General features: G+C 45.2%; 3 protein-coding genes across 4 annotated transcripts; all 3 read left to right on the top strand.

Moving 5' to 3' along the window:
• The first annotated feature begins 16235 nt into the window (after positions 1-16235).
• Positions 16236-25271, top strand: LOC144503119 (macrophage migration inhibitory factor-like). The gene is made up of 3 exons (XM_078227630.1): positions 16236-17126; positions 24414-24586; positions 25061-25271. The coding sequence occupies exons 1-3, from the start codon at positions 17019-17021 to the stop codon at positions 25125-25127; spliced, it is 348 nt and encodes a 115-aa protein (XP_078083756.1). The 5' UTR covers positions 16236-17018; the 3' UTR covers positions 25128-25271.
• A 7227-nt stretch (positions 25272-32498) lies between these two features.
• Positions 32499-74049, top strand: ddx51 (DEAD (Asp-Glu-Ala-Asp) box polypeptide 51). Its single transcript, XM_078226804.1, has 16 exons — positions 32499-32592; positions 34098-34525; positions 37295-37506; positions 38715-38865; positions 43013-43158; positions 46466-46537; positions 47561-47667; positions 50946-51054; positions 51399-51544; positions 56182-56395; positions 58839-58954; positions 59064-59180; positions 60736-60837; positions 65091-65154; positions 67922-68056; positions 72772-74049. The coding sequence occupies exons 1-16, from the start codon at positions 32570-32572 to the stop codon at positions 72796-72798; spliced, it is 2169 nt and encodes a 722-aa protein (XP_078082930.1). The 5' UTR covers positions 32499-32569; the 3' UTR covers positions 72799-74049.
• A 3474-nt stretch (positions 74050-77523) lies between these two features.
• LOC144502642 (protein PML-like) lies at positions 77524-128409 on the top strand. 2 transcript variants are annotated; one of them, XM_078226802.1, is made up of 11 exons: positions 77524-77735; positions 81832-81929; positions 95005-95515; positions 100296-100879; positions 101523-101563; positions 102634-102778; positions 110944-111143; positions 115708-115918; positions 119683-119738; positions 120731-120920; positions 126604-128409. In XM_078226802.1, exons 2-11 carry the CDS (start codon positions 81920-81922, stop codon positions 127422-127424), a joined length of 2769 nt encoding a protein of 922 aa, XP_078082928.1. In that variant the 5' UTR covers positions 77524-77735; positions 81832-81919; the 3' UTR covers positions 127425-128409. The 2 variants fall into 2 exon arrangements, with proteins under 2 accessions (XP_078082928.1, XP_078082929.1); XM_078226803.1 differs by lacking the exon at positions 81832-81929.
• The last annotated feature ends 15770 nt before the right edge of the window (positions 128410-144179 follow it).

Below are 144179 nucleotides of genomic sequence, written 5' to 3'. Positions count from 1 at the left end.
AGCAGTCAGTCAAGGTAAGAAAATGTGGAGCCTAAAGGCCCATAAGACATAGGAGCAGAAATAGGCCATTCAGCCTATCAAGCCTGCTCTGCCATTCAATGGGATCATGGCTGACCTGATGTGATAATTCCCAACTCCACTTTCCCATCTACCCCCTTAAACCTTGATTCACACATTGATTAAAAATCTGTCTATCTCAGCCTTGAACATATCTGAACAGCCCATGCTAGTACTGTCCAAATGTGTGATCACCTCAGGGTGTTGGCTAGCAGAGTCCTTAGAAGGCTTTGAGTTCAAACACAATATTTCAATTATCCCCACTAGGAATGATCTTGGACAATGTCCTTTACAATGTATTGAAGGGAGGAGTAGCTGAAGCCACAGGTTCAGCCATATCCCAAAGAGTGGAGACTATAACACTAGACATTGATATGAACATTCAATAAAGTGAACAAAAAACACAACATTGTTTCTTCCAGAGAAAAAGAAATATTTCTAACTCCCTGTAACCTTCAATGCCAACCATGAGGTATGCTAGTACACTTATCTCTCTGGCTGAGCTAGTCTCAATAAATAACGAGTAAAGGGAAACAAATATGAAATGTTCACAAGTGTGGCACGGTGTGAAGGGTCAGCACGGTGGCACAGTGGTTAGCACTGCTGCCTCACAGCACCAGGGACGTGGGTCCAATTCCAGCCTTGGGTGACTGTCTGTGTGGAGTTTGCACGTTCTCCCTGTGACTGTGTGGGTTTCCTCCAGATGCTGTGGTTTCCTCCCACACTCCAAAGATGTTCAGGTTAAGTGGATTGGCCATGTTAAATTGCCCTTTAGTGTCCCAAGATGTGTAACTTAGATGGGAATGGCCATGGTAAATGTGTAGGGCTATGGGAATAGGGCGGGGGAGATGGCCTGGGTAAAATAATCTGTCAGAGAGTTGGTGCACACTCAATGGGCTGAATGGCTTCCTTCTGCAGTGTAGGGTTTCTATGATTCTATTCTCTGATAAATTTTGAAAAACACCCTTGGTGCTGCCATAGCAGCAGTGAGTACTATCCACAAGATGCATTCCTGGAACTCACCAAGGCTTCTTAGACAGCACCTTGCAAACCCACAACCACTACCATCTAGAAGGACAAGGGCAGCAGACACATGGAAACAACACCACTTAGAAGTTCCTCTCCAAGCCACTCTCCATCTTGACTTATCTTAATGGAGTTGGACAGGAAAGTTGTGGCTATGTTTGACCAGGAAGCTGTAGGATAACCTGCCCGTCACTGCTGCATTGTCAGTTGACTGCCGGTTTGACCTGACGTGCTTTCCCCGCTGGAGAATCGCATGTCTCCTGTGCATAGCGTCAGCACAACTTTTAATTGTAATGGTATGGGAAATGGGAAAGAAACACAAGGCTGGAAGTGGCAGAGGCTCCTAGTTCTGCCATCAGTAATGGCACACTGAACAAAATTTCCCCTATAGTGAGGCTAAAGCAGAACTTATAAATAATATACAGAGACCAGAATAAAGAGAGGGAAAGAAAGATGGGTTTAGCAAAAAAGATAAGAGAAGGAATTGAAAAAATAATTGTAATTTTTAAAATTCTAAAACACTTCAAATTCTGTGCAAATAAGTCTCTTATAAAACTAAGTTTTCAGATTGAGAGAAGTTATTTAGCAGTAGTTATAACTTAGAGTAGAATTTTAGAATGGTTACAGCACAGAAGGAGGCCATTCAGCACATTCCCTGTAAGACCAAGTTAGTTAATCCTATTCCCCCACTTTTTTCATCTGACCCTACAAGTCTTTCCAATTCAGATAATTGCCCAATTTCTTTGCGAAAGCAAGATTGAATCTGCCTGTGCCACACTTTCAGGCAGTGCATTCCAGGTCCGAGTCACACGCTGTATAAGAAGCGTTTCCTTGTCTTGTTTTTGATTCGGTTGCTAATCACTGCTTTCTGGTCTCGACCCTTCCACCAATGGGAACAGTTTCTCCCAATCTACTCTGTCTAGACTCCTCATAATTTCGAGCGCCTCTGTTAAATATCCTCTCAACCTTCTCCAAGGAAAACAATGCCAGCTTCTCCAATCTATCTATATAAGTCAAGTTCTTCATCCCTGGGACCATTCTCATGAATCTTTTCTGCGCTCTTGCCAATGCCTTTGCATCCTTCCTAAAGTGTGCTGCCCAGAATTGGACACAACAGATAAGACTCTGTCCTTGACTGCTCGTGGACATCATCTTTCTCCAGCGCTGTCATATTCTCCTCCATCAATACTGCCACCCCTCCTCCTCCTCTATCTTTTCTGAACACCTTGTATTCAGGAATATCTAATACACAATCCTACCCCTTTTGAGCCAAGTCTCTGTTATTACAACATATTCCCACACGGATACTTACACACAGCTCATCAACCTTACTTACTACACTCTAAACCTAATTTAGGCCTTCATGAATTCCCTCCTACTCTGACACCACCTAATACCTTATTATTTTTGACTCTCAATTCTTTGCACACCCTATTTTCCCATCCCCCTGCCCCAAATTAGTGTAAATCCTCCCCAGTAGCACTAGCAAATTGCCCCACAAGGACATTGGTCACAGCCATGTGGAGGTGTAACCTGTCAGACTTGCAACATGTCAGGGTGGCACGGTAGCACAGTGGTTAGCACTGCTGCTTCACAGCACCAGGGACCTGAGTTTGATTCCCAGCTTAGGTCACTGTCTGTGTGGAGCTTGCACATTCTCCCCGTGTCTGCATGGGTTTCCTCCAGGTGCTCCAGTTTCCCCCACATTCTGAAAGATGTGCTGGTTAAGTGCATTGACCTGAACAGGTGCTGGAGTGTGGCGACTAGGGGAATTTCACAGTAACTTCATTGCAGTGTTAATGTAAGCCTTACTTGTGACTAATAAATAAGCTTTAAAAAACAAACTTTGTCCCATTTCCCCTAGAACAGGGTCCCAATGTTCCAGGGATCTAAACTTTTCCTTCCTCTCCCAGCTTTCCAGTTACACATTAATATTATCTACCATTATAGTGTGTGGCACAGGATGTATTCAGGAGATTACTATCTTTGAGGTCCTGTTTGTTAGTTTCTTTCTGAGATTCCTAAATTCTACCACATCTCTCTTTTTCTGTATATTGTTGGCCTTGACATAGAACATAGAAACAAATACAGCACAAACAGGCCCTCCGGCCCACAAGTTGCGCCGGTCATGTCCCTACCTACCGAGGCATATATATAGGCTTACCTATAACCCTCAATCCTATTAAGTCCCATGTACTCATCCAGAAGTCTCTTAAAAGACCCTATCGAGTTTGCCTCCACCACCACTGATGGCAGCCGATTCCACTCACCCACTACCCTCTGAGTGAAAACCTTACCCCTGACATCTACTCTGTACCTACTCCCCAGCACCTTAAACCTGTGTCCTCTCGTAGCAGCCATTTCAGCCCTGGGAAAAAGCCTCTGAGAATCCACCCGATCTATACCTCTCAACATCTTGTACACCTCTATCAGGTCACCTCTCGTCCTTCGTCTCTCCAAGGAGAAAGGACTGAGCTCCCTCAACCTATCCTCAAAAGGCATGCCAACCAATCCAGGCAACATCCTTGTAAATCTTCTCTGCACCCTTTCAATCATTTCCACATCCCTCCTGTAATGAGGCGACCAGAACTGAGCACAGTACTCCAAGGGGGGTCTGACGAGGGTCTTATAAAGTTGCATCATTATCTCCCGACTTCTAAACTCAATCCCTCAATTGATGAAGGCCAGCACACCATACGCCTCCTTAATCACCTCCTCTACCTGCGGGGCCGATTTAAGGGTCCTATGGACCCGGACCCCAAGGTCCTTCTGATCCTCTACACTGCTAAGAGTCTTACCCTTGATATTATACTCCTTCATCCCATTTGACCTGCCAAAATGGACCACTACACATTTATCCGGGTTGAAGTCCATCTGCCACTTCTCCGCCCAGTCTTGCATCCTATCTATGTCACGCTGCAGCTTCTGACATCCCTCCAACCTATCCACAACACCATCAACCTTCGTGTCATCGGCAAACTTACCAACGCATCCCTCCACTTCCTCATCCAGGTTATTTATGAAAATGACAAACAGCAAGGGTCCCAGAACAGATCCCTGGGGCACTCCACTGGTGACCGACCTCCATTCAGAAAAAGACCCATCTACAACCACTCTCTGCTGTCTGCAGGCAAGCCAGTTCTGGATCCACAAGGCAACAGCCCCTTGGATCCCATGCCCTCTCACTTTCTCGAGAAGTCTTGCATGGGGGACCTTATCGAACGCCTTGCTGAAGTCCATGTGAACCACATCTACCGCTTTTCCTTTGTCAATGTGTTTAGTCACATTTTCAAAGAACTCCACCAGGCTCGTAAGGCACGATTTGTCTTTGACAAAGCCGTGCTGACTACTTTTGAGCATACTAAACTTCTCTAAATGTTCATAAATCCTGTCCCTCAGGATCTTCTCCATCAACTTACCAACCACTGAGGTTAGACTCACCGGTCGGTAATTTCCTGGGCTATCCCTATTCCCTTTCTTGAATATAGGAACCACATCCGCAATCCTCCGGAACCTCTCTTGTCTCCATCGACGATGCAAAGATCATCGCCAGAGGCTTTGCAATCTCTTCCCTCGCCTCCACAGTAACCTGGGGTACATCCCATCCGGTCCCGGCGACTTATCTATCTTGATGCTATTCAAAATTTCCAACACATCCTCTTTCTTAATGTCTACATGCTCAATCTTTTCAGTCCGCCTCAATCCTGTAGTACAACCACCCAGGTCTTTTTCCACCGTGAATACCGAGGTAAAATATTCATTAAGCACCTCTGCTCTTTCTTCTGGTCCTGTACAGACTTTCTCACCTTCACATTTTATAGGTCCTATTCCTTCACATCTCATCCTTTTACTCTTCACATATTTATAGAACGCCTTAGGGTTCTCCTTAATCTTACCTGCCAAGGCCTTCTCGTGACCCCTTCTGGCTCTCCTAATTTCTTTCTTAAGTCCCTTCCTACAAGCCGTACACTCATCTAGATCCCTATCATCGCCTAGCTCTCTGAACCTTTTGTACGCTTTCCTTTTCTTTTTGACTAGGTTCAGCGCAGCTTTCGTGCACCACGGTTCCCGTAACCTACCAAAACCTCCTGGATTATGAATCCAGCTGTTTGCTGTTCCCTCTGCAGGTGCTCAGGGATATCTTTGACCATGGCACCAGGAAGGCAACATAACATTCTGCATTCACAACTGAGGCTTCAGAAACACCTGTTTGTTCCCCTTACTATTGGCTTCCCAATCTCCGATCTTAATATGGGAAATGATAAACCGACTGTGACATAGAGTGCAAATCTAAAAGTAAATCAATAGATAAGGCTGGAGGTTTCAAAAATAATAAAAGAACAAAACTTAAGGCTCTAAATCTGAATGCATGTAATATTCAAAACAAAACTGATAACTAATAGTGCAAATAGAGATTAATAAGTATGATCTAATAGCCATTACAGAGACATGGCTGCTGGATAGCACAGATTGAGACCTGAATATTGAAGGGTACATGACAGTGGTTCTGTTAATTAAAGATAATATTTGCACACTAGAGAGGGATGACCTAAGCTCAGGAAACCAGAGGTTTGAGTAAAGATGAGGAATGATCAAGCAAGAAGTCACTTGTGGGAGTGGTATACAGGTTCCCTAGCAGCAGTGTGTACCATCTACAAGATGCACTCCAGGAACTCACCAAGGCTCCTTCAACATCTTCCAAACCCACAACCACTACAATTTGGAAGGACAAGGGCAGCAAACACATGCGAACACCACCACCTGGAAGTTTCCCTCCAAGCCACTCTCTATCTTGACTTGGAAATATATTGCAGTTCCTTTATTGTTGCTGGGTCAAAATCCTGGAACTCCCTCCCTAACAACACTGTGGCTGTACCGATACCTCAGGGACTGCAGCAGTTCAAGAAGGCAGCTCACCATTGCTTCTCAAAGTAATTAGGGATGAACAATAAATGCTGGCCTAGCCAGTGACACCCACATACCTTGAATGAGTAAAAGAAAAAATTATCACGGGGGATTTTAATATAGACTGGAATGATCAGATGAGCTAAGGTAATACAGATAACAAATTCATAGAATATTTTTGGGATAATTTCTTCGAGCAACATATTCTGGAGTCAAACAAGGAGCAGGTTATACCAGACCTGGTATTGTACAATGGGATATAATCAATTAATGATCTCATAGTGAAGGTGTCCTTAGTTGGCAGTGATCATAATATGTTTGAATTTTACATTCAATTTGAGGGAGAGAAGAGTGAGTCCAGGACTAGCATTTTAAACTTAAATCAGGGCTATTATGAGAGCATGAAAGCAGAGCTAGCGAGGGTGAACTGACAATTTAGGTTAAGGGATAAGTCAATAGACATGCTATGTCAGACAGTTAGGGGGATATTTCAGAATTCACAGAACAGATACATTCCAATGAGAAAGAAAAATTCAACGAAGTTTAAGCGTGTTAAACCTAAAGAAAAAACATATAATTGCACCAAACAGGTGACAGGCCAGAAGATTGAACAGAATATAAAAAAATAGCAAAAAATGACTAAACGATTAATAAGGAGGGAAAAATTAAGAGTACGAGAGAAAGCTCGCTAGAAATATAAAGGCAGGTAGTAAGAGTTTCTATAGATATTTTAAAAAGATAAGAGTTGACAAAGTGAACACTGGTCCTATAGAAAGTGAATCTGGGAATTAACAATAGAAATTAAGAAGGCAGTTGAATTGAATAGGAATTTTGTATCAATCTTCACAATATAGGATACAAGTAACATCCCAGAAATGACTGTAAATCAGGAAATGGAAGGGGGAGAGGAACTCAAGAGAATTACAATCACTTGGGAAGTGGTTCTGAGCAAATTATTGGAATTGCAGATTGATAAGTCAAGAACAAAGAAGAAAGAAAATTACAGCACAGGAACAGGCCTTTCAGCCCTCCAAGCCTGCACCGACCATGCTGCCCGACTGAACTAAAACCCCCTACCCTTCCGGGGACCATATCCCTCTATTCCCATCCTATTCATGTACTTGTCAAGACGCCCTTTTTTTTGTTTTTATTCCAATTCAATCAAATCAAGTCCAATTCAGAGTCTCAACAAGCTGAGACATTCCCGATCCAAGCTGACAAGATAGGGCTCTCACCTCCTGTCTTGGGCTTGATCTACATGATCCAAACTGATTGGAGTAGGCATAGCTCCTCCTCCAAGGCTGACCTCATTTGCATCTTAGCCAAAAGGCCGAGATGCCACTTTTAAAAATTGCTTCAAATGAAGCTAAAATGTAACCTAATGACTTCAACCAAGCACAGCATGTCGATAATACACTTGATCTTAGCCCCTTAAAACTCGCTACTGTATCCGCTTCCACTACCTGCCCCGGCAACGAGTTCCAGGCACCCACCACTCTCTGTGTAAAAAATTTGCCTCGTACATCTCCTTTAAACCTTGCCCCTCGCACCTTAAACCTATGTCCCCTAGTAATTGACTCTTCCACCCTGGGAAAAAGCTTCTGACTATCCACTCTGTCCATGCCTCTCATAATCTTGTAGACTTCTATCAGGTCTCCCCTCAACCTCCGTCGCTCCAGTGAGAAGAAACCAAGTTTCTCCAACCTCTCCTCATAGCTAATGCCCTCCATACCAGACAACATCCTGGTAAATCTTTTCTGTACCCTCTCCAAAGCTAATGGTATTTGCTACCAAATAAACCTGTTGGACTTTAACCTGGTGTTGTTAAAACTCTTACTGTGTTCTTTGACCGAGCCATTTTTGTATCCACCTTGCTAGCTCACCTCTGATCCCATGCGACTTCACCTTCTGCACCAGTCTGCCATGAGGGACCTTGTCAAAGGCCTTACTGAAGTCCATGTAGACAACATCTACTGCCCTACCCTCATCAATCATCTTCGTAACTTCCTCGAAAAACTCGATCAAGTTCGTGAGACACGACCTCCCCTTCACAAAACCATGTTGCCTCTCACTAACATGTCCACTTATTTCCAAGTGGGAATAAATCCTGTCTCAAAGAATGCTCTCCAATAATTTCCCTACCACTGATGTCAGGCTCACCGGCCTGTAATTACTTGGATTATTCTTGCTACCCTTCTTAAACAAAGGAACAACATTGGCTATTCTCCAATCCTCTGGGACCTCCCCTGTAAGCGTTTTAACAACACCAGGTTAAAGTCCAAAAGGTTTATTTGGTAGCAAATACCATTAGCTTTCAGAGCGCTGCTCCTTCGTCAGGTGGAGTGGAAATCTGCTCTCAAACAGTGCACAGAGACACAAAATCAAGTTACAGAATACTGATTAGAATGCGAATCCCTACAACCAACCAGATCTTAAAGATACAGACAATGTGAGTGGAGGGAACATTAAGCACAGGTTAAAGAGATGTGTATTGTCTCTAGACAGGAGGCAAGCTGTGGGGGTTACTGATAGTGTGACATAAATCCAACATCCCGGTTTAGGCCGTCCTCATGTATGCGGAACTTGGCTATCAGTTTCTGCTCAGCGACTCTGCGCTGTCGTGTGTCGTGAAGGCGGCCTTGGAGATCACTTACTTAAAGATCAGAGGCTGAATGCCCGTGACTGCTGAAGTGCTCCCCCACAGGAAGAGAACAGTCTTGCCTGGTGATTGTCGAGCGGTGTTCATTCATCCGTTGTTGTAGCATCTGCGTGGTTTCCCCAATGTACCATGCCTCGGGACATCCTTTCCTGCAACGTATCAGGTAGACAACGTTGGCCGAGTTGCAAGAGTAGGTACCGTGTACCTGGTAGATGGTGTTCTCACGTGAGATGATGGCATCTGCGTCGATGATCCAGCACATCTTGCAGAGGTTGCTGTTGCAGGGTTGTGTGGTGTCGTGGTCACTATTCTCCTGAAGGCTGGGTAGTTTGCTGCGGACAATGGTCTGTTTGAGGTTGCGCGGTTGTTTGAAGGCAAGAAGTGGGGGTGGCCTTGGCGAGATGTTCGTCTTCATCAATGACATGTTGAAGGCTCCGGAGGAGATGCCGTAGCTTCTCCGCTCCGGGGAAGTACTGGACGACGAAGGGTACTCTGTCCACCGTGTCCCGTGTTTGTCTTCTGAGGAGGTCGGTGCGGTTTTTCGCTGTGGCGCGTTGGAACTGTCGATCGATGAGTCGAGCGCCATATCCTGTTCTTATAAGGGCATCTTCCCCTGTAGGGCACCTCCCCTGTAGCCAGTGAGGATACAAAGATTTCTCTCAAGGCCCCAGCAATTTCCTCCCTTGCCTCTCTCAGTATTCTGGAGTATATCCCATCAGGCCCTGGGGACTTGTCTACCTTAATGTTTCTCAAGAACCCCAATACCTCCTCCTTTTTGATCTCAACATGACTCAAACACATCCTTTCCCAGACTCATCATCCACCAAGTCCTTCTCTTTGGTGAATACTGACGCAAAGTACTCATTTAATACCTCGCCCATTTCCTCTGGCTCCACGCATAGATTCCCTCTCTTGTCCTTGAATGGGCCAACCCTCTCCCTGGCTACCCTCTTGCTCTTTATACAAGTATAAAATGCCTTGGGATTTTCCTTAATCCTGCTGGCCAATGCTTTTTCATGACCCTTTTTAACCCTCCTTATTCCTTGCTTAAGTTTCTTTCTACTTTCCTTGTATTCCCCACTTGCTTTGTGTGTTCCCAGCCTCCTTTGACAAATGCTTCCTTTTTCTCTTTGACTAGGCTCACAATATCTCTCGTTACCCAAGGTTCCCAAAACTTGCCATACTTATCCTTCATCCTTCCAGGAATGTGCCGGTCCTGAATCCCTATCAACTTACATTTGAAAGCCTCCCACATGTCAGATGTTGATTTGCTCTCAAACATCTGCCCCCAATCTACATTCTCCAGTTCCTGCCTAATATTGTTGTAATTAGTCCTCCCCCAATTTAGCACTTTAACTTGAGGACTACACTTATCTTTATCCATCAGTACCTCAAAGCTTACTGAATTGTGATCACTGTTCCTGAACTGCTCCCCTACTGAAACATCGACCACCTGACAGGGCTCATTCCCCAATACCAGATCCAGTATGGCCCCTTCCCTAGTTGGACTATCTACATACTGTTTCAGGAAACCCTCCTGAATGCTCCTTACAAACTCTGCCCCATCCACACCCCTAGCACTAAGTGTGTCCCAGTCAATATAGGGGAAATTAAAATCTCCCACCACAACAACCCTGTTACTTTTACACCTTGCCAAAATCTGCTGACACATCTGTTCCTCAATCTCCTGCTGGCAGTTAGGTGACCTGTAGTAAACCCCCAACATTGTGACTACACCTTTCCTATTCCTGAGCTCTACCCATATTGCCTCGCTGTATGAGCCCTCTGAGGTGTCCTCCTGCAGTACAGCTGTGATGTTCTCCTCAACCGGTCGTGCAACTCCCCCACCCCTTTTACATCCCCCTCTATCCCGCCTGAAACATCTGTATCCAGGAATGTTAAGCTGCCAATCCTGTCCTTCCCTTAACCAAGTCTTTGTAATGGCAACAACATCATAGTTCCAAGTACTAATCCAAGCTCTAACTTCATCTGCCTCACCTGTTACACTTCTCGCATTGAAACAAATGCACTTCAGTCCACCAGATCCTCTCTGATTAGTAACCCCACCCTGCCTGCTGTTTCTCTGAGTCTTACTAGCCCTACTCTCTGGTTCCCCTTCAGCTAATTCACCTTTGCTTTGGTTCCCTGCCAAACTAGTTTAAATCCTCCCGTGTGACACGAGCAAACCTCCCAGCCAGAATATTTGTGCCCTTCCAGTTTAGATGCAACCCATCCTTCTTGTACAGGTCCCATCTGCCCCGGAAGAGACCCCAATGGTCCAGATATCTGAAACCCTCCCTCCTACTCCAGCTGTTTAGCCACGTGTTGAGCTGCACTATCTGCCTATTCCTAGCCTCACTAGCACATGGCACAGGGAGTAATCCTGAGATTACAACCCTAGAGGTCCTGCTTTCTCCCTAAACTGCTGCTGCAGGACCTCATCATTCTTCCTGCCTATGTCGTTAGTACCAATATGTACCACGACCTCTGGCTGTTCACCCTCTCCCTTCAGAAAGCTTTCTGTCCGTTCAGAGACATCCTGGACCCTGGCACCAGGGAGGCAACATACCATCCTGGAGTCTCTAAATGCCTATCTGTACCCCTAACTACAGAGTCCCCTATAACTATTGCTCCAGTCCTCTTTGTCCCTCCCTGCTTAACAGAGCCAGCTGTGGTGCCACTGCTTTGGCTGCTGCTGCTGTTATCCCGATAGCCCATTTCCCCCAACAGTATCCAAAACGGTATACTTGTTAGAGAGAGGGATGACCACAGGGGATTCCTGCACTGACTGCCTGCCCCTTCTGGCGGTCATCCATCTATCAGCCTGCACCTTGGGTGTGACCACATCTCTAAAGCTCCTGTCTATGACGCTTTCCGCCTCCTTCATGCTCCTAAGTGCATCCAACTGCTGCTCCAATCTACCCATGCGTTCTGTAAGGAGCTGCAATTGGGTGCACTTCCTGCAGACATAGTCGTCGGAGACGTTGGAAGCATCACAGATCTCCCACATCTCACAAGTGCAGCACTTAACCCCACTGACCGACATTTCAAGCATCAGTTAAATTATTTGAAAAAATGTATAAAACTCTTCCCTTCACTTTTACCGTCTCACAGTGGCCTTTTTTTTGGTTAGAGGAGGAGGGAGGGAGGGAAACACTAATGTAGTGTTTCGGGTTTACCGCTCCTTGACACCAGATCTTCTGCTTCCCACTTCTTGGTAAATGTTGCTGGTCCGACTTCTCCCAGAGTGCACCAGTGAAGTCCCTCAGCCGCTTCTACCGGATCCTGATGGATTTCATCCTAGGATCTTAAAATAAGTGGCTGGGGAGATAGCTGCTGAGTTGTTTTAATTTTCCAAAATTCCCTAGATTTGGGAAAGGATCCATAGCAAATGCAACTCCTTTATTCAAAAAGAGAGGGAGACAGAAAGCAAGAAACTACAGGCCAGTTAGATTAGCATCTGTCATAGGAAACTTGTTAGAAGCTATTATTAAAGATGTAGCAGGGTACTTAGATAAATTCAAGGAATCAGAGTCTTCATGGTTTTGTGAAGGGAAATCATATTTAACCAATTTATTGGAGTTCTTTGAAGAAGTAACATGATGTGGATAAAGAGTAACCAGTGGGGTACTGTACTGAGATTTTTAGAAGGTATTTGATAAGGAGCCACATCAAAGGTTATTGCGGAGAAAAAAATCTCATGGTGTAGGAGGTTACGTATTGGCATGGAAAGAAGATTGGCTAGCTAACAGAGAACTGAAGAGCAGGCATAAATGGGTGGTGTGCCAGAGAATTAGTGCTGATGTTTCAACTCTTAATAATTTATATAAATGATTGGGATGAATGGACACAATTGTATGGTTGCTAAATTTGCTGATGACACAAAGATAAGTGGGAAAGTAAGTTGTGAAGAGAACATAAAGAGATTACAAAAGGAAATAATGTCTGGCTAATGTGTGAATATATGAGGCTGTCCATTTTGGAAGGACGAATAGAAAAGAAGCATATTATTTAAATGTTGGGAGTTTGCAGAGCTCTGAATGCAGAGGGATCTGGATGTCCTGCGTGAATTGCAAAAGGTTAGTATACAAATACAGCAAGTAATTAGGAAAGTTAATAGAATGTTATTGTTTATTGCAAGAATAGGGAGCCAAAAGAGAAAATGCTGGAAAATCTCAGCAGGTCTGGCAGAATCGTAAGGAGAAAAGAGCTGACGTTTCGAGTCCAGATGATTAGAAACGTCAACAAAGAACAAAGAACAATACAGCACAGGAACAGGCCCTTCGGCCCTCCAAGCCCGCGCCGCTCCCCGGTCCAGGATTGAATCCTGAATCCAGGATCCCCGCCCAATTTTCCAGCCTATCTACATACCAATATCCTATCCACCGAGCTGTCCCTCACAGCTACGATGCTTTGTTCATTACAACCTATTAACTCACCCCCACCCCCCCATTCCAGACCATGTGATCTCCAGGGAGAGGCGAAAACCCAGAGTGAAAAACCCCAGGGCCAATATGGGGAAAAAAAAAATCTGGGAAATTCCTCTCCGACCCCCTGAGGCGATCGAAACGAGTCCAGGAGATCACAATGGCCCTGATCGGAAAATGCTTCCCAACCCTAGTCATGTTAGCTCTTTTCTCTCCTTAAAGGACATTAGTGAACCAGATGGGTTTTTCCGACAATCGACAATGGTTTTATGGTCATCGGTAGATCCTTAATTGCAGATATTTTTTATTGAATTCAAATTCCATGGTGGGATTCGAACCCGGTTCCCCACAACATTAGCTGAGCTTCTAGATTAATATAGCGATAATACCACTAGGCCATCACCTCCCCTAATGCGTTAGAAACAATTCAGAAGTTTAGTAGATTAATTATTAGAATGTATGGGTTGTCTTATGCGAAAAGGTTGGACAGACTATGCTTATATCTGTGGGTGTTTAGAAGAGTAAGAAGCGATTTGAAACATACAAGACTCTGAGGGGTCTTGACAGGATGGACGTGGAAACAATGGGCGGGAATTTCCAGCCACGCTTGCCCCAAAATCGGAAATTCCCACCCAAGATCAATGGGCCTTTAAATAGTCCACCAAATTTTCTGCCCCGCCCTCTACAATTCCCACGGCCGCAGGACAGGAAAATTCTGCCCAATGTTTCCTCTTGTGGGAGAATCTAGAACTAATTTAAGACAGAGATTAGTTTTTTTTTATCTCAGCGGGTAGTGAGACACTGGAATTCTCTTCCTCAAAAGGTGGTTGAGGCAAAGTCTTTGAATATTTGCAAGTCAGATGTTGATAGATTTTTGATTAGCAAGGGGTAGGAACATAGGAATTAGGAGCGGGAGTAGGCAATTCAGCCCATCAAGCCCGCTCCACCATTTAACATGATTGTGGCTGCTCTTATCCTGGTCTCAACTCCACTTTCCTATCTGTTCTCCATAGCCCTTTATTCCTGCTTTTCATCAGAAACATATCTCTCTTTCTTGAATCTGTTGATTGATTCTGCCTCCACTGCACTCGGGAATAGTGAGTTCCACAGATCACAATCCTCTTGACAATAGTTTCTCTCATATCAGTTGTGAACTGACCTCCTCTCGCGGGATTTTACAGCCTCGCTCAAACGAGACCAGAAATTCCAACCCAAGGTCAACGGAGATTTCCGTTGTTGGACCTTCGCCCGCTCCGATTTCGTGGCAGGCGAGGTGGTAGAGTTCTGCCCTATATCTATGACCTCTTGTTCTAGACTGTCCCACAAGTGGAACATCTGTTCAATGTCCACCTTATCAATCCCCTTTAGCATTTTATAAACCTCGATCAGATCCTCCCCCTTCTTCTTCTGAACTCCAGCGAGAGCAACCCAAACTATCCAACCACTCCTCGTACGACAGCCCTTTCATCCCTGGAGTCACTCTGGCAAACCTCCTCTGAACTGCCTCCAATGCCACCACATCCTTCAAGTAAGGAGACCAAAACTGAACACAATACTCCAGGTGTGGTCGCACCAATGCCTTATACAATTGTAACAACACTTCTTTCTTTTAAAATTAAGTCCTTTTGCAATAAAATGCCAAGATTCCATTTGCTTTTCTTATTGTATGCTGCACCTGCATACCCACTTTCTGCAATTAATGCACAAAGACACCCAGATCCCTCTGCACTGATGCACTTTGAAACTGCTTCCCATTAAATAATAATTTGCCCTTTTATTTTTCTGGCCTAAATAGATAACCTTATCCACATTAAACGCCATCTGCCATATTCTGGCCCATTCTCCGAGCCTATCAATATCCAACTGTAAACTCTTTATCTCCTCATCACAGCCTGCTTTCCAACCTATTTTAGAATCATCCACAAATTTTGCTGTTACACTCTGTCTCTGCCTGGGATAAAAGATTAGGCAGAAATGTGAATTTGAAGTTAAAATTAGATCAGCCAAAGCAAATAGAAACAGATTTTAGGAGGACTAACAAAGCAAAGTTAGGTGAACAATGAACAGTAGAACACTAGGAAGTACAAAGGATCAGAGGGGGCTTGGGGTGCATGTCTCAAGATCCCTAAACTCAGCAGCACAGGTCAATAAGGTGGTTAAGACGGCAAGTAGGATACTTACGTTTATTAGCAAAGGCATAGAATATAAGAACAAAGAGGTTATGATGGAGCTGTATAAACCGCTCAGTAGGCCATAACTGGAGCAGTGTGCAGTTCTGGTCGCTACACTATAGGAAGGATATGATTGCACTGGAGAAGGTGCAGAGAAGATTCACCAGGATATTATCTGGGCTGGTGCGTTTCAGCTACAAAGAGAGGCTGGATAGGCTGGGGTTGTTTTCCAAAGAGCAAAAGCTGAGGTGTACAAAATTATGAGGGACATAGTGTAGATAGGAAGAAACCTTCCCCCTTGGTAGAGGGGTCAATAACCAGGGGGCACTGATTAAAGGTAAGGGGCTGGAGATTTAGGGGGAATTTGAGAAAAAACCTTCTCATCCAGAGGGTGGTGGGAATCTGGAACTCTCTTCCTGAAAGGGTGGCAGAGGCAGGAACCCTCACAACATTTAAGAAGCATTTAGATGAACACTTGAAACGCCACAGCACACAGGACTGCAGACCAAATGATGGAAAATGGGATTAGGATAGTGACCGGAGACACAAGCCAAAGGGCCTCTTTCTGTGCTGTAAAGCTCTATACAATAGTTTCCAAACTTGGAGAGCCTGTTCCTGGCAGGAAGGGCTTTGTTTGATGCACTGTCGGATTGATATTTGAAGCAACCACCAGAAAAACCGCCATTCCCAAACTCGCTGACCAACTCTAAAACACAACTTCTGCTTCTTACACTGGCCCGGGAGACCTCCCAACACAGCGGCCTCTAGTGGCGGGAGGAGCTGGCACACTGGCTTCTAGTGGCAGGAGGACTGAGGATAAGGACTGAGGCGGGAGGACTTTAACCTGATGTTGTTAAACTTCTTACTGTGAGGACTGAGGGACACGGCGCGGGGAGTCGGCACACTGGCCTCTAGTGGCAGGAGGACTCAGGGACAGGTCCCGGGGAGCGGGGCACATTGGCCTCTAGTGGCTGGAGGACTCAGGGACAGGGCGCAGGGAGCGGGCTCACTGGCTTCTAATGGCGGCAGGAGTGCTTGTCAGGGGACAGCGAGCGGACGCACTGGCCTCTAGTGGCAGGAGGACTGAGGGACAGACCGCGAGGAGCGGGCGCACTCGCTTCTAACGGTGGCAGGAGTGCTTGGCGGGGAGCGGACACATTGGCCTCTAATGGCGGCAGGAGTGCTTGTCAGGGGACGGGGAGCGGGCACAATGGTCTCAGGTGACGGGAGGAGTAAGGGACAAGGCGCGGGAAGTGGGCGCACTGGCCTCTAGTGGCGGGAGGAATGAGGGACAAGGCGCGTGGACTGGGCGCACTGGCCTCTAGTGGCGGGAGGAATGAGGGACAAGGCGCGGGGAGTGGGCGCACTGGCCTCTAGTGGCGGGAGGAATGAGGGACAAGGAGCGGGGAGTGGGCGCACTGGCCTCTACTGGCGGGAGGAATGAGGGACAAGGCGCGGGGAGTGGGCGCACTGGCCTCTAGTGGCGGGAGGAATGAGGGACAAGGCGCAGGGAGTGGGCGCACTGGCCTCTAGTGGCGGGAGGAATGAGGGACAAGGCGCGGGGAGTGGGCGCATTGGCCTCTAGTGGCGGGAGGAATGAGGGACAAGGCGCAGGGAGTGGGCGCACGGGCCTCTAGTGGCGAGAGGAGTGAGGGACAAGGCGCAGGGAGTGGGCGCACTGGCCTCTAGTGGCGGGAGGAGTGCTGGTCAGGGCGTGGGAGTGGGTCTTTGAGCAGAGCAGTGTGGTGCAGTCAGTCTCTGGTCGCGGGAGAAATGCCGACTTTCGTGCTTAACACAAACCTGAGCCGCTCCACCATCCCGGACGTGTTGGCGGAGGAGTTGACGGCGACGCTGTGCCAGCAGCTGGGCAAACCCACACAGGTAGGCAAGCAGAGAGAGCGGGGCCGGGAATATCCGCTGTTAAAACAGCCCGAGGTGGCAGAGTGTGAGCACTGCCGCTCCACAGCGCCAGCGTCTACACGTCCTCCCCATGTCTGCGTGGGTTTCCTCCGGGTGCTTCGGTTTCCTTTCACATTCTGAAAGACGTTGTTTGGGGGCATTGGCCGTGCTAAATTGCTAAATGTGCGGGGAGAGGGCCTGGGGTAAGATGCTCTGCCAGAGCGCTGGTGCAGAGTCGATGGGCTGAATGGCCTCCTGCACTGTGGCGATTCTATAAACAGAGGTTTCCTCCAATTCATCACCAAAGCCTCCGTTCCCCGGACACAAACTCTGTTCCCGAAGCATTGACTCAGTAAATCCACTCCCACCATCCATCTCTCTACCCCCCCCATCCATCTCTCTCCCCCCCCCATCCATCTCTCCTTCCCCCCCATTCATCTCTCCCCCCCATCCATCTCTTCCCCCCCATCCATCTCTCCCCCCCATCCATCTCTCTCCCCCCCCATCCATCTCTCTCCCCCCTATCCATCTCTCTCCCCCCCCATCCATCTCTCTCCCCCCCATCCATCTCTCTCCCCCCCATCCATCTCTCTCCCCCCCCATCCATCTCTCTCCCCCCCCCATCCATCTCTCTCCCCCCCCATCCATCTCTCTCCCCCCCCATCCATCTCTCTCACCCCCCATCCATCTCTCTCCCCCCCATCCATCTCTCTCCCCCCCATCCATCTCTCTCCCCCCCCATCCATCTCTCTCCCCCCCCATCCATCTCTCTCCCCCCCCATCCATCTCTCTCCCCCCCCATCCATCTCTCTCCCCCCCCCATCCATCTCTCTCCCCCCCCATCCATCTCTCTCCCCCCCCCATCCATCTCTCTCCCCCCCCCCATCCATCTCTCTCTCCCCCCATCCATCTCTCTCTCCCCCCATCCATCTCTCTCTCCCCCATCCATCTCTCTCTCCCCCATCCATCTCTCTCCCCCCCATCCATCTCTCTCCCCCCCATCCATCTCTCTCCCCCCCATCCATCTCTCTCCCCCCCATCCATCTCTCTCCCCCCCCATCCATCTCTCTCCCCCCCCATCCATCTCTCTCCCCCCCCATCCATCTCTCTCCCCCCCCATCCATCTCTCTCCCCCCCCATCCATCTCTCTCCCCCCCCATCCATCTCTCTCCCCCCCCATCCATCTCTCTCCCCCCCCATCCATCTCTCTCCCCCCCCATCCATCTCTCTCCCCCCCCCCCCATCCATCTCTCTCCCCCCCCCCCATCCATCTCTCTCCCCCCCCCCCATCCATCTCTCTCCCCCCCCCCCCCCATCCATCTCTCTCCCCCCCCATCCATCTCTCTCCCCCCCCATCCATCTCTCTCCCCCCCCATCCATCTCTCTCCCCCCCCATCCATCTCTCTCCCCCCCCATCCATCTCTCTCCCCCCCCCATCCATCTCTCTCCCCCCCATCCATCTCTCTCCCCCCCCATCCTTCTCTCTCCCCCCCCATCCTTCTCTCTCCCCCCCCATCCATCTCTCCCCCCCCATCCATCTCTCCCCCCCCATCCATCTCTCCCCCCCCCATCCATCTCTCCCCCCCATCCATCTCTCCCCCCCATCCATCTCTCCCCCCCATCCATCTCTCCCCCCCATCCATCTCTCCCTTCCCCCCCCATCCATCTCTCTCTCCCCCCCCCCATCCATCTCTCTCCGCCCCCCCCCATCCATATCTCTCCCCCCTCCCTCACTCACTCCCCATTCCCTCCCCTCCTCCCCTTTACGACACTCTGTGAAACTGAACCTCCAAATGGGGTCCCCCATCTACCATCCCTAACCCCATTGGTGGGGTCAAGAGAGCCCGGGACTTCCACCCTTCTCCACCCTTCTCCAGGAATTGCAACCTCGTCCCCAGATCTTCAAAGATCCATCTCTCTCAGAATTCCCAGAAAATGACCCCACAACCCACCCCCTATATTCCTGTGAGGACCGACATGATCTCGAGGGGCAGTTACACAAAGGTGGGTGGTTCTGTCCTCATGAGAAATACTCACCGTCAGTGACACAGAAATAAGTGTAAACTCACTGAACTCCCAAGACCCTCATGTGGAATTGGATTGTGATTTGAAAAGCAAGAACATGCAGGGCTACAGGGAGCAGGCAGGGGAGTGGTTCTAGGTAAATAGCTTCTTTGGAGAGGTGGCGTGGATACAATGGGCCGAATGGCCTCCTGCTGCTGCTGAGACAGTTGTGTGAAAAGCTGCAGTGACCCAGAGCTCTCTCCCCCTCTCCCCAACCCCCCATCCTCTCTCGTTGCAAAGACATTACAGCAGGGCTGACTGAACGCAGCTACGTGACGACAAATAACCCCACAAACTTCCACAATCTCCTGGTTTATAAATTTAGTTCAGGCTGACTTACTGAGCTCACAAAGATAATGCTGAGTGCCACAGCGCAGCCTCACAGCTCCCATTCCAACCCATCAATCAGCTTTGTAAATGACCCCGGGGGTGGGGGGGGGTATTGGCCAGTGTAATCCCCAGCCACAGCAGTTTATCTAGGCCAGAATGTGCCACTAATTGACTGGATGAAGGTTGCTGAGTAACCCAGAGACAGTCTGCGGCGTACTTCAACATTCCTCCTGGTCAGAAACCTCATTTTTACTCATTATTATCTGAGAACCAATGGCAGGGGCAGATTGAAGGTGACCTGATTCACCGGGAGATGCCGTCTCAGTCCCCTCCCCCAATCAAAGGGAGTGCTGCAGATGGGTTGAGGCTAGTTGAGCTATGCTTCAGTCAGCTTGTCCCTCGTCAGGGGATCAGCCGATTGTTCCTTCAGCCGCAGCCTGCTGTGAGCTGCGGCTTAATCCTTTCCTCACAGTCCATCCCCGTTCCCTCACTGACATCCTTCACAATATCGAGCCTCTCAGCCGTGAGGTTCGGTGAAGACCTTGGACCCCCCCCCCCCCCCTCCCCCATGGCTCATCACGTGTTGGAGCTGCATTTCATGTAAACTGACCTCTGTGGAGTGCGGATTCTGCTGCTTTGCCAGCTCCCACTGCAGTGAGACAAAGAACCATCTGATCCTCTGCTACTGTTGGGCTGAGGGAGGAATCTCTCAGCAAAACATTGAGAGATCTCTCCTGCTGATACTGCAATCGTATTAACCCTGAGCTAGTGGCACCGTTCCCATCTTAGTCCGAAGGTGCAGGTTTTGAGTTGAGTGCCACCCAGAGAAAGAGAGTTTAAAACGTTTGTTTATTAGTGTCACAAGTAGGCTTACATTAACACCGCAATGAAGTTACTTTGACCCGTTAGAGAAAATCTCCATTACGAGAGAGGAAGTGTTAGGTTTTTTAGGGAACATTAAAACTGACAAAGCCCCAGGGCCTGATGGCATCTATCCTCGACTGCTCAGGGAGACGAGAGAGGAAATTGCTGGGCCTCTGACGGAAATCTTTGTCGCTTCTTTGGACACGGGTGAGGTCCCTGAGGATTGGAGGATAGCGAATGTGGTCCCGTTGTTTAAGAAGGGTAGCAGGGATAACCCAGGAAATTATAGGCCGGTGAGCTTGACGTCCGTGGTAGGGAAGTTGTTGGAGAGGATTCTTAGAGACAGGATGTATGTGCATTTAGAACGGAACAATCTCATTAGTGACAGACAGCATGGTTTTGTAAGAGGGAGGTCGTGCCTTACAAATTTGGTGGAGTTTTTTGAGGAAGTGACAAAAACGGTTGATGAAGGAAGGGCCGTGGATGTCGTCTATATGGATTTCAGTAAGGCATTTGACAAAGTCCCACATGGCAGGTTGGTTAAGAAGGTTAAGGCTCATGGGATACAAGGAGAAGTGGCTCGATGGGTGGAGAACTGGCTTGGCCATAGGAGACAGAGGGTAGTGGTCGAAGGGTCTTTTTCCAGCTGGAGGTCTGTGACCAGTGGTGTTCCGCAGGGCTCTGTACTGGGACCTCTGCTATTTGTGATATATATAAATGATTTGGAAGAAGGTGTAACTGGTGTAATCAGCAAGTTTGCGGATGACACAAAGATGGCTGGAATTGCGGATAGCGAAGAGCATTGTCGGGCAATACAGCAGGATATAGATAGGCTGGAAAATTGGGCGGAGAGGTGGCAGATGGAATTTAATCCGGATAAATGCGAAGTGATGCATTTTGGAAGAAATAATGTAGGGAGGAGTTATGCAATAAATGGCAGAGTCATCAGGAGTATAGAAACACAGAGGGACCTAGGTGTGCAAGTCCACAAATCCTTGAAGGTGGCAACACAGGTGGAGAAGGTGGTGAAGAAGGCATATGGTATGCTTGCCTTTATAGGACGGGGTATAGAGTATAAAAGCTGGAGTCTGATGATGCAGCTGTATAGAACGCTGGTTAGGCCGCATTTGGAGTACTGCGTCCAGTTCTGGTCGCCGCACTACCAGAAGGACGTGGAGGCATTGGAGAGAGTGCAGAGAAGGTTTACCAGGATGTTGCCTGGTATGGAGGGTCTTAGCTATGAGGAGAGATTGGGTAGACTGGGGTTGTTCTCCTTGGAGAGACGGAGAATGAGGGGAGATCTAATAGAGGTATACAAGATTATGAAGGGTATAGATAGGGTGAACAGTGGGAAGCTTTTTCCCAGGTCGGAGGTGACGATCACGAGGGGTCACGGGCTCAAGCTGAGAGGGGCGAAGTATAACTCAGACATCAGAGGGACGTTTTTTACACAGAGGGTGGTGGGGGCCTGGAATGCGCTGCCAAGTAGGGTGGTGGAGGCAGGCACGCTGACATCGTTTAAGACTTACCTGGATAGTCACATGAGCAGCCTGGGAATGGAGGGATACAAACGATTGGTCTAGTTGGACCAAGGAGCGGCACAGGCTTGGAGGGCCGAAGGCCTGTTTCCTGTGCTGTACTGTTCTTTGTTCTTTGAAGGGGGGGAGGTTTAACACAGATATCAGAAGGACATATTTCACACAGAGGGTCGTGGGGGCCTGGAATGTGTTGCCGGGCAAGGTGGTGGAGGCGGACACACTGGGAACGTTTAAGACTTATCTAGACAGCTATATGACCGGAGTGGGAATGGAGGGATACAAAAGAGTGGTCTAGTTTGGACCAGGGAGCGGCGCGGGCTAATTGTTCCTTGTTTCTCGTTTCAAGGCTTCATTCTATGATCATCTTGCTGGTGCCAGTACAGAGCGAGACTGCGGATAGTTGGGAACCTGTCTCGGGGGCAGGGAATTCATATGGTGTTCATGGAAGTGGAAATGACTAGGGTTGGGAAGCATTTTCCGATCAGGGCCATTGTGATCTCCTGGACTCGTTTCGATAGCCTCAGGGGGTCGGAGAGGAATTTCCCAGATTTTTTTTTTCTCCATATTGGCCCTGGGGTTTTTCACTCTGGGTTTTCGCCTCTCCCTGGGGATCACATGGTCTGGAATAGGGGGGTGGGGGTGAGTTAATAGGTTGTAATGAACAAAGCATCGTAGCTGTGAGGGACAGCTCGGTGGATAGGATATTGGTATGTAGATAGGCTGGAAAATTGGGCGGGGATCCTGGATTCAGGATTCAATCCTGGACCGGGGAGCGGCGCGAGCTTAGAGGGCCGAAGGGCCTGTTCCTGTGCTGTATTGTTCTTTGTTCTTTGTTCTTTGAAAATCCCCTAGTCACCACACTCCGGCTCCTGTTCGGGTACACTGAGGGAGAATTTAGCATGACCAATGCACGTAACCAGCACGTCTTTCAGACTGTGGGAGGAAACCAGAGCACCTGGAGGAAACCCACACAGACACGGGGAGAACATACAAACTCCGCACAGACAGTGACCCGAGGCTGGAATTGAATCCGGGTCCCTGGCACTGTGAGGCAGCAGCCCTAACCACTGTGCCACCATGTTACCCCACTAAGCCAAAGCTCAAAAAATTTTAACCCTCTGTAGGGCTAACACCCCCCGCCATCTTTCCAGTATTTCACTGCTCTGCCGGGGAGGAATGTGAAAATATGAGAATCAGGACGACACTGGGATCAGCAGGCGGACACGTAATGCTTTTAATGTTTCACCACAACATGTGGCACCGGTTTCTTGTGACGTGACTGGAATACTGAGCAGGTCCCACTCACGCATTCCGAAAGTGGCATTGATGAGTAAGAACAAAAAGTGTTTGTGCGAGGAAGGGGGCTGGGAAACTTCCAGCCACAAACTCTCGCTCTCAACTGCATCAGCAGGAGAGGGGATTTCTCAATTCACATCAGAACACAGTGATGATCGTGTGAAAGTATTTTCTAATGTTGGTAGTGTGGCCAGGAGGTGATCTGAGTCACTCAGTGAATCTGTGAAGTGTGCGTTGTCTGCCTGGGTCATAGGAAGATGAGATGAGGCCCTCTGGTGCTGAGGCAGTTGGGCTGGGGGTTCAGGTGAGGTGTTTCCTCAGTTGAAGGCGGGGTGAGGTGGAGTGAGACAAGGGAGGTCAGATAGGGTGAGATGTTGCAAGGTGAGGAGGGGTAGGCAGGGTCTACTCCTGATTCTGTTTCTGATTGTACAACAGAACATCTTTGTCCATAGTTTGTGTTCTCTCCCCAATCACCCGGCCAGACAGCCCTTAAAATAACTTGTTGTTCTTTAAGAGCTGGATGGATAGATATGAAGATTTATTTCCCCCTGGAGAGAAAGTCCCGATGAAGTGAGTGTAAACTTCAAATTCAAGTGAACCCATTGGGGGAGAGGTTGGGAAACAAAGACTGACGGAAATCTGGAACCCTCTTTCCAGAAAGACCGCTGAAATTGGCGCCCAGTTCAGACTTGTGTATGTTTATTGTCGGGGTATTGTGACGGCCTGAATGACCTGCTCCTGTACCTTGGCACTTCACAAACAGCACTGCTCATCCCACTGGGCACCTGGACATCCTGCAGGCCACAGCCTCTTTCCCCAATATCTCACTGTGCAGGGGCCTGCAGTGCAGAGGCTCCAGTCAAACACCTGCCGGACTCTGACTTCAATTGAGCTCATGAGAGCTCGGATGTGGGGGGGTGGAACAAAAAAGGAGGGAAGGGGCAATGTGTGATGTGGTTATGGGCGGGGTGAGTGGGATGCGGCAGGAGGTGTATGGTGTGATGACCTCTGTCCTCTTTGGTTGTCCTCTCTTTGCTTCACTTTACGGTTTTGTGTCTCTCCCTGCAGTGTGTGTATATAATACTGTCATCCTCTGGCACATCCCTGGCTGCGGGAGTTGCCTCAGGGATTGTGGAGCTCGCCAGTATTCACCAAGCTCTCTCTCTCTGTTTTTCAGTACATCGCAGTGCACATTGTGCCCGACCAGATTCTTCACTTTGGAGGATCCTCTGAGCCCTGTGCTCTTGCCAGCCTCTCCAGCATCGGCAAACTCGGTGTCAAACAGAACAAAACCTACTCCAAAGTGCTGTTCGACTTGGTAAACAAGCACCTACATATTTGTCCAGACAGGTACGGCTGGCGGATTGGGTGCTGTGGGATGGTGTGGGGCAAGCGGGTGTTTGACTGTCAGTGAGTCTCCCCAGCTATGCAGAGCCACGCTGACTGACTGGCCTCAATTCACGGCAAATACGCTGCTTTTGCTGCAAACTGTCCACTTTAAAGGTTTACAGAACAGCTGTTAATGAAAGTTGGTAGAGATCAGTTATAGCTTTGTGGAGTGGGCACAAGCTTTGTCTGGCTGACACACAATACGCGCGCACACATGATACGTGCACACATGCACACACACAAAACACGTGCACGCACACACAACGCGCGCACGCAAATGTCCAGCAATTCTCTGACAAGAGGTGGATTTTGGCAGTGAGAACGAGGCCCGATTCAGTCAGAGTGAGAATGGGGCCTGATCGAATGGGAGTGTGATTATTTTCAGTGTCTCTGAATTGGCTGTTTGCTGATGGTTTTCCCTTGCCTGTTTCACAGGATGTACATCGTCTTCCAAGACCTGGAACCTGGTAATGTCGGCTATAATGGCAACACCTTCGCTTAGGTTCTGCTCCGGAACTTTCCTGAGTGATCACTGTATGAAAAATGTGGTTTGTGTCCTCATCCGTCTTAATGGCCATTGAGCCAGAGAGAAGATTCCTGAAATTCTGTCTCGTTTCTGTATTAACAATAAAGTAGATTCATCAAATGTCCACGTGTGTTTATCATAGGCTGGTAAAAACGTGTGTACTTTTATTACATGGTATGTTTATTACAGGGTGCGTTAGTCTATGTATTCAATTCCAGCCTTGGGTGACTATGTGGAGTTTGCACATTCTCCCCGTGTCTGCGTGGGTTTCCTCCGGGTTTTTGTTACAGTACTGAACCAGTTGCATATTTACAGTAGAGGGTAAATGTCTGTAGAGGAACCTATACTAAGTCCTTACATGTTGCTGTCTATCTCTAGACTGGCCTTAGCTCTAGGTCATGTGCCTTCTTACATCATTGTATGAGCAGTGCTCTATTATGTCCCATGTTAACCCTTTAGGTACCAGATCCTTCTGCTCCATGGTTGTCTGTACAACTGCAGCAGCATGTCTAGTGCAGAGAAGAGCCATGAGGTTGAATCCTAGGGCTTGATGTTTGAAGAAAGCCTGGAAAAATGTGGGCTTTTCAGCCTATAAAGGGTGGTCTGTGAGGAGATCTTTCAGAGGCATACAAGATCACAAGAGAATAGAAAATGGAATATTACTGTAACTTAAATGGTGCAAGTAGGACAAAGGGACATAAGCTCAAACTAGCATGTGGCAAATGTGTGATTGATGTTGGGAAGTTGAGGGATTGGTTAGTTGAGTGGCTAAATGATTTTTGTATAGTTCAGACTGACACCAACAGTGTGGGTAGGCTTGAGGCCTGAAAGTGGAAAGCAACAGCAAACTGCCACCGACAATCACAGAATCACGGTGCAGAAAGAAGCCATTTGGCCCATCATGTTGACACTGGCTCTCCAGACAAGCATTATGACTTAGTGCCGTTCTCCTGCCTTTTCCCTTCACCCCTGCACATTGTTTCTATTCAAATAATCATCTAATGTCCTCTGGAATGCCTCAATTGAAGCTGCCTCCACCACATTTCCAGGCAGAGCATTCCAGACCCCAACCACTCGCTGGGTGAAAAAGCTTTTCTCACATCACATTGGTTTCTTTTGCAAATCACTTTAAATCTGTGCCCTCTCATTCTTGATCCTGTTATGAGTTGGAGCTGTTTCTCCTTAACCACTCTGTCCAGTACCCTCATGATTTTGAACATCTCAATCAACTCTCCTCTTAGCCTTCTTCTCTCCCAAGGAGAACAGTCCCAACCTCTCCAATCTATCCTCCCTGGTTTAGATACTATCTATCCTCATCTCCAGAGTGACCTCAAACAAACTGGTGCAGCAATGGGAAGAGCCATACCTACCTTCAGCACAGAAATTTACATTGCAAGCCACAAATGGTAGTTTTAACAGCCAGTAGTTTTAACCGTTGCTGAGTAGTAACTCAGGTCCTCCACTTTCATGAAAAGAATCTTCTTAACTGGAGCTTCCATGTCAATGTTTTAAAACATTATTATCGTTCCAACTTAGAAAGAAAGGAATATTTGCATTTATGTAGTGTCTTTCACAATCTCAGGAAATCCCAGAGCAGTTTTCTGCCACTGAAATACTTGTGACGTGTTGTCACTGTTACAAGTTATTGTTGGAAATGCTGATTGGAGTGCGGTAAAACTGTCTCTCAGCATCAACCGCACTTTATACACTCACCTTCCTCCTGTTGAGGTAACAACTTTGTACAATTTCATTTGTGGTGTGTGTGAGGAGGGATGTGGGACCCTAGCAACCATGGCAATGCTTTTGTTTGCTATGTGTGAATCACTATTAATTTTGTAGCGCTAAAATATTTAGTGCACCTTCAAGGAAAACTCGCAGCTAAACCAGCCCAACGGAACGAGTTTATGAAGAGAGGATTAATGACGATAACAGTAAACCCGGCAGCAAAATCTTTGTGCACTTATAGAGCGAAGGAAGCCACAGGAATCTGCAGGACTTTATATTCGGAATTATTTTATTAATTTATTAGGTGTTAGCTGTGATTCACTTGGTAGCACTCTGGCCTTTGAATCGCAAGGTTCTGGGTTTAAGTTCCACTCCAGTGCAGAATGGAGGCAGTGTTGGGGGTGTAAGATGTTGGATGAAATATTAAGCTCTGCTTGAAAAGATCCCATATTCAGTATTTCAAAGGAGCGGGAGGTTATCGCCTGTGGTCTGGCTAATATTTATCCCTCACCAGCAACATGATGGAAGGGGTGATCAACAGCACTATCAAGCGGCACTTACTCAGCAATAACTTGCTCACTGACGCTCAGTCTGGGTTCCGCCAGGGTCACTCAGCTCCTGACCTCATTACAGCCTTGGTTCAAACATGGACAAAAGAGCTGAAAGACAGAGGTGAGGGGACAGTGACTGCCCTTAACATCAAGGCTGCATTTGACTGAGTATGACATCAAGGAGTCCCAGCAAAACTGGAGTCAATGGGAATTGGGGGGGGGGGGGAACCCTCCGCTGGTTGGAGTTATACCTGGCACAAAGCAAAATGATCATAGTGACTGGAGGGTAATCATCTCAGCTCCAGGACATCACTGCAGGAGTTCCTCAGGGTAGTGTCCTTGGCCCAACCATCTTCAGCTGCTTCATTAATGATCTTCTTTCCATCATAAGGTCAGAAGTGGGGATATTCGCCGATGATTGCACAATGTTCAGCACCATTCACAATGCCTCAGATACTGAAGCAGTCCATGTCCAAATGCAACAAGACCTGGACAACATTCAGGCTGACAAGGGGCAAGTAACATTCGTGCCACACAAGTACCAGGCAATTACCATCTCTATCAAGAGAGAATATAACCATCATCCCACGACATTCAACAGCATTAGCATTGCTGAATCCCCCACCATAAATATCTTGGAGATTAGCATCGACCAGAAACTGAACTGAACCAGCCATATAAATACTGTGACTACAAGAGCAGGTCAGAGGCTAGGAATCACGTTGAGTAACTCACCTCCTGACTCCCTAAAGCTTGTCCACCAAGTCACAACTCAGGAGTTTGAAGGGATACTCCCCACTTGTCTATGAGAGCAGCTCTAACAACAATCAAGAAGCTCAATATTATCCAGGAAAATGTAGCCCACTTGACTGGCACCCCATCCACACCACCACCAACACACAGTGGCAGCCGTGTGTACCATCTACAAAATGCACTGTAGGAACTCACCAAGGCTCCTTCAACAGCACCTTCCAAACCCAGGACCACTACCACCTAGAAAGACAAGGGCAGCAGATACCTATGAACACCATCACCTGGAGGTTCTCCTCCAAGCCACACGCCATCTTGACTCTGAACTATGTTGCCGTTCCTTCACTGTCGCTGGGTCCAAACCCTGGAATTCCCTCCCTAATAGCACTATGGATGTATCTACACCACATGGTCTGCAGCGGTTCAGGAAGGCAGCTCACCACCACCTTCTTGAGGGCAATTAGGGATGGGCAATAAATGCTGATCTAGCCAGCGACACCCACATCCTGTGAATGAATTTTTAAAAATCAACATCACAGAGAATCAGATCTCAAGTTTATTAGTCACAAGTAGGCTTACATTAACACTGCAATGAAGTTACTATGAAAATCCCCTAGTTGCCACACTCCGGCACCTGTTCAGGTACACTGAGGGAGAATTTAGCGTGGCCAATGCACCTATGCATCTATCTTGAATGGCATCAAGATAGATAAGTCGCCGGGTCCGGATGGGATGTACCCCAGGTTACTGTGGGAGGCGAGGGAAGAGACTGCAGAGCCTCTGGCGATGATCTTTGCGTCGTCGATGGAGACGGGAGAGGTGCCAGAGGATTGGAGGATTGCGGATGTGGTTCCTATTTTCAAGAAGGGGAATAGGGATAGCCCAGGTAATTACCGACCGGTGAGTCTAACCTCAGTGGTTCGTAAACTGATGGAGAAGATCCTGAGGGACAGGATATATGAGCATTTAGAGAGGTTTAGTATGCTCAAGAATACTCAGCATGGCTTTGTCAAGGGCAGATCGTGCCTTACGAGCCTGGTGGAGTTCTTCGAAAATGTGACTAAACACATTGACGAAGGGAAGGCGGTAGATGTGGTTTATATGGATTTTAGCAAGGTGTTCGATAAGGTCCCATAAGGTCGATAAGGTCGATAAGGCTTCTAGAAAAAGTGAGAGGGCATGGGATCCAAGGGGCTGCTGCCCGGTGGATCCAGAACTGGCTTGCCCAAAGGAGGCAGAGTGGGTATAGATGGGTCTTTTTCTAAATGGAGGTCGGTCACCAGTGGTGTGCCCCAGGGATCTGTTCTGGGACCCTTGCTGTTTGTCATTTTCATAAATGACCTGGATGAGGAAGCGGAGGGATGGGTTGGTAAGTTTGCCGATGACACGAAGGTTGGTGGGGTTGTGGATAGTCTGGAGGGATGTCAGAAGTTACAGGGGGCATAGATAGGATGCAAGACTGGGCGGACAAGTGGCAGATGGACTTCAACCCAGATAAATGCGTTGTGGTCCATTTTGGTAGGTCAAATGGGATGAAGGAGTACAATATAAAGGGAAAGACTCTTAGTACTGTAGAGGATCAGAAGGACCTTGTGGTCCGGGTCCATAGGACTCTGAAATCGGCCCCGCAGGTGGAGGAGGTGGTTAAGAAGGCGTATGGTGTGCTGGCCTTTATCAAACGAGGGATTGAGTTTAGGAGTCCGGGGATAATGATGCAGCTATATAAGACCCTCGTCAGACCCCACTTGGAGGACTGTGCTCAGTTCTGGTCGCCTCACTATAGGAAGGATGTGGAAAAGATTGAAAGGGTTCAGAGGAGATTTACAAGGATGTTGCCTGGATTGAGTGGCATGCCTTATGAGGATAGGCTGAGGGAGCTTGGTCTTTTCTCCTTAGAGAGACGTAGGATGAGAGGAGACCTAATAGAGGTGTATAAGATGTTGAGAGGCATAGATCGGGTGGACTCTCGGAGGCTTTTTCCCAGGGTGGAAATGTCTGCTACGAGAGGACACAGGTTTAAGGTGCTGGGGGGTAGGTACAGGGGAGATGTTAGGGGTAAATTTTTCACACAGAGGGTGGTGGGCGAGTGGAATCGGCTGCCGTCAGTGGTGGTAGAGGCAAACTCAATAGGGTCTTTTAAGAGACTCCTGGATGAGTACGTGGAGCTTAATAGGATGGAGGGTTATAGGTAGGTCTAGAAGGTAGGGATGTGTTCGGCACAACTTGTGGGCCGAAGGGCTTGTTTGTGCTGTAGTTTTTCTATGTTTCTATGTTTCTAACCTCCAGATCATCCAGTCATTATCATATTGCTGTTTGTGGGAGTTTGCTTTATGCAAATTAATTGTGGTATTTCTTACATTGTCATTGGCTGTCCCTCAGTTTGAGGATGATTTCTACTCACGGTGGCCAGATTCTGCCAAACTGAACAGGACAATTTTCCACCTGCAGATCTTTGGGCGCATGGGGCAGGACATCCCACGAGGTAGCGGGATCTGGATTTGCTTCCCTTTCTTTCCTTCTCTGCCTTCTCATATTAAGGTGTTTGGACTCAAAGTGTGAAGCAGCTTGCTGGACATGTTGTCGCCATTTTGAATGATTGGCAGGAACTTCAGAGTGTCCCTGTAGTGTTTATCTTGTCCTCTGGAACCCTGGCCATTTGAGTGGAGGAGACATTTTTTGGCTATCCAGACAGTGTCCTGTCCATTGCCCATCAACTGCCCTCTGGTGTCAGTCTGAAATACCGGCTAGATGGAAATCTCTTTAATGGCCTCCATGTCAAAACTTAACTGGCCACCCTAGGCACAGATGATCTATGGTTAGCGAATGACTGTAATGTCCTTGCCCACTCTACACTAGATTTGCAACTCATTCTTAGTCTCATCAATTCTGCAAACAAGAAACTTGTTGCCTTGAATGTTGCCAAAAGAAAATTCATATCAACCCACGCCTGGTCATTCCACCTCCCACACATGCTGAAACTCTCGAATATGTCGAACATTTCCCATATCTTCACAGCCAACTCTCTTGAAAGGCCACAATGGTGAGGAAATCAAACAACAGATAAGCTGAGCTAGCTCAGCCTTTTCCTAACTGTGGTAGTGAGTGTTTGACAACAGAAACCTCAGCAAGTCAACAAAAATATTAGTGTACTGCACAGTTGTCATCACCACACTCCTGTACTGCATTGGGAAACATAGAAAAATGGAAGATAGGAGTAGGACGAGGCCATTTGGCCCTTCGAGCCTGCTCCACCATTCATTACAATCATGGCTGATCATCCAACTCAATAACCTAATCCTGCTTTTCCCCCATAACCTTTGATTCCATTTGCCCCAAGTGCGATATCCAGCCGCCTCTTGAATACATTCAATATTTTGGCATCAACTGCTTCCTGTGGTAATGAATTCCACAGGTTCACCACTCTTTGGGTGAAGAAATGTCTCCTCCTCTCCATCCTAAGGAACTAGCTTGTGCATCAGTGATGGATAGAGAAATTTTATCAGGAATATCTCCACCACATCCTCCAGATTCTATGGGAGAATCAGCGGACAAACGCCAGTGTCTGTCTTGAATTTAGTTCCACAAGCATGTTTCTTGTATCACAGGCCGACTAATGGCTGGAGCATGAGGGAAATTCACAAACCTCCAGGATGGCATGGTGGCCCAGATGTTAGCACTGCTGCCCCACAGAGCCAGGGGCCCGGGTTCGATTCCAACCTCGGGTCACTGTGTGTGGAGTTTGCACATTCTCCCTGTGTCTGCGTGGGTTTCCTCTGGGTGCTCCGGGAGTTCTGTGATGGAGTCCCAGATGTTGTAGGTGAAGAGGAACTGGTGGACGTACTGAGGTTCCCAGAAGGTAAGGTGCCACATAAAAGGTTATTGTGGAAAATAAAAGCTGATGGTATGGGGGTAACATGTTGGCATGGATAGAAAAAAGGAAGCTACAAAGGGACACAGGTTGGTCAAGTGAGTGGGCAAAGATTTGGGAAATGGAGTATATTGTGGGCAAATTCCACCAGTCTAGTGTGCCAGATCCGCCCTCATTCCTCCCCTCGCCAGGCGGCGCTGTCACTCACTCCTCCACCCGCCAGGCGGCGCCGTCACGCACTCCTCCAGCCGCGAGGCGGTGCTGTCACTCACTCCTCCCCCTCCCCTCGGCAAAGCGGGGCTGTCACTCACTCCTCCACCCACCAGGCGGCGCTGTCACTCACACCTCCACCCGCCAGGCGGCGCTGTCACTCTCTCCTCCCCCCCGCCCGGCCAGGCGGCGCTGTCACTCACGCCTCCGCTCCGCCAGGCGGCGCTGTTGCTGTCACTCGGTCGCTCTGACGACATCAGTGTGCGCCGGCGGGTCCTGCTTGTTGCTGGTTGACGGGAGCAGAGGCCCAGAGCATGGCGCTGTTCTATATTAATAGGTGGGGGAGCGGAGCGGAGCGCAGCGCACCGCACTCTGGGCTCAGTGAGAGTGCGGGGCTGATGTGTTAGTGAACAGATCCTGGGCCGGGGGCTGACTGCGAATTACAGAGAGCGGGGAGAGGGAGAATATTTCATGGGGAGGAGACAGAATGGCAGAGAGGGTGAAACGAGGTTGAGGAGAGATGGAGGATTGGAATTGAGAAGAGAGGGGAACGAAGAGGAGGTGGAGGGTGCGTGTGGGAGGGGAGGTGAAGGCAGGTGGACATCACAGGAATCCTACTTGCAAAGTGTTGCCTCCAAATGTGCATTTCTCGTGGTTAGAGGTTCGCTTGGGTTGAAGTCATGTTGGATTGAGAAGGCTATTTTCGTTTAATAAATGAAGTGTTAAATCGTGTAGCGAAATAATTGTGTATGCCTTACTGCAAGTAGTCACAGTCATGACCCTGCTCCATTCAGTGGAGTTAGTGGGTGTCCGAGGACAGAAAACCAAGTCAGCAGGCAGTGGCAGAGTGAGAAACGTGGAGATGCGTGAGACCAAAAAGAAAACATTGTGACAGACTCCAAAATATACCAAATGAAAAGCTGAATGCACCAAACTGCACTCACTTGCTGTCTCGCGCTCTCATTCCTCCACTGGTTTTTGAATAATAAAACCTGTTTTCTTTTGAATTTCCTCACGTTATCCATTTCAGCTGTTTCTTGGACACAGGGTGGCACGGTAGCACAGTGGTTAGCATTGCTGCTTCACAGCTCCAGGGACCTGGGTTTGATTCCCGGCTTGGGTCACTGTCTGTGTGGAGTTTGCACATTCTCCTCGTGTCTGCGTGGGTTTCCTCCGGGTGCTCCGGTTTCCTCCCACAGTCCAAAGATGTGCAGGTTAGGTTGATTGGCCATGCTAAAATTGCCCCTTAGTGTCCTGGGATGCGTAGATTAGAGGGATTAGTGGGTAAAATATGTAGGGATATGGGGTTAGGGCCTGGGTGGGATTGTGGTCAGTGCAGATTCGATGGGCCGAATGGCCTCTTTCTGTGCTGTAGTGTTTCTATGATCACTGTTCCGTATCTATACAAGTGTTTGGGAGCTGTTTGTTGGGTGTTGGATTTAATAAGAGTAGGCGGCACGGTAGCACAGTGGTTAGCACTGCTGCTTCACAGCGCCAGGGACCTGGGTTCAATTCCCGGCTTGGGTCACTGTCTGTGCGGAGTCTGCACATTCTCCCCGTGTCTGTGTGGGTTTCGTCCGGGCGCTCCGGTTTCCTCACACATTCTGAAAGATGTGCTGGTTAGATGCATTGACCTGAACAGGTGCCGGAGTGTGGCGACTAGTGGAATTTCACAATAACTTAAGCCTACTTGTGACACTAATAAATAAACTAAAAAAAAACTAGACTGCTATTTATTGGTAAATGTGGAATCAAAGCTGACATATCCTCAACTCCAGCGGTTTCTGAATCTGCTGGTCCTTGGCTAATAACATTTCTAATGATGTCTCTCGTGAATCTCAGGTATCTCTGTGATGATGATCCTGCCAACAGTTTGCACAACGAGGCCCGATCCCAAATCCTGCTGCAGAAGCTTCATGAAGAGGCCAAGTCCAGGCAGCAAAATCTGGGAATTAAAGCAGGTCCCACAGATGGAGAGGAGAGGGGCAGCCAGGGAGGAGACGGGAATGGAGGATTGCAGAGCAGAAAGAGGAAAAGGGAAGCAAAAGCAGTGGCAACAAGTTCAAAGAAAAGCAGGAAGAAAGCAAAGCGACTGTCAAGTGAATCTGGAGACATAAGAAAAAGTGGGAGAGACACTGACTGCCAAGTACTGAATTCAGAGAGGGATGATGTAGGGTCCAGTACCAAGCAATTATACAGTGCAAAGATGAAGAGGAGCAGTGTTGGAATGGAGAGGAAACGCAAACAGGAGGATCCAGGCACAGATACAGGTATACCGTTTGTAAAAGTAAAATTTATTTATTAGTCACAAGTATGGCATACATTAACACTGCAATGAAGTTACTGTGAAATTACCTGTCAGATGTTTGCTGTCAGATGTAGTGTTGGTGCTTCCTGACAAATTATCACCTAGTGAAGTGGGTGAATGCAATATACCCAGTGAAACAGGGTTCCAAATCAAAGTGGGTAGATTCCTGATACTCCTCTTCCAATACCTGGGGTGTCCTGATCGCTTCCCAAATCCGTGTCCATATTTCCCAGAGCTCCGTGTTTGAAATTGTCCAATCACCTTTCTGTTGCTGCCACGATAGCTGTTATCAAAAGATACGAAGGACACCTTAATTTTATATTTGATGCCAAGATGAACTTGTGACCATGTATCTGCACCATCACTGAGACAGCCTCTTAATATCGTTTCTGCCTCAGCTCATCTGCTGCTGAAACACTCACCCACACTTTCACCTCAAGACGTGATTATCCCAACACACTCCTGGCTAGACTCCCACATTCTGTCCTCCATAAACTCAATGTCATCTTTGCCCATGTTCTTGTGCCAAGTTCCGTTCATCCAATCAGCCCTGGCAGCTTGCTGCTGGAGGTAGGCACCTGTGTGAAGTGGGTTGAGGCACCTGAATAAAGTCAGTGGAGCAGCTGTGAGGTTGGGTTAGCCTGTAGGATATGCATTGTAACTCATAGAGGTTTCCAGCATGGAAACATGCCCTTCGGCCCAACTTGTCCATGCCGGTTCATGGTCATGAGAATGGCATTAATCATGCCTTCAGCCAATGTCTGTATTTGTCAGTTTGTTTGGGGTTTGTTGTCATGCAGATGTTTTCAGAACAGATGTTGGATCTTGAATTGGCTGCTAACTCCCTGTGCAGGATGCCTCAGCAATAAGGTCAAGGCTGCAGCTTCCTGACTGGGGGCTGGTTTATAGATGGAATGATTGCTTGATTGTTAGATGTACCGACCTTCCCGCTGTGCATGCCCACCCAACCCCGCTACTAGAGCCAAGCATTCACATCTCAATAATTGGGATTCGCAGCACAGGAATAAGGAACAGGAGTAGGTCATTTGGCCCCTCGAGTCTGACCCACCATTCAATAAGATCATGGCTGACCTGTTTGTAACCTCAACCCCACATTCTGCCTACTCCTGATAACTTTGTTAATCAAGAATCTATCTGGCTCTGCCTTAAAAATATTCAAAGACTCTGTTTCCACTGCCTTTTGAAGAAGGGACTCTCAACTCTCCAAGAAAATAATTCTTTCCGTCTCTATCTTAAATGAGTGACCCCTTATTTTTAAACAGTGATAGTTGTGAATCAGTGACTGCTGAATGATTTCGGCTTGAAGTCATGTTTAAAGTACAGACATCAGTCCAATACTGATTCAAACAGGTTTCAGCAGACTCATTCCAGAGCTCTGGGTTATAAGGATGTAAGCTTGATTTGTACTCCTTAGTGTACGGAAGGTTGAGGCATGATCTGTTCAACATATTTCAAATATCAGAGGAATTAGATACAGAGAAACTATTATCTGTTGTGGGAATCTAGAACAAGGAGGATATGATCTTAAAATGAGCATCAGACTATTTAGCAGTGAAATTGGGAAACTGCTTTTCACAAAGATCATGGTGGAAGTCTTCTCCAAAAGGATCTGGATGCTGGGGAGAGTTGGAGCTTCCAGGACTGAGATATAGTTTTCTTAGGTTAAGTTATCAAGGGCTATGAAGTAAAGGTGGATAAATGGAATTGAGATGCAGGACAGGTATGAACTGATTGAATAATGGGACAGGCTCGAGGGGCTGAATGGCTGACTCCTGTTTCTATGTCATAAATAATCCCTCTACTGCCCTGACTGGTTAGCTGGAACTCCAGTCTCTGGAGTGGAAACCACAACTTCTGCACAGAAGCCAGAGAGTTAGCACTGTGCCAAGACTGCCACCTGAATAAAACCCAACCTTGGGCACCGAGGAGCTGTAGGTCGGCATTTATTTACTGCATTCTACCCTGTGAACTTGGCTGTTATGTGAATCTTGTCACTGGGTTGTGGGTTGAGTGCAACTCCAGGTCTTGAGAATATACTCTTGGGTGACAGAGACTGCTGTGCTGATGGGAATGTCCTTCAGATGAAACACTGAACTGGAAGGTCCATCCCCCTTTTTGAGGTGGATATAAAGGATCCTGTTCCAGAAAAGAGGAAAGAGTTCCCCTGGTACCTTGGCTAACATTCAAATTTCAATCATAAAATCATAGAATCCTACAGTGCAGAAGGAGGCCATTCAGCCCATCAAGTCTGCATTGGCCACAATCCCACCCAAGCCCTATCCCCATAACCCCATTAATTTACTCCAGCTAGTCCCCCTGACACTAAGGAGCAATTTAGCATAGCCAACCCACCTAACCCGCACATCTTTGGACTGTGGGAGGAAACCGGAGCACCCGGAGGAAACCCACGCAGGCACGGGGAGAATGTGCAAACTTCACACAGACAGTGACCCAAGCTGGGAATTGAACCGGGGTCCTGCTGTGAGGCAGCAGTGCTAACCACTGTGCCACCGTGCCAGCACACACTTGCTAAGAACACATTCATCTCTGCAGCTGTTGGTGGGATGCTGGTGTACAAAATGCCACCTGTGCTTTCAGACGTAAAAGGCAGGTGGCAATCCAAAAATGGAAAGCTTTTCAGTGCGACGAGGTACAATGTCAGAGCGTGTGGCGTTACTGATCTCATGATGCTTGCTCAAAATGTCCATAGAGACAGCAGCTGAAACTTCGGACAATGAGGCAAAGTCATTGGATGCTTCTGGAGAACAAAGTGAGACTCGAGAAGGGGAAGGAAATAGAGAGCTGGAGAAAGCAGAGAAAGGATTGGAGGAGCAAGACAATGACGGTGAGAACCAAACGCCAACTGCTCCCAAATCCAGCCTGACCATCCTAAAAGGCTTTCAGAAGAAAAAGGTTCAGAAGGTTAGTCTTCAAAAACAAAGCAGTGAACACTCAAGGAATGGGTTTTGATAGTGTCAGCCTGGAGTGCAAGACTAATCTGATAATCAACAGTCTAGCGAAAGATGCTGTCATGAAGCTGGGATTGGAACAGGTTGTTTGGTTTATATAAAAAGAGTTTTACTCTGCATCTAACCCTGTGCTGTAATTACTCAAAAGGGTGTTTGATGGGAGTATCGAGGGAGCTTTATTTTATATTTCTCTCTTTCTCTCGTGTGTGCTTTCTCTCTCCAGGCACCATGCCCTAAGTGGCATTTGTGATCATAACTTTCCAATTTTGATTCATGTAAGTCCATGATTATGCTTGGCAAGAAACTACAAAGCTTTACCTTCTGTCGTATACTTGACCTGGGGCCTTTACTGCCGACCCTCAGGTGTAATGAGATGATTTACAACTACCCATTCGGCAATATTATGAACACAGCTGCCATGACCATCGAGTCCTGAAATGGGTCTCAAACCTGGAAATTTTGGCTGAGAGGCAAATACCACCCACTATGCCACAAGCCCTCCCATTCTGTATCTAACTGTACTGAACCTGCCTGGGAGCGTTTGAGTGTAGAGGGAGCTTTACTCTGTATCTAATCTTGTGCTTTACCTGTCCTGGGAGTGTTTTATAGGGACAGTGTAGAGGAAGCTTTACTCTGTATCTAACCCTGTACTGTACCTGTCCTGGGAGTGTTTGGTGGGGACAGTGTAGAGGGAGCTTTACTCTGTATCTAACCCCGTAATGTACCTATCCTGGGAGTGTTTGATAGGACAGTGTAGAGGGAACTTTACTCTGTATCGAACCCCATGCTGTACCTGTCCTGGGAGTGTTTGATGGGGACAGTGTAGAGGGACCTTTACTCTGTAACTAACTCCATGCTCTACCTGTCCTGGGAGTGTTTGATGTGACAGTGTAGAGGGAGCTTTAATCTGTATCTAGCCCTGTGCTGTACCTGTCCTGGGAGTGTTTGATGGGGACAGGGTAGAGGGAGTGCAGTGGCACAAGCTCATTATTGGCTGTTCCACTACCTCTATCCAGCAGGTGCTTGTATTTTTGGTGCCACTAGAGATTGAACCACCTTGAATTTGAGACTAATGGTTAAGACTTGGTTTTGGTAAATGATGACTAGGGTGATCGCCGTGTGTCCAGTTCCCGTGCATAACCTCCATTTTATCCTTTACAGGTGCAACGAGTCCTGCCCCAGTGGCTTGCCAAGCCCATGCTGGTCAGTAAAGACATTAAACAGAATCTGAAAGTAATTGAGGATGTTCCAGGAATTGATCAGAAACTGCTTCAGAAGCTTCGAGCCAATGGTATCCATTCTTTTTTCCCAGGTATGTGGGCACCACACTATAGAAAGGATATTGAGGCCTTTGTGGGGGTGCAGAGGAGGTTTACTGGAATCAATAGCAAAGACTTCAGTTATGTGGAGAGACTGGAGAAGTTAACATTGTTCTGTTTAGATTAGTGAAAGCTAAGGGGGCATTTTATAGAGATATTTATAATTGAGGGATTTTTGTAAAGTTCAAAAGGAGAAACTGTTTCCACTAACAGGAGAAATGAGGAGGAAATGAGATCATTTGCAAAATAGCCAGTGGTGGGGTGGGGGGAGATTATATGATGCGGTGAGTTGTGAAAAGATGGTGCAAGCACCTAATAATGCTGCAGTTGGGTCTTGCTGTTGTTGTGGGGCGCACAGGCCTGGCTGGTACCTAGGGATAGACTCATCTTTACTGTCCAGGGTATGGTGCAGAAAGGGAAATCTGGCAGGAGGAATTTGCAAGCATCTCACAGAATAACACAAATGGAAATCTATTTCCTGGGGTTGTGGGAACACCACCAGCATTGCTGAAGTTAATGATGAACAGAAATCTGTCTAACATAGAAATGGAAGTAAAATGTTTTAGTGAATGAATGATTTGCATGATGTTGCACTGAACTGGAGCAGATGGACACTTCCAGATATAATTCCTGTGCTATATTAACTAATTTCAACTGAGCCGACACTAGGGATGTCACAACTAGTTTTGGTGGCCTAGGGCAAAATAACATGATGGAAGGGGGTGGGGGGTGAGGAATTCATCCAATGAATGTTTGTGGAGGCAAACGGGCTGGTTGTAATGCAAAATTACACAGTCGAATCTAGACTAACGTGTGAACAACCTTATTGTTTGGTGAGGCATTGTAATGTTTGAAGGCAGTATTTTTGCTGTGATCAGCATGTGTTTAAGCAAAACTATTTTAATAATCATGGTGGGTTGAGCAGAAAAACCTTTCCAAATTGTACTTCCTTTTAATATATTTTTTCATTTTTAACAAAAAAGCAAAAAACTCTGCGATTGGTACAATACAGGAAGACCTCGTTCAAACAAGTGCATGTAGGAAGAGAGAGGGAAAAAAAAACAATACAGTTGGTCCGGATTATTCACTGTATCCAACATCTCCTATCATACAAGTAATGAAATGATATATCAAAGGATGGGGGCTGAATCAGGCTAACTGGATAACAGGATGCAGCCACAATTGACTCAGTGGTGCACAACCAAACTCTCAGGATAATGTCAACAGAGCTACAGAACTTGTGGAGAGCAAATCTTTCATAGAAGCTAGAAACAGGAGCAGGCTATTTGGCCCTTTGAGCCTGTTCCACCATTCATTTTGATCATAGTTGATCATCGAATTCAATATCCTGATTTCCCCCCTCCCATATCCCTTGATCCATTTAGCCCCAAGAGCTATATCTCATTTCTTCTTGAAATCAGATAACGTTTTGACCTCAACTACATTCTGTGGTAGTGAATTCCACACATTCACCACCCTCTGGGTGAAGAAATTTCTCCTCACCTCAGTTCTAAAAGGTTTACCCCTTATCCTCAAACTATGACCCCTAGTTCTGAACTCCCCCACCATTGGGCACATTCTTTCTGAATCTACTATGTCTAACCCTGTTAGAATTTTATACATTTCTATGAGATCCCTTCTCACTCTTCTAAACTCCAGTGAATATAATCCTAACCGACTTAGTCACTCTTCATATGACAGACCTGTCATCCCAGGAATTCATCGGGTAAACCTTCGCTGTACACCCTCTATATCAAGAACCTCTTTCCTCAGGTAAGGACACCAATACTCCAGATGTGGCCTCACCAACGCCCTATACAATTGCAGCAAAACATCCCTATCCTTATACTCAAATCCTCACACTATGAAGGCCAACATACCATTTGCCTTTGTTACTGCCTGCTGTACCTGCATGTTTACTTTCAGCAACTGATGCACAAGGACTCCAAGGTATCGTTGAGTATCCACCTCTCTCAATTTACATCCATTCAAGTAATAATCTGTCTTCCTATTATTGCTACCAAAGTGAATAACCTTACATTTATCCACATTATACTGTATCTGCCATGCAGATGTCCACACACTCAGCCTGTCCAAATCATGCTGAAGCATCTCTGCATTCTCCTCACAACTCATCCTCCCACCCAACTTTGTATCATCTGCAAATTTGGCGATAATACATTCAGTTCTTTTTTCCAAATCATTCATATATAATTTGAACAGTTGGGGGTCCCAGCACAGATCCCTGCGGAACCCCACTAGTCACTGCCAATCAGAAAAAGACTCATTTATGCCAACTCTTTGCTTCCTATCTGCTAACCAGCTTTCTATCCATCTCAAGACATTACCTGCAATCCCATGTGCTTTAACTTTACACAGTAGTCTGTTCTGTGAAACCTTGTCGAAAGCGTTCAAGTAACTACTGCCATTTCTTATTCAACCATAATAAATACAGGATATTAATGCAGGTAAAATGGTGGTTAAACCGCTAAGGATTTTTGTGCCACACTTGGGCGTGCACCAAAGGATGCTTCCCCCATCTCCTTGGAGGCACCAATGATATTATACGTCTTTTCCAAATTGTGCTTCCTAATGATGTAATGTTTTTAAAAAGTGAGTGATTTGGTTTTTAATTTCCTTTGTTTTCCCACTGTGCGCCATTTGCTGCATGTAGGCAAATGGATGCGGTGACCAGGGATATTTCTGCTTCCGAGTCAGAGCAAGTTCTTGACCTCTCATTTGGCATGTTCCCCAAAATGGGCAAGCTTTCTCTGTAAATGACCATTCGCCTTATAACCATCTATCATTCCGTAGTGGCAATGCATTGCCAAGCTGATAATAGCTCATGCCGATATCCTACTTTGCAATGTTCATCAGGACTCACCTGATGAAGGGGCAACATTCCGAAAGCTCGTGCTACCAAATAAACCTGTTGGACTTTCTAATTCCTCCATGGTTTCCCCCTTCCGATCTGTAAATCTCCAATGCCTGTGAGATTTCAGCATTCCTCCAAATCTGGCCTCTTTGTGCTTCCCTGACTTTTAATGTTCTGCTGCTGGGGGCCGTGCCTTCAGGTGTCTTGGCCCATCAGTTTTGGAATACCCTCCCCTCTTTAAACTTCTCTGTCCTTGACAATGCTCATTGAAACTTCTTAGACAGATGACCAAAAGTTCCATCCATCTTCAGCTGTTGTCTCATTTTGCTTGACATCCTCTGGTGAAATGCCTTGCATCGTTTTACTGTTAAAGATGTATGATTATATGAGATCTGTTTAGGTAGATTTTTATCCATCTACTGACCTCCCAAGCGGTTGTTGATTGGTATGTGTAACTGAGCCAGTCACTCTGATCAAGTGTGTGTAGAAACATAGAAACCCTACAGTGCAGAAGGAGGCCATTCGGCCCATCGAGTCTGCACCGACCACAACCCCACCCAGGCCCTACCCCCACATATTTACCCGCTAACTACACATCTCAGGGACAATTTTTTTTAACCTGGCCAATCAACCTAACCCGCACATCTTTGGACTGTGGGAGGAAACCGGAGTACCCGGAGGAAACCCACGCAGACACGAGGAGAATGTGCAAACTCCACACAGACAGTGACCCGAGCCGGGAATCGAACCCAGGACCCTGGAGCTGTGAAGCAGCAGTGCTAACCACTGTGCTACCGTGCCGCTGTGTGTGAGCACCCTTTAGTGGGCATGGCTGTAAATGCTTGGAGGTAGTTGCAGTTTGTAACTGAACGGGGGGTGGAGGGTATCCATGACACAGCTTTTAAAATTACGGTTACAATGTCAGGAAGCACTTCATCAAACAAAGGGTAATGGTGATTTGAAAAACTCATCCCAAAAAGATCATGGAGATAATTGACCATTTCAAAATTGAGAGAGCTAAATTTTTATTGGGTAAGGTTATTGAGGAACATGGAGCAAAGGCAGATGAATGGTTGAACGGACCCGGAACTAAACAGATTACTCCTGTTCTTCTTGCTGCCATTTGCACGTTGAGGCTTTGGAAATCATTGCTGAATGGATGAATATTGCAGGATTACCATTTTTACTACACACTTGTGCTGCCTGTGCCAGCAGTGCTCTGCTGTTAACCTCTGTTGTATTTGATCCTGTTTCACATCCTGCAGTTCAGACTGAGGTGATCCCCACCCTGCTGGAGAGCTCGAAACATGGGCTGATGCTAGGCAGAGGCGGCTACAGGCCAAGAGACATTTGTGTGTCCGCACCGACTGGCAGCGGCAAGACCCTGGCTTTTGTTATCCCTGTTGTTCAGGTGAGTCTGAAACCCGTTTCTTCTGTGGCAGTTTACAGATATTGGTCCGTTTAATATTTTTGGAAGAACACAGCCAATTCCCCCTCTGTTGTTATTTAAATGGTTAATGGGTGTACTTGCACCAGTTTGCCAAGGAGTAATTATCAAAATTGTTCATTATCAAAAAATGTATTTAGCTCATGACTCCTGGGGTCCTCCATCACTGTAGTTTTCCTGTAAGATTGTACTTTGCAGTGAAGTGGCTCTGTCAATGATATGAAGCTAGGCTTTATTCTATTCCTGAGAGCCAGTTGATGAAGGATGATATTGGAGACAATCTTTATTTAGCTCTGTATTTATTTACAGAGTGAAATTTTACAAGCATATACCTCTACACCACAGTTTTAGTAAACCCTAACTAATGCCCTCACCTACATATATATTTTTTATTCATTCGTGGATCATGGGTGTCGCTAGCTGGCAGTATTTATTGCCTGAGGGCAGTTAAGATTCAACCACATTAAACAATTTTGATGTGCAGTTAACAGACTATGCTAGCATAGTGGTCTGGGTTCATTCCTGGTTAATGCAGGCTGTCATGGCAACACAACTTTAGAAAGTAAGTCTCTAACCCCAGCCACCTGCTGTACCAAGTCAATTACTTTGTCCTTGCTAGCAGATGGTGGAATATTATGTGATGTTGTGGAGATGCCGGCATTGGACTGTGGAAGCACAGTAAGAAGTCTCACAACACCAGGTTAAAGTCCAACAGGTTTATTTGGCAGCACAAGCTTTCAGAGTCTCAAGCTCCTTCATCAGGTGAGTGAGGAGTTGTGTTCACAAACAGGGCATATAAAGACACAAACTCAATTTACAAGATAATGGTTGGAATGCGAGTCTTTACAAGTAATCAAGTCTTAAAGGTACAGACAATGTGAGTGGAGAGAGGGCCAAGCACAGGTTAAAGAGATGTGTATTGTCTCCAGCCAGGACAGTTAGTGAGATTTTGCAAGTCCAGGCAAGTCATGGGGGTTACAGAAAGTGTGACATGAACCCAAGATCCCGGTTGAGGCCCCAACTGGGATCTTGGGTTCATGTTCATCTGATTGGGTGACCAGAACTTTAGTATATGGTATTTAGAAGATGCCATACAATGGACCCTCACAGAACAGCTGGAATATTTAGGGGGTGATCTTGAGCCTGCACCGTTCGCCTGCGGGATCAGCGGCGGGGGGCTCAAGATCCGGTGAAACGCGGAAATCGCAGATCTCGCTAGTGAGATTAATTTCCAATTTTCACCGCCCCTCGCTGGCAATGTAATCAGGTTTGTGCCCATAATGGGCAAGATCCTAATTTACATTCATTTTAATAAATTTGAGTATTATTAAAGATCACTCTTCCCCCTTCACTAAATTTTCATACCTCGCCAACATGACCACATGGCAGCGAGGTTTACAACAGGCTCACCCAGAAATGAACCTGTTGAGGGTATCCCTCCAGGGTCGCAGTGGTCAGTGTAGCCCCCAAGCGAGAGGGCCATGCCCGGGCTCTTCCCCAGTTGGCATTGCGCCAGTAGCGGGCCCTTGTGGAGGCCTTGTAGGGGGAGGGGGGGCATTCATGTGTTTGGGGGGGGGGAGGGCATTTGATGAAGGGGGAATGAAATGCTAACAATGATGGTTGGGGGAGAAAGGGAGATAGATGCTGGTGATTATGATTGGGGGGGAGGTGGGGGGGAGATACCAGCATTGATCTGATCTGGGGTGGGGAGTGATGCTGGTGTTGATTGGGGGAGGGGGGTGATGGGGAGAGATCTGGACTCGAAACGTCAGCTCTTTTCTCTCCTTACAGATGCTGCCAGACCTGCTGAGATTTTCCAGCATTTTCTGTTTTGGTATCTCCTCCTCTGATGGGGAGAGATGTTGGCATTGATCTGGAGAGAGGGGGGTGGGGCGTCCTGAATTTAATGCAGCCAGCTTTGCCGGTGTGTTTAGTCCCCGCCCCTTGAAATGACGGCGTGAAACACGCCAGCCTGTTTTATTTGGGCAAAGTACCATTGGATCTGGTGAGAAAACCTGCCTGTTTCTCTGGAGAGAAGCACACCAGTTTTCAGTCAGATCCTGACATCTGGTCAACTGGCATGGCGAGCCAGTGAGATCGGGTGAGAGGTGAAACATCGGCTTTGTGCCTGGTTTCTCACCTCTTGTGACATTACCGGCCCCATTCTGCCGGCGAAATCAGCCTCGCGCCCAGGAAGGGAGTGAGGCTGATTTAAATATTCATTAAGTTATTCTTTAACATTAGTGAGTCCCAGTGAGCTGACACTCCACGCCTTCCCCTACTGGCAAAATTCACATTATGGCCTCTGTATTGCACAGAGTGCTGTAAAGTACCATCGCCTACTTTGCTGAAAAGAATAGGTGAGAAAACATCCTGCTTTCTTGCCAGTTTGACATTTAGAAGTTTTCTAAGAGGATTCCATCCAATAACTTTGAGCTAACACACAATGGCGGAGGTATTCGCTCTATTGAGTGCGCTCTTCATTTGTATTTATAGAGTTTCTCTTGGCAGACAATCCTGTGTTTTGTCCATCTTGAGATTTGTTACGTCGGGAAGATTCCACAATGGCACAATGTGTTCATAATCTACGGACGGGATGGTGGGCTGAAATCTGTTCCGTGTTTTTCTGGAGGGTAGCTGGCTGAACGAGGGTATTGTAATAAATAGAGTGTAACAGATTGAGTGTAAATCTGTTGGCAGCTGGCTGTTGTGTCACAAATTATATTATCTTTTTGTCGCTTCCCCCAATGCTGCTTGGTGACTGAAAAGTGTACATGTCCTTTTCTTGAAGGCACTGCTGGGCCTGAGCAGAAACATTAATCATGGTTCAACTGCTAGCACACTTGCCTCGGAGCCAAGCGATAATGGGAGCAAGTCCCACTGCAGAGACTTGAGCACATTGTTCCAGGCTAACGCTCCAGTGTAGTGCTGAGGGAGTTAATCGAGACTCCATCTGTCAATTCAGGTGGATGCTGAAGATTCCATGGCAATATTTCAAAGAAGGCCATAGGAGTTCTCCCCGGTGTCCTGGCCGATATTTACTCCTCAATCGATATCACTGGTTAGCTGGTTATTGTCACATTGCAGTCCACGGAAGCTCAATGGGCACAAATTGACTGCCACATTTTCCATGCTTCGACAGTAATTAGGCTTCAAAAGTACCTCATTGGTTTTGAGGTGACCTGAAGTCCTGAAAAGTGCTGAAGGAATATAGGTCTTCCATTGCTTGTTTGTCCCGTGCATCCCAAATAAATCCTGGCTTTGTTTACAGGCGCTGATGGACCGTGTGGTGTGCAGAGTTCGAGCCCTGGTCCTGCTGCCGACCAAGGAACTGGCACAGCAGGTAATGGAAAAGGAGCGGCTTCCATCTTGCTCTGGCTTGTTTTTTGGCCCATTCTGATTTGTCAGGGGCCAGGAATGGGGGTGGGAGTTGATATCCTGATTGTCCATGGAATGCATTGGGATGGCCTTAGGTTTGCGTTCTTCAGCTCAGTCCCATCACTGTGGACAGGCCTGGGCAGAGATCCGCAGTGAAGGAGAGTTAATCTAGTTCATTCTTGAATACCACCGATTCGTGGAGCTCAGAGCAACATTGCTGCAGACCTCAAAATCATTCGTGACTTAAACATACAAGAGAACAAAATGCTTTTCTTTATTAAAAAAAAGGTGGGGGGAGGGGGAGGGACTTTGCCTTCAATTAATAATAAATGGCCACTCTAAATATTAATACTCCTGTTCCCATTGAACTTTGCTTCACTCCACACGTCTGAAAAACTGTGTGCGTTGCAATCTATGGTACAACTGCCAATCTTCTGTCAAACGGACCACTGAGAGGCGTGCATGAGCAGCCTATGTCGATCCAGAGTCTCCTGAATAAAGGTACAACTTTTAGGGAGTTGCTGCCTTTTCCATATTAGGAAACATGCCTGTTATTTTGCCAAGCTTTCACCCAAGGTGGGAAAACTGTCTGTACAAGCAGTGTGAGTGGTTCTACCTGTTGGCAATGCCTGGTCGACCAGTCTGTTTTTGCCTCAAGCTGACATAGACTGAAAATGCCATCATCTGTGGGCTCAGACTTGTCGATGTAGGTCAGCCTCACCCCCTGTGTGTACAAATCCTAACTTGCAGCTCATACTCTGTGTTCCGGAAGGGTAGAGGGTTTTAGTTAAGTCAGGTAGCATGGTCATTGCAAGCTTGGAAGGCCGAAGGGCCTGTTCCTGCGCTGTAATTTTCTTTGTTCTTCTGAAACCCCTTCTAGTTCAGTATCTAAAACTGAATGATGAACCAGCAGCCTGTGTTGACATTGATCTGAATGACTCAACTAACACGCTACTTTTTCTTTAAAGGATGATTTTCTTTTCTTTAGGTATGTAAGATTTTCAGTAGTTATGTTGAAGGCACAAGTCTGAAAGTAGTGATTGTTGCTGGACAGAAAGCATTTGCGACAGAGCAGACCTCTCTTGTTGAGCACACGTAAGTAATTCTAATTTTGTTTTCTTTAATGAACAGACTTGAGTTCTTGTTTTTGCAATTGTGAAATAATGGAAGCAGAGTAACTAATCCACGTCACTGGAACATACAATATTAGAAAACACCGTTTCCCTACATCTGGACAGTTGCAAAGTTAAAGTTTGTTTTCCAAAGATTCAAGCATTCTGTACTCAATTGTTCTTTAACCTAAAACAGAGCTTCCCAAACTGTGGGTTGTGAGCCCCCAGTGGAGTCCTGGGACAAGATGTTGGGGTCACGGACTCTGAGGCAGCAATGGAAGCTGTGGATTGAGTTTTAACAAGGCCCCTTTAAACGTTTGTTATTTTCTGTCCTTGAGGGAGGCTGTTCTCTGAGGCCCAATTGTAGCTACAACCAGAACCTGTAAAAATGTGAGTCGTCGTTCTTTTCAAGATAAAGCCAACACATTGACACCTGCCATGGCCCCCCCCCATGGTCAACCGCCCACTCACTGCAGTTCAACAAGTCTTCCCCCCACCCCCTCTCCATTCCCTGCTCAACAATACCCCTTTCCCAGTCTCTTCCAACCCCCATCCCATTTTTCACTCTGGGGTCACATAAAGTCTAAGGTATTAAAATGGGATCACATAGGAAAATGTTCGGAAAGAACTGGCCTAAAACTTAAGCTACCTCTTGAATTTTCATAACTAGCAAGCCTCCCTCAGCAGAATCAGCATCTTTGAATCAGTTGAATCTAAGCCGTTTGCCTCTTCTTTGCTTGAGCTCAGGTTTGTGCCTTCCAGGGTTTCTTGAGTTAAGTCGGACAGCTGCATAATCCTGGATGTGAGAGGCTAATGTAAGGGAGGCTGTTTTCCAACAGCATGGAGAAGTTTAAATGATGTGTGAGACGACTTCTTCGTACATTGAGCTAAACTCATTCTCCATTTCATCTTCATTGGGCACTTCAACCCATCCATCAGGGATGGCCATCAGCACAGTCAGTGCTGCTCTCAAACTGGGTATGAGAAGGTGTTGGGGATTGAGGTTGCGTTAACCACCCCTGACATCCACTGACATGGTCAGAGCATCTGTGCGCGTGAGGAGCACCTGCCACTTTATACTGAGCTTGCGCAGTATGTTTGAAACAAAGGAAAACATTGGTGCTGGGGCTATCCATAAGACACAGCAGCAAAATCATAATTAGGTTACAGTAAATAATTTAACGACGAGAGACAGCGGAGCTGTTTTTATCTAGCACTTTACCTCATCTTCAGGAGATTCTAGACTTTGCACACTGTGAATCACTTCAAAGTGCAGTTAATGTAGGTCAGCACAGCAGGCATTTTGCAGACGGCAAGGTTTCACAAACGGCAGTGTGATGGTGGCTGAGGGGGGGATGGTTACCGAAATGGTGCCTGTCTATTGATCTTTAAAATTCACCGGAACAGGATTTAACCTCTCTTGGTGTAGTGCTCCATCAATACCGTGCTGTCCACCAAAATTATGTACCTTAAGTTCTGTATATAACTTGAACCTTCAGGTGAGAGAACTACCACTGAGCCAAGCTGGTACTCGATTTAAAATCAGTGGTAGGAAAAATTTAATTGATATGAAAGATTAATTCAGAGTTGAGCAAAAGCAGATGGAAAGTTTAGAATGGCTTAAACTTTTAAATCAAAGTATACTGGATATCTACGAGCATCTGATAGCAAGTAGAATTATCCCTGTAGGTTTTCCTGTTCCTGACAGCTTTTAACAGCAATACTTAAGTTTAGTCATTGTCATAAGCAAAAAATATCAATTTGTCTGACATGCTTCCACAGATGCTGTAATTTGACAAAAATGAGCTTCCACAGGAAAATGTGGGGATGGGGGAAAGTGAACATCACCCTACATTTATGTAGCATTTCTGATGTACAAAAACACCCCGAGGCACTTCACAGATACACAAGGTGGAAGCAAAGGATGCCAGGCCAAAGGAAATATTAGGAGAGATGAACACATGATTATAGAGGTGGGTTTTAGGAAAGCTCTGTGTAGAGGGAGGTAGAGAAGAGGGACAGTTCAGGAAGGGGAAAACTAGAGCATAGGGCCAAGTCGACTGATAGAATGGTGGAGCAAGGAGAGGGTTAACTAGTGAGGCTTGAGTTGGAGGAATGCCCATTTCTAGGTGCCCATTTCTAGGTGGATTGTAGTAGTGAAGAAGATGCCAGGGATGGGGAGAGGTGAGGCAGTGATAGATGAGAATTTTAAACTTGGGATGTCAGGATTGACTGAGGGGGGCCAATGTAGGTCAGCAAGGGCAGGATGAATGGGTCTTGCAGCAGAGATTTTGATATATTGAAGCTTACAGAGAGTAGAGACTGGGATGCTGGCCAAGGAAATGTTGAGTCTGGAGATTACAAAGGTAGGGATGAAGGTTTCCTCAAGCTGATGGGCTGATTTAGGATGGAGGTGGGTGATGTTAGGAAGGGGAAAGTAAGCAGTCTGTGATAGAGAGTGTAGGGCAATTTCAGTTCTGGATTCCTTCACTGTAACTGGGTCAAAATCCTGGAACTTCCTCACGAACAGCACAGTGGGTGTACCTACACCACAGGGACAGCAGCGGTTAAAGAAGGCAGCTCACCACCACCTTCTCAAGGGCAATTAGGAATAGGCAATAAATGTTGGTCTAGCCGGTGACGCCCATGCCCCATGAATGGATTTTTAAAAAAGTTTATCAGCCTGAGATGCTGACCGGGTCAGTAAATAGTGTAGGCAGCAGGGTATAAATTTGTGATGTGGGCCAAAGACGATGGTTTTTGTCTTCACAATAGGTCAATTGGAGGAAATTGCAGCTCAACCAAAATGAAATGTTGGATAAACAATCTGACTGTACGGAGATAGTGGAGAGTTTGAGCTAAGTGACATTAGATACATGTGGAAACGGACCCTATGTCTGTGGATGATGTTGCCAAGAAGCAGCATGTAGATGGGAAAGACAAGGGGGCTAACGTAGATAGATCCTATGTGGGACTCTGGAAGTAATGATGCAGTACAGGAAGATGAGCCATTTGCAGATCACCTCTCCAGTGAAAAGTTAAAACAGCCAAGCTGGGAACATTAACACCACCTGAACAGGGGCAAAGAAAGCTCAACCTACTCTGTTGCTTCACTAGTAATCAGTTAGCTTTTAATTACCTGCTTTTTTAGATGTAAGTGCACTATTGCCCCTTATTGTTGTTGCCCTGCTGTAATTGGTGAGCCAGGATTCCTCACTGCCTGTGATAATGAGTCAGTTTTCCTGCTTTCATTGACCGCAGGGTTGCTGGCTGCCGCAGCTTGGCAGACATCGTGGTTGCAACTCCAGGTCGTCTAGTTGACCACATTTCCAAGACGGATGGATTCAATCTGCAGCATCTCCGATACCTGGTAAGGCTTCAACCTCCTCGCCCAAAGACAGTGGATTATTCTCTCTCAATAATTGCAGTATTCCTCCTAACTAGTTTTGTCAATTAGTTCACAAGTACTGACCTCCCCTCCCATACCTCTAGGTAGCCACTGTCCATGTGAGCTAAGGAGGTGAGTATTGGCAGGATTCAAATTATGGTAGGTCTCCCAGTCGAGGTCCTCATCTGATCCCTAGGCATATACTAGTCACCGGATAGCAACGATGCTTGTTCCTGCTCTGGGGAATAGTGCAAAACTCTACCCCCACCTTGTAAAACAACAGATGTGTCAAAGTCATAGACCTAAAGGTTGTGATTATGTTTCAGATAATCGATGAGGCGGATCGAATGATTGACAGTATGCACCAGGACTGGCTGAACCAAGTAGTAAAGGCAGTATACCAAGTGGGTGAATGCTCAGCTCCAAGCACCTTGTTCCAGAGGACAGAGCCAGGAGTTTGCACGGCTGCAAGGTAAAGAACTGGGTGTCCCTGGGGCAGAGGATGGAGCTGTGGCTCAGGCTACTGATACAAAAAGGAAAAAGTTTGCCAAATACCCTGTGTCCGGTGATGGTAATTTACTGCACCATGGATTATTCACACACTGGTTAATTTGCCTGGCTTCTCCAGAAGGTACAAGCTCAGTCACTTTAGTGAGGTGAATAGGGAAGGGCCCAATCTTAAAATTAGAGGTGGTTCATTCAAGTGGGGGGATCAGGAAGTGCTTCTTCACAAAGGCTAATAGAAATCTGTAACTCTTTGCCCAGTAGACTGTCCGCTACAGTGGGGGAAATCCTCAGCTGAACAAGGATGGCACCATTTACAGAACAGAAAACACAGAGATGAAGAAACTGGGAAAATGCAATGGGATCCTTACCGGAGGCTGGGTCTGAGGGGGTGTAGTTGAGGTAGCTGTGGGATTCGGTGGGCTTGTAATGAATATTAGTAAACATCTAGCTCCAGAGATGGAGACAGAAGTCAAAAAGGGAAGGGGAGTGCCAGCGATAGACCATGTGAAGGGAGAAGGGTGGAGATTGAAAGCAGAATTGATGAACTTTTCTAGTTCTGGGTGAGGAAATACTCTTCCAAACTGGTTGGTGAACTTTAGTTTCATTTTGGTGTCCGAGCTGGGAACCTGTAACTTACTGATTATTTTACAAAATCGTTAATTTAAATTAGGTAAGAATTAATAACACTAAATAATTGGGTCAATATATAAATACGTTTAGATAGGTATGGCAGGGCAGGTGGTATAATACGGCTGCAACGTATGGGAGACCCAGACAACCATACCTGTGCCATGTGTCTGCAGCCTGAAGAACCTGGGTTCAGAATTGTTGAACTGGAGTTCCAGCTGCTGACATTGCCAGGCTGCAGGGAGGGGGAAGAGTTACATGGACACTCTTATGCCCTCTTGGGTTACTAGAACTTTAAGAGTTGGTCAGTGGTAAGGATCAGGAGATGGTTTCTACAGTTCAGGCAGGTACAAGATCCAGCATTTAGTGCTGCAGGAGCCCCAGCCCTTGATTTTGATCAACAGATATGAGGCACTTGTTACCCACATGGATGAGATCAAGGAGTGCGGGATGGATGGGCGAACTGATCACAGCACCATGGTACAGGAAGCCATTTGTGTAAAAAGGAAAATGGTGGTGATGGGGACCAGTTTGGTCAATAGATAACAGTTCAGCTGGGAGTTTGGAAAGCTTGCCCCTCTGCTGGAGGAAACATCCCTGCCTGTCTCTCTGCTGACAAGGTGTCCACCCACACAACCACATCTGGCTCTCTGCCAAGGCCCACTCTCCCCCCCCCCCCCCCTCCCTGCCCCCAGCTCTCTGGTGACGAGGCCCACCCTCCCACTCCCTCCCTGCCCACAGCTCTCTGTTGGCGAGGCCCACCTTCACCCTCCCTCCCTCCCTGCCCGGAACTCTCTGGTGACAAGGCCCTCCCTCCCTACCCCAGCTCTCTGCTGGTGAAACCCACCCTCCCTGCCCCCCAGCTCTCTGCTGGTGAAGCCCACCCTCCCTGCCCCCAGCTCTCTGCTGGTGAAGCCCACCCTCCCTGCCCCCCCAGTTCTGTGCTGGTGAAACCCATCCTCCCTGCCCCCAGCTCTCTGCTGGTGAAGCCCACCCTCCCTGCCCCCCCCCCCCCCCCAGGTCTGTGCTGGTGAAACCCATCCTCCCTGCCCCCCAGTTCTGTGCTGGTGAAGCCCACCCTCCCAGTCCCCCAGCTCTCTGCTGGCGAAGCCCACCCTCCCTGCCCCCAGCTCTCTGCTGGCGAAGCCCACCCTCCCTGCCCCCAGCTCTCTGCTGGCGAAGCCCACCCTCCCTGCCCCCAGCTCTCTGCTGGTGAAGCCCACCCTCCCTGCCCCCAGCTCTCTGCTGGTGAAGCCCACCCTCCCTGCCCCCAGCTCTCTGCTGGTGAAGCCCATCCTCCCTGCCCCCAGCTCCCTCCAGTGGAACGAATTGAAATTGTCACCTGCCAATTTATTGTAGTGGCTACAATATAACACATGAAGGATGAAAAGCCATTTGGTTCATTAGAGCTGTACCTTCCACAGACTATCTAACCTATCCTATATCATGAGCTCTGTCCAATTTACTTACATTGTGGAAGATCATTCTACAAAAGCTTCTCCCTCCTTGCAACGAGGAAAGTCCAACAGGCACCCTGATTGATTGATGACTTCCCCTTGCCTCAGCATGTTACCTGTTATTAAAATTGTCTCTGTTTGCATTTTCAATTTTTAGCAAATATTTATCCAGCTGCTTTAGGGTGCGTTAATTGGTACAGTATGAAATACTATTACTGAGTGTCTCAGCTCTGAGGGGGGGCAGGGTTTTTGAAAATCCCTTGCTTGAGAGCATTCCAATTTCATGTCTCATTCGAAGGACTTCCTCAGTATTCCACTGGGAGTGTCAGTGTAGATGTGCACTTAAAGCTCTGCAGTGGGACTTAAACACAGTAAGAGTTTTAACAACAGGTTAAATCCAACAGGTTTATTTGGTAGCAAATGCCATTAGCTTTCAGAGCGCTGTCCCTTCGTCAGATGGAGTGGATATCTGCTCTCAAACAGGGCACACAGAGACACAAAATCAAGTTACAGAATACTGATTAGAATGCGAATCCCTACAGCCAACTAGGTCTTAAAGATACAGACAATGTGAGTGGAGGGAGCATTAAGCACAGGTTAAAGGGATGTGTATTGTCTCCAGACAGGACAGCCAGTGAGATTCTGCAAGTCCAGGAGGCAAGCTGTGGGGGTTACTGATAGTGTGCCATAAACCCAAGATCCCAGTTTAGGCCATCCTCGTGTGTGGAACTAGGCTATCAGTTTCTGCTCAGTGACTGCGCTGTCGTGTGTCGTGAAGGCCGCCTTGGAGAATGCTTACCCGAAGATCAGAGGCTGAATGCCCGTGACCGCTGAAGTGCTCCCCCACAGGAAGAGAACAGTCTTGCCTGGTGGTTGTCGAGCGGTGTTCATTCATCCGTTGTCGCAGTGTCTGCATGGTTTCCCCAATGTACCATGCCTTGGGACATCCTTTCCTGCAGCGTATCAGGTAGACAACGTTGGCTGAGTTGCAAGAGTAGGTACCTTGTACCTGGTGGATGGTGTTCTCACGTGAGATGGTGGCATCCGTGTTGGTGATCCGGCACGTCTTGCAGAGGTTGCTGTGGCAGGGTTGTGTGGTGTCATGGTCACTGTTCTCCTGAAGGCTGGGTAGTTTGCTGCGGACAATGGTCTGTTTGAGGTTGTGCGGTTGTTTGAAGGCAGGAAGTGGGACTTAAACCCATTCAGAGATGAGTGTTATCATTGAGTCATGGCAGCTGCTGCTGCCGAGGCTCACCCTCATCCTCCCTCCCTGCCCCCAGCGCTCTCCAGTGGAATGAAGTGAAATTGTCACCTGCCAATTTATTATAGAGGCTACAATATAATATTTGAAGGATGAATAGACATTAGAGTTGTACCTTCCATAGACGATCTAACCTATCCTATATCATGGGCTCTGTCCAATTTACATTTGTTTGCCTGCTGCATTGCAATAAAACAATTGATTCATAGATTTATAGATGTTTTCAGCACAGAGGAGGCCATTTGGCCCATCATGTCCATGCTGGTCAACAAAGATCTGACTATACTTATTCTATTTTCCAGTGCTTGGCCCATAGTCTGGGAGGTTATAGCAGCACAAATGAACGTCTAAATACTTCTTAGATGTTACAAAAGTTTCTTGACTCAACCACTCTGTCAGGCAATGAGTTTCAGATTCGCACCAGCCTCTGGGTGAAAAGGTTTCTCCTCAGCTCCACTCTTAGCCTTCCACCTTTTACCTTAAATCAAAGCCCGCTGGTTATTGACCTCTCTACCAGTGGAAAAGGTGCCTTCTTATCTACGCAGCTATGCAATTCATAATCTTATACACCTCTATCAGGCCCCCTTTCAACCTCCACAACTTGAAGGAAAACAGCCCCAGTATATCCAATCATTCTTCATAGCTCAGCCCCTCCAGCCCAGACAGCATCCTGGTGAATCTCCTCTGCACTGTCTCCAGTGCAATCACATCCTTGACTTTGACAACAGCCAAAGTAAAATGGTAGTTGTCAAATATTGAAGACTATTTTGGATGCAGTGGTGAGGGGAGCCTTTCAAAATGATATCTATAGATAAAGACACTTATTAAAAATGTAACCAGTTACATGGGTCTTGTAGATGGTTGTCTGATGTAGCAACCCAGAAACAAATTGACAAGTCTGGTAATGTGAAAAGGTAGTATCATTAGCTAATCTCGGTTTGTTTTAAATTCATGGCGAGTGATTGTGACTGAGTGAAATACAGGTGAGAATTACTTTAAATTTGTATTTCCTTCTTTTTTGGCATTGTCTGAAAATGAAAAGTTGGCTGTGTGAGACAAATCAGGAGCAATATTTGTAGATGTTAATAGTTTAACTGCAGTAGGGCTCTGGAGTGTACTAGCTCCATTTATTATTACAGGAGGAATTGCTGAATTATACACTTAACTGTTGTCTGTTTACTGCATATTTAATAGCACTGTACCTGTTATTAGCAATATATCTGTACTCAAAGCTAATGACCAGATTTCTTTCCACAGCCACTCGCGGCTGCAGATGCCCCTGCAGAAGCTGTTGTTCTCTGCCACCCTAACCCAGGATTCTGAGAAGCTGCAGCAGTTGGCGCTGCACCAGCCTCAGCTCTTCACCTCCAATTATGCACCGTCTGAGTTGGAGCCACATATGACCCAGAGTGAGCACCGAGAAACAGTGGGCACCGTCAGAAACAAGTACACCTTGCCCGAGGGGCTGACGGTGCGTACTGACTCGCACCAATTTCCTCTTTCTTGACGTAGAAAGAATAAAACCATGTATTTTTATATCACTCATAATTTGGAGAAACCCCAAAGCTCCTTACTACCAGTGAAATACTTTTGAAATGTAGTCGTTATTATAAAGTACAAAACGCAATGGCTAATTTTACACTGGATTAGATAGGGTGGATAGTGAGAGCCTTTTTCCTCGGATGGTGATGGCTAACACTAGGGGACATAGCTTTAAATTGAGAGGTGATAGATATAGGACAGATGTTAGAGGTAGGTTCTTTACTCAGAGAGTAGTAAGGACGTGGAATGCCCTGCCTGCAGCAGTAGTGGACTCGTCAACATTAAGAGCATTTAAATGGTTATTGGATAAACATATGGATGATATTGGAATAGTGTAGATTAGAGGGGTTTTAGATTGGTTTCACAGGTCGGCGCAACATCGAGGGCCGAAGGGCCTGTACTGCGCTGTAATGTTCTATGTTCTACTGGTTAGCGCCCACAAACAGCAATGAAATAATGATCTGATAGTTTGTTTTGTGATGTCGGTTAAGTGATAAATATCAGCTGGGACATTAGTGAGAATTCCCTTGCTCTTTTTCAAAGCATCCACGTGCGAGGGCAGATTAAACTTCTCATCCAATAAAGTCACCCCCTGAAAGTGGAGCACTCTCTCGGATTGCACTGGGTGTGTCAGTCTTGGAATGAGACTTGAAACCACTACCTTCTGACTCAGATGAGAGTGCTACCACGGAACCACACCTGACAAGCAACCCATTTGTAATTTTCCATTTGTAATCAGTATCTCTGCGTAATGAGGGTTCTGTGGTTGATGCTAATAAACATGTGAGACAAGTCACGCCTCTCCATTTCTGTTAGAAAGGGTGCTTACCTCTGTGCAAAGGGAGTGAACCTGCCTTGGGCTATTTTTCAATTGGCGTTCTAACAAAGGAATCTTTTTTACTCAGCTCTTTATATGAAGCCAGAGAAAGTTTAAGATGTTTCACACCCAGTGAATAGCTAACTCTTCCACTGCTTCGAGTGATTTTGCTCACTCAGTTTGAACCACTGTTGCTGGGAGAGTTAAACGGAGCATGTGAGGGATAGGGCTGACTGAAGTTAAGTCAGGGTGCTTGTGGTTAGATTGCTATGTGCTATATCGTTCTGCAGCACCTTACCAGCGTGTGCGCACACTTACCTGCACACACTCACTCACTCGTGCTCTCACTCGCTCACACACTCACTCTCTAGGGTTTGAGTGATTAGTACCTTGATGCTGGGCTCACTGGCTTGGGAGATAGTCATGATGTGGAGATGCCGGCATTGGACTGGGGTGAACACAGTAAGAGTTTTAACAACATCAGGTTAAAGTCCAACAGGTTTATTTGGTAGCAAATACCATTAGCTTTCGGAGCGCTACTCCTTCGTCAGATGGAGTGGAAATGTACTCTCAAACAGGGCACAGACACAAAATCAAGTTACAGAATACTGATTAGAATGCGAATCTCTACAGCCAAGTTGGCTGGTTGGCTGTAGAGATTTGCATTCTAATCAGTATCCTGTAACTTGATTTTGTGTCTCTGTGCCCTGTTTGAGAGCAGATTTCCACTCCATCTGACGAAGGAGCAGCGCTCCGAAAGCTAATGGTGTTTGCTACCAAATAAACCTGTTGGACTTTAACCTGGTGTTGTTAAAACTCTTATTGGGAGATAGTACCAAACCTGTACTCAACACCTCTCCCTGATAGCACAGCAAGGATCAGCAGCTCAGTATATCAAAATCACCTGTGACTTTTTATTGTCAGCCACGAGTGTGTAATCACTCGTGTGTATTAATGCTAAGTGTATGGCTAGTTTTGCATATTTAGACAATACCTAGGCAGAGTTAAGTTTAGTGCGTGCCACGGACAATTTAGAGAATTCTAGTTGGGGTAGGAGGGGTGGACACAAGCAGGCCAAAGCTACCCTTTATTCAGTATCATGGAGCGGGACTTGTATCCATGGCTCTTTGTTGGTCCTCCTTCTGTCTTTGTCTCCAGCTCTTCCCTGCCAGGAATCCATACTCATTCCCATTTGCTTCGTAGCTGTCAATGTTACATGCCAATCAGGAACAGATAAAGCAAATGTGACCACGGAAACATAGTTTTGAATTTTGCAACATGCGCAACTATGGGTTTTGTTAGGAAATAGTGTTTTGGTGATGATCCCAGGAGGTGAGCTACCTGAAAATACTTTGAAACTTTCCTTGGAGCTTTTTTGCGTACTTAACCAGTACGGGTGATATTTGCTCTGAAACCACCAATATTCACTCTGCCACAATTATGATAGTCTCAGTAATGGGCCTAAACAGCTGGAGAGCAAGTTTTTCAAACCTGTTTATATTTGCAGTTTTAAATTTTACCAGGAGAAAATGATGTATTTCTCTATCTGATGCAGGAGTTCTATGTCCCGTGCCACCTCAATAAGAAGCCTCTGATAATCCTCTACTTTGTCCTGAGAATGAGATTCAGTCGTATCCTGTGTTTCACCAACTCTAGAGATGCATCACACAGGTAACCATTCCGTGTTATTGTTCTAGCTGCTGGGATCTTTGCTCAGTGTATCAGCTGTCTCTACACAGGATGATCAGTGTGTTGGTGAACTGTTTCCTGTCTGTTGCAGGTTGTATCTGTTACTCCAGGCTTTTGGTGGTATACAAGTGGCAGAGTTTTCTTCCAGACTTTCTCCCAATGAAAGGCGGAAAACATTGAAAGAGTTTGAGCAAGGAAAACTCCAAATGTGAGTGTGTGTCTGTGTTGGCATGGGAACAGGGGAGAGAGTGCGGGTGATAGCATAGGGAGTCTGTGTCAGGGGGAGTGACAGTGTCAGCACGGAGGAAAGTGTTGACTTGAGGGATGGGGGGATGAAAGATGTGTGCCGGCTCCCATCAGCCTGGGAGTGTCAGCATGGTGGGTTTGTGTCTGTGTGGTTTGTGTCCCTGCATGTGCACACACTGACACAGGCACGTAAGCCATGATGATAGAGCCTACATGGTTTGTACACTTGGACAAACCCCATTTGGTTGGCAAGTGTGTATATTTGTACTGATTACTATTATGGTTAGGGTTTACATGACTTTGGGACAACGACTTGCAACTATAAATAGCACATTTAACCTAGAAAAAACATTCCCAAGCACTTCATGGAGACATGCAGCAAGAAATGCTTGCTAATGAAGAAGCAATGAGAAGAGTCCACATAGGTCTAAATGTTAGGTTGAAGTGACAATCCTAGAAAGGAAAGGTGGAGGAGAGTAGGGCAGGAATTCCAGAGCACGGGTCTTAGAACTATGGCGAGGTAGCGTTTGCATGTGTATCCAGAATCAGATGGTTGTCGGGCTTGGGAAAGTTTAGAGATGGGAGGAGTCAGACCATGAAGGGACTTAAATATGATGTTGAGAATTTTATATATGTGTCACTAAGAGACCATGAGCCAATGTAAGTCAGTGAGTCCAGGAGCAATGAGTGGGAGTCAGGATATGGGCAGCAGAGGTTTGGATGAGGTGAAGTTTATAAAGAATGGAAGATGGGAGGTCAACCAGGAAAGCACTGGAAGAACCAAGTCTGAAACTGACAGCAGCATAGATAGATACAGAGGTGGCAGCAGGCAGATGGGACAGGGTGAGTACAGTGTCAGCAACTCAGCTTGAGCTGAACAGAGATTACAAAAATTGGAGTTAATACAGCAGCAAGGGATAGGCGTCAGCGGCAGGAATACAAAGCTTATAATGGGAATCAAAGACGTTGCTTTAGGTCTCCCCAATGTTTCGAGGAATTTGCAGTTCAAGATTGATGTTGGGGGTCACATGAGATGGTGGTGAGGTAGAGCTTTCCCTAACATATTTGTCAAAATTGACCTCATTTCTGTACGTGATACTTTCACATCAGGATGAGGCCATTCCAAGGGAATGAGTTAAGAGCATCAAACAAGTGAACTGGACAAAGAGAAAGAGATCTTGGAGGATGATGTGGGCGACCATGTTAAAGGCTGTAGAGAGAATGCAAAGGATAATGCACAGAGTTCACATCCCATAGTAAATTATTTGTAACTTTAAGGCAGTTAAAGTTCAGAGATGTGATGGGATAAAGATCTGATTGGAGAGTCATTAAGATGCATGAGAGATGGCCACGAATCCAGGTTGCTCATGGACTTTGGATTTTAGTTTGGAATGTTCAGATTGGGTTAACTCGGATTGTGTGCCTGGCCACTTTGAGTCTATGTCAGATGCTGCTGCAGTTATAGACCAGTGACCCGCTTGTTGTAGTTACACAATTTTTAAAACCTTCTCCCACAGACTCATCAGTACTGATGCAAGTGCGAGAGGAATTGACGTTGAAGGTGTCATGTGTGTGGTTAATTATGATGCCCCACAGTTCATCAGGACATACATCCACAGGTAAGCAGTGAGTGTTGATCTGAAACACCATGCCCACAGCAACCCTACCTCCCCCTAAACCCTCCCTGCATCTGAAAGGATGTTGATGTTCAACACTGCAAATATGTATCATACAACAGAAGTCAGAATTTGTATCCTCACCATTTGGTATCCAGAAAAGATTCCAGGGCACCAGTAAACCTGTCCTATAGCTAATTAATTTTAAAACATGGTGGAAATGAAACTAACCCAAAGCTAATGGGTATGATTCATCTTCTATCAATGGACTGGCCCGAGTGACTCAATCATATCACCTCCATTAGTTTTCAGTTGACCCTGTGACTGTCTTGATGATTATTGAATAACCTCACAGTACCGCCACGTGTGTTGTGAAAACCAATGACTTGTTGCTGCCCACTGTGTTCTCAAGCTGACTGTAAGGGTAATGGTGTGATGTATGAAAGTTTCACACCCAGTTCTGAAATTACACTTTTGATTCTACCAGTCTACAACTGGGGAGAGCACTGTGAACTGTGACACTATTAGGTACAGATCTGACACCCGTGATGAGACCCTTCCAAGGGAATGAATTAAGAGCACCAAGCAATACTGAGGTTGACTTTCTGAAGCACATTTCCCCAGTCAGTTATAAATATGCTAAAGCTGCTTGGAACAAGTCCAAAGTGTGGCACCCGTATCAAAGTGCAGTGCTGTGCAAAAGGTGGCAACATCTAGATCTATAAAAGCATTGGCTCTGGACAATGGATTAAATACACAGCCAGCAAAATGAAAGATTGCTATCCAGGATCACCAGCTGATGCACTGTGCATGTGCAAATCTGAATATACCTGAAGCTGTTGGTCCCTCAACTCACAAATCAAGTATTTGACACTTGTCATGGAATAATGTGGATAACAATAATTTGCATTAATATAGAAAAGCATCCCAAGGTGTGTCAGATATAGAAACATAGAATCCATACAGTGCAGAAGAGGCCATTTGGCCCATCGAGTCTGCACCGACTCTCCGACAGAGCATCTCTCCCATGGTCCTATCCCCATAACTCCACATATTTCCCCTGGCTAATCCTTTTAACTTACACATCTTCGGGTAATTTAACCCCTATAAGGAATATAAGGAAAAGGACTCATTGGACTCACGAAAGAGGTAGTGTTGAGCAAATTAATGGGGCTAAAGGTAGACAAGTCTACTGGCCCTGATGGAATGCATCCCAAGGTACTAAAAGAGATGGCGAGAGAAATAGCAAATGCACTAGTGGTAATTTACCAAAATTCGCTGGACTCTGGGGTGGTTCCCGCAGATTGAAAAACAGCAAATGTGATGCCACTGTTTAAAAAGGAGGTAGACAAAAGGCGGGTAACTATAGGCCAGTTAGCTTAACTTCTGTAGTAGGGAAAATGCTTGAATCTATCATCAAGAAAGAAATAGCGAGACAGCTGGATATAAATTGTCCCATTGGTAAGACGCAGCAAGGGTTCATGAAGGGAAGGTCATGTTTGACTAATTTGGTGGAATTCTTTGAGAATATTACATGTGCAGTGGACAATGGGGAACCTGTGGATGTGGTGTATCTGGATTTCCAGAAGGCATTTGACAAGGTGTCGCACCAAAGACTGCTACATAAGATAAAGGTGCACGGTGTTGCGGGTAATGTATTAGCATGGATAGAGGTTTGGTTAACTAATAGAAAGCAAAGAGTGGGGGTAAATGGGTGTTTTTCTGGTTGGCGATCAGTGACTAGTGGTGTGCCTCAGGGATCAGTGTTGGGACCGCAATTGTTTACGATTTACATAGATGATTTGGAATTGGGGACCAAGTGTAGTGTGTCAAAATTCCCAGATGACACTAAGATGAGTGGCAGAGCAAAGTGTGCAGAGGATGCTGAAAGCCTGCAAAGTGATATAGATAGTCTAAGTGAGTGGGCGATGGAATACAATGTTGGTAAATGTGAGGTCATCCATTTTGGTAGGAACAACAGCAAAATGGACTATTATTTAAATGGTAACAAGTTGCAGCATACTGTTGTGCAGAGGGACCTGGGTGTCCTTGTGCAGGAATCTCGAGTTGGTTTGCAGGTGCAGCAGGTAATTAAGAAGGCAAATGGAATTTTGTCCTTCATTGCTCGAAGGATGGAATTTAAAAACAGTGAGATTATGTTGCAGCTGTATAAGGTGCTGGTGAGGCCACACCTGGAATACTGTGTACAGTTTTGGTCTCCTTACTTGAGAAAGGATATACTGGCACTGGAGGGGGTGCAGAGGAGATTCACTAGGTTGATTCTGGAGTTGAGAGGGTTGGCTTATGAGGAGAGACTGAGTAGACAGAAGAATGAGGGGAGATCTTATAGAAACATATAAGATTATGAAGGAATAGATAAGATAGAAGCAGGGAAGTTGTTTCCACTGGCGGGTGAAACTAGAACTAGGGGGCATAGCCTCAAAATAAGGGGAAGCAGATTTAGGACTGAGTTGAGGAGGAACGTCTTCACACAAAGGATTGTGAATCTGTGGAATTCCCTGCCCAGTGAAGCAGTTGAGGCTACCTCATTGAATGTTTTTAAGGCAAGGATTGATAAATGTTTGAACAGTAAAGGAATTAAGGGTTATGGTGAGCGGGCGGGTAAGTGGAGCTGAGTCCACGAAAAGATCGACCATGATCTTATTGAATGGCGGAGCAAGCTCGAGGGGCCAGATGGCCAACTCCTGCTCCTAGTTCTTATGTTAAACCAAAGGAGGAGAGATTAAAAGTGGTATATCAGGTTGGGGTAGAGATGGTTTTTAAATAGTCATTAGGGGGTTCCAGTGAATAGGACTGAGGCATTTGAAGGTATGGCCATTTATGTTGGGACCAAGGAAGAAGCAATGCACAAAGGAGCAGGGTTTAGAGCAGTAGGGTTGTAAGACTGGAGGACAGTACAGAGGTTGGGAGACTGTTGTACATCACACTCTCAGTTAGATATGTTTGTAATTCTCAATTCCAAGGTTTGAATCAATGTGACAGTGTCAGGAAGTGTCATATATTTCCCCTAACTTTATTTCTGGCACCTGCTCTAATACAGAAATGATATAAAGCCTCCTATGGATGGCAAGCCCAACATGAGCTCACTGATACACTCAATACTGCTCTCTGTTAACAATTAATCTAAACTGGTTTCTGGTAGAAATTCCTGTAATCACCAATCCCCTGTAACTGGATGCCCTTGTTTCGCTACCTGTTTGTTGTCTATGCCACATAATGTATTGTATTAATGACTCACTGCTAGGATTTCAGAGATGAGACGTGATCTAAATTTAAATTTTAAACTTTTGGGGAAGCTAGTTACAAAGGAGGGGAACAAAATAAATTGGCAAATGTCACCCTCCCGGTCACAATTCAGTGACCCCTGCTGGAATGTGCATGGGAATGGACTTTGGGTGCCACCAGAATCGGTTTCTGATATGAAACTCCTTCAGCCAAATAGCTTGACGGCTATTGGTGCTGAGCATTAAGGAGAAAGAATAGCCACGTGGGTGAGACATTGGAGGGTTGAAGCCTGCCTAGTCTTTAAATGATTAACTGATGACATTAAATGTGTTTTTTGTAGGTGCTGGGCTGAACCAGCTTTAAACTTGAGCTATGCATTAGTGTGTTAGTTCCTTCTCTTGAGTTCTTTCTATCACAAGCCATCTGACGCTGAAGACAGTGTCACAAGCAAACTGGGTGACCAAAGTTCAGTGTTCTATGCTATGGCTGGTAAAGCTCCTTTGGACTGCTGGGTCGTTGAGGCACAGGCCGTTTTGATGGTTCCCTGCAGATTTGAAGCTCCTAATCTGTGGATTAATTGCAGGGTAATTGAAAGGTCTGAGAAATACTCCTATAAAATTTCAACACTCTGAGTCCAGCTGCAATGTTCAAATGGTGCCTTTATTACTCAAGCAGGGAACTAACACTGGATCGTCCAGGCACTTCTCCACTGAGGTTCAAATCAGCACAGTTTATGTTTTCATTATCAGTTGCAACTTAATGGTATTAAGTTAGCAAAGGGTTTAGCCCAATGGCCTCCAGTAGGCTGATAATTGTGTTCCTGTACAGTAATTGCAATGCAAAGGGGTGTGTGTTTGTGTGTCTTGCTGTCTCACTGGGTAAATGGACTTAATTTGAGCTTTGGACATCTTCATCCTGTTTCTTTCTGTCCAGATGCTGCTATGTTGTCTGTCTCCTGTGTTCATCTTTTGTCCACTGTTCCTTGTAATTTCCCGCACCGTGTCTTTCAGAGTTGGAAGAACTGCTCGAGCTGGGAAAGCTGGGCTGGCATTCACACTTCTCCTGAAAGTGCAGGTGAGTCGCTGGGAACCGTGCTTACTATCTGTGCTTCCTGTTTTGATAAGCCTTTGACCGATGAAGTTTTAATCCTTTTACCAGCCTCTTACAGGCTATCTGTTGTCAATGAGCAAAAAGGTTATGTTGAACGTGTATAAGTTACTGGTTCAACCTCAGCTAGAGCATTGTGTTAAGTTCTGGGCACCGCACTTCAGAAGAGACATGAAAGCATTGGAGTGTCAAAAAGATTCACGAGCATTTCCAATAATGAGGAACCTGTGTTATGAAGATAGAGAAAGAGAAAAGAAGACAGAGAAAATTTGATAGAGGTGTTCAAAATTATGAGGGATCTGGACAGTCTTAAAAATTTTATTCATTAATGGGATGTGGGCATCCCAAGTCTAGCATTTATTGCTCAACCATAATCACCTTGAACTAAGTGGCTTGCTTGGCCATTTCAGTGACCAATTAAGAGTCAACCACATTGCAGTAGATTTGGAGTTGCATGTAGGCCAGACTGGGTAAGGATGGCAAATTTCCATTCCTAAAGGACATTAGTGAACCAGATGTATTTTTAGAACAATTGATGATGGTTGTCTTGGTCACTATTACTGATCCACACAGTGAGCGGTTAGGGTCTGGAATGCATTGTGGAGGCAGGTCTAATTTTTATCTGAAAGGAAAGGATGTGAAGGGTTATGGGGCAAAGGTGAGAAAATGTCAGTAAATCAATTAGAGAGCCAGTGCAGACACAATGGGCTAAATGGCCTCTGTGCTGTAACAATTCTGTGATTCTGAATAAGCGATTGGAAAATTCAGTGCTTGATTTGGGAATGTAATTGCACACGGGATTATCTAATCAGTGAGTTTTTAAAAAATGTTTTGTGTAGAGAATAATGGAGAGAGGGGTGGAGGGATAAGTCTGTTTGTGGGACACCCCACTCACACAGCAAACTTCCAATATCTGTGCTTATACTGCAGGAAGAATGCTGCATGGAGGTCAGACAAAACAGGTCAAATGTGGCATCACCAAAGAAATGGGATCAGATCCACCCACCTGCTGTTTTGCCAACTCTAGATATGTCATGTGATGTCAGATCACCACAATTTAATCACATGTCTCCAATGATCTGCTCCCAGTCACGTGGTGATGTCAGCACTTGTAGCTCTGGTTGTAGGAGGCACCTTTTAAACAAAAACATCGTGATGATCTGCTGAAAGGGTTATTCACGAGCTGATGAGTTTGTAGCAATCTGGCTGTGGTACTGAAGACTTGTGCTCCAGGACAAGTTGCATCTCTGGCCAAGCTATTCCAATACAGCTACAATATTGGCATCTACCCAGCAATGTGGAAAATTACCCAGGTATGTCTCACCTACAGCAAATCCAGTCCAGCCAATTACAGCCCCATCAGTCTATTCTTGGTCATTAGTAAAGTGATGGAAGGCTTCACCAACAATGCTTTCAAGTGGCACTTAACACAGCAATAACCTTCTCACCAGTGCTCAGTTTGGGTTCTGCCAGGCCACTCACCTCCAGACCTCATTACAAAGCATGAACAAAAACCTAAACTCGAGAGGTGAGGTGAGAGTGACCGCCTTTGACATCAAAACAGCATTGGAGCGAGTGTAGAATCAAGGAACTCTAGTAAACTGAAATCAGAGGAAATCTCTCTACTGGTTGGAGTCGTACCTTGCAGAAAGAAAGATGGTTGTGGTTGTTGGAGACCAAACAAATCAGCCCCAGGGCATTACTGCAGGAGTTCCTCGGGGTAGTGTCTAAGGTCCAACCATCCTCAGCTGCTTCACCAATGACCTTGTCTCTATCAGAAATAGCGATGTTTGCTGATGCTTGCACAGTGTGCAGTACTCAGATAATGAAGCAGCTGTGCCCATGTGCAGCAAGACATGGACAAAATTCAGAATTGGGTTGATAAGTTGCAAGTAACATTTGCGCAACCTAAGTACCAACCAATGACCATCTCCAATATTAGGGAACCTAACTATCTCTCCTTGATAGTCAATGGCATTGCATTACTGAATCTACCATCATCAACACTTTTGGAGTTGCTATTAACCAGAAACTGAATTGGACCAGCCATTTAATTACTGTGGCTAGAAGAGCGGGTCAGAGGCTAGGAATTCTGTGGAGACTAACTCATCTCCTGACTTTGCAAAGTCTGTCCACATCTACAAGGCACAGGTCAAGTGTGTGAGGGAATACTTCCCATTGCCTGAATGAGTGCAGCTGCAACAACACTCAAAAAGTTGACACCATCCAGAATAATGCAGTTTACTTGATTGGCACCCAATCACCACCTGAAATATTCATTCCCTACACCACCATTGGCAGCAGTATGTCCCATCTATAAAATGCACTGCAGCAACTCACCAAGACTCCCTTGACAGCAGCTGCCAAACTTGTAACCTTTAACACCTAGGACAAGAGCAACCGTTGGATTAGAACACCACCACCACTTACAAGTTCCCCTCCTAGCCACTCACCATCCTCAATTGGAACTATATCAACGCTCCTCCCAGTGGAACTCCCTCACTAACAGAACTGCAGCAGTTCAAGAAAGTGGCTCACAACACCACCTCAAGGGCAATGAAGAAAGGACTTGCCAGTGACACTCGTGTCCCATGAATGAGTAGAAGGAAATGTCTTTGTTGCTGTTGTGAAGGGTGGGTCTGTGCGAGTCTAACCATACTATTCCGGCATGTGGACATTGCGTTTTACTGGCTTGTAGGGTTAAACTTTAAATATTTAGATGTTGTAATTGCAGGAACAACGGTTTCTTCAGATGCTGAGAGATGCTGGCAGCAAAGAGCTGAAGAAACAACTGGTGAGACAGGAATATTTGACCTCATTGATCCAGCGGTATGAAGGAACTTTGCAAAAACTTCAGCAGGTTCTTAAGGTAACTCAGGGCCTCTTGGGATCTTATTACAAAATCTTTCAGGCTCTTTTAACGGTTAAAATGATAGTTGGACTTTACTGACCGCAGTTTTACTGCCAAATTTGGGGTCTGTTTTATCCACAGGATAGATAGAGACAATGCTAGTAGTGGGGACTGTACACAGAAATTGAATAGATGTAAGAGGGGTTTGGGGGAGGAAGAGAAGATGAAATAAGTTTAAATTGAATAAAATAGTTGCCCCGACTCACTGTGGAGGCATTAACTGAGAGTTTGGTCGAAATGTGGATTCTGAAAGTGTTTTACAGCTAGTGGGGAGAAGTATTGAAGGTGTTTAGAGAAAAAGAGTTCCAAAGAGCATGCTCGGGCACTGTCACCTGTGACTGGGATGGGGGAATGTGTGTATTAAGGGGCATGAAAAGACATGTGGACACATTGAAGAATGTGGAAGGCATGTAAATGTTGTATTCAGCTTGGAGCTGCCAGTATAGGTTGTAGAGGATGTGGTGTGGGTCAGGATGTAGGTGGCTGCATTTTGAACTGTTTGGTAAGAATATCAAAGGATTTGAAGCTGAAGGCGAGCAAATGGAATTGAGATGCAAATCAGCCATGATGTCACTGAATGGTTTAAGGAGCTGAATGGCCTCCTCCAGTTCCGATGTTAAATTAAAATTTATGGAAGATGAGAGGCTGGAAACATTGGGCAAAAGATTGATTTGAGGTGCCAGAAACAGGGGTGAACATAAACATAAATAGAAATGGGTCAGCCATTCAATGACATCATGGCCGATTTGCATCTCAACTCCATTTGCCCATCTTCAGCTCCAAATCCTTTGATATTCTTACTGAACAGTTATTCAAAATGCAGCCACCTGCATCCCGACCCACACCACATCCTCTGTAACCTATATTGGCAGCTCCAAGCTGAATACAACATTTACATCCCTTCCACATTCTTTAATGTGTAGGGCAGCACCATGGCTAGCATTGCTGCCTTACAGCTCCAGGGACCTGGGCTCGATTCCAGCCTTGGGTGACTGCCTGTGTGGAGTTTGCATGTTCTCCCCATGTCTGCGTGGGTTTCTTCTGGGTGCTCTAGTTTACTCCCACAGTCCAAAAGTGTGCAGGTTAGGTGGATTGGCCATGCTAAATTGCCCCTCAGTGTCCCAAGCTGTATAGGATAGGGAAATTAGCAGGGTTGGGGTAGGGAGTGGGCTCTGTCAGAGTCAGTGCAGGCTCGGTGGGCCGAATGGCCTCCTCCTGCACTGTAGAGATTCTGCCCCTTGAATTTGTTCCACCTTCAATAAAACTAAACAATAGAACTGATTGTGGTCTCAACTCCTTTCTTTGAACCCTCTCCCCCAATAACTATTGATTCCCTTGTCAATCAAAAATCTGTCTAACAATCAAACATCTTGAATATTTTCAATGATGCAATCTCCACTGAGAGAAGAAATTCCTCCTCATCTGACTTAAATTATTACCTCTGCCATTGATGGTGGCCAGAGGTAATGTTTTTGCCCATCTGTTTGTCTGTAAGCATTAAATCTCAAAAGCAAATGGACAGATTTCAGTGAAACTTGGTACACAAGTAGGGTATGACCCAAGGAAGGATCTGTTTAGTTTTTGGCAAAGATGTAGATCTGGAATTTATAATTTTTCTGAAGAATCTGTTAACATTGGGAGATAGGGCAAATTGACTTTTTCAGAATGTTGTTGTTTTAGAATGTTGTGGATTGTCTTAACTGCTGGGGTAGAATTTGTCACAGCTGTCAAAATATGAGCAGAGTCTTCAGAGCAGAGTCTTCAGAGCAGATTATTGGATGTGGATTGAACTTGTCTCCTCAGTGAGATGGAAGCAAGGGTGAGGATGTGGGAAGGGTTTGTGTCAGGAAGCAAGCCTCCTTTGCTCCTATAATTGGCCCCCTTCCCTTTGGATAGCCATTAATTGTGCATTCACTATTTGACTGGACACAGAGACTACAGGTGTCAGAGTGAGCAGATCCTTTGGCTTCCGTTTCACTTCCCACACTTGACCAAGAAACATCAAATCCAGCTCATGGAGTCATTGCCAAGAACCTGGATATGACTGCATGAAAACAATGACTACCTTCCTGTTAGTTATTGTTTTCATGCAGTCATATCCAGTGACTATCTTCCTGTTAGTTGGAGGAAATCTTCACACATCCACATCTGAATATTGACAGAAACCTTGGAACTGATCACTTGAGAGTACAGAGAACCCAGGCGTGTAACTAGAATCATGGAATCATACAGGACAGAAGAGGCCCTCACTGACACATTAGAAACATCTGAATTCCCACCTCATCCCATCTGCCAATACTTGGCCCATAGCCCTGAATGTTATAACATGCCAAGCGCTCATCCAGGTACTTTTTAAAGGATGTGAGGCAACTTGCCTCTACCACCCTCCCAGGCAGTGCATTCCAGACCGTTGCTGCCCTCTGGGTAAAAAAGTGTTTCCTCACATCCCCCCCCTAAACTCCTGCACCTCACCTTGAACCTATGTCCCTTCATGACTGACGCTTCAGCTAAGGGGACAGCTGCTCCTTATTCACTCTGTCCATGTCTCTCAATCTTGTACACCTCTATCAGGTCACCCCTCAGTCTTTTCTGCTCCGACAAAAACAACCCAAGCCTACGCAATCTATCTTCGTAACTTAAATGTTCCATCCCAGGTAGCATCTTAGTGAATCTTCTCTGCACCTCTTCCAGTGCACTCATATCTTTCCTATAATGTGGTGGCCAGAACTGCACACAGTACTCTAGCTGTACCCTCACCAAAGTTCTATACAACTCCAACATGACTTCCCTGCTTTTGTAATCTATGTCTCATTTGATAAAGACAGGTGTCCCATATGTCTTTTTCACCACCCCACTAACATGGGGTGCCTTCAGAGATCTCTTCACAAAAACACACCAAGGTGCCTTTGTTCCACAGAACTTCCTAGTATCCTAGCATTCATTGAATACTTCCTTGTCAAATTACTCCTTCCAAAGTGGATCAAGTGTGGCCACTGACACTAAAGCAGCCTTCTGTCATCACCCTCGGTCTCCTACAACTGAGCCAATTTTGAATCCACTTGATCAAATTACCCTGTATCCCATGTAAATTTACCTTCTTTACAAGTCTCCCATGTGGAACCTTGTCAAACACTTGCTGAAATCCATACAAACTACATCAACTGCACTACCCTTTTCGACACATCTGGTCACCACCTCAAAAAATTCAAATTTGTTAGGCATGACCTCCCTCTAACGAAGCCATGCTGACTATCCCTGATCAAGCTTTGCCTCTCCAAGTGGAGATAGGTACTCTCCTTCAGAAGTTTCTCTAATAGTTTCCCTACCACTGACATGAGACTCATTGGTCTTTAGTTCCCTGGTTTATCCCTACAACCCTTCTTAAGTAGCAGTACCACATTAGCTGTTCTCCTGTCATAGAATCATCATAGAATCCCTACAGTGCAGAAGGCGATCATTCGGCCCATCGAGTCTGCACCGACCACAATCCCATCCAGGCCCTATTCCCATAACCCCACATATTTACCCTGTTAATCCCCTGACACTAGGGTCAATTTAGCACGCGCAATCAACCAAACCCACACATCTTTGGACTGACACAGTTGTCTGACAACTCCTCCGTGGCCAGAGAGGAATTGAAAATTTGGGTCAGAGCGAAAATTTGGGTCAGAGCCCCTGCAATTTCCTCCCTTGCCTCCCACAGCAGCCTAGGGCACAATTCATCCGGACCTGGAGATATATCCATGTTTAAGGCTGCCAACACCTTGTCCTTCCCTATGTCAGTTTGCTCAAGCACCTTATAGTCTCCCTGAATTCCATACCATCGTCCTTATTCTCTTGGGTGACGGATGTGAATTATTCATTCAACACTCTACCAATGTCCTCTGGTTCCACCCACAGATTGCCCGTAATGGGGCCTACTCTTTCCCTGGCTATCCTCTTCCCATTGATATACTTATAAAATATCTTGGGATTTTCCCTGTTTTTACCAGCCAGAGCTTTCTCATATCCCCTCTTTGCATTCCTAATTGCTTTTCTGCTTTACCTCACTAATGCTTCCACTGATTTGCTCCCCTTGTACTTTTTAAAAATCTTTCTTTTCCTTCTCATTGTGTCCTGAATATCTGTGGTCATCCATGGTTCTTTGGGCTTGTTATTCCCACCTATCACCCTGGAGAGAACATGCTGGGCTTGCACCCTCTCCATTTCTTTTTTGAATGCCCCCCCATTGCGCCTCTGTAGATGTTCCTATTAGTAGCTGTTCCCAGTCTACCTTGGCCAGATCCTGTCTTATTTTACTAAAATCTCTCTTCCCCCAATCCAAAACTTTTTTTTTTGCTAATACCTACAAGAGGCAAGTCTTTCCCTCAAAAGATAATGGGGATGGAAATCAAGAAGAAAATCCCTGAGTTCTGAACATTAGCAATCAAATCAACAAAGTGGAAATCGACAGCAGATGTGTTAGCATCTGAATAGGAAGAAGCAAAGTTAACTGTTTACTTGTCTCCTCTCTCCAGAGAGGTGGGCACTGCCCCTGCTGAGGAAAGGGCATTCTCAGTGGTGGGGAATGGACTGAGATTAAACTGTCGATGGCATGATATTATCCCAAGAGCTTGTGATTCAGTCTCTTGGTGACTTTGCCAATATTTCAGTTTATAATTTGTTTTTGACAGGATGAAAAGAAGTGGAAACATCTCTGAAAAAAGCAACAGGAAATTTGAAAATCCAGGACAAAGAAAATCCACTGCCCACCTGGATTTATGAGGGAACCTCAATTGGAAAACATTGATATCCCCTTTCACAAAATACATTGATATATAAATGATGTCTTTTATAAACAATTAATAATTTTAATGGACATTTGTATTTTGGGAGTAGTGAGCAGTGTGTGAAGGATTGTTTTGGTAGTGGTTTCAGTATTCACAGCTGTACTCCAATAGGTTCTGTGTTACTGTAGCTGGTAATGTTGATGAGGGGCAAATTTGGTGTCTTAATGATTTTGCAGCTGGCCTGTAAAACTATTCAGAACCTTGACATGATGTTGGTCATTGGCCAATGTTGAACCAACAACTTGTTAAATCCGAGAGCCACACATTGGAGTGGCCCTCCTACGATTCCTTCCCCTGGGCCCCCTCCGTTGAATTTCTCATCCCTGCCCATCAAGGACGTTGACTTCATGCTGGTTTTGTGGTCACTCTTCAGCTCAAAAAAATCTCAGTGAGGGATCAGGGAAGCTGAGACTGAAGTCTTGTTCTCTTGGATGGGATTGGTGTGGTGTAGCACCTGTTTGTTACTGGGTTTAGATATACCATGGACTGTTGCACAGAGCCCGCTAGAATGTATTCATTTTAAACATGTGAACATGTTTAAAAGAGCCAGATGATATCCTGGAGAAACAATAAGAGGAAATATTAGCACAATCAAAGCATAAAGCTACCTTGTTAAAACTGATTAAATTGCTGCCATCAATCAGAAAGAAAGCAAAGCGAATACTTTGGAAGAAGCTTGACCTCCATAACAAAGAAACCAAGTGCTTTACATGTCCCTAACTTGACAAATGTATGAACTGTGACATTTTGTAACTTCTACTCTGAGAATCATCATCCAATGCCACCCCTGTTCTTAGTTAACATGCACCGGGTAGCAAGCAGGAGTAGGAATCAACTAGATTTCTAAGCAATGAACTGCACATGGACCAATGTACAATCAAGCCAGATATAACTTCTTAAAAATAAAATATTTTCAAACTGACTGACTTTACTGAAATATTAGAAGGGTATTATTTTAGTATTGGGTGTTACTTCAATCCCACCTGGCTGACAAATTTAAATCAACCAGAATTTCCTCCAGTTAAGCATTGAATATAAGTAATTGATTTTATTATCCCACAGTCACACTTGCCTTTAGAGTGTTTTTATATAATAAAACCATATCTTGCCATCAACACCATCCCCATTTTTGATTGCTCAATTTATGTGTAGTCTGATTATATGCAACCTCAAAGCCAGAGCTAAATATCTGAACATCAATCCTATCTACCGCCAGGACTGCTCATTCCATCCTCTACCTGAGTCCTCCTCACCCATCCCATGCTTTTCCTGCTGTCAGGACTCTTTAAAATTGTAGATTTCTTGGGTTAGCAGGCTGAGAGTAGTGGGGTACTATATGGATCAGTGTTTGGACTCCAGCTACTCTCAATCTATAGCAATAACTTGGCTGTGGGAATCAAATGTAATCTTTCCATGTTTGCTGATGACGCAAACTCGATGGGAATGAGGATACAACGAGACTAAGGAGAATTCGACAGGCTAAGTGAGTGGGCAAGGACATGGCAGATGGATTATGATGTGAAAAAATGTGAAATTATCCACTCTGGTAGAAGAAACAAATGTAGAGTATTTCTTAAATGGGGAGAGATTGGGAACTTGATATCCAAAGGGACCTAGGAGTTCTTGTTAATGAGTTATTGAAAGTTAACATGCAGGTATAACAGCAATTAGGTAGGCAAATGGTATGTTAGACTTTATGGTAAAGGTTTTTTTGTACAGGAATAAGGAAAACTTGTTGTGGTTGTATAGAGCCTTGGTGAGACCACATCTGGAGTATTGGGTGCATTTTGTTCTTGCCTTAGGAAGGATCTACTGACTATAGAGGGACTGCAGCAGGGATTCAGCAGACTAATCCCTGGGATGGTGGGATTGAGGAGATTGGGCCTGTATTCTCTAGAGTTTAGAGGAATGCTAGGTGATCTCATTGAAGTTCTCAAAATCCTTACAGGTTAGATGCAGGAAGGATGTTTCCCTTGGTTTCGGGTGGGGGGGTGTGGGGGGTGGGTGTGGGGGGGGGGGGGGGTGGGTGTGGGGGGGGGGGGTGGGGGGGGGGGGGAGGCGGGGAGGTGGTGTGTTGTTTAGAACCAGGGGGACAAAGTCTCAGACTAAGAGGACCTCAATGAGGAAGAATTTCTTCATTTAGAGGGTGGTGAATGTTAGGAATTCTATACCTCAGGGGACTGTGAGGCTGTCATTGGTTATGTTCAAAGCAGCGGTTGATAGGTTTTTAGGTACCAATGACATTAAGGGATGTGATAATGCAGAATGATGGCATTGAGATAGAAGGTCATGATCTAGTTGAATGCAGAGCAGACCTGAGGGGCTGAATGGCCTATTCCTCTCTAACACAGAAAGCAAGCCATTTGACCTATTGTCTCCCATTCCCCCACCTTTTCCTTGTAGTCCTGCACTTTATTTTCTCTTCAGAAAGCAGTGATTGAATCTGCCTCCCACGCAATAAGGCTGTGGAAAAAGAAGTGTGTTTTTGATTCTTTTTCCATTCAACCTCAAATTGGTGGTCCTCTGATTTCAACCTTTTCACCAATGGGACCAATTTCTCCCCATCTCTCCAGACTAATTTTGAATATTTCTCAAACGCTAAGGAGAACATCCACAGCTTCACCAATATCAATGTAACCAAAAACCCTCACCTGGGACAATCTTGTAAATATTCTTGTAAACGGACTTGATTTCAGCAACATCTTTGTTCCCAGCTTTACAGTCTCCACACAAATGTCAAATAATCTGCACTATGTGACCCCCCCCCCAAACTTGCCATCACCCCCAACCTACCTGAGCAACCTGTAGTCAATGTATCAGATTGACAATCCTAATTACACCTTCCTCCATAAGATATAGGAGCAGAATTAGGCCATTTAGCCCATTGGGTCTGCTCTACCATTCAATCATGGCTGATAAGTTTCTCAACTCCATTCTCTCACCTACTCCCTGTAAACATTGATTCCCATACCAATCCAGAACCTATCTGGGACGGCTTGGTGGCTCGCACTACTGCCTCACAGTGCCAGGAATCCAGGTTTGATTCCTAGTTTGGATGACTGTCGTGTGGAGTTTACATGTTCTCCCCATGTCTGTGTGGGTTTCCTCTGGGTGTTCCGGATTCCTCCCACAGTCCAAAAGACATGTTGGTTAGGTGGATTGGCTATGCTAAAATTCACCCTCCGTGTACCTGGGCAGGTGCCAGAGTGTGGCGACTAGGGGATTTTCACAGTAACTTAATTGCAGTGTTAATGTAAGCCTACTTGTGACACTAATAAAAAAATAAACTTGGCTCTGTGGTCTCAACCCATCTGTAACCTATTCCAACCTAGATGTTCTCAGATCTTGATGCAGTCCATTAAACTGCCTGGGCTATGCTGTGTGTAAGTTTCCTCACCAAATCCCTGCTCTCCATCTTTTCTTTCAAAATTCATTTTGACTTGAATAATGTGACAGGGATCTCAGTAATATAAATGAACTGTGAATATTATAACCTATGGTGTAGTAGCCAGTCATGGTCATGAACTCTCTCCTCAATTATTCTTTTGGGGACAGCCAATGAAGTTTTGGAGGATCTGGTAAGTTGGCATTCTCAGCTTGGTCCCCTTTCCTGTCAAATCGAATCTCAAGTTCAAATTCTCAAACTCCCCATTGGATAAACCTAGCTCCGCTGCTAACTTCAATAGCTACATCCTAATTGACTTTTTAAAAATGATTAATGAATTTGGGAGTGTTGACAGCATTCCTTCGGTGGATGGAAGTTAGAATTAGACTGCTGAGTGATATCAAAGAGCAGTCACAACGGGCAGTGGAAACCTGGAACTTTTCCCCCAGAAAGATACTGAACTAGATCATTTGTAAACTTCAAAGCTGAAAATAGGTTTTTGTTAAATTTGGGTTATAGGATTATAGTATCAAGATGTGCAAGTTAAGTGGATTGGCTATGCTAAAAGGCCTGGGTGGAATCCTCTGTTGAGAGTTGGTGCAGACTCAATGGGCTGAATACTCTTCCTTCTGCACTGTGGGGATTCTATGAAGGAGGGAATTAAGGCACAGATTAGCTGAGTGTGGAGTTTCTACATCCTCACCGTGTCTGTGTGGGTTTCCCCGTGTGGAGTTTGTACAACATCACTGTGTCTGTGTGGGTTTCCTCTGGGTGCTTCGGTTTCCTTCCACAGTCCAAAGATGTACAGGTTAAGTGGATTGGCCAAGGTAAATGTGTGGGATAACGGGGATAGGGCAAGGGAAGAGGGCCTAGGTAAGATACTCTTGTCAGAGAGTCTGTACAGACTCGATGGGCCAAATGTTCTCTTCTGCATTGTGAGAATTCTATGATTTGCCCTAATTTAATTGAATGGCAGAACAGATTTGAGGGGCTGAATGGCCTCCTCATTTTCCAGACTGGCAGTTGGATGTGGGGAATGTTTGAAGGTTGCCCAGCAGTTCAGGGTCAATCAGTCTGCTAACTCTGGCTGGTATAAAGTTAGTGTAATCTACCAAATAAATGACGCCGTAGTGAATGAGCGAGTGCAATGTGGGGTGGACCGGAACATGCGAGCAATTACTTTCAGTTTCACTTTCTCAGAGACCTCAACCAGACAGAGGAAAATATTTCTGACTTGAGACGCAGCAAAACCCACGCTCGGTAGTTAGATCCCCGCTTTAAGTGCAATTTAGAGGGACCAGGAACCCTCTGAGCCTCTCTTCCACCTCTCGATCTGGAGAGCTGTGACATGATCGCACGTCTTACACTCCGACTTTAACGCGCTCCTGCTGTGATAAGCCTGAAATAACGCTCGTTTCCATCAGTAAGTATTTGGTGTAATTGCAGAATAAGGCGTTTCTTATTTCTGAGAAGCAAAGGTGAAGGGGCAAAAGCCCGGGGGTGGGGGGTGTTAAAAAGTGGACCAACTTTTAATACAAAGTTTGGCAATTGTATCTCTTTAATCGAGCTATCCAGTTACTGCCACTTCCCTGTTCTCCCCCCAAATATAAAGACTGTAAAGAGGGATATAGATAGGCTAGGAGAATGGGGCAAAATTTGGCAGATGGAGTTTACCATTTTGGCAGAAAAAAAATAGAAAGGCAAATTATTACGGAAATGAAAAGCAGATTCAAAATGCGTCTGGGTAAAGGGATCTGGGTGTCTGTGTTCAAGAATTGCAGAACGTCGGTCTGCAGGTGCAGCCTGTAATAAAAAAGACAAATGGGATGTTGCCATTTATTGGAAAGGGATTGGAGTATAAAAGTAGATAAATGTTGTTGCAATTGTACAGGGTGTTGGTGAGATCACATCTGGAGTATTGTGTCCAGTTTTAGAACATAGAAAAAAATACAGCACAAACAGGCCCTTCGGCCCACAAGTTGCGCCGGTCATGTCCCTACCTACCTACCTAGGCATATATATAGGCTTACCTATAATCCTCAATCCTATTAAGTCCCATGTACTCATCCAGAAGTCTCTTAAACGACCCTATTGAGTTTGCCTCCACCACCACTGACGGCAGCTGATTCCACTCACCCACCATCCTCTGAGTGAAAAACTTATCCCTGACATCTCCTCTGTACCTACTCCCCAGCACCTTAAACCTGTGTCCTCTCGTAGCAGCCATTTCAGCCCTGGGAAAAAATCTCCGAGAATCCACCCGATCTATACCTCTCAACATCTTGTACACCTGTATCAGGTCACCTCTCATCCTTCGTCTCTCCAAGGAGAAAAGACAGAGCTCCCTCAGTCTATCCTCATAAGGCATGCCAACCAATCCAGGCAACATCCTTGTAAATCTTCTCTGCACCCTTTCAATCATTTCCACATCCCTCCTGTAATGAGGCGACCAGAACTGAGCACAGTACTCCAAGTGGGGTCTGACGAGGGTCTTATAAAGTTGCATCATTATCTCCCGACTCCTAAACTCAACCCCTCGATTGATGAAGGCCGGCACACCATACGCCTTCTTAACCACTTCCTCTACCTACGAGGCCAATTTAAGAGTCCTATGGGCCCGGACCCTAAGGTCCTTCTGATCCTCTACACTGCTAAGAGTCTTACCCTTGATATTATACTCCTTCATCCCATTTGACCTGCCAAAATGGACCACTACACATTTATCCGGGTTGAAGTCCATCTGCCACTTCTCCGCCCAGTCTTGCATCCTATCTATGTCACGCTGCAGCTTCTGACATCCCTCCAACCTATCCACAACACCATCAATCTTCGTGTCGTCGGCAAACTTACCAACCCATCCCTCCACTTCCTCATCCAGGTCATTTATGAAAATGACAAACAGCAAGGGTCCCAGAACAGATCCCTGGGGCACTCCACTGGTGACTGACCTCCATTCAGAAAAAGACCCTTCTACAACCACTCTCTGCCTTCTGCAGGCAAGCCAGTTCTGAATCCACAAGGCAACAGCCCCTTGGATCCCATGCCCTCTCACTTTCTCGAGAAGTCTTGCATGGGGGACCTTATCGAACGCCTTGCTGAAGTCCATGTAAACCACATCTACCGCTTTTCCTTTGTCAATGTGTTTAGTCACATTTTCAAAGAACTCCACCAGGCTCATAAGGCACGATTTGCCTTTGACAAAGCCGTGCTGACTACTTTTGAGCATACTAAACTTCTCTAAATGTTCATAATTCACCACCCTCTGTGAAAAACCTACCCCTTACATCTCTTTTAAACTTTCCCCCTCTCACTTTCAATCTATGCCCCCGAGTAATTGACCCTTCGACCCTGGAAAAAGGACTCTGACTATCCACTCTATCCAAGCCTGACATAATCTTGTAAACCTCTATCAGGTCCCCCCTCATCCTCCGACACTCCAATGAAAACAGTCCAAGTTTGTTCAACCTTTCTTCATAGTCCATATCCTCCAAACCAGGCAACATCCTGGTAAATCTCTTCTGCACCCTTTTCAATCCATCAACATCCTGCCGGTAGTGTGGCGACCAGAATTGTACACAATACTCCAAATGTAGCCGAACCAAAGTCTTATACAGCTGCAACATGATTTTCCAATTCCTATACTTAACACCCTGACCGATGAAGGCCAGCATGCCATATGCCTTCTTGACCACCTTGTCCACCTGAGTTGCCACCTTTAGAGAACTGTGGATCTGATCGCCTAGATCCCTCTGTATGCTAATATTTCTAAGGGCTCTACCATTTACTGTATACTTTCCTTCTGCAGTAGCTGTTCCAAATCGCAGCACCTCACATTTGTCCGGATTAAACTCCATCTGCCATCTTTCGACCCAGGTCTCCAGTTGATTTATATCCTGCTGTATCCTCTGACAATCCTCCTCACTATCCCCCAATTTTTGTATCATCTGCAAACTTACTAATCAGACCACCTACATTTTCCTCCAAATCATTAATATATATTACAAACAACAGAGGCCCAGCACTGATCGTTGTGAAACGCCGCTTGTCACAGACCTCCAGTTAGAAAAGTATCCTTCCACTGCTACTCTCTGCTTTCTATGCCCAAGTCAGTTTTGTATCCATCTTACCAGCTCACCTCGGATCCCATATGGCTTCACCTTCTGAATCAGCCTGCCATGAGGTACCTTATCAAAGGATTTACGAAAGTCCATGTATACAACATCCACTGTCCTGCCCTGGTCAATTTTCTTGTCGCTTCCTCAAAGAACTCAATTAAGTTTGTGGGGCACGGCCTCCCCTTCACAAAACCATGCTGCCTATCGCTAATAAGGCTATTCTCTTCCAAATGTGAGTACATCCTGTTCCTAAGCATCTTCTCCAATAATTTACCCACCACTGATGTCAGGCTCACAGGCCTGTAATTTCCCGGATTGTCTCTTCTGCCCTTCTTAAACAGAGGAACAATGTTAGCTACTCTCCAATCCTCTAGTACCTCGCCTGTGGCTAAGGAGGAACAAAGGTTTTGGCCAAGGCCTCAGCAATTTCTTCCCTCGCCTCTCTCAGTATTCTGGGATAGACCCTATCTGGCCCTGGGGACTTGTCCACCTTAATGTTTTCCAAAACCTCCAGTATGTTTACTGAGCCTGCACTAATCCTTCCACCTTTACTCGACCATTGCTCCACCCTTCCCCGTTAACCCTTCCTACCTTCTATGGCCATGCAGTTAGCACTGCCTCCACCCAGTCTGAAGCACAGGCTGCAGTTTACAGACTCTCCCCAGAATGGACAATGCTGCAGAAACTCCGTGTTAACCATGGAAGATGTCACCTCACCAGGTGCATGCTGCTTGTGTAAAAGTGAAGGTTAATTTTGGGGGGAATTTAATTCTGGGGAGGTGGTCTTTTAATGACATGTTAATGAATGCAAAGGGCTTCCTGACCTGGAATCTGGGCCCGTTTGTAACCCATCTTTATAAAAGCACTGGAATCAAGCCTAACACCTGAGTGCCAGCACTGTCGCAAATACTCTCCTCTGGATCAAATGTTAAACCAAAGCCCCAGCCGTCCCCTCATGAGGACACAAAAGAATCAATTTCAAAACCTTATTTGAGGAAGGATGTGGTGGCATTGGAGGCAGTTTACCAGATTGATTCCGGATGAAAGAGTTGATGTATGAGGAGAGATTAAACAGTTTGGGCTGATAGTTGCTGGAGCTTAGAAGGATATCTGATTGAGGTAATTAAATACTAAAACAGATTGATTTGATTTATTATTGTCACATGTATTATCATAGAGTGAAAAGTATTGTTTCTTGCGCGCTATACAGACAAAACATACCGTTCATAGAGAAGGAAACGAGACAGTGCAAAATGTAGTGTTACAGTCATAGCTAGGGTGTAGAGAAAGATCAACTTAATGCAACGTAAGTCCATTCAAATGTCTGACAGCAGCAGGGAAGACACTGTTCTTGAGTTGGTTGGCACATGACCTCAGATTTTTGTATCTTTTTCCCGAGGGAAGAAGGTGGAAGAGAGAATGTCCGGAGTGCGTGGGGTCCTTAATTATGCTGGCTGCTTTGCCGAGGCAGCGGGAAGTGTAGACAGAGTCAATGGATGGAGGTTGGTTTGCATGATGGATTAGGCTACATTCACAACCTTTTGTAGATCCTTGCGGTCTTGGGCAGAGCAGGAGCCATACCAAGTTGAGATGCAACCAGAAAGAATGCTTTCTATGGTGCATCTGTAAAAGTTGGTAAGAGTCGCGGCTGACATGCCAAATTTCCTTAGTCTTCTGAGAAAGTAGAGGCGTTGGTGAGCTTTCTTAACTATATTGTCGGCATGGAGGGACCAGGACAGGCTGTTGGTGATCTACACACCTAAAAACTTGAAGCTCTCGACCCTTTCTACTTCATCCCCATTGATGTAGATGGGGCATGTTCTTCTTTACGCTCCCTGAAGTCGATGACAATCTCCTTTGTTTTGTTGACATAACATAAGTTGGTAGAGTAAACGTAATCCAAATGTTTCCTCTTATCTCGAACAAGAGGTCACAGGTACAGGTTGAGAGGTGGTAGATTTAAAACTGAGATGAGGAGGAACTTCTTCTCGCAGAGGGTGGTGAATTTGTGCAACTCGCTGCCCCATACCATGGTGGAGTCTGAATCAGTGAATGGTTTCAAGAACGAGATAAATATATTTCTAATAAAAAGGGATATGGGGAACAGGTGGGGAGATGGATTTGAGACCAGGGAGAGAGCAGCCATGATATTGAATGGTGGCGCAGGCTCAAAGGGTTGAATTTGCCTACTCCGACTCCTAATTCTTATGTTCCTATGTATACATGCTTTTGAATACGGGAGTTGGGACATCTTGTTGAAGTTGTACAAGACATTGGTAAGGCTACACTTGGAATATTGCATACAGTTCTGGTCACCCTGTTATAGAAAGGATATTATTAATCTAGAAAGAGTGCAGAAAAAATTTACTAGGATACTACCAGGACTTGATAGTGAGAGTTATAAGGAGAGGCTGGATAGACTGGGACTTTTTTTCTCTGGAGCGTCCTCTTTTTTTTAGGTCAAACCAAACCAAGTAAACAAACTCAGATTAAATCAAGGAGGCTTAGGGATGATCTTATAGAGATCTATAAAATATCTAGATCAGCTAGATCATCAATGTCTTTCCCAAAGGTCGGGGAGTCTAAAACTAGAGGGCATAGGTTTAAGGTGAGAGGGGAGAGATACAAAAGGGTCCAGAGGGGCAATTTTTTCACACAGAGGATGGTGAGTATCTGGAACAAGCTGCCAGAGGTAATAGTAGATGCAGGTACAATTTTGTCTTTTAAAAAGTGTTCAGACAGTCACATGGATAAGATGGGTATAGAGGGATATGGGCCAAACGCGGGCAATTGGGACTAGCTTAGGGGTTAAAAAAAAGGGATGGCATGGACAGGTAGGGCCAAAGGGCCTGTTTCCATGCTGTAAACCTTTATGACCCTACATACCCTGCAAATGTTTCCATTTACTAATCCATTTGCCTTTTGAGAGTCAATATTGACTTTGCTGTGAACAATCTTTCCCAAGCACTGCAGGTAAACAATTCTCCTTTTCTCACACTATGTTCTTTTATCAATTACCTTCCCCTTGGTTACTGACCCTCCTGCTTGTGAAAATAATTTCTCCCCATTTACTCAGTCAAAAACAGTAATTTGAATGCCACCATGAAATATCACCTGAAGCTTCCCCACTCTAAAGAAAACAGTCCCAGCTGTTCCAGCCTTTCTCCATATCTGACGACCCTCACCCTGGTGTGGTGCTCCAAATCATGAAAGCTTAGGAGTGGATGGGGAGGAAGTGTTCCCATTTGTGGGAGGGTCTAGAACCAGAGGGCACAGATCTAAGGTGGTTGGCAAAAGAATTAGAGGTGATATGAGGAAAAGCTTTTTCGCACGGATCTAGAATGTACTGCCTGAGAAGGCGGGGGAGGCAGATTCAATTGTGGTTTTCAAAAAGGGATTGGATCATTATCTGAAGATAAAAACCATGCAGCGCTATAGGGAAAAGGAAGGGGGGGGGGGGGGGGGGGAGGCTGACAGATTTTCTTGCAAAGAGTTAGTACTGAGAAAGGGGGCTGAATGGCCTCCTGTGCTGTGATCATTGTATGATTCTACAATCGCTGCAACTTCTGCCAAGACCTTGAAATTCTTCCTAAAACGTGATGCTGCGGTCTGGACGCAGTACTCCAGCTGAGGCCTAACCAGACTTTTTAAACAAGGTTTAGCATAAAGGCCTTGCATTTGTACTTTATTCCTGAAAATCTAAGGAACCCATATGTTTTCATAATAACCTTTTTAACTTGTACCTTTCAAATATTTAACTTTAACCTTTCAAATATTTGAGTATGTGAGTGGATCCCCAGGTTTCTTTGTTTTTGACCCCTTTCAAAGATCAAACTGTGTAGTTTATCAAATCAGAAATGTGGTTAGCTGGAATCTGCATGCAGAGAAACAGTCAACATTTCAGCTCCATGACCTTTTGTCAGAACTGGGGGAAGTTGGAGATTTTTTACAGTTTAGAAACCTGTGCACAGAAAGGTCAGAGGACGAAAGAAGTAAAAGGAAGACAGGAATGATTAATGGCTAGAATTTTGTGGCAGCAGGAATTGGGGTAAGGGGGTGCCGGTAAAATGTGAGCCCACATTAGGCTGGTACTGGAGGTGAATCTGTAGCAGATGCATTGGTAGCAGGCAGCCCATTGATGTTGTTAAAGAGCCAATTGTCAGGTACTTTCCTACCTTTTCCTGATTTTATGACTGGGTACAGGATGCACGGAATCGTCATCCATTCAAACGCAGTGAGATGTGAACAGCAGCTGAGTTGTGGAGGGAAGTGGCAGCCATACTGTGACACTGTCAGCTGGCTGTATGTTTAAGAAGCTAAGTTATTACATCTGGAGGCAGAGGGTGGAGCCAAAGTGAAGAGTTCCTCAATATGGATGTTGATGTCCGATGTTGCTTCATGTATGGATCTATCATGTAGCCTCACATTCCATTGACATCTTTTAATTAATTCCTGCTGGGCTTCTGGTTGACAACAATAAACATCACTTACCTTTCCAGATGGAGCAGGTCATTAAATGTCTTCCTGTACTGGATCCTGGTCTGGCAACTACTCCTCAGCACCTCCAGCCTTTATGAATGCTTGGCTGAGTTCAAAGAATGACTAATCCTTCATTGCATAATAATTACATTATAGGAGTAAAGATGGCTTACTGCAATTACACAAGGCTTTGGTAAGCTTCATCTGGAGTATTGTGTGTAGCTTTGGTCTCCTTGCCTCAGGAAAGATACACTTGCCATAGAGGAAGTGCAATGAAGGTTCACTAAGTTAATTGCTGGGATGGAGGGATTGTCCTATGAGGAACAATTAAATAGATATTATCTGGAGTTTAGAAGGAGTGAGAGGTGTTCTCATTCAAACCCACAAAATCATTATAGGGCACCATAGGGTAAATGTGGATAGGATGTTTCCCCTGGCTGGGGGGGGGTCTAGAACCAGGGGATATATTTCAAACTTAGAGACAGGTCATTTAGAGGTGAGATCATCGTAGAAACCCTACAGTGCAGAAGAAGGCCATTCAGCCCATCGAGCCTGCATTGACAACAATCCCACCCAGGCCCTATCCCCTTAACCCCACATATTTACCCTGCCAGTCCCCTGATACTAAGGGGCAATTTAGCATGACCAATCAACCTAACCCACAGATCTTTGGACTGTGGGAGGAAACCGGAGCACCTGGAGGAAACCCATGCAGACACGGGGAAAACGTGCACACTCCACACAGTGACCTGGGCCGGAATTGAACCCAGGTCCCTGGTGCTGTGAGGCAGCAGCAATAACCACTATGCGACCATGTTGAGGAGGAATTTCTTCACTCAGGGGCTGGTGAATCTTTGGAATTCTTTGCCCCCAGATGGCTGTGGAGCCTCAGTCAGAGTATGTTCAAGACTGGGATTGATAGGTTTCTACATATTAAAAACATCAAGGGATTGGGGTGATGCAGGAAAATGGTGTTGAAATGGAAGATCAGCCATGAGTTCATTGAATGGTAGAATGGGCTCGAAGGCATGAATGGCCCAAGCCTGCCCTGATTTCTTATGTTCATTTGTTCTCAGCAGGCAATATTTGACACAGCTGCAGAGGGGAGTGCAACCATTGTTTGACTTCTCTGAATCTTGTAAATAACATTTTCTCTCTTTTCAATGTGTGTGATTATATACACAAGACTAAGATCTAAAGTGGACACCAGCTTTTGAAATTGAAACTGAATAGCTGTGATAGACAGTTTTATGAGAGGTGAGAAGGACAATGTAATTCAAAGGGAATATGGAATGGCTGTTTTTTCTTTGGTTCCCAACTGGCCACTAGCATTCCCTGTGGTTCATTATTCTTCTTGCCAACATCCACATATCCTAACAGAACAGGCCTGACTCCATTGAACAAAAAATGCTGGAAAATCTCAGCAGGTCCGACAACATCTGTGGAGAGAGAATAGAACCAATGTTTCGAGTCTGGATGACCCTTCGTCAGAGCATCCGCAGTATTTTGCTTTTATCTTACTGATTCCATTAAAACTGCAGGAGGTTTGAAATGTGCACATGCACAGTGGAGAAAGCAAGGGCAGAAATGCTGCATGTGGACTTGCTATCCACACACTTATCCAAATTCTGGTACTATTTGAACTTAAATTCAATTTTGTTCATTTAAGAAATTAACCACATAGGTAACAGGAGACAGTTTGGTGAATTAACTCAGGAAACCTTAATGAGTTATAAATTAATACTTATCAAAACAGGGCAGAGACTTTACAGGAGTCCGACAGTTCTTGTTTCACAGTTCAGCTTTGGGTGCAGGTTGACACTGGATCTCTGTTCACTCTCCATTTCTTCTGCTTCCCTGTGGCCAGCAAGCTTTGCAAACTTCAGTTTCAAACCTTGGTCCATAGAATCCAAAGTGAAAGTTACTGCTTATTAACTCTTTCCAAACCACAACCATGATCAATTATGTTATTACATTCTGATTGGCCTATCTCCTCATTGGCTTAAGGGGCATGTGATTAATCTGTGATTGGTCTAAGTGGTGCATGATCAATTTCTGATAGATTTCTCAAGGTAATAGTCATCGATTAATGTAATTTCCTATTGTCCCCTGACTGGCCCTCTCATTATAATGTTTCTGTTATTTTTACGACTTCTTGTTAAGATAAAAGGGTGTTTTAGGATATAGTCCTTGCCCATTTTTTTTTGTTTATATATCCAATTCAGTCCAATCAAGTCCAATTCAGAGTCTCATCAAGTGAAACATTCCCGATCCAAGCTGACAAGACAAGGCTTAGTCCTTGCCCATTTGCTCAGGATATGGGGAAGTAATGACACCTTGAGTGCGTCATCTCAGACTTTGTTTAATTGGTGCAAATTCCTCATTAAATCAGATCCCTATCAGTGGCTGTTTCTTTGTACAGGTCATTTGCTGGGTGATGTTTTTTTCATTGTGATTAATTGGAAATGAGTTACTTTAATTTTAAAAGAAATGATAGAATGGTAAAGTTGCTTATAGCCTTAAAACTGTGTGAAGTTAATGAAAATTACAAAGTGGGTAGAACTTACCATTAAACCCCTGCAGTGCAGAAAGAAGCCATCCAGCCCATCAAGCCTCCACTCAGTCCCCAAAAGAGCATCCCATCCAGGCCCTCCCCTCCCCAGATGTAAATTTGCTGATGATACAAAGATAGGTAAGAAAGTAAATTGTGAAGTGGTCGTAAGGAGGCTACACAGACACACAGGTTATGTGAGTAGGCATAAGTCTGGCAAATTGAACATAATGTGGACAAATGTAAAATTGTCCATTTTGGCAGGAAGAATTTGTAAATCTAAATGGTGAAGGAATGCAGAGCTCTGAGGTGTAGAGGGATCTGGATGTCCTAGTGCATGAGTCACAAAAGGCTAATGTACAGGTACAGCACATAATTAGGAAAGCGAATAGAATGTTATCATTTATTGTCTGGGAATTTGATTATAAATAGTATGCTTCAGTTGTACAAAGCACTGGTGAGACCACATCTGGAGTATTGTGTACAGTATTAGTCTCCTTATTTTAAGGAAAGATGTAAATATGTTAGGTGTAGTTCAGAGGTTTACTCTTAACTACAGCATCGACATGGAGGAACGAGGACAGGTTGTTGATAATCTGGACACCTAGAAACCTGAAGCTCTCGACCATTTTTACTTTGTCCCTGTTGATGTAGACAGGGGCTTGTCCTCTACTACACTTCCTGAAGCTGATGATTATCTCCTTCGTTTTGTTGACATTGAGGGAGAGACTATTGTTCGTCCACCAGTTCACCACATTCTCTACCTCTTTCTTGTAATCCGTGTCACCAGCGTTTGAGATCTGACCCACTACGGTGGTGTCATCAGCAAACTTGAAAATTAAGTTGGAGGGGAATTTGGCCACACAGTCATAGGTGTATAAGGAGTATAGTAAGGGGCTGAGGACACAGCCTTGTGGGGCGCCGGTGTTGAGGATGACCGTGGAGGAAGTGTTGCTGCCTATCCTTACTGATTGTGGTCTGTGGGTTAGGAAGTTCAGGATCCAGTCGCAGAGGGAGGAGCCGAGCCCCAGGTCACAGAATTTGGAGATGCGTTTTGTAGGAATAATGATGTCGAAGGCTGAGCTGTAGTTAATACAAAGAACAAAGAAAATTACAGCACAGGAACAGGCCCTTCGGCCTTCCAAGCCTGCACCGACCATGCTGCCCGACTTAACTAAAACCCCCTACCCTTCCGGGGACCATATCCCTCTATTACCATCCTATTCGTGTATTTGTCCAGACGCCCCTTAAAATTCACTATTGTATCTGCTTCCACTATCTTCCCCCGGCAGCGAGTTCCAGACACCCACCACCCTCTGTGTAAAAAAAAAACTTGCCTCGTACATCTCCTTTAAACCTTGCCCCTTGTACTTTAAACCTATGCCCCCTAGTAATTGACTCTTCCACCTTGGGAAAAAGCTTCTGACTATCCACTCTGTCCATGCCCCTCATAATCTTGTAGACTTCTATCAGGTCACCCCTCAACCTCGTCGTTCCAGTGAGAACAAACCAAGTTTCTCCAACCTCTCCTCATAGCTAATGCTCTCCATGCCAGGCAACATCCTGGTAAATCTTTTCTTTACCCTATCCAAAGCCTCCACATCCTTCTGGTAGTGTGGTGACCAGAATTGAACACTAAATTCCAAGTGCGGCCTAACTAAGGTTCTATAAAGCTGCAACATGACAATTTTTCAACTCAGTGCCCCGGCCGATGAAGGCAAGCATGCCGTATGCCTTCTTGACTACCTTCTCCACCTGCTTTGCCACTTTCAGTGACCTGTGTATCTGTACACCCAGATTCCTCAGCCTTTCAATGCTCTTAAGGGTTCTGCCATTTACTGTATATTTTCTATCTTTATTAGACCTTCCAAAATGCATTACCTCACTTTGTCCGGATTAAACTCCATCTGCCATCTCTCCGCCCAGGCCTCCAACCTATCTATACCTGCTGTATCCTCTGATGGTCCTCATCGCTATCCGCAAATTCACCAACCTTTGTGTCATCCGCAAACTTACTAATCAATCCAGTTACATTTTCCTCCAAATCATTTATATATATTACGAACAGCAAAGGTCCCAGCACTGATCCCTGAGGAAAGCCACTTGTCACAGCCCTCCATTCAGAAACACACCCTTCCACTGCTACCCTCTGTCTTCTATGACTGAGTAAGAAGTTTAACAACACCAGGTTAAAGTCCAACAGGTTTATTTGGTAGCAAAAGCCACACAAGCTTTCGAAGCTCTAAGCCCCTTCTTCAGGTGAGTGGGAATTCTGTTCACAAACAGAGTTTATAAAGACACAGACTCAATTTACATGAATAATGGTTGGAATGCGAATACTTACAACTAATCAAGTCTTTAAGAAACAAAACAATGGGAGTGGAGAGAGCATCAAGACAGGCTAAAAAGATGTGTATTGTCTCCAGACAAGACAGCCAGTGAAACTCTGCAGGTCCACGCAACTGTGGGCATTACAAATAGTGTGACATGAACCCAATATCCCGGTTGAGGCCGTCCGCGTGTGTGCGGAACTTGGCTATCAGTTTCTGCTCAGCAACTCTGCGCTGTCGTGTGTCGCGAAGGCCGCCTTGGAGAACGCTTACCCGAATATCAGAGGCCGAATGCCCGTGACCGCTGAAGTGCTCCCCAACAGGAAGAGAACAGTCTTGCCTGGTGATTGTCGAGCGGTGTTCATTCATCCGTTGTCGCAGCGTCTGCATAGTTTCCCCAATGTACCATGCCTCGGGACATCCTTTCTTGCAGCGTATCAGGTAGACAACGTTGGCCGAGTTGCAAGAGTATGTACCGTGTACCTGGTGGATGGTGTTCTCACGTGAGATGATGGCATCTGTGTCGATGATCCGGCACGTCTTGCAGAGGTTGCTGTGGCAGGGTTGTGTGGTGTCTTGGTCACTGTTCTCCTGAAGGCTGGGTAGTTTGCTGCGGACAATGGTCTGTTTGAGGTTGTGCGGTTGTTTGAAGGCAAGAAGTGGGGGTGTGGGGATGGCCTTGGCGAGATGTTCGTCTTCATCAATGACATGTTGAAGGCTCCGGAGGAGATGCCGTAGCTTCTCCGCTCCGGGGAATTACTGGACAATGAAGGGTACTCTGTCCACTGTGTCCCGTGTTTGTCTTCTGAGGAGGTCGGTGCGGTTTTTCGCTGTGGCGCGTTGGAACTGTTGATCAATGAGTCTAGCGCCATATCCTGTTCTTATGAGGGCACCTTTCAGCGTCTGGAGGTGTCTGTTGTGATCCTCCTCATCCGAGCAGATCCTGTGTATACGGAGGGCTTGTCCGTAGGGGATGGCTTCTTTAACGTGTTTAGGGTGGAAGCTGGAGAAGTGGAGCATCGTGAGGTTATCCGTGGGCTTGCGGTACAGTGAGGTGCTGAGGTGACCGTCCTTAATGGAGATGCGCGTGTCCAAGAATGCAGCCGATTCCGGAGAGTAGTCTATGGTGAGCCTGATGGTGGGATGGAACTTGTTGATGTCATCATAGAGTTGTTTCAGTGATTGTTCACCATGAGTCCAAAGGAAGAAAATGTCATCGATGTATCTAGTGTATAGCATCGGTTGAAGGTCCCGTGCGGTGAAGAAGTCTTGTTCGAACCTGTGCATGAAGATGTTGGCATATTGAGGTGCAAATTTGGTCCCCATGGCTGTTCCGTGTGTCTGGATGAAGAACTGGTTGTTGAAGGTGAAGATATTGTGGTCCAGGATGAAGCGGATGAGATGTAAAGTTGCATCTGGAAACTGGCAGTTGTTGGCGCTGAGCACTGAGGCCGTTGCAGCAATGCCATCGTCATGGGGGATGCTGGTGTAGAGTGCCGAGACATCCATTGTGACGAGAAGCGCTCCTGGTTCAACTGCTCCATGTGTGCCGAGTTTCTGTAGGAAGTCCGTCGTGTCGCGACAAAAGCTGGGGGTTCTTTGTACAATGGGTTTCAGGATGCCCTCGACATAGCCGGAGAGGTTCTCGCACAGGGTCCCATTGCCCGATACGATGGGACGGCCGGGTGTGTTTGCCTTGTGTATCTTCAGGAGGCAGTAGAGATCTCCAACGCGGGGAGTGCGTGGGATGAGAGCACGGAGGGTGTTCTGAAGGTCCGGATCAAAGGTCTTGATCAGAGTGTTGAGTTGACGGGTGTGTTCTTTGGTCGGATCTGCAGGTAACTGTCTGTAGTGTTCCTCGTTGTTGAGTTGTCGGTATACTTCTTTGCAGTAATCTGTTCTGTTCAGTATGACGATGGCCCCTCCTTTGTCTGCTGGTTTGATGACAATGTTGCGGTTGGTCTTGAGAGCGTGGATGGCGTTACGTTGTGCTTGGGTGATGTTCGGGGCTGTCTTGTGAGTGCGGCTGATGAATTTGGTGTTGACGCACCTCCTGACGGCTTGGGCATACATGTCAAGTCGAGGGCAGCGGCCTTCCGGAGGAGTTCAATTCGACTCTTTCCTCTTCGGATGCACTGCGGATCTCTCTGTCGGCTGTTCCGGTTCATTGGCTGTCTCATTGTGTTCGTTGTTGGCCTCTTGGGGTTTGTGGAAGAACTCCCTCAGCCTCATTCGCCTGATGAATTCCTCTGTGTCTGCTGCGAGACTGATGGGGTCTATTTTGGTGGTGGGGCAAAAATTAAGCCCTCGGCTGAGATTATTCGCATTCGCATTCCAACCATTATTCATGTAAATTGAGTCTGTGTCTTTATAAACTCTGTTTGTGAACAGAATTCCCACTCACCTGAAGAAGGGGCTTAGAGCTTCGAAAGCTTGTGTGGCTTTTGCTACCAAATAAACCTGTTGGACTTTAACCTGGTGTTGTTAAACTTCTTACTGTGTTTACCCCAGTCCAACGCCGGCATCTCCACATCATTTCTATGACTGAGCCAGTTCTGTATCCACCTTGCCAGCTCACCTCTGATCCCATGCGACTTCACCTTCTGCACCAGTCCGCCATGAGGGACTTTGTTAAAGGCCTTACGGAAGTGCATGTAGATGACATCCACTGCCCTACCCTAATAAATAGGAGTCTGACATAGGTGTCTTTGTTGTCTAGGTGTTTCCTCTTAATGGAGAATCTAGAACTAGGGGTCACTCATTTAACCAATTGGAGAGGATCTCCAAGTTGCTACCAAATAAACCAGTTGGACTTTAACCTGGTGTTGTTAAAACTCTTACTGTGTTCACTCATTTAAAGCAGAGATGAGGAACAATGTTTTCTCTGAGGATCATGAGTTGCTGGAACTCTTCTTCAATGGCAGCAAATACAAAGTCTTTGAATATTTTTAAGGCAGAGCCAGATAAATTCTTGATGAACAAGAGGGTGAAAGGTTATCAAGGATAAGCAGGAATGTGCGGTTGAGGTTACAATCAGATCAGCCATGATCTTATTGAATGGTGAAACAGGCTTGAGGGGCCGAGTGGCCTACTCCTGCTCTTAATTTGTATGTTTCTATGAAATCTAAACTTTTCTACATTTGGTGAAAATTGCTGGAAATGGGAATGGGGGCAATAACTGTGGAATCGGATTCTGTCCATCGTTTATAAAGGCCTCCCAACTTGACCCAGCTCCACAAAACCCCGGGCCTTAATAGGGATATTTAAAATGATGAACAGTGTTGATAGAGTAAATAGGGAGAAACTGGCAGAGAACTCAGTAACCGGCACACACAAATCATTGGTAAAAAGACCCGGGGGGGGGGGGGGAAAGAGAAAAAAAAGATGAGATCTTTTCCTGCAGTGTGTGAGTCATTAGCGTCAGGAGTACACTGTCTGAAAGGGTGGTGGAAGCAGATTTAATATGAACATTCAGAGCAAATACTTGAAAAGGAAAGATTGGCAGGGTTATGGGGAAAGAGCAGTGAATGGGACTAATTGGATAGCTCAAACTAAATACACCAAATTACCTTTCTGTTCTGTAAATTTTTGTGTAAATTTTGTTCCTCCTGTGGTTGCCCATCTCACAGCCTGTCTGTTCCCTCCTGAAATCTGTAACTTTCTTCCTCACTATTTATTACGTTTCCAAGCTTGGTATCATAATCCCCTACAATAACAGTTAAAATATAGATATAAATACTTAAAATTAAAACTAGTGCCTTATGGATGGGTGGTTGATCACTCTAGTTTATTCCAGATGCTTCCAGAAGTTACAGAAATTGATACACTCCTGTGACTTCAATGGTCCAATGTTCTTATTAACCAAGTGTATCTTTTACAGGCGTGAAGCTGCAGGGACCTAATTTAAGCTGCATCAAACACTAATCCTTCATTACGTCAAAGCTTCATTGTTAATATAATTGGTTCCCATGGAGTCAAACCAAACCAGTGTGGTTCACCTGCGCATCGTCAACGCAGGAGAGCAAAGCTGCTACCTTTCAAACAGGTGTTTCTGTGCATGTTACAAACAAAAGTCATTTGGTCATTAGGTCCCAGTGGAATCTGAGCCAGATTGTGTTCTTGTATATTGTTTAATTGGTTAATTTATTCAGTGATTAAATATTTAGTTTGGCTGGGCAACGTATCACTGTATGGATACTCTGAATAACCTTAGTCATGTTCTTCATCTGGCAGTTTGGTTTACTGACCACTGATCCCATTGTTCTTTCTGGCTGAACCCTTTAATAACCTCGGTCTCCTATTGGACCATGAGCTGTACTTGCTACCCCAAGGTCTTCTCAATTACCAATTACTTCTGCCTTCATAATGTATGGCCTTTCCCCACCCTGCCTTAGCTCATCTGCTGCTGAAGTCCTCATCTGTACCTTTGTCATCTCCAGACTTAATTATTTAAATACTCTCCAGCTCAGCCTCTCATTCTTTTGTAAACTTCACCTTATCCATGCCTACTTATGCTGCCTATTTCTTAAATCTCTCCAAGTCCTGAGCCTGCTGCTGATCTTGATTGGCTCCTGGTCCAGCTTTGCCTCGATTTTAAACTTGTTTTGTTTTCAAATCTCATGTGGCCTCCCTCCCTCTAAAGTCTCCATCAAGCCCACAACACTCTGAGATCTTCCGTTCCTCCAACTCTGGTCCCTTACATATCCCTGATTTCCTTTGCCTCCTTAGTGACCTTGCCTTCAGCTGACAGGTCCAAAACTCCGGAATTCTCTCCTCCTTGCCTTAGCCCCTGCCCCCCTCACTCCTCCTTTAGGACGACCCTTGAAACATCTTTGCCCAAGCTTTTGTTTCCCTGTCCTAATGTCTCTTTCTTTGTCCCAGTGTCAGTTTTTTTCTGATTATACAGTGAAGGGCCAGAGCCTTTCTCCTATGTTGTGGAGGTAGCAGTATATTTGAGTCACTGTATAAATGTATGTTGTTGTTACTAAGGGAAGAAATGCTGCTGAAAGTGAGCCCAGACAGCAGATGTTATAAAGTGAAAGAACAAAGCATTAGTTCAGATGGTGAGTGGATCTGTACAGGGATTCTGCTGTGACCGAGAATGTCTGTCTGAATAAAGGATTGTCCTAATGGTTTAATTCTTCATAATGTCTGTCCATTCATGTCTCTTTATCAAAAAACCATGCTGTTTATTTCAATGTCTTTTCTTTGTTAAAGTGGCGGAAACTGCATCTGAGGAGAGTCTCGTGTCTGAGAAACTTGAGTGTGGAGTTTGCCATAAACAGCTCGACAGACCCAAGCTTCTCCCGTGTCTGCACAGCATTTGCCAGGAGTGCCTACGGAATGAGTGGGCAAGTCAAAGTGCTTCTACCTGTCCTGTCTGCAGTGCCCCCACAGTTGGAGACATCACAAGCTTACAGGACAACATGTTTGTTGTAAACTTGCTGAGCAAGCTGCAGTTAAGGGAGAGGATTGGAATGGGGTTGGACATCTGGTGTAGTCTGTGCCAGGCCTGTGGGGACGACAGGCCTGCCACCTCCCTGTGCTTCGAGTGCAACCGGCTCTTGTGCCTGAGATGTTGCCATTCCCACCAACTGTTAACGGAGAGATATGGGCACTTGGTGAAGACCCTGGATGATCTGAGAATGCTTGGCTGTGAAGACTTTGTTATTTTGGCAAGGAAAGGGAAAGAGACCATTTGTCCAGACCACAAGGAGCAGCATATTAGGTAATACCATACAGAGAATGATCCCACAGATTATATGCTGCCTACCATTTTGTCTTTCAGGAGTGCTTACACCATGTATGGTCCCCTAATTAAGAATGTTGTTGGTTGTAAGTATAGGAATTCCAGGCCAAACTGCCATTGTGACTTTAATATATATCCACCACTAAAGGCATATTCTGCAGTGGCAATGCAGGTGAGGCCTACATTATCAAACTGACTACCTAATTAACAGTCCATTTGAAGAGGCAAGAAATAAAGGAAGTACAAATTAATCAGTCAAAAAGATGGAGGGAGTACAAAAAGGGTTATGGATGCACCTTGGAAGAAACAAGGTTACAGAGAGTAAATGAGTAATGAGCCAAGTTTATTAACAGCCCAACAATGTTTGAACATTTAAGTAACAATGATCATAATATGGTCAAGTTGTATTTGAAAGGGAGAAACAAGAAGCAGTTACTAAAATCCTAGATTTAGCTAAGGCTGACTTCAATGGAATGACACAGTAAGGAGTCTAACAACACCAGGTTAAAGTCTAACAGGTTTATTTGGTAGCAAACACCACTAGCTTTCGGAGCGCTGCTCCTTCGTCAGGTGAGTGGGAGATCTGCTCTCAAACAGCAAACAGGGCATATGCTGTTTGAGAGCAGATCTCCCACTCACCTGACGAAGGAGCAGCGCTCCGAAAGCTAGTGGCGTTTGCTTCCAAATAAACCTGTTGGATTTTAACCTGGTGTTGTTAGACTCCTTACTGTGTTTACCCCAGTCCAACGCCGGCATCGCCACTTCAATGGAATGAGACAGAGACTGTCCACAGTAAACTGGGCAATTCAGGGAGGTGTTCAGAAAAAATAAATGTGATACAAAACCAATTTGTACTTTAAAGGACAGGAGTCCCACTTGCCAAAAAATGACGGCCATGGAAAACTGAAGAGGTTCAGAGACAATGTAAAACTAAAAGAAAAAGCATACAAAAATACAAAAGAACTCCCAAATCCTGGCAAATAGGAAAAATACCAACAACAGCAAAGCATGACAAAACAGAAAGAGGCACAGAAAGAAAATGAGAAAGGAAATATCTAAAGCAGCACAAAAAATGTTTAAAATTACAATGATGTTAGGAAAAGGAGGGTTCTCAGGAGCAATGTGACTCATTGAAGTTGTTGATGCAAATACGAAAATGGCGGCGATGTTGAATGATGACTTTGTGTCAGTATTTACAATGGGGGAAGAGATCAACATGCCAGATATTCTGAAGAAACTCATATTGAATCAGGGACAGGGATAACCCGAATGATTGTAAACAAAATAACAATAATGAAGAAAACTATTAAACTAACAAGTGACAAATCCCCAAGACCAGATATTTCCATCCCAGGTTTAAAGAAATTACATGAGAACACTGCCAATGTTCTAACTATAAACTTCCAAAGTTCTCGCCATTTGGAAACCTATTTTAGATAGGAAAATTGTGCATGTCACTCTGCTGTTTAAGAAAGATCAGGGAGGAAAACCAGGGAATTATAGAGCAGCGAGTCTAGCATCTGTTATCAGAAAATTAGAGTCTATAATGAAGGATCACCTTGAAAATTTTCAGCTGATCAGAGAGAGCCAATGTGGATTTGTAAAGAATTGGTTATATCTGACAAATCTCAATTAATTTTTGAAGATGTGATGAATGGATACAGAAATAATGAAAAGGCTAATGCCTTTATATCCAGAAGGTCTAAACTCCAGAAGACAAGCTTCAGCTGTACAAAGCCCTTCTTAAGCCATAGCTGGAGTCACTGTGAGCAGTTCTGGGCATCACAGAAAAGATATATTTGGAGGGAGTACAGTGAAGATTTACTGGGAATCCCAGGGTTAAATTTCAAGGAAAGATTACACAAACAAGGATTGTATTTCCTGGAATATAGGAGATGAAAGGTGATTTGATTGAAGATTTAAAGGGAAACAGAAAAAGTAGATTGATTTAATTTGGTTGGTGAGCCTGGCACTTGGGCCATAGTCTAAAAATTAGAACCAAATCTTTCGGGAGTGAAATTAGGAAACACATTTTCTCACAAAGGATGGTAGAAGTTTGGAACTCTGTTTTGCAAATGGTAATTGGTACCTAGATGAACGATTAATTTTATTGATATATATTTTGTTAACTAAAGTTGACATGGCAAAGGTTAGGTCACTGATCAACCATGATCTTGTTGAATGGCAGAATAAGCTCAAGGGGCTCCTCCTGTTCCTATGTTTTGATAATGAACACTCATGTAAGAATCACAGTATCCGCAGCTTAGCCTCCAGCTCAGTGACTCTGAGCCAAAGCTCCTCAAGTCTGCAGAAAGTGACTGCGGCTGGAGGAGCTTCAGCTCAGAGTCATTGAGCTGGGGCCAAGCTGTAGATGCTGCAATGCATCTGAAAGGGGAAAGTTATCTGGACACTTTGTACCAGGAGGTAATCACACAACTTAAGATTGGGCTTTCTGATTTGGTCAGGGACAGGAGAATGAATTGGGAAACTAGGTTAAACAGTAGGACAGTGGAGATGCAATGGCAGGAGATATTTAATAAATCTCAACAAAAATTTATCCCAGTGAGAACGAAAGACTCTATGAGAAGGTTGCATCATCCAAGGCTGAATAAGAAAGTTAAGGAGAGAATCAAATTGAAAGAAACATTGTAAAAATCTGTGAAGATTAGGGGTGAGTCAAAAGATCGGTCAAATTATAAGAGCTAACAAAGAATGACTAAAAAAAATGAGAGAGAAAATAGAATATGACAGAAAGATAAAAACAGTAAGAGGTTCGACAAATATTTAAGTAAGAAAAGAGTAACTAAAGCCAGTGTTGATCCTCTAGAAAGTGAGTTAATAATGGAAAACAAGGAAATAGTAAAGCTGTTGAACAGGTATTTTGTGTCTGTCTTCACTGTAGAGGACTTAGAAAACTTCCCAAAGATAATTGAAAATGAACAGGAGAGAGGAACTTAAAACAACCACCATCACTAGAGAAATGGTGCTGGGAAAACTATCTGATGTAAAGGCTGACAAGTTCCCAGGACCAGATGACCTGCATCCTAGGGTCTTAAAAGAAGAGGCTGCAGAGATAGTAGAGACATTGGCTATAATCTTGAAAAATTCCTTAGATTCTAGAAGGGTCTTGGTGGATTGGAAATAGCATCTTCCAAACTCGTGACCTAAACCATCAAGAAGGAGAAAAGCAGTAGATACGTGGGAACACCAGTACCTGCAGGTCTCCCTCCAAGCCACATATCATCCTGACTTGGAAATACGTTGCTGAGTCAAAATCCTGGAACTCCCTCCCTAACAGCACTGTGGTGTACTTCTACCACATGGACTGCAGCGGTTAAAGTGGTGGCTGACCACCACCTTCTCAAGGATAATTAGGGATAGGTAATAAAAATGCAGACCTAGCCAATGATGCCCACATCCTGTGAAAGAATGACAAAAAGCTAATTTCATGCTTTTATTCAAGAAAGGAGGGAGACAGAAAGCAAGGAACTAGTTAGTCTAACATCGGTCATAGGAAATTTGCAGGAATCTGATAACAGGATACTTAGGGCATCAAAATTTGTTTTGGCATAGTCAACATGACATTGTAAAAGGAAAATATTTTTAACAAATTTATTGGTTTTGTTTGAGAAAGCAGTAAGGTTGATAAAGGGCAACCTGTTGATATCATGTACTTATTTCCGAAAGCATTCATAAGAATGAAGCAATAGAGGTGATCTTACTGAAATATGTAAGATCCCTGAAGAGCCTTGATAGAATGGACCAGGATGTTTTTACTTGCAGGAGAGGCTAGAACTTGTTTAGGACTAAGAAGTCTGCATTTTAAGATGGAGATCAGGAGAAAATCTTTCTCTCAGCTGGTGAGTAGTTTGTGGAATTCCCTTCCCAAGAAAGCAATGGAGGCTGGGTCATTGAATTTATTCAAGGCTGATTTGGATTATTTTATTGACAAGGGAGTCAAGGGTTATGTGGGTGCAGACAGGAATGGAGTTGAGACTACAACCAGATCAGTTAGGATCCTATTAAATGGCTGAGCAGGTTCAAGGGGCTAAATGGCCAACTGCTGCTCCTATGTCCTAGTCCTAATGCCTGGACTGCAATAAACAACTCATTCATGACAATGTGCAACACATGACAGCAGCTAACCTTACCACTAAACAAAGTAATATATCAGCTGCACATAGACAGAACATGATGATGTATTGTATCCACATTTAACCCTGTCAGAGAGACAACTCTTTGGGGTTTTCAGCCTGTAGTCTTACTGAGGCTAGTGTCAGTGGTCAAGACAACACACTTGCAGCCTCCTGATGATAAGCCCCTTTCAAGTGAGTTATGATCAATACCGATCTCATGTAAGGTTTTTAAAAATGTTATTTTTTTGATTTAATAAAGAGCATTAAGAAGACATTTCTGAGTTTGTTAGTCCATGTACTTGAATTAGAGGTAAAGGATGACATTCTATAATAAATGTCTTGCAGATGGGGCAGGGGTGGTGAGTGGGTGTGCAAGACAATATCCCAGATTGGAAAGTGAGATTAGGTTTTTGTCTGGGCACCGACACAATGGGATGAATGGCCTCTTTCTGTGGCATAAATTTCTGCGATTCTAAAAATATCTCATTATGTGGCTTGGTATCAAATTTTGCTTGAGATAATACCCTGGGATGTTACAGTATGTTGCGGTGCTCTGTAAATCCAAGTAGTTGTTGAATCTCTATTTCACCACATTGTCCTTTGTGTAATTGATTCATTTTCAGATTTTTCTGTAAGACGTGTTCCATGAGCATTTGCTGCAATTGTCTGCTGCTTTATCACATCTCCCCAGAGCACCATTATCATGACATTAAGCAGGAGGTGGCCCTGAAGAAGGAAGAGTTGAAACAAATAGCGGACACAGTCCAAGAAAATCACAATAAATTTACTGAAACCTACACACAACTGAAATTGCTGGAGGAAAGCATGGACATTGAGAAAAATAACACAGAAGCATTAATTAGACAGAAGGCTTCTGCCACAATAGAAAAGATCAATAAGCAAGGGGAGGAATTGCTGAAGGTGCTGGAGGATGCGTGTAGTTCGGAGGGGAGTGAACTGAATGAGAGCCTGAAACAAACAGAACAAATAATTAAAAGAATGGCAGCCGGGAAAAAGTTGGCAGAAATAATGCTGAAGTTTGGCATTAATGAGGAGATGATAGAAATGTATAAAACAATCAGATCAGCATTTACAGCCCTAATGGCAGAGATGCCAGTTGATGTGACGAAGGAAGCCACTTTGAAAAGGTTTACCGAATGCACGTTGGAAACACAGAATCTTCTCGGATATCTCACCACAAAGAAAGGTAACTGGTACTTAATAAATGTAGAGGAAACGTTACTCGATATCTAACCCAGTCAATCCCTATGTTGTGAGCTTTTGATGAGGACAGTGTAGTGGGAGCTTCACTCTGTAACTAACCCTGTGCTGTACCTGTCCTGGAAGTGTTTGATGGGGACAGTGTAGAGCGAGTTTTACTCTGTATCTAACCCCAAGTTGTACCTGTCCTGGGAGTGTTTGATGGGGACAGTGTAGAGGGAGTTTTACTCTGTATCTAACCCCAAGTTGTACCTGTCCTGGGAGTGTTTGATGGGGACAGTGTAGAGGGAGCTTCACTCTGTAACTAACCCTGTGCTGTACCTGTCCTGGAAGTGTTTGATGGGGACAGTGTAGAGGGAGTTTTACCCTGTATCTAACCCCAAGTTGTACCTGTCCTGGGAGTGTTTGATGGATGAAGCTGCAATACTGTAGTTCTCTCTGTTACTATGTGTATTGTTTATAGAATCATAGCTTTGATTTTGATTGAGGAGCTCCACTTAAATTCATCCAGTTGTGCTTTTGAAATGTGACCTCATGTTCTGCTGAGCAATGAGCACCAGTGTTGTTGCATTACTGAGAATTCCCCTCATTAACAAGTCACCTCCATCTGATTGTTGTCTTGCTTTCAGAGCAGAGTGAGGAAGATTTAGAAGATGAGGAGATTCTGCTGGTAAGTAGTACGTAAACTGTGATCTAATTGGTTAACCATTTATGTGATACCCAACTTTGATTAATAAGAAGAGCAGACATTTCCGAGGGGCTGGAGCAGATTAATCTGGTTGGTTTTTGGAAGAAGCTGGTGTATGTGCATTATAGTTCATTCAGCGAATCCAAGCTGCTGTGGCAACATTCATGTTGTATTTTGGAGCTATGGATAGTGATGGTACAGGCTCCAACGTTCGTTCTATCACATGGCTGATCAGCAATTTCTCCTGCTCTTACCGAATACCATTGGTGTGTGTTGGAAGGATTTTACAGGTTGGTGCTCAACCATATTGGCTGCATTATGAATGCACCTTCCTTGGCCATCAGGTCCTGGAGTGGGATTTGAACCTAGAGATTGTGGTACAGAGGTAGGGGCACTAACCCACTGTACCACAAGACCCCTCTAGAAGCTGCTAGGCAACTGAAAATGTTGCAAGTTGAGAGAACCATCGCTCACTTGCCTTTTTCTCTGTGGAAGATAGAGAAAATTAAAGGCATTCAGATGTCCTAAAGCACTTTCGGATCAATGGATTACTGTTATCGGAAGCATTCACACTGTTGTTATGTCAGTAGCGCAACAGCCAATTTGCTCACAAATAACAAATTAGATGAATGTTTTGGGGATCGTGGCTGAGGGATGAAAATGGTCAGGACGGACACTAGTGAGTACTCCCCTGCTCCACCTCAAAGTAGTGACATATGCACCTGGGAGGGTAGATAGGGCCTCGGTTCAATGTCTCATCTGAAAGACTCTGCACCTCTGAGCATTCACACATCTGAGTGAGGCAATCAACTGAGTCAAACAGGAACAGGATTTGATGCTCCCCCTCAGGGATGGCAAATGATAATATGTATCCCTTAGAAGGCACAAGACAGACGTCATGAGGCACCATGAGCTTTGCTCCAATTTGGTTTGACAAACTCAAAGGGCAGGCTAATGCCTTTGTATTGTGTTGCCCCCAAGAAAGTGGGACTCTTGTCACAGTAGCACTCTATCAATTCCTCTAGTATTCCCTACTGTTTTTCTATTTCTAGGACAGGGAGAGATCTTTAACAGGAGAGGGCTCGGCCAACCTCGAGATGCTCCCAGCAAGGAACGAGATGGACTCCTCTCCTTTGCTCAGAGCAATTGTGGATGGCACTGATGTGGATGAGTTTGAAGACGTGGTGTCACCATCCAGTAAGTATCTCTTTTCTTTTTGACATCTTTGCAAATCACTGATTCGACCTCAGCTGGAGTAGTATGGCCAGTTCTGGGAACCACACTTTAGGGACAATGTCAAGGTCTTAGAGAGGATGTAAAGGAGATTTGCAAGAGTGGTTACAGGGATGAGGGACAACAGTTATGTAAAGAAAGTCAAGAAACTGAAATTGTTTCCCTTAGAGTAGAGAAAGCAAAGAGAAGATTTAATGAAATATGTTCAGAATTATGAAGGATTTTGATAGCGTAGTAAAGGAGAAACTGCACTGTCAGGAGAACTGGTAGTCATGATGTGGAGATGCCGGCGTTGGACTGGGGTAAACACAGTAAGAAGTTTAACAACACCAGGTTAAAGTCCAACAGGTTTATTTGGTAGCAAAAGCCACACAAGCTTTCGAGGCTCTAAGCCCCTTCTTCAGGTGAGTGGGAATTCTGTTCACAAACAGAACTTATAAAGACACAGACTCAATTTACATGAATAATGGTTGGAATGCGAATACTTACAACTAATCCAGTCTTTAAGAAACAAAACAATGGGAGTGGAGAGAGCATCAAGACAGGCTAAAAAGATGTGTATTGTCTCCAGACAAGACAGCCAGTGAAACTCTGCAGGTCCACGCAACTGTGGGAGTTACACTGGCGCAGAGTTTCACTGGCTGTCTTGTCTGGAGACAATACACATCTTTTTAGCCTGTCTTGATGCTCTCTCCACTCCCATTGTTTTGTTTCTTAAAGACTGGATTAGTTGTAAGTATTCGCATTCCAACCATTATTCATGTAAATTGAGTCTGTGTCTTTATAAGTTCTGTTTGTGAACAGAATTCCCACTCACCTGAAGAAGGGGCTTAGAGCCTCGAAAGCTTGTGTGGCTTTTGCTACCAAATAAACCTGTTGGACTTTAACCTGGTGTTGTTAAACTTCTTACTAGGAGAACTGGTAACCAGGGGTTACAGATTCAGATTAAAAAAGCCAGAGAGGAGATGAAGAAAATTTAAATTACACAGGATATGATGTATTTTGGCAGATGGAATAGGGAGTGGCAATATAGACTGTTCTAAAGAGTGTACAGGAACAGGGCAACCTGGGGGTCCATGTGCTTCGATCTGTGAAGGTGTCAGGACATAGAGAAAGGGTGGTTAGCAAAGCAAATGGGATCTTGGACTTTATAAAGAGAGGTGTTGAGTACAAAAGCAGGGAAGTTATTCTGAACCATTCTAAAGCTCTGGTTAGGCCCAACTAGAGTGTCACATGTAGTTCTGCTCACCACACTTTAGGAAGGATGTGAGGGTCTTTGAGAGGGTGCAGAAGAGATTTACCAGAACGGTTCCAGCGATGGGGGGATTTTAATTACAAGGTTAACTTGGAGAAGCTGGATTGTTCCCCTTGGAGTAAAGGAGGTTGAGGGGAGATTTGATAGAGGTGTATGACAGGTTTAGGTAAGGTAAACCAAGATAAGCTGTTCCCACTAGCTGAGGGTATAAGGACCAGATTTATGATTTTGGGTGAGGGATACAGGGAGAATGCTAGGAAGAACTTGGTGGTGCGTGGTGATGACCTGGGTGGATGGGCGGGGGGAGGGTGGGGGGGTCGGTGTGTGTGTGTGTGGGGAGGAATGGAGGAAATTGGATGGATACTTGATGGAACTAAACCTGCAGGGACTGAGTGGGCAAGTGGGAATGACTGGGTTGCTCTCTGGGGCGATGCCATGGACTCAATGGGCTAAATGGGCTCTTTGTGTGCCATAAGTTGTTCTGTGGGCAGGGCTTTACAATGGAGTACACAGCATACTGTCTTTCAGCCCATTCCTGACCTGTCTCCAATTTTACAGGTGGCCCCGCCCACTCATGAGCCTATTAAAGCCCTTAAGTGGCCCATTAATGGCAGCGTAAGTATTTTGTCCTAAGCCCAGCAGCTTTTAGAGGGCGAGTTGATGTCAGGCAAGGGATGGGGGGAGGGCCCTCTTTTGGGGGCCCCTTGTGTCCATTGGAGAACCCCAGTCTCCTAACCTGCCCTCCAAGCCATATTACCCCCTTCCCTTTAACCCTCCCCTTGGCCATTCAAACAAGGCTCCCACCTCCATCAAGCAGGTCCCATCAATGCCCAGACTTTTCTTTAGTCTGGCTTTCGTAATCAACTCTTACTTGGGGAGACTGCCTGCGGTTCCAGCAAAAATGGTCATTGCCATGAGAATGTCCTTTCTACCGCTTGGCAGTCAGTCTGAGGTCTGTTGAAGGCGTATCTGGCAGTGTGAATGAAATGGGAGACCTTTATTTCCAGCGGGAATGTCACAGATTACTGATGTGGGCTCCTCCTCAGGTTCCACTTTAGCTGGGATGTCAGCTTCCTCTGCTTCCATCTCAGAGTCCGTGTTCTCATTTTTTGGTGGGGCTAACATAGGTCGGCTTCGCATTGTGGGTAGACCCTGGAGATGGCCATCTCCATGGCGGTAGTGAGACCTGTTCGGGAGTGGACTCCCTGTACCGAGATGGTTCAGATGTTTCTTTATGATTTTGCCGTAGACTTTAGCCCCGTAAGATATCGGCCCCGCTTTCAACCTAACAATTTCAGGGACCCAGTTGGGACCATCGCCGAAATTCCTTATGTGAACCAGATCCTCTGTTTAAATATTCTTTCTCCCCTTTCAGAACTGTGATTTTCTTTTCTGGTTTTCTTGTTGGGACTCCATGCTCCCCGCCAGGTTTGGGAACAATCCGCACAGTCTTGTACGAAGCCGCTGTCCCATTAGCAGTTCCACTGGATCAATTCTTGTTATTGTGTGAGGCATGGTCCTATGGTCAAACAAAAATCATGTCGAGTTGGCCTCCATGGATGTTGCTGGTTGCTTTTTCATGCCGTTTTTGAAATCTTGCACCACAAGTTCTACTAGTCCGGGTGATAAGGTACAGTCCAGATGTGAGAATACCATTGGAGAGCACGGAGTTCTGGAAATCACTGTTACTAAAGGCCGTGCTGTTATCAGAGACCAGGACTTCTGGTATTCCGTGCATGCAGAAACTTTCTTGTAATTTCTCAATCATAGCATGAAAGATCGTGGAGCCCATGCAGTGCACCTCCAACCACTTGGAGTGTGCATCTATGATTAAAAACATGGAACTCATACAGGGCCCAGCAAAGTCCACTCCCATGGGCGTAGGAAGGCTGAGAGAGGGAATTTTTGATTCTCTTGGCATAAATCACAACGCTTCACCAAGTCCATGATGTCTGAGTCGAGGCTGGGCCAGTATTTTCATCTTAGATACTTCAGAGTGACCATTATGTAGTTCTGTTAATATCGGATGCTGTCCTGGGCAAGGACAACTACTCAGGACCCCCAGAGTATGATCCCGTCCTCAACACTAAGCTTGTCTTTCTTTGCCAGATAGGGTTTAATTTCTTCTGAGGGTTGTCATTGGAACCCACCATGTCAGATCATATGCCTTATTTTAGACAAGATTGGATCCTTCTGTGTCCAGGACCTAATTTGCCCTGCAGACACCGGCAGAGTTTCCAAAAAAATCAGGGTCATCAATCCCTCTTCTAATGCAGGTAAAGGACAACAGGAAGCGACTCAGCGTGTTGTCCAGGGCGGTGCTCTAGAAAGTATTCATAGGCCACAAGTAACAAGGTTTAACAGTGTATCTGGACGGAGGCAATCGGGGAGATTGCCTTATGTTCTTTAAAAAGTCCCAATAAGGGTTTGTGTTGGTAACTATTATGAAACATCTGCCATAGACGTATTGATGGAACTTTTTCACACCAAATATGATCACCAAACTTTCCTTTCCGATCTGAGAATACCTCCGTGCAGCATCCAAAAGGGCCATGAATGCGTATGGAAAAGGGGCTTTTCTGCCCTGTTGTTCCAACAATGTGAATGTACCATCCCAATTCCGAACGGAGAAGTGTTGCATGTCAGAACGAGTTCTTTCTTGGGGTCAAAATGGGCCCAGAAGTTAGATGACAGTAACTGTTGTTTAACTTTGTCAAAAGCCTCCGCCTATGGCATTTCCCAGAACCACCTTTGGTATTTTTGTAGTAGACTAGGATGGAAGACAAATTTGGGATAAATTTTCTGTAATGATTTACTAATCCCAGGAAGGATTAATGTTCCTTGGAGTTGGTGCTTCCTTGATCTTCACTTTATCTTCTACTGGATGTAACCTATTGCCATCTGCCTCGTACCCCAAGTAGGTCACTTCAGTCACTTGAAAGATGCATTTTTCCTTCTTCAAGTGTACTCCGGCTCTTGAGAATCTCTGCAAGATACTCTTCTAAGTTTGTCAGGTGCTCTTGTTCTAAGCCCCTGTGACCAGGATGTCTTCCAAATACACCGCCACTCTGGGTAGCCCTTGGAATATGTTCTCAATAACTCTTTGGAATATGGTGCATGCTGACAAGACCCTGAAGGGCAAGTGAGTATATATGTATAATCCCTTGTGCGTATTGATTCTCTCATATTTTTGAAAAGACTCATCCAATTCAAGTTGAAGATAGGTGTGGCTCATGTCCTACTTGGAGAATATCTGGCCACCTGCAATATAGCGTACAGGTCTTTGATTCTGGGCATGGGTTACCTATCAAGTTTGGAAACCCAATTGACTGTTAGTTTATAGTCCCCAAAGAGGTGGATCAACTTTTCCGGCTTAAGAAAGGGGACTACAGGCGCAGCCCATTCTGCAGATTGCATGAGCCTTATTATGTCTAAACTTTCAAGGCACCTTGGTTCAGTTTCCACTTCCTCCAAAGGGAGCATGGGACTGGTCTTGCTCTGAAATTTTTAAGTGTATTGTTGTGGTCAACATAGATCTTGGCCCCTTTTATTTTTGATTTGGAGATGCCGGCATTGGACTGGGATAAGCACAGTAAGAAGTTTCACAACATAAGGTTGAAGTCCAACAGGTTTATTTGGTAGCACAAGCTTTCGGAGTGTTGCTCCTTCTTCAGGTGAGTGAAGAGTTGTGTTCACAAACCGGGCATACATAGACACAGACTCAATTTACAAGATAATGTTGGAAGTTGGAATGCGAGTCTTTACAGGTACAGACAATGTGAATGGAGAGAGGGACTGATTACATGAGGCCCCTCCTAACTGGAGGACATCGCTGCTTGACGCCCTCTGTAGTCCTGAACCCCTTTTTCTGTATTTTCCAGTGATAGTTATTTCAATGGCTTTTTTAAAATCCAGGCTGTGTTCTGCCTTTTTTGGGTAGCCAGATTATTTATGTCGCATACCCAATCTGTCTTATAACATTTCATTTAGAGGTGGCCTGAATCAAAATGTTCTGCTAATTCCTTATCAAGTGGTGGTGTAGTGGTATTATAGTGGTATTATAACAAGTGGTGGTGTAGTGGTATTATAGTGGTATTAAAACAAGTGGTGGTGTAGTGGTATTATAACTAGACTAGTAATCCAGACATCCAAGGTAATGCTCTGGGGATCTGGGTTCAAATCCCAATTTGGCAGATTTTGAAATTTTTCTTTAAAAGTAAATTTGGAATTTAAAGTCTAATGATGACCATGAAAACATTCCCAATTGTGTAAAAACCCATCTGGTTTACTAATGTCCTTGAGGGTAAGAAATCTGCCACTCTTACCTGGTCTGGTCTACATGTGACTCCAGACCCACAGCAATGTGGTTTACTCTTGAAGGCCCTCTGAAATCATCTAGCAAAGTTCAAGGACAATTAGGGATGGGCAACAAATGCTGGTCCTGTTTCCTGCCTCCATGTCGAAAATCTAGTCCAGGTCATTATAAGCCACTTGCATGAAAAGCAATGTTTTCCCCATACAACCTCTGTTTCTTTAACCAATCACTTTAAATTGTGCTCAGTGTTTACCAACCGTTCTGCCATTGGAAACAGTTTCTCCTTATTTACTTGAATAACTTTTCATGATTTTGAACAGCCCGAGCTCCCTAACTCTCTTTAACCTTTCCCGAGCTAGGGAGAGCAATCCCAACTTTTATCAGTCTCACCACATTTCTTAATTCCTGCACCATTAGTAAATCTCCTCTGCACCCTCTCCAAGGCCTTGACATCCTTCCTAAAGCGTCATGCCCAGAATGAATACCTACTTTACCAAAGAACTCCATCAAGTTTGCCAAACATGATTTTCCTTTTAAATAAATGAAAATCAGGATTGATTTTTTATTAGCTTGTGCTTTTCAAAATGAACTTCCCTCTGATTACTGTATATATAAGGGGCGGTAGAGCACCGGGTGACTTTTCTACCTTGAGGACTGCCAACCATCCATCCTCTTTATCTTATCTATTATTGCTACTGCCTCCTCCATTACTGCAACATTGACAACATATTCTTCTTTAGTGAAGACAGATTCAAAGTATTCATTTGGTACCTCAACCTTCTACTCAGCTTCCACAAGACGACCATTTTTGTCCCTATTCAGTGCAGCATTCCTTTGATTACCTTATCCTTCTTCTCTTCTTGAGGTAACATCCTTGATTATTTGAGGATCACCAAAACATGGCTTGTAGTGTGATTTTATTATGGTCGAGGAGACAGGTCCAAGCTTACCCCAGCTAGAAAGGGGATCGAACCTGGCACTAATGGTGTTATTCTGAACCACAGCTATCCAGCCAATAGAGCTAACCATTCCTCCCCCAAGCTACTCTTTTACTTTCTTTTCTTTATTCCTTCATGGGATATGGGCATCGCTGGCTGGGCCAGCATTTATTGCCCATCCCTAATTGCCCTTGAACTGAGTGACTTGCTAGGCCATTTCAGAGGGCGGTTAAGAGGCAACCACATTGCTGTGGTTCTGGAGTCACATACAGGCCAGACCAGGTAAGGAGAGCAAGTTTCTTTCTCTAAAAAACATTTGTGAACCAGATGGGTTTTTAATTACAATTGATGATAGTTGTCATGGTCACCATTACTGAGCCAGCTTTATATTCCAGGTGTTTTTATTAATTAAATTTACATTCCCGCAGCTGCCATAGTGGGATCTGAACCTGTGCCCCCTGGGCTTGTGGATTGCTGGCATAGTGACATTATCACTGCGCCACCATCCCCCCATTACTATTAAAATTTTAAAGTTTATTTATTAGTGTTACAAGTAGACTTCCATTAACATTGCAATGAAGTTTGTGTGAAAATCCCCCAGTCGTCACACTCTGGCACCTGTTCGGATACACTGAGGGAGAATTTAGCATGGCCAATGCATCTAACCAGCATGTCGTTTGGACTGTGGGAGGAAACCCACGCAGACACAGTGAGAACGTGCAGACTTCGCACAGACAGTGACCCAAACTGGGAATTGAACCTGGGTCCCTGGCGCTGTGAGGCAACGGTGCTAACCACTGTGCCACTATGACGCCCCGTTTGTGAAAGACGTTTGTATTTTATGTTAGTCACCAATTTATTTGCATACTCTATTTTTTAGCTTTTCTTTCTTTAGATCTTTCTACTTTCTTGAGAACTAGCTCTTTCCTTCCAGCAAAACTTAAGGAGTGGACGTGGGAAGAGAAGGCAAGACCTGAGCAATCTGCTTGGTTCACTGTCCCCAATCCTTTTTTCAGGTCTTCCTCAACCATCCTTCCTCGGCCCGCTGTCTGGACCCCCACGCACTTAGACCTGTCCAGATCCCTCCTCTCATCCCCACTTCCAGGCAGCTGGAAATGTCCTGGATCCAACCTCCTAATCTCAGGCCTGAGAGGGCTTCAGCCAAACCAGAATTTGAGCCTTCTGCACCCTGAATCGGGCCTGAATGCTGATACTAGTCTATATCCCCATTGGACTCCTGGACTCCCTGAGTCCCAACCACACACCTTTCCAAACCAGGAAGCAAGTGGTGCTGGCCACTGCTGCAGCATGCTCCCTATCTAGCGTCCAGGGTGGAGTCTCCCCTGGACAGAATTTGTCCCAGATTTCTCTCCTCCTATCATATCCCGATCATGGTTGGTGTCTGTGCACCAGAACTGGCAGAGTGTGAATGGGCAGACATGTTTAGTTGGATTGCAACATGCCAGTCATATCCCGATAGCCAATTTTGTGTGTCCCTCTTTCACAGTTTTGACATGTTGATTGTTGAAGAGTAGCAGCAGCAAGTAGACAAGATCTCTATCTCCATGAAGACATTGCCGGAGGTTGCAGTGTAATGGGTTGTTCTTGTTTCTTCCTGTAGGCTGTTACCCAGGACCAAGTGACATCATGGATTCTTGCAGAGCGCCATTCACACATGTGGTAGAGCAGCTGGAATGGGCAGGAGAGAAAGAGGAGAGATCTGAGCAGCCTTTGAGTCCGCGCCCTGGCTTCAGTGCATGGACAAGGGATACGTGTCCAAGTGGACCTTCATTCCAATGCGAGTTAATACAGAAGCAGAAGGTATTAACCTCATCCTTATAGTCTCAAAGGTCATATAAACAAAGGAATTAGGAACAGCAGTTGGCCATTTGGCACCTCGAGTCTGCTCCGCCATTCAGTAAGATCAAGGCTGATCTGATTGTGGTCCCAACTCCACATTTCCACCTACCCCGATAACCTTTGACTCCCTTGTTAGCCAAGAATCTATCTACTTCTGTTTTCAAAATACTCAATGATCCCTCCTCCACTACTTTCTTGGGAAAAGAATTCCAAAGATTCATGTCCCTCTGAGAGAAAAAAATTCTTCTAATCTCTGGCTTAAATGGGAGACTTCTTATTTTTAAACTGTGTCCTAGTTCTATTTTTTCCCACAAGGGAAACATCCTTTTAGCATCCACTCCATCAGGCCCCTCAGGATCTTATGTGTCTCAATCTTCTAAACTCTGATGGGTATCGGCCCAACTTTTCCTCACAGGATAAGCCCCTATCTCATGCATCAATCGGGTGAGCCTTCTCTGAGCTGCTTTCAATGTATTTATATCCATTCTTAAATAAGGAGATGCAGTAGAATAAGCAGCACGGCAGGTCTGGTAGCACTGCAGGCCTGTGAGAGGGACTTGCATCATTGCAGAGTGTTAGGAAATCCATATCACCTTCAACACCAGCCACAGGGGAGTTCCATGGGAGGAAGGGATTGAACACTGGACAACATTCTCTCAGGGGTACTGCAATTGAAGCTGCATGTACAGAGTCTATCACTGCCAATTTGGGAAGAATAGGCAATCGTCTGGAATAGGCAGTGATGGTTTTCAGCAATGTCAGAGATAACCTGTAGACTGTTAACTTGCAGCTTGCTGTGCACAGATTTGCTGCAACATTGACGTTGGACTAAATCTTACCAAAAAAATGGCAGTGTTGTTTCTGGCCAGAAAACTGGTGTGTTTCACTCCAGAGAAACTGGTCAGTTTTCTCTCCAGATCCTACCACACTCTGCCAAAAATAAATCAAAGGGGTGTGATTCATGCCATTATATGGGGGAGTGGGGCCTAAACATGCCGGCAAAACCTGGCTTGTCAAGAGATCGGGGTGCCATCTTTAAAGGGCACCCCGATCACAACTCCACTAAACTTTCCTCCACAGAGGTCTCAGGGATCCCCCTCCACCACCTCCTGATTACAGTCAGCATTCATTCTGACACACCCACGCAATCTTTGGCCCCTTCTCCAACCCCCCCCCCCCCACCGCGATCAATGGTCCCTTCTCCCACCATCCCCTCGCAATCGTTGGCCCCCCCCACCGCGATCAATGGCTCCTCCTCTCCCCTGTGTTTTATCAGCCCCTTCTGCCCTCCTTCCTCCCCCCACCTCCACGCAATCATCTGCTCTTACTCTCCACCCCCCCCCCCCTGCCCATGTGACCATCGGCTCCTTCTGCCCCACCTATCAAATGACCATCGCAGCTTCCTCTTCTTGTCATAGAGTCGTACAGCACAGAAAAGGTCCTTCGGCCCATCGAGTCTGCACTGACAGTAACTACCACAAGAGTCACAGTAATCCCTTTTTCCAGCACTTGTGCTGTATCCTTGAATATTATGACATTTCAAGGGCACATCCAAATGCGTTTTTAAGGTTGTAAGGTTTCCGACCTCCACTACCTTCCCAGGCAGTGCATTCCAGATTCTCACCACCATGTGAGTGAAGGAGTTTTTTCTTAAATCCCCTCTGAATCTCCTGCCCTTCACCCTAAGACTATGCCCCTTCATGATTGACCCCTCAACCAAGAGGAACAGCTGCTGTCTAATCAGCAGAGTTCCAGTCATGGGGAGCAGCACCAGTGTGACCATTGGAAGCTCCAACAAAGTGGTTTCTTTATAGAGTGGATGCATGTCCTTCTTGTCCTGACAGCAAGCGGGCAGTGCCATCTGCGGCACGGTAGCACAGTGGTTAGCACTGCTGCTTCACAGCTCCAGGGTCCCGGGTTCAATTCCCAGCTCGGGTCACTGTCTGTGCTGAGTTTGCACATTCTCCTCGTGTCTGCGTGGGTTTCCTCCGGGTGCTCCGGTTTCCTCCCACAGTCCAAAGATGTGCGGGTTAGGTTGATTGGCCAGGTTAAAAATTGCCCCTTAGAGTCCTGAGATGCGTAGGTTAGAGGGATTAGCGGGTAAATATGTGGGGGTAGGGCCTGGGTGGGATTGTGGTCGGTGCAGACTCGATGGGCCGAATGGCCTCCTTCTGCACTGTAGGGTTTCTATGATTCTATGATCTGCTGTATATCACGAGTGGCTCCAGTTGTTAGAGAGATACATGGACCTCCTGACTCTGTCAGAAAGATTTCATCAGCAATAGTTGTTTCTCAGGGTTTCTCAGATTCTATGATCTGCTGTATATCACGAGTGGCTCCAGTTATTAGAGAGATACATGGACCTCCTGACTCTGTCAGAAAGATTTCATCAGCAATAGTTGTTTCTCAGGGACCACTTCATTCGAGTTTAAGGTTTAGAATTGGATCAATCAGCAAAGGCCACAGTCAACAAGTGGTAGAATATAGATAAAACCGGGTTTGACTGCACCTGCATAAAAGCTGAACCTCTGCTTTCCCCTTTACATACTGTTTTCTTCTGGAAAGAGAGGTTTGGAGAATGGTCCATGACTTGCCACAGCAACATGGAAACAGGAAGCAGCAGAGGCTCCACAATATGGAGCTGATATTTTAATAAGATGGTGTGTGGAACTATTTACCAGGAGCAAGGCTGGTGACACGAAGGGTAAGGACAGGTGATTAGACAGCAGCTGTTCCTCTTGGTTGAGGGGTCAATCATGAAGGGGCATAGTCTTAGGGTGAAGGGCAGGAGATTCAGAGGGGATTTAAGAAAAAACTTCTTCACTCACATGGTGGTGAGAATCTGGAATGCACTGCCTGGGAAGGTAGTGGAGGTCGGAAACCTTACAACCTTTAAAACGCATTTGGATGTGTCCTTGAAATGTCATAATATTCAAGGATACAGCACAAGTGCTGGAAAAAGGGATTACTGTGACTCTTGTGGTAGTTACTGTCAGTGCAGACTCGATGGGCCGAAGGACCTTTTTGTGCTGTACGACTCTATGACAAGAAGAGGAAGCTGCGATTGTCATTTGATAGGTGGGGCAGAAGGAGCCGATGGTCACATGGGCGGGGGGGGGAGAGTAAGGGCAGATGATTGCGTGGAGGTGGGGGGAGGAAGGAGGGCAGAAGGGGCTGATAAAACACAGGGGAGAGAAGGAGCCAATAATCGTGGTGGAGGGGGCCAATGATCGCGAGGGGATGGTGGGAGAAGGGGCCATTGATCGCGGTGGGGGGGGGGGGGGGGGGGGGGGTTGGAGAAGGGGGCCAAGGATCGCGGGGGGGTGTCAGAATGAATGCTGACTGTAATCAGGAGGTGGTGGAGGGGGAACCCTGAGACCTCTGTGGAGGAAAGTTTAGTGGAGTTGTGATCGGGGTGTCCTTTAAAGATGGCACCCCGATCTCTTGACAAGCCAGGTTTTGCCGGCATGTTTAGGCCCCACTCCCCCATATAATGGCATGAATCACACCCCTTTGATTTATTTTTGGCAGAGTGTGGTAGGATCTGGAGAGAAAACTGACCAGTTTCTCTGGAGTGAAACACACCAGTTTTCTGGCCAGAAACAACACTGCCATTTTTTTGGTAAGATTTAGTCCAACGTCAATGTTGCAGCAAATCTGTGCACAGCAAGCTCTCACAAACACCAATGTGATAATGATCAGACAAGCTGTTTTTAAGATGTTGATTGAGGGATAAATCTTAGCCAGGACACAAGTGATAATATCCCTCCTCTTCTTTGAAATTGGGATCTTTTATGTCTCCGTGAGAGGCAATCAGGGCCTTGGTTTAATATCTCCTCCCAAAGACAGAGCAGCACTTCTTTAGTATTACACAGGACTGTCAGCCTGGATTATATGCTCAGGTTTCTGTGGGAGTGCTACCACTGCGTCAAGGCGGCATGGTAGCACAGAAGTTAGCACTGCTGCTTCACGACGCCAGGGACCCGGGTTCGATTCCTGGCATGGGTCACTGTCTGTGTGGAGTTTGCACGTTCTCCCCGTGTCTGCGTGGTTTACTCCAGGTGCTCCAGTTTCCTCCCTCATTCTGAAAGATGTGCTGGTTAGGTGCATTGACCTGAACAGGCGCCGGAGTGTAGCGAGTAGGGGAATTTCACAGTAACTTCATTGCAGTGTTAATTTAAGCCTTACTTGTGACTAATAAATAAACTTTTAAGGCGGAACCTAGGCTGGGATTTTCCGATCCTCTCAGCCATGGCATCATTGCAGGGAATATTTGGAGATGGGTCAAAAGTCCCAACTGCAATGGTACCTACCATTGCTGGGACTGGAAAATCTCATTGTTACTATCTGTTTAGGAAACAGGACTGATATAGGCAGCGGAATAGAGCCCTTACCTCTCAACTGGGATTTAACACAAGCAGAAAGAGAAAAGAAACACATTAATGGGAAGTAAAACTGGAAGTAGGTAGCTCTGCTGAAAGAGGTGGTTTCTCCAGACACTGAGCTAATTTTCCTTTATGTGCAGAATGTTCCAAAGAAACTACGTGACAGAAGATCGTGGTCAACGGAGGATGATATGGATGTCAAAAAGAAATGCCAGCACACTGAACACGATTACAGTATAAAGCTAACCTCTGAAAACCAATCTGAGCTCCTGTTGCAGAGCAATACTGATAACACCATGCTGAACATTTCGACTGAAATCAATGATAAAGAATCCTGGAGACTGCCAACAGGTTAGACTGCAAGATATTCATGTTAATTGGGAGACAAGGAGTATAAAGAGCATTCAGTTAATAATCACCTCATAGTGTAGAATATAGTGCAGCACTAAAATATAGTACAAAGTAATAAAGGAGTCACAAAACCAAAAAATGTTGTTCATGACTATCCAGGTACAGCATGGGGTTAGATATAGAGTAAAGCTCCATTTACACTGTCCCCCATCAAACACTCCCAGGACAGGTATAGCACGGGGTTAGATACAGAGTAAAGTTCCCTCTACACTGTCCCCATCAAACACTCCCAGGACAGGTACAACATGGGGTTAGATATAAGGTAAAGCTCCATCTACACTGTCCCCATCAAACACTCCCAAGGCAGGGACAGCACGGGTTAGATACAGAGTAAAGCTCCCTCTACACTATCCCCATCAAACTCTCTCAGGACAGCTACAGCACGGAGTTGGATAAAAGAGTAAATCTCCCTCCACACTGTCCTTGTTAAACACTCCCAGAGGGTGTGAATGATACCAGATATGTGTGGGTTTACATTATCAGGAAAGGATTAACAGACAAGGTCTCTAATCTTGAAAAAAGAATGCTGAGGGCTGACCTAAGAGAGAGTTGAAAATTGAAAAGTTTTGATAGTGGACACGGAGAGAATGTTTCTCTTTAAGGTGAGGCATCAATATAAGATAGTCACCAAGGAATCCAATGGGGAATTCAGGAGAAACTTCTTTACTCAGAGTGGTGAGAATGTGGAACTCACTACCATAGGAATGGTTGAATTGACTAGTATTCGCAACAATCTTCAGCCAGAAGTGCTGAGTGGACAATCCATCCCGGTCTCCTCCAGAGGTCCGCAGCATCACAGATGCCAGTCTTCAGCTAATTCAATTATTTCCACATGATATCAAGAAACAGCTGAAAGTAGAGGTTTTTGCCCGAAAATATTCTGGCAATAGTGCTGAAAACTTGCACTCCAGAACTTTCCGTACTCCTAGCCAAGCTGTTTCAGTACAGCTACAACACTGGCATCCACCAGGCATTGTGGAAAACTGCACATGGATGTCCTCTCCACAAAAAGCAGGACAAATCCAACCTGGTCAATCCCAATCCCACCAGTGTACTCTCAATCATCAGTAAAGTGATGAAAGGTATCATTGACAGCTCTGTCAAGTGCCATTTCCTCAGCAATAACCTGCTCATGGATGCTCAGTTTGGGTTCTGCCAAGGTCACTCTGCTCCTGACCTCATTACAACCTTGGTTCAAACATGGACAAAAGAGCTGAATGCCGGAGGTGAGGCGAGAGTGACTGTCCTTGACATCAAGGCAGCATTTGACTGAGTATGCATCAAGGAGCCTTAGCAGGACTGGAGGTAATGGAAATCAGGGCGAAAACTCTCTAGTGCTTGGAGTCATACCTAGCACAAAGAAAGATGGTTGTGGTCATTGGAGGGCATTCATCTCAGCTCAAGGACATCATTGCAATCGTTACACAGGGTACTGTCCGAGGTCCAACGACCTTCAACTGCTTTGTCAATGATCTTCCTTCGATCATAAGGTCAGAAGTGGGGATGTTCGCTGATGACTGCACAATGTTCAGCACCATTTGAAACTCCTCAGATACTGAAGCAGTTCATGTCCAAATGCAGCAAGACCTGGACAACATCCAGGCTTGGGCTGACAACTGGCACATAACATACGTACCACTCAAATCTAACAATCACCTCTTGACATTCAATAGCATTACCATTGCTGAATCCCCCACTATCAACATCCTGGGATTACCATTGACCAGAAACTGAACTGGACTAGCCATATAAAATACTGTGGCTACAAGAGCAGGCCAGAGACTAGGAATCCTGTGGCGAGTAACTTACCTCCTGATTCCCCAAAGCCTGTCCACCATCCACAAGGCACAGGCTAGGAGTGTGATGGAATATTCTCCACTTACGTGGATGAGTGCAGCTCCATCAACACTCAAGAACTTCAACACCATCCAGGACAAAGCAGCCTGTTTGATTGGCAGCCCATTCACAAACATTCACTCCCTCACCACCAATGAACAGTGCCAGCTGTGTATCATTTACAAGATGCACTGCAGGAACTCACCAAGGTCCTTAGAGGCAGCACTGCTACCATCAGAAGAACAAGGTCAGCAGACACACAGGAACACTTCCACCTGGACATTTCCCTCCAAGTCACATACCATCCTGGCTAGGAAATATATCGTAGTTCCTTCACTGTCACTGGGTCAAAATCCTGGAAATCCCTCCCTAAGAGCACTGTGGGTGTATCTACACCACATTAACTGGAGCAGTTCGGGACTGCAACTCACTACCACTTTCTCAAGGGCAAATTGGAATGGGCAATAAATACTGGTCTAGCTAGTGACACCCACATCCATAGTGTGAAAAAAAATACAGATGTCTTTAAAGGGCAGCTCGACAATCAGATGAAGGAGAAGGGAATAGTGGGTTACAATGATGGATTTAGATGGAGAATAAGCCCCAGCATGGACTGGTTGGGCGGAATGGCCTGTTTCTGTGCTTTATATCCTATGTATACTGCATGAGTTAGACAGAGTAAAGCAGAAATTCCAAATCATTTACGGACGTAGACCAATTAAACCATTTTACCTACTCGCTTATCTCTTTGGCTTTAACATTTACAATTGTAATTAGGATGTTTGTATCATAGCAATATCCTGTGCTCAGTTTCTCTGGGTGGGATTTACTGCCTGTGCTTGCCGCCGGAGTCTTCCGGTCCTGCCGACGGCAACACCACCCCCTGTCCTAAAGGTTTCCAGCGGGAGCGAGTGCAATCAATGGGAAACCCTGTTGACAGCAGTGGGACTGAAAGGGCCTCCTCTGCTGTGCCAAACATGCAGGGGAATGGAAAATCCCAGCCTTAAGTTCAATTTGCTTTCTGTTTTAAGGAAATCCAGGTCTGCAGTGTTCACCATTTCTCAATAAAGCTCGTCCCTCCACAAATCTACCATGGAGATCCATACTCTAACATCCTAACTCTCCCATCAAAGTCTAACTCCATGTTTAAAACCTATGCAGTCAGGTTTCTGACTGCCACAGCACTGGAAGAAGCTCTATCAAAGTCACAAATGTATTGCTGTGACCCTGGCAAACTGTCCTTCCTCATCCTTCTTATCTTGTCTATCACGATACATCATACAATCTTCCACCAATTCTTAAAATTCTTTCATGGGATGTAGATGTCGCTGGCTGGAGTAGCATTTATTGCCCATTCCTAATGGTCCTTGAACTGAATGGCTTGCTAGGCCATTCAGAAGGAGGTTAAGAGTCAACCACATTGCTTTGGGTCTGGAGTCACATGTAGGCCAGACTGGGTAAGGACAGCAGATTTCCTTCCCTAAAGTATATTAGTGAACCAGGTTTTTTCATGACAATCGACGGTGAGAAGGGAGGAGGTAAATAATAATAATCTGCTGCGATTGATTAAATTCAACATATAATCATGCATGAATCCCTGTATATGCTACAATAAAGCACTGCTCCTGAAGGCCTTGAAGGCAATTATGTTAAATTTAAAAATAAATAAGAGGTGCGTTTATAAGCAAACATTTTTCTGTCATATTGAGATCCCTGAATTGAGGAGACCTTTGATATCACTGATGTTAAACCACTAAAAAATGGAGCAGGTTCATTGTTATAGTCACTCAGTAAAACATGGGACAAGCTAATCTAATGTTGGAAATTCAGCCTTTCCTTGCAGCTGATGCTTCATTACTTTTATACAGAGGAGATGAATAAAATATCACCTGAAAACAGTGAGCAGAATGGGGTCGTCAGAAAGGTAAGCGATCACCTCAGTAAAGGGTGAAACTATTCACATCACACTGAAGAGACCTACTGTATAATAAATACGTAGGGTAACTAAATCCAAAGCCAGGATATCGGAACAAACCATGGAGGACATCCTGCAGTTAAGGTGTTTGACTAATATCCAGGATTTTGGTTTATGATGCTATCTGGGATTATAGGGTTTGGTGATATCTGGATTTGTGGAGTTTGGTGATATTTGGGTTTATGGGGTTTGATGATATCTGGGTTTATGGAGTTTGGTGATATCTGGGTTTGTGGGGTTTGGTGATATCTGGGTTTGTTGGGTTTGGTGATATCTGGGTTTGTGGGGTTTGGTGATATCTGGGTTTATGGGGTTTGGTGATATCTGGGTTTATGGGGTTTGGTGATATCTGGGTTTATGGGGTTTGATGATATCTGGGTTTGTGGGGTTTGGTGATATCTGGGTTTATGGGGTTTGATGATATCTGGCTTTATGGGGTTTGATGATATCTGGGTTTATGGAGTTTGGTGATATCTGGGTTTATGGGGTTTGGTGATATCTGGGTTTGTGGGGTTTGGTGATATCTGGGTTTGTGGGGTTTGGTGATATCTGGGTTTATGGGGTTTGATGACAGTAATGGACCTGTCATTCAGGCAGTAGCACCCTTTGTTGAGCCCATATGTTCTGGCTTTGAGTCCCACTCAAAGACTTGTTGGACACAGGACCACCTTGCCATTGGTGAAGACAAGCCAGCCTACATTGGAGTCAGTCCCTGGCTGAATAAATGGGGTGTGTTAGTGGCATGAAGTATATCCGGTTGTGAAATCACCTACCAAATCCAAAAATGATAGTGGATATGAATGTAGGTGGAGAAGAGTTATTAACTAGCTTTGTGTTAGCCCTATGGAACGTGGACAAAAGTGATTGAGAAATGGGAATAAGAAGGGGTTTAGTGGTTTCAATATTGTTTATATCTTTTTCAATTCATATTGTCCCCCCAGGTTCAGAATGAGTCATCTTCCGTGACGATGAGTACTGAGGACATCATGCCATTGCCTGAGCCCTTAGAACGAAATATGTCTAACTGGAGCAGAGGAGATCGTTATCAAGATAAGACAGCGGCAACTCGCCTCTGTCAGGAACTGGGTGGAAATTCACTTGTGTTCTTCCAACTACAAACCACAGGAATGGGTCAGATTATTTTTTCATTTCTAGTTTTGACTTCCCTTCTTGATCATATGTGCTTTGACTGGTTGGTATTCCTGTTTCCAGTGATTGGGCGATGGAGTCAGTCTGGGCTCTGCTTCATGGAATTATTCATTATGCTCAGCTCAGGTGAATAGCTGATGATAGCAAGAGGAGTTGGCCCTTTCGCCCCTCGAGCCTGTTTTGCAGTTCAGTGAGATCATGGCTGATATGTGATTTAGCTCCACATAACCTGCTTAACCCCAAACCCCTTAATTCCTTTGGTTATAACGGTCTAAATTCTAGAGAATACAATCCTAATTTGTGTAATCACTCCTCGTAATTTAACCCATTAAGTCCAGCTATCACTCTGAACTCTCTCCAAGGTCAATATGTTCTGTGGTGAATTTAGTCTGAGCTCTGGTTAGCAGGAGGTGCAGTTTGGTTTCTGGCTACTGGGAGGCTCTGGTAACAAGAGTGGGGCAGTCAATATATTTAAAGTTAAAGTGTATTTATTTGTGTCACAAGTAGGTTTACATTAACACTGCAATTAAGTTACTGTGAAAATCCCCTAGTCACCACACTCCGGTTCTTGTTCAGGTACACTGAGGGAGAATTTAGCATGGCCAATGCACCTAACCAGCACATCTTTCGGACTGTGGGAGGAAACCAGAGCACTCGGAGAAAACCCACGCAGACATAGGGAGAACATTTGGACCAGCTAGAAAAATGGGCTGAAAAATGGCAGATGGAGTTTAATGCAGACAAGTGTGAGGTATTGCACTTTGGAAAGACAAACCAAGGTAGAACATACAAGATAAATGATAGGACACTGAAGAGTGCAGTAGAACAGAGGGATCTGGGAATACAGATATATAATTCCCTAAAAGTGGGGTCACAGGTAGATAGGGTCGTAAAGAGTGCTTTTGGTACAGTGGCCTTTATAAACCAAAGTATTGAGTATAAGAATTGGAATGTTATGGTGAGGTTGTATGAGACATTGGTGAGGCCGAATTTAGAGTATTCTGTGCAGTTTTGGTCACCTAATTACAGGAAGGATATTAATAAGGTTGAAAAAGTGCAGAGAAGGTTTACAAGGATGTTGCCGGGACTTGAGAAACTGAGTTACAGAGAAAGGTTGAATAGGTTAGGACTTTATTCCCTGGAGCGTAGAAGAATGAGGGGAGATTTGATAGAAGTGTATAAAATTATGATGGGTATAGAGTGAATGCAAGCAGGCTTTTTCCACTGAGGCTAGGGGAGAAAAAAACTTGAGGACATGGGCTAAGAGTGAAGGGGGAAAAGTTTAAAGGGAATATTAGGGGGGGGGGGGGCTTCTTCACACAGAGAGTGGTGGGACTGTGGAATGAGCTGCCAGATGAAGTGAATGTGGGCTCACTTTTAACATTTAAGAAAAACTTGGACAGGTACATGGTTGAGAGGGGTGTGGAGGGATATGGTCCAGGTGCAAGTCAGTGGGACTAGGCAGGAAAATGGTTCGGCACAGCCAAGAAGGGCCAAAAGGCCTGTTTCTGTGCTGTAATATTCTATGGTTCTATGCAGACTCTGCACAGTCACCCAAGCTGAGAATTGAACCCGGCTCCCTGGCGCTGTGAGACAGCACTGCTAACCACTGTGCCACTCTAATCTGAGCCCTGTTTAGTGGAATTAATTACCCATTAGTGTGTGCTCCGATTACTGGGATTATTAATTATTGTGGGCTCTGGTTAGAGGCATAATTTATCTGTGCTTTGGTTAGTCTGAATTCTGGTTAATGAGAAGTGTAATGTTCTGGTTAGTGAGAGGTGTATGTATTCTGGGTGTAACTTACTGGGTGGTTCAGCTGGAGTCTGATTAGTGAAATTCGTAATTAGGTGGTGCTCGAGTTACTTGGGAGTGCAGTTAATCTATTCTGTGTTTTGTGGGAGGTCCAGTTAGCGGGGGCTCTGGTTAGTGGAATGATTAATTAGTATGGCTGTAATTACTGCAAGGTGCTGTTAATCTGGGCTCTGGTCAGTGGAGTCATTAACAAGAACACAAACTAATTAATAGGAATTGCAGTGTATCTCAGTGCTGGTTACTGGGAAGTATTGTTAGTCTGACTTGGGTTACTGGAACAATTAATCGGTGCCTTGATTAACAGTAGTTGTCGCTAGTCTGGACTGTGTTGTAGAATAATTCACGAGATGGGGCTTTAGTTAGTAGAATAAATAATTAGTCTGGGCTCTAGTTACTGCCAGTTAATCTCGGCTCTGGTTAATGAGAGGTAGGTTAATCAGGGCTCCAGTTAGCAAAATGATTAATTAGTCTGGGTGCCACATTTCAATGACTGACCCTCTTTCCAAGAGTGGATTGCTTTTCTGTCCTTTGTCTGACCTTTGATAAAAACAGAAGTGGGCAAGCTTGAATTTTAAAGCATTAACATTTTAACTTCCCACCCAGATCCACCTGAGTATGGAGGTTAAAATTCCTCCAATTGTCTCCACACCACCAATGAATGAACTGTGTCTGGGATCATTGACTGGATCCATGTTTTTTGTTCTTTGGGGATCTTATTTCAGTTGGGGGTATGTGATCTTTTGGTGGTTTGTCCAGTTTGGTTGTGGCTTAGAAGGAATCAGATCGGTAGCGAATTGTAAATCCAAGTCAAATGATAAATGTGTGTATTTAAGAATGTGTTATCGGTTCCTGTAGATGTAGCTTATATGGAACAGCCCAAGTCAAAAATTGACATCCCTCCCTGATTTGGACACTAATAAACTGTCCCTCCCTGTCCTTCCCTAAACCACCTTCCTCCAAAGCCTTTCCTCTCTCATCCAGCTGGGTGAAACAACCTTCACTTGGTTCCATTCCTGCTTAGTCAGTCATAGAGACCATTTCCTGCAATGGCTTCTCTTCCCACTCCTGTAACTTTTGGTGTACCCCAAGGATCTATCCTTGGTATCCCCACTCCCATTTTTCATCCACATGCTGCCCAAAGGCAGCATTATCCTAACGCACAGCACCTATGTGTAGGCTGACAACATCCGCCTCAGAACCACCTCTCTCGTTTTCTTCATAGTCTGTATTATCAAACTGCTTTTTCAAAATCCAATCCTGGATGAATCATAAATCCCTCATCAGGAAGGTAGCCCCCTCCACCCTCAAAAAATCATTATTGAATTCAACTCCCTGTACTCCTTTCTCCCCACAGTCAGTGGCAATGCTTTCAGCATAGGGGCGGCATGGTAGCACAGTGGTTAGCACTGCTGCTTCAAAGCGCCAGGGACCCGGGTTCGATTCCCAGCTTGGGTCACTGTCTGTGTGGAGTTTGCATGTTCTCCCTGTGTCTGCGTGGGTTTGCTCCGGGTGCTCTGGTTTCCTCCTACATTCTGAAAGACGTGCTGGTTAGGTGCATTGACCTGAACAGGCGCCAGACTGTGGCCACTAGGGGAATTTCACAGTAACTTCATTGCAGTGTTAATGTAACCCTTACTTGTGATTAATAAATAAACTTTAACTTTTTTAGGTATTCAATACTAATTCCAGCATGCACTCCCAGCACAGGTGTAGCATGGGGTTAGATACAGAGTAAAGCTCCCTCTACATTGTCACCATCAATCACTCCCAGGACAGGTACAGCACGAGAACAAAGAACAGTACTGCACAGGAAACAGGCCCTTCGGCCCTCCAAGCCTGTGCCGCTCATTGGTCATTCGTTTGTATCCCTCCATTCCCAGACTGCTCATGTGACTATCCAGATAAGTCTTAAACGATGCCACCGTGTCTGCCTCCACCACCCTACTTGGCAGCGCATTCCAGGCCCCCACCACTCTCTGTGTAAAAAACGTCCCTCTGATATCTGAGTTATACCTTGCCCCTCTCACCTTGAGCCCGTGACCCCTCGTGATCGTCATCTCCGACCTGGGAAAAAGCTTCCCACTGTTCACCCTATCTATACCCTTCATAATTTTGTACACCTCTATTAGGTCTCCCCTCATTCTCCGTCTTTCCAGGGAGAACAAGCCCAGTTTACCCAATCTCTCCTCATAGCTAAGACCCTCCATACCAGGCAACATCCTGGTAAACCTTCTCTGCATTCTCTTTAAAGCCTCCACGTCCTTCTGGTAGTGCGGCGACCAGAACTGGACGCAGTACTCCAAATGTGGCCTAACCAGCGTTCTATACAGCTGCAACATCAGACTCCAGCTTTTATACTCTATACCCCGTCCTATAAAGGCAAGCATACCATATGCCTTTTTCACCACCTTCTCCACCTGTGCTGCCACTTTCAAGGATTTGTGGACTTGCACACCTAGGTCCCTCTGTGTTTCTATACTCTTGATGGCTCTGCCATTTATTGTATAACTCCCCCCTACATTAGTTCTTCCAAAATGCATCACTTCACATTTATCTGGATTAAATTCCATCTGCCATTTCTCTGCCCAATTTTCCAGCCTATCTATATCCTGCTGTATTGTCCGACAATGTTCATCGCTATCCGCAAGTCCAGCCATCTTCGTGTCATCCGCAAACTTGCTGATAACACCAGTTACACCTTCTTCCAAATCATTTATACATATCACAAATAGCAGAGGTCCCAGTACAGAGCCCTGCGGAACACCGGTCACAGACCTCCAGCCGGAAAAAGACCCTTCGACTGCTATCCTCTGTCTCCTGTGGCCAAGCCAGTTCTCTACCCATCTAGCCACCTCTCCTTGTATCCCATGAGCCTTAACCTTCTTAACCAACCTGCCATGAGGGACTTTGTCAAATGCCTCACTGAAATCCATATAGACGACATCCACGGCCCTTCCTTCGTTCACCATTTTTGTCACTTCCTCAAAAAACTCCACCAAATTTAGAACATAGAACAGTACAGCACAGAACAGGCCCTTCGGCCCACGATGTTGTGCCGAGCTTTATCTGAAACCAAGATCAAGCTATCCCACTCCCTATCATCCTGGTGTGCTCCATGTGCCTATCCAATAACCGCTTAAATGTTCCTAAAGTGTCTGACTCCACTATCACTGCAGGCAGTCCATTCCACACCCCAACCACTCTCTGCGTAAAGAACCTACCTCTGATATCCTTCCTATATCTCCCACCATGAACCCTATAGTCATGCCCCCTTGTAATAGCTCCATCCACCCGAGGAAATAGTCTTTGAACGTTCACTCTATCTATCCCCTTCATCATTTTATAAACCTCTATTAAGTCTCCCCTCAGCCTCCTCCGCTCCAGAGAGAACAGCCCCAGCTCCCTCAACCTTTCCTCATAAGACCTACCCTCCAAACCAGGCAGCATCCTGGTAAATCTCCTCTGCACCCTTTCCAGTGCTTCCACATCCTTCCTATAGTGAGGCGACCAGAACTGCACACAATATTCCAAATGTGGTCACCAAGGTCCTGTACAGTTGCAGCATAACCCCACAATGTAGCTATAATAATTTGTAAGGCACGACCTCCCTCTTACAAAACCAGGTTAGATACAGTGTAAAGCTCCTGCTACACTGTCACCACCAAACACTCCCAGGACAGGTACAGCACGGGGTTAGATACAGTGTAAAGCTCCTGCTACACTGTCCACGTAATAAACTCGCAGGACAGATATAGCATGGGGTTAGATACAAAGGCCTCTCTGGATTAAAATTCTTGCTGTTATGTTAATGATGTCACCATCACACAGTATACAATTATTTTATATTTAGAAGGAAGCAGCGATATTGTGCAGCTGTCAGCAGTGAATGGTGAGAAGATCTTCGACAAGTATATCCTGCCCAGCAGTGCCATGTCGGAAGGAGCAGCAGCCATTTCAGGAATACAGGTGATGGATGGAGTCCTGTACTTGAGAGGAGAACCTCAACCCACCTGCAGCCTCCAAGAGGCCATGGCAGCTTTCTTGCAGTTCTTGCAGTCGCTGGACAGGCCTCTGTTAGCAGGCCACAACCTCTGGATCCGTGATTGTCAAATTGTTTACAAGGCATGGGGTGACCACTTCATGAAAGATCAGTTTGCCAGATGTGTAAGTGGATTCCTGGATACATTATGGCTAGCCAGGGATATTGTTCCTAGATCAAAGGTCAAGAACTATAAACTGAAAAATTTAGTCACAGCCTGTGTTGGGGAATTATTTCTTGATGAAACTTTGAACAGTGTAAGAGCCTTGCAGCAGCTGTACTGGAATCTAAATCCCACTCTTGGGCAAATCCAGAGGAATCGGTTTTCTTTCTCTCAGCTGGAGTGCAGAGTAACTCTGCAGCCACTGTTCGAAAAGCAAGTGATATCCCGTCTAGTTGCTGATAATCTTGCTTTGAAGGATGTCAGCTTGACTATCCTGCACCTGGCTCACCATAATAACCCACACTCTGGCCTCCGAATTCTGTTCAGTACTAGTGACAACTTTGGACTCGCAAATCCCCAGCTGGTCATTGACCGCATCCGGTTCTACTTAGAGTTTCTAAGCTCTGAAAAAGCACAGCGTAAGTGGCATAGGCATGTGACGCATGGCCTAAAAGTAGAGAAAGACTAGAATAATGGTTAACCAGCAGCTACAGTGAGTGTAACCACTGTGGGAGATCAAATCATCCAATTGTGGAACGTAGGAATTAAGCTCCTGTTTATAGATTGTCTGCTGAGCTGTATCCTGTAGTGTAGGATACAATAGTGGGGTCAGTCCCTTCAGTATCAGAGTACTGGATTAAGTCCATTAGGCTTTGGGTCAAAATAGTAGAACTCCCTCCCACCCAGAGCACTGTGGGTGTACCTATATCATATGAACTGTTTTGCAAACTTAAGAACAGCAGATTTCATGAATGTGTGTTTCCATGAGAGGCTTTTACTGATTTCATCTTAAGATGTCTGCTATGGAGCACAACCCCTATAAGTTTTTTTTTTACATGGCCAGACATGCTCAGTAACTTTACTGTGCGGTGCCTGTGTGGGAATATTCAGGTTGTGGCTTGCCTACACAGCTCAGAGGGAACCTTAAGCTAGATACAGGTGTGCAGAATTGCCAGGCAACATTCCTCTTAGTCCATCTGGTAAAGGCAGGCAGATGTATAAATAAAGGTAAATTTGAAATAATAACCAGGCCAGGCAAGAAGGTATCACTGTGGGATCCCTGCCATCTCGCTGGACACTCCATCATCCAGGTTACTTTTGGTACAGAGAGTTAACATGTATGAAGGGCGTACATGGTCTGCACCCCTTGAAAAAACAAACAGAAAACCCCCAAAATTGGTGAAGCCCCCGCACAACAGTCAAAACCATTTAGGTACATCCTCAATGGTACCAGTCAGACCACTCTTCATCTCAGGTACTGCTCCCATAAACTAACTGATGTCTCTGCCTCCTCAAGCACTCTCATATACAGTTGTCACTCTCTATGTAAAGTCATGAAATAGAATTGCACTATTTTTTCCAAATTTCTGAATCCGCATAAGTATATAGTGACAAATCTCAAAATATAAAAATGCAAACATGTTTTTCAAAATAAAGAGTTTTCATTGAATTTGATCACAGTTGTTTAGTGTTTGTTCTGTTGATCATTTGAGTCTTTGACTGTCAGGCTGCTCTGGTTACTCAGGGAGGTGCTGGCTACGTGTCAGATTTTCTGTTCCCTCTTATTCAGTGACCATGTTGTGATTAAATATTCTGCAATTCTTTGTTAATTTTATACCAAATTAGTCAGGAACAGTCTCTCTCATTTGTTACTTTATAAACGGATATTAATGACATTTTCAGGACATGAAGAATGGAACATTTCAAAGTCTAAAACTCAAGGTTCACAGAATAAGGGAGGTACTTTGGCACAGTGGTTAGCACTGCTGCCTCACTGCACGAGGGAGCCAGGTTCAATTCCGGCCTCGGGTCACTTTGTCCTGGATGGTGTCAAGCATTTTTAATGTGGTCAAAGCTGCATTCATGCAGACAAGTGGGGAGTATTACATCACACTCCTGACTTGTGCCTTGTAGATGGTGACAAACTTTGAGGAGTCAGGAGATGAAGAATTCGCTGAAGAATTCCTGCTCTTATAGTCACACTATATTGCTAGTCTGGTTCAGTTTTTGCTCAATGGTAACTCCCATGATGTTAATAGTGGGGAATTCAGTGCTGGTATTGCCATTGAATGCCAAGCGGTGATGGTTAGATTCTGTCTTGTTGGAGATGGTCATTGCCTGGTGCAAATATTACTTGCCAGTTATCAGCCCAAGCCTGGATATTGCCCATGTCTTGCATTTGGACATGGATTGCTTCAGTATCTGAGGAGTCATGAATGGTGCTGAACATTGTGCAATCATCAGCAAACATCCCCACTTCTGACCTTCTGATGGAAAGAAGGTCATTGGTGAAGCAGCTGAAGATGGTTGGGCCTAGTACACTATGCTAAGGACCTCCTGCTGTGATGTTCTGGAACGAAGATGAATGACCCCTTCAAGAACCACAACATCTTCCATTGTGCCAGGTATGATTCCAACCAGCGAAGAGCTTTCCCTCTGATTCTCATTGACTCCACTTTTGCTACAGCTCCATTATGCCCAACTTGCTCAAATGTTGCATTGGTGTCGCGGACTGTCACTTTCACCTGATCTCTCAAATTCAGCTCTTTTGCCCATGTTTGAACTAAGACTGTAATGAGGTCAAGAACTGAGTGACCCTGGTGGAACCAAAACTGAGCATCAGTGAGCAGGTTATTGCTGAGTAAGTGCTGCTTGATAGCATTGTTGGTGATCACTTCCATTGTTTTACCGATGATCGAGAGTAGATTGATGAGGCGGTAGGTAATTGGCGAGGTTGGATTTGTCCTGCTTTTCGTATATAGGACATACCTGGACAATTTTCCTCATTGCTGGGTAGATGCCAGTGTTGTAACTGTACTGGAAACAGTTTGGCTAGGGGCATGGCAAGTTCTGAAACACAAGACTTCAGTACTATTGCCGGAATGTTGTCAGGGCCTATAGCTCTTGTAAATCCAGCGCCTTTAACTGTTCCCTGATGGCACATGGAGTAAATCAACTTGGCTGAAGACTGACATCTGTAAGGCACCACCGGAGGAGGCCGAGATGGATCATCCACTTGGCACTTCTGGCTGACGTTTGTTGCAAATGCTTCAGTCTTATCTTTTAAACTTATGTGTTAGGCTCCCTCATCATTGAGGATAGGAATATTTGTGCAGACCACACCTGCAGTGATTGTTTAATTGTCCATCACCATTCATGACTAGATGTAGCAGGACTGCGGAACTTGGATGTGATCCGTGGGCTTGTGGAATCACTTAGCTCTATCTAATGCATGCTGCTTCCGTAGTTTGGCATTCAAGTAGTCCTGTGTTGCAGCTTCACCAGATTGACACCTCATTTTTAGTTATACCTCATGCTGCTCTTGGCATGTCCTCCTGTACTCTTCATTGAACCAGAGTTGGTCCCCTGGCTAACTGAAATCCAGATCCCTCTAAATTTTAATTAATTTATGTATTTATTTATTTGTGGGACGTGGGCATTGCTGACGGGGTCAACATTTATTGCCCTTCTCAAGTTGGTGATGAGGCGTTTTTGTGAACTGTTGCAATCTATAGGGTGAAGGTACAGTGCTCCCATAGAGCTGTGAGGAAGAGATCTCAATTACAATCAACACAGGAAGTTCAGGAAGTTGGTGCAGTTTTTCTGGGGAAGGGAACGAAACAGCAAAGGCAGCTGATCCAATCGTCTTGATCCTTGTAACGAAGAAGACCCCATATTCACATTGCATTTATTGTTGGAGATGAGGCTGGAGTAGGCAGGAGAGGGTGAATTAAGAAGACAGTTAGTGGTGAACTGAAGCTGGGAGCTCCCTCTCAGGTACATTTGGATGTCGTCTGAATATTGAACAATTTTACTGATGGAAAGTGTTACATATTTGGAGTTGTGTTGTGTTGTTGCATGGTCACTTTAAGAGTCTAGTCAAGTGTATAGTTTGTGGCGTTATCAGTTGCTTTGCATTGTAGAGCTATTCAATAAACCTGCATTGTTGCTAGCAACCAATCTCACACGCTACAACTCCAAGTTCTTTTGTTCTGAGAGGAACAGGAAAGGATACTGGCAATGAGGAACAGATTAAATTATTTTCAAGCAAGAAAAGAAAATTGAAGCTGTACTTACCAACTGGAATCCTCAAAACTTTCAATGTTGGGCAGAATCAACAGCAGTCCAGCTGATTTTTGTTTAGTAATTTGTGTCTCATGGGTATCGCTGCTTGGACAGCATTTATTGCCCATCCCAAGTCATCCTTAAATTGAGTGGCTTGCTCGACCATTTCAGAGGGCAGTTGAGAGTCAACCACATTGCTGTGGCTCTGGAGTCACTTGTAAGTCTGACCACATAAGATTTCCTTCCCTAAACGACATTCGTGAACCAGATGGGTTTTCCAACAATCGACCATGGCTTCATGGTCATCAGTAGATTGTTAATTCCAGATAATTTTTATTGAATTCAAATTTAAATTCAAATTCCACCATCTGCTGTGGCGGGATTCGAACTCAGGTCCCCAGAACATTAGTTGGGTTTCTGAATTAATAGTCTAGCGATAATACGACTTGGCCATTGCCTCCCCTGGCATTGGACTGGTAAGGTTGTTGAGCAGAAAAAAACGGTCCATACCTAAAATTAAAACTGGCACCCTGGGGGGGTTCAGGCTCCAGAACATGCCATGTCCACAGTTAGATTAAGGCTTGGAGGTAGAGTGAGACAGAGAGATTTCTCGCATTGCATTAAATCCAGGGAAGCTCCTGAAGGAAAGTTGTTGAGCAGATCCCAGTATCAATGGTGGGACAGTTTGATGCCATTGGTCCAACTGAGGAAAAATCCGAGAATTGGAAGTCTTATGCAGAAAGATCCCATTACTATATCTTAGCCGACAAGATTTCCAATGATATCATAGTCCCTTAGCACCATTGGCAGTAAAACTTTTAATCTCCCCCGAAATCTGGTCCAACCTGAAAAATTGGTAACAAAATATAACAAGAATTAACTAAGATGCTGGAGGATCATTATTCACTCAAACCATTAATTATTGTGGAGCATTTTAGGTTCCACAGAAGGAATCAACTAGAAGGAAAGAATATAACACAATTTGTTGTGACCCTAAATCACATTGTAGAGCATTGTGTGTTGGAGTAAACTCGAAATTAAAAGATACAAAATGGTTACCTGGCACAAAATGGACTCTGTGAAAAGATATTAAGATGCGCCGACTTAGGCACAGACATTGCACAACGGGTTAAATCCTGTTAGTGTTTAATTACTACAGGAAATAAATCAGACCTTGAGGCCCAGATGATCACCTTAGCTTGAGATAAAGCAGAACCAAAACAATGAGTTTTGGTAACAAGATCAGTCATTGATGGAGGGGCATAAATGTATAACGATGTGCTAACTGCAAATGTCCGTACTTGTCCACTATTTGAAAATGTATAAAAGAAGCTCAGCTGCCATTTTAAAGTTGAGAAGGTGACTGCGTGCACTGCGGAGAGCCCAGTGCTTCTCCCAAAGTTTTGTCGGATAAACTGCATGTTGAATCTTTAAATCTGACTCTGAGTGGTGATTTTCCCACAACACTGTGAATTTAGAATTATGGATCATAAACTCCCTACAATGCAGAAGGAGGCCATTCGGCCCATCGAGCCTACACCAACAACAATCCCACCTAGGCTCTATCCCTGTAACCCCATGAATTTACCCTGGTAATCCACCTGACACTGAGGGACAATTTAGCATGGCCAATTAACCAAACCCGCACAACTTTGGAGTGTGGGAGGAAACTGGAGCACCTGGAGAAAAATCATGCAGACACGGGGAGAGCATGCAAATTCCACACAGATAGTCACCCAAGGTTGGAATTGAACCTAGATCCCTGGAGCTGTGAAGCAGCAGTGCTAACACTGTGCCAACATGTCGCACCAATTTAGTGACTCTCCGGATGATATTATTAGAGATGGATTGGTTTGTGGGCTAAGGAATGAGGCTATACAGCTGAGATTGCTATCTGAATGAAATTTAAGCCTTAAAACAGCCTTAGCTATTTGATGGAGCTTGCTGCTCATACAGTCATAGAGGTCTACAGTGCCGAAAAGGCCATTTGACCATCGCATCTGCACTAGTCATAGAATAGAATCCTTACAGTGCAGAAGGAGGCCATTTGGCCATTGAGCCTGCATTGACAACAATTCCACCCAAGCCCTATCTCTGTAACCCAACATGTTCACCCTGCTAATCCCCCGACACTAAGGGGCAATTTAGCATCGCAAATCAACCTAACCCGCATATTTTTGGATGTGGGAGGAAACCGAAGCAACCAGAGGAAACCCATGCAGACATGGAGAGAAAGTGCAAACTCCACACGGACAGTCACCCAAGGCCAGAATTGAACCTGGCACTCTGAGGCAGCAGTGCTAACCACTATGCCGCCGTTGTGTAATCATTTGTTCATTCTAGTCTTTGCCACCAACCAATTAAATCAAAAATCTTGACAAGAGCTAGCATTGTAACAGGACAATGTTGACATATTATAATTCAGGTCTCCAAAACTCCAAAGTGTTTTATGAAGTCTGCCTGGATCATAAGTTTTGCACTTTGAATTTGGCTAGGGTAAACATGAGATACAAGAAAAAGCAATCATGATATTGTATAACCCTTAACAAGTATATGAAATGTTCCAATAAACAAACTTCCCTATACAAAACCCTTGCCACAGGTTTAGCACAGAAAATATAAAATCTCGTCATGCTGCAACTTAGTCCTTTGGGTGGAAAATTGAACTTTGATTTCCTAGCCCTGTAACTTCTAGCAGCCCTCTAGATATACACAGAGACCAGCTTGAAGTCAGAACAACTTCCCAAAACATCAGGGAGAGAGAGACTTTAGGCAGGCCAACAACCAACAGCGGATTTTCCACTCCAGGCAGGCCAGGAGACCTTCTTCCAGCTAGCGAGCAGAATCTATAATACCAGGGAGAGAGACAGGGAGAAAAACTGCCTGCCACTTGACAACCAGGGCAGCTTCTGACTAAATCAGCAGCTAGCAGCCTAAAGCTGAAAGTGAAACCTTGAATTCACTATGAAGAAAAACACTGTCCAAAACACATGACCTGCCACCCAGTCTTCACCCTAACAATGTAGGATCATAAAACGAATTCCAGAAAGTATCTGAGGCCCAGAATAAAAATAAACAAAACCCCATTTAAGCCATGGAAACAGCAATAAAAGAACGCTTAACAGTCAGTGCCACAATGAAACCAAAAGGCCAACTCACAAACTGCAGAGAACATGATTTAAATAAAAACATTTCTTAAAGGTCCACTTGCATCACACACAGTCTCAAAGCAAAATTATTCACTTACAGGAGACAAAGCAATGCATGTTTTTTTTAAAAAGTCATTAATGATTTACTGACAAGCAGACAGGGGTGCAATTTGAAAAGGAGCAGAATTAGTATGACTGATTGGCAATGCAATTGTTAAAAGGTCCATAATCCCAGACTAAATTGGCACGAGCGCAATACAAATTGAAATTTAACTTGCACGCTCATTTTTCTGCTAGTAAATTTAGCTTTTGGTATTTTGTTTTAAAAGAAAAAAGAGAACCTGCTCAGGGTTTTCTGATATCCAAGCTGAAATGGATATTTCTCATACCTAGCTTTCTCCATTTCACTATCCACAGCCATTATTTCAACCATTATGTCCCTGCCCTCTGACCCTCTCCCTTTCATCTTTTTTCCCCTGTGTAAATGCTTTTCTCTGGCTACGTTCTCAGCCTAAGCTATTTGATCTCTTCCTGTCCCTTGCTTGACATCCACAACTTTTCCTCCATCCCAGGGGCAATTTTGAGATTGCATGAGGAGTCAGGTAGAAATTTAAATCATTGAAGAGTTAAGTGGTGTGCACTACCTTAACTTTATGCCTTCAGTTTTGTTTTGGGAGGATGTTTTCTCTCAAAATGCTGCACAGGCACAAAACCCATTGCATTGTGTCTGGATTAATATTTAGAAAATGGAAATGTATTGGGAAAATAAAAATACATGTTCATTGTTTACTCACTGCATAATAATAATTTGTGTACCCCATATAATTCAAAGTTGTTTAATTTGGATTATTTGATAAATAAAATGTTTTGATCGCTAAAATCCCTCTTTGCTGTTATTTATTCAAGATATTTTGTGCAGCTGGGCTCACCTGATAGCAATCCATCTGTAGATCAGAAATTTAGAGGATTGAACTTCACACTTGAACTTGATGGCAAACTGGGCAGACAATTCAGACAGTAGGGAAGGAATACAGCATTCTCTGAGATGCCTGCTTTTAGGCTGAGAGGTTAATAGGCGGAATGGACATCAGTTTGGGGAGGCGATGGCCTAGTGCCATTAGACTAGACCACTAATCCAGAAACCCAGCCAATGCCCCGGTGACCCGAGTTCGAATCCCGCCACGGCAGACGGCAGAACCAGAACTCAACAAATAAAAAAAAATCTGGAATTAAGAATCCACTAATGACTATGATAACACTGTCGACCGTCGGAAAAACCCATCTGGTCCACCAATGTCCTCCAGGGAAGGGAATCCCCCGTCCTCACATGGTCCGGCTCCAATGCTACTTCAGAGCAATGTGACTGTCCCCGGGCAACCAGGGACGGGCAACAAACTCCGGCCAGCCAGTGACATCCACGTCTCAGGAATGAACAAATAAAAGTTTAAGAGAAGGCTAAAAAAACTCTATTGCATTATTCAGTTGAGAGCTTCAAGTTTCTAGTTGTCCAGATCACCTATCCTACTCCCTCCATCATCCCAGTACCAAAGAAAAGCCAAACAGCGTGCCTTAATGACTAGCGTTCGGTGGCTCTGACATCCATCATTATGAAGTGCTTCAAAAGGCTAGTCATGGCACGAATCAATTCCAGCCTCCTGGACTACCTGGATCCACTACAGTTCACCTACCGCCGCAACAGGTCCACAGCAGATGCCATCTCCCTGGACCTGCACTCAACCCTGGAACACCTAGATAACAAAGACATCTATGTCAGACTCCTATTTATTAACTATAGCTCAGCCTTCAACACCATTATTTATATGAAACTAACCTCCAAACTCTGTGGCCTGGGCCTTGGCTCCTCCCTCTGCGACTGGATCATGAACTTAGAGTCATAGAGGTCATAGACATTTACAGCATGGAAACAGGCCCTTCGGCCCAACTTGTCTTTGCCACACCTTTTTTTTAAAACCCCTAAGCTAGTCCCAATTGCCCGCATTTGGCACATATCCCTCTATACCAATCTTATCCATGTAACTATCTAAATGTTTATTAAAAGACAAAATTGTACCCACCTCTACTACTACCTCTGGCAGCTTGTTCCAGACACTCACCAGCCTCTGTGTGAAAAAATTGCCCTCTGGACCCTTTTGTCTCTCTCCCCTCTCACATTAAACCTGTGCCCTCTAGTTTTAGACTCCCCTACCTTTGGGAAAAGATATTGACTATCTAGCTCATCTATGCCCCTCAGCTCCAGAGAAAAAAGTCCCAGTCTATCCAGCCTCTCCTTATAACTCAAACCATCAAGTCCTGGTAGCATCCTAGTAAATCTCTTCTGCACTCTTTCTAGTTTACTAATATCCTTTCTATGATAGGGTGACCAGAACTGTACACCGTATTCCAAGTGTGGCCTTACCAATGTATTGTACAATTTCAACAAGATGTCCCAACTCCTGTATTCAATGTTCAGACCAATGAAACCAAGAATGCTGAATGTCTTTTTCACCACTCTGTCACCTGTGACTTCACTTTCAAGGAGATATAAACCTGTACCCCTAGATCTCTTTGTTCTGTAACTCTCCTCAATGCCCTACCATTAACTGAGTAAGTCCTGCCCTGGTTCAATCTACCAAAATGTATCAGCTCGCATTTATCTAAATTAAACTCCATCTGCCATTCATCAGCCCACTGGCCCAATTGATCAAGATCCTGTTGCAATTGGAGATAACCTTCTTCACTGTCTACTATGCCACCAATCTTGGTGTCATCCGCAAACTTACTAACCATACCTCCTATATTCTCATCCAAATCATTAATAAAAATGACAAATAACGGCGGACCCAGCACCGATCCCTGAGGCACACCGCTGGTCACAGGCCTCCAGTTTGAAAAACAACCCTCTACAACCACCCTCTGGCTTCTGTCACCAAGATAACCACTCCATCTGACGAAGGATCAGCACGCTCCGAAAGCTTATGGTACTTGCTACCAAATAAACCTGTTGGACTTTAACCTGGTGTTGTGAGACTTCTTACTGTTCTGTCACCAAGCCAATTTTGTATCCATTTAGCTACCTCACCCTGGATCCCGCGAGATTTAACCTTATGCAACAACCCTACCTTGTTAAAGGCCTTGCTAAAGTCCATGTAGACAACATCAACTGAACTGCCCTCATCTACCTTCTTGGTTACCCCTTCACAAAATTCAATCAAATTTGTGAGACATGATTTTCCACTCACAAAGCCATGCTGACTGTCCCTTATCAGTCCTTGGTCTCTAAATGTCTGTAGATCCTGTCTCTCAAAATACCTTCCAACAACTTACCTACCACAGATGGTGGGTAACCCACAGATTAACCCAGAGACCACAATCAGTAAGGAGAGGCAACAACACCTCCTCCACGATCATCCTCAACACTGGTGCCCCACAAGGCTATGTTCTCAGCCCCCTACTATACTCCTTATACACCTATGACTGTGTGACCAAATTCCCCGCCAACTCAATTTTCGAGTTTGCTGCCGACACCACCGTAGTGGGTTGGTTCTCAAACAATGACGAGACAGAGTACAGGAAAGAGATAGAGAATCTGGTGAACTGGTGTGGCAACAATAATCTCTCCCTCAATGTCAACAAAATGAAGGAGATTGTCATCGACTTCAGGAAGCGTACTGGAGAACATGCCCCTGTCTACATCAATGAGGATGAAGTAGAAAGGGTCGAGAGCTTCAAGTTTTTAGGTGTCCAGATCACCAACAACCTGTCCTGGTCCCCCATGCTGGCACTATAGTTAAGAAAGCCCACCCATGCCTCTACTTTCCCAGAAGATTAAAGAAATCTGGCATGTCAGCTATGACTCTCACCAACTTTTATAGATACACCATCGAAAGCATTCTTTCTGGTTGTATCACAGCTTGAGACAGCTCTGCCCAAGGCCGCAAGAAACTACAAAAGGTCGTGAATGTGGCCTAATCCATCATGCAAACCAGCCTCCCATTCATTAACTCTGTCTACACTTCCCGCTGCCTTGGCAAAGCAGCCAGCATAATTCAGGACCCCACATACCCCGGACATTCTCTCTCCCACCTTCTTCCATCGGGAAAAAGATACAAAAGTCTGAGGTCACATACCAACCGACTCAAGAACAGCTTCCTCCCTGCTGCCATCAGACTTTTGAATGGACCTACCTTGCATTAAGTTGATCTTTCTCTACACCCTAACTATGACTGTAACACTACATTCTGCACTCTCTCGTTTCCTTCTCTATGAACGGTATGCTTTGTCTGTATAGCGCGCAAGAAACAATACTTTTCACTTATGCTAATACAAGTTCTTAACTATAGTGTCAGCATGGGGGGACCAAACAGGTTGTTGGTGATCTGGACACCTAAAAACTTGAAGCTCTTGACCCTTTCTACTTCGTCCCCGTTGATGTAGACAGGGGCATGTTCTCCTCTACATTTCCTGAAGTCGATGACAATCTCCTTCATTTTGTTGAGGAGAGATTATTGTCGCTGCACCAGTTCACCAGATACTCTATCTCATTCCTGTACTCTGTCTCATCATTGTTTGTATCACAGCTTGGTATGGTCCCTGCTCTGACCAAAACTGCAAGAAACTATAAAGGGTTGTTAACGAAGCCCAAACCATCATGCAAACCAGCCTCCCATCCATTGACTCTGTCTACACTTCCCACTGCTTCGGAAAAGCTGCCAGCATAATCAAGGACCCTACGCATCCCAGACATACCCTCTTCCATCTTCTTCCGTTGGGAAAAAGATACAAAAGTCTGAGGTCACGTACCAATTGACTCAAGAACAGCTTCTTCCCTGCTGCCATCAGACTTTTGAATGTACCTACCTTGCATTAAGTTGATCTTTCTTTGCACTCTATGACTGTAACACTACATTCTGCACTCTCTTGTTTCTTTCTCTATGAATGGTATGCTTTGTCTGTATAGCACGCAAGAAACAATACTTTTCACTGTATGCTAATACAAGTTCTTAACTATAGTGTCGGCATGGGGGGACCAGAACAGGTTGTTGGTGATCTGGACACCTAAAAACTTGAAGCTCTTGACCCTTTCTATTTCGTCCCCGTTGATGTAGACAGGGGCATGTTCTCCTCTACATTTCCTGAAGTCGATGACAATCTCCTTCATTTTGTTGAGGGAGAGATTATTGTCACTGCACCAGTTTACCAGATTCTCTATCTCATTCCTGTACTCTGTCTCATCATTGTTTGTATCACAGCTTGGTATGGCCCCTGCTCTGACCAAAACTGCAAGAAACTATAAAGGGTTGTTAACGAAGCCCAAACCATCATGCAAACCAGCCTCCCATCCATTGACTCTGAGTACACTTCCCACTGCTTCGGAAAAGCTGCCAGCATAATCAAGGACCCTACGCATCCCAGACATACCCTCTTCCACCTTCTTCCATTGGGAAAAAAAAACAAAAGTCTGAGGTCACGTACGAATTGACTCAAGAACAGCTTCTTCCCTGCTGCCATCAGACTTTTGAATGGACCTCCCTCGTATTAAGTTGATCTTTCTCTACACCCGAGCTATGACTCTAACACTACATTCTGCACCCTCTCCTTTCCTTTTCCACCTAACTATTCTAATCCCATTTTCCAGCACTTGGTTCATAGTATTGTATGCCTTGGCATTGCAAGTGCACATCTAAATACTTCTTAAATGCTATGAAGATCTTTGCCTCCACCAGCCTATCGGGCAGTGAGTTCCAGACTCCCACCATCTCTGTGTGACAAAGTATTTCCTCACATCCCCTCTAAACCTCCTGCCCCTTACCTTATATCTATGCCCCCTGGTCATTGATCTCTCCACCAAGGGGAAAAGTTTCTTCCTATCTACCCTTTCCATGCCCCTCATAATTTTAGACATCTCAATCATGTGCCCTCTCAGTCTCCTCTGCTCCAAGGAAAACAACCCCAGTCTATCCAATCTCTCTTCATGGCTAAAATTCTCCAGCCCAGGCAACATCCTGGAAAACCTCCCCCGCACCTTTTCCAGTGCTACCACTTCTCTCTTGTAATGTGGATTCCAGAATTGCACGCAATATTCTAACTATGGTGTTTTATATAGTTCAAGAATGACCTCCCTCTTAAACTCTATGCCTCAGCTAATAAAGGCAAGTGTACCATACGCCTTCTTTATCACTTTATCCACCTGTCCTGCTACCTTAAGGGACCACTGTACATGCACACCAAGGTTCCTCTGATCCTCGGTGCTTCCCAGGTTCATCATGTATTCCCTTGTCTTGTTTGTCTTGCCCAAATGCATCAACTCACACCTTTCCAGGTTGAATTCCATTTGCCACTGATCAGCCCATCTGGCCAGCCTGTCTATATCCTATATTCTAAGGCTATCCTCCTCACTATTTACCATGCTACCAATTTTTGTATCATTCACGAACTTATTGATCAACCGTCCTACTTTCAAGTCTAAATAATTTACGTAAACCACAAACAGCAAAGGTCCCAACACTGATCCCTGTGGACCCCACTGGATACAGTCTTCCAGTCCGAAAAACACTCCTCGACCATCACCCTCTGCTTCCTGCCACTTGACAAATTCTGGATTCAATTTGTTAAATTTCCTTGGATTCCATGGGCTCTTACCTTCACTATCATGCTGACTGTTCTTGATTAAACCCTGCATCTCCAAATGCAGATTAATTCTGTCTCTTAGAATTGCTTCCAATAATTTCCCCACCATTGAGGGATTAAAGTTCTTCATTTCAGCGTTGTTGAGTCTTTCTTCAGTCGGGGATGAGGCTGAATGGAGGAATAGGTGACCCTCCTTTAATGGTCTTCCAAACTGTCCTCCTTCTTGAGGTTTGGTCTCCCCGGGGGAGTGGAAATTCTGTTTCTTATGAGGTTTTGCTGTTCCATTCCTGGGATCCTTTTTTGCGAAAGTGTACACTGCGAGACCACATGTGGCGTCTATTGGTTAACCCTGATGTCCTTCCTTCTGGGGTCTCCTTTCTTTACCTGGGTGGGTGAGGTGCTGATACAGGCTCTGGTTTGTTACATTCAATTCTAGAGGATTTCCTTATCGTGTCAGGAGAATTATATCTCTCCCCGAGATATCCCATTGATGGATGTATTGACATTTTTTCTTCTCCTTGTTGGTAGGGTTTCCTTGGTGGAAAATGGTTTAAATTTTCTGGTGATGGTGGGACCTGAATGGTGCCTCTGATATGGCTGGAGGGGAGTGAGGTTTGTGGTGTTGCGAGTCTTGGTGTGGTGTAAGAATCCTTCGCTTACTGGCTCCTGTATACGAGGGTGTACACTGCCACATCTTGTATCGATAGTGGTATCCTGATATTCCCCTTTTTCTGGAGTATCCTTTCGTTGTTTGGAGGTCTTGGGATGCTGAGTTAGGTCCCGATTGGCTGTATTTTACCCTATAATGTATTGTGTAGCTCTGTCTTTGTTATCCTGTAGAGGAGGGTGTGCACCATGATGCCATGTGTTCATGGCTTTATTTTGTTATCGTGAGATCCCTCATCCTTTCATCATCTGTATGAATGCTGACTACAATTACAATGGTTGATAATCTGAACCATTTGGATGAGTATTTGCTGGTCTTTTCTGTATATGTGGAATAATGATCACTCTGTACTATACTAGATTTTGGGGATTTGTTACATCTTGTGGTAAAATGGAAAATCCTCAATAATAACATTCATTCTCAAACATTTTAGTGCTTTGAATAGGAACAGAAAGTTATCTTACAGAAGTGACATGCGAAATTCCCATTCTGTTCCCTCTGCTTGTTTGTCAGCTGCATACCAGTTTCAAATACTTGGCCAGTCTGTCACTTTCTGTTAACCTGCAGCAACAAGCCATCCTGCTAAAATAATGCTTTTCCCTGTATGTTTAATAATTCGAGCTGCTTTATTTCCCTGTTCCTGCTTTGCAGATACTGACTGAAAGTGAGTGCGGTTCTGCAGCTGCTGGCAACTCTCCAACACCACACCCAAATGCCATTTATCCACCTGTCTGTTTGTCCAATATCCATACATGCACACTTTCCAAGCTAATGATTGGAAAAGGAAGGCTAGATGATGGAATGCTGACCCATCCATCTAACACTGAGGCCAATTCTAGATCCCCTGTTACCACCCAAACTAAGACCAGAATGCTCAACACATATTGGGAATTAAATCCAGGACTCTTCTGTCCTGATCTATATAACTTAACCAAGCACTGGGTTAAACCACTTGAGATATTGGCAGAAGAAGCTCATCGTTTGCAGTCAGGTTTAATACATCTTTGCTGCCCAGTGGTGCTGGCTTGTGTCTCCAGTGACATAGTGATTATGTTGCTGGACCAGTAATTCACAGGCCGAGGTTGCTGATCAGTAGTTTGAATCCCACCATGGCAGTTGGAGAATATAAATTCAGTTAATTAAATAAAACACGGAATAAAAGGTTAGTCTCAGTCATGATGACCATGCAACTACAGGGCTGTCATAAAAACACATCTGGTTCACTACTGTCCTCTGGAAGGAAAATCTGCTGCTCTTACCAAGCCTGGACTGCATGTGACTCCAGACTCACAAGCAAAGCAGTTGACTCTTAGCTGCTCTCTGAAATGGCCTAGCAAGCCACTCTTTTGTTTACTTACATTTAGAGTTATAGAGCAGAATTTAATCATGGTGTCATAGATCCCGACACTGTGTTGGGAGGGCTGTGGCAATCTGGTGCGGGTATCTTGTGGTCACCTGAATGCAACCAAGGTTAAGATTTTCTGACCTTTCTAGCAGTGGGCATCATTGCGGGTGGGATGGGAGAAAATTTCCATCCCACCCACGATCCACGATGATGCCCACCACTGGTGGGGCTGGAAAATCCTGCCATAAATGTTAGCTGGCCAATTAACGAAAAGGCAGCGTGGGATTGGGGTGGTGGGGGTGGGAGTGTCCCACAGAGAACCTGGCACGGATGCTGGTGCTGGCACCATTTTTAAAAGGTAGCCACACCATCACTCACTATCAAAGACAGTTAAACTGAGGGACACCTTGACTGATGCGCAGAAACAATGATCCAGTGAATGAAGTTATTCCTTATGAGGAAATTTACAGTTAGACCTTTTCATCCAACAAAGCGAGCCCATTTCTGTATGACATGTTGTGATGTTATGCAGTGCTGTAAAATTATACTCATTTAAATTAATTCCCTCAGAAGTAATGTTAAAGTATGTAACATTCCCAAGTAGGATTTTGTAGCAATACCACAGGGGTTCATGTGCAACAATAAATCAGGACTCTATTTGAAGATCCTTTCTTTGTGAAAAAAAAGGAAGAGTGAGATCAAAGTGAACATAGAAAATGAATCTGGGGAGATAGTTATGGGGAACAAGGAAATGGCAGAGGAGTTAAACAGATATTTGGCATCAGTCTTTACGGTGGAAGATACTTCAAACATCCCATTATTACTAAAGAATATGTGGGAGGAATTGAGTACCTCCACCATCACTAGAGAAGTAACATTAGACTAATGGGACTGAAGACAGATATGTCCCCTGGCCCTGATGGCTTGCACCCTAGGATCCTAAAAGAAGTAGTGGATGCATTGGTTATAATTTTCCAAAATCCTTGGATTCTGGAGAAGTACTGGAGGATTGGAAAACTGTCAATGTAACACCCCTATTCAAAAAGGAAAAAGGAGGGAAGCAAAAAGAAGGTAACTATAGGCAGATTAGCCTAACGTCTATTGTTGGATAAATGTTGGAATCAATTATTAAGGAAGGGATAACAGCATATTTGGAAAATCACAATCTAATCAAGCAGAGTTGGCATGGTTTCATGAAAGAGAAATCGTGTCTGACTAATTAGAGTTTTTTGAGGAAGTCTCAACCAGAGTGGATAGAAGGGAACCAGTCGATGCGTTGTATTTGAACTACCAGAAGGCGTTCAACAAGGTACCTCACAAAAGGTTAAACAATAAGATAAGAGCCCATGGTGTTGAAGGTAGTATATTGGC

The sequence above is a fragment of the Mustelus asterias genome, chromosome 13, assembly GCF_964213995.1.
Source record: "Mustelus asterias chromosome 13, sMusAst1.hap1.1, whole genome shotgun sequence".
NCBI classification, from domain to species: Eukaryota; Metazoa; Chordata; class Chondrichthyes; order Carcharhiniformes; family Triakidae; genus Mustelus; species Mustelus asterias.
Note: the sequence above shows the minus strand (reverse complement) of the source record. Positions and strands in the feature narration are given on the sequence as shown.

Coding starts and splice junctions, on each gene's coding strand:
- LOC144502642 (XM_078226802.1), top strand. Junction 115,919..119,682: donor ATCCTGGAGACTGCCAACAG/GTTAGACTGCAA, acceptor ACTTTTATACAG/AGGAGATGAATAAAATATCA. Junction 120,921..126,603: donor ACTACAAACCACAGGAATGG/GTCAGATTATTT, acceptor TTTTATATTTAG/AAGGAAGCAGCGATATTGTG.
- ddx51 (XM_078226804.1), top strand. CDS start 32,570: ATGGCGCTGTTCTATATTAATAG. Junction 37,507..38,714: donor AGAAGAAAAAGGTTCAGAAG/GTTAGTCTTCAA, acceptor TATCCTTTACAG/GTGCAACGAGTCCTGCCCCA. Junction 58,955..59,063: donor TCTAGAGATGCATCACACAG/GTAACCATTCCG, acceptor TGTCTGTTGCAG/GTTGTATCTGTTACTCCAGG.
- LOC144503119 (XM_078227630.1), top strand. CDS start 17,019: ATGCCGACTTTCGTGCTTAACACAAACCTGAGCCGCTCCACCATCCCG. Junction 17,127..24,413: donor AGCTGGGCAAACCCACACAG/GTAGGCAAGCAG, acceptor TCTGTTTTTCAG/TACATCGCAGTGCACATTGT. Junction 24,587..25,060: donor CTACATATTTGTCCAGACAG/GTACGGCTGGCG, acceptor CCTGTTTCACAG/GATGTACATCGTCTTCCAAG.